This window comes from Cyprinodon tularosa, unplaced genomic scaffold, assembly GCF_016077235.1.
Source record: "Cyprinodon tularosa strain WSP-4 unplaced genomic scaffold, ASM1607723v1 ctg2, whole genome shotgun sequence".
Taxonomy (NCBI): Eukaryota; Metazoa; Chordata; class Actinopteri; order Cyprinodontiformes; family Cyprinodontidae; genus Cyprinodon; species Cyprinodon tularosa.
In genome coordinates, this window is record NW_024038733.1 from 83,096 (window position 1) to 225,931 (window position 142,836).

Below are 142,836 nucleotides of genomic sequence, written 5' to 3' on the forward strand. Positions count from 1 at the left end.
AACATAAATCCAGAAATAACAGACTGGAAACTCAGAAACCAAAAACTAAAGACGCTCGGGAGAAACATACAAGAAGAAGAGGATCAGCAATGAGGAACTGCACAGGAGTTGTATGTATGGGGGACAGAACAAAGAATTGGCTAATCAGCTGATAGGGAGCAGTTGTGGGTAGAAGTAACTAGAAGGGAGCTAGAGGAAAGGAGACTGGCATAAGGGGGCAACAGAGAGTAACTCAAAAAATATAACACCGATTAAATATAACACAAAATGGAAAAGAAACCAATGACTTACAAAACAGAATCACATAAATAACTGAAACCACTGAAACTACTGCAGATGATATGATGAACTGACCTGTGTATTTAAGTTGTATATTTTTACTCTTTTTCATGTTCCTATTATTTGCTAATGTGCAACTTGTGCAAATTTTTTTTTTTTTTTTAATGGTTTGTTAATATTGTAATGTAATTTCTTTAATGTGATGACCCCAGGAAGATTAGTGGCCATTTATTTGGCAGCTAATGGGGATCCTAATAAAACTAAAATAAACTAAACTAAACCTCAACGGCTGTTTTTTAAATATGTGTACATGTGCGTTCTCATGTGCTTGTTAAATATCATCAACCTCAGCCCTAGTACTGTTCCAATTCACAAGAAAACAAACCGAGAACGGACTAAGTCCCGAATGATGTTCTCGCCTCCTTCTTTACCAAGTATGCATCAGAGCAGACTTGTCCGTTGTTGAGATTGACAGCTGTCCCAGCATGAACTGTGGCAGCAGCAGCTTCAAGGTTAGCACTCAGAGTATTAAGTTAAAAGTTCTCTTTTCTGTCGCTGTTGTTCTAAAAAAGTATATTTTAAGACGATTTGAGGTGAGACCATTAGAGCTTTAAGCTTCACTATATTTACTGATTTAGTGAGTAATAAAATAAAAAAGTTCAGATGCTGATTCTAACCACAGCCAGGGCAAGCTTTGGCCCATCTGCAGTGGCCCTCTATTGGGATAGCCAAGTGTGAAGGACCGCTGGCTCTGATGGCGATTTTTTTTGTTTTATTTGGCATTTTGTTAATATGACTTGTGCATATCTGACTGTGTTAATTATTATTCCCCCACTAAATGAAAAAAGTAAGTTTATTATTATCTAGAGACTATTAATAACAGGAGTCGAAATGCATCTCAAGACAAGCCGGGCATGTGGTGACGTCACAAGTACACTTCTATTCCAATTGATCCATATTTATACTGCATACTGCCATTCTCCCCAAGTCCATACTTTCCAGTTCTTCTCAAGGACTTGCTTGGCGAGGACACGAGTCCTTGTTTGCGTTTTTGTGAATTGAGAAACGGCCAAAAAGAAACTTAAACAAAAGTCCACAAAGAGCAGAATCATGACAGTAGGGGTATAATCAATATTCAACCATAAACAAACTTTATAAAAGTTTTTCATGGGGGGAATATTCCACCCAAAATGGTAAGTCTGTCATGCAACCAGAAGGTTTACCTCTGTTGTAACTACTGTCATTGCACAACACTCCTCCATGTATTGACAGTCAGCGTGCCTTAGCACAGGATTTCTTAACCCTGGTCCACAAGGCCCATTGTCCAACATGTTTTAGGTGTTTCCCTGCCTCAACACACCTGGCCTAAATGAAAAGGTGATCAACAGTCTTTTGCAGCATCTTATAGATACAGAGAAGGTAATGCAGTCATTTGAATCACATGTGCTTGAGTAGCACATCTAAAACATGGAGCACATGTGATTTTTCAAATGTTGACAGTGGGAAACGCTTTAAGACTTAAGACTTGCTATTTGGCATAAACAAGCACTGCTCTAAACAATATAGTAATGACCAGATATACAGTCCTGGCACTTATTTACAATTATTTTTATATTTTGTTATGGTTGTAGGAACCATAAGCTGTATATACAGTGAACCCTCGTCTTCCACGGGGTTACGTTCCAAAAAAAACCACGGTACTTAACGGATTTCCCATAACCCATGTTCCCATAACCCATGTTATGGGATACATATATATATATATATAAGTGTATATATACACGCACACACATTTTTGGGAGAGACAGTTCCAAACATGTTTGGAATGTCCTGAAGTACCCAAACGTTTACAAAGGTCAGCAGTTAAAGAGAAAAAAAAAGAATAGAAACTGAAAAAAGAAGATTTTCTGAAGAAGTCATAAAGATTTTTTTTTTTTTTTGCAAGAAACTTAAAATGGGAAAAAAAACAAAAACTGCAGTACATCCAAAACCACAAGTTTCCATCTAAAATGGTGAAAAGAAGCTACTATGAATCATACTATGACCTAGTGAAGGCACCCACACTAAATCTCTTCACACAATTACATAAAAATGAAACCTAAATTTTCAGATTTCAGTTGGCAGTGACACAAAAACAGCATTTCACTTTTTGGCTTTTTTAGTATCTTAAGCTCACACCTTTTCTGCCCCCTCAGTTGGCCCGGTTGGCCCTCTTAGACATGCACTCAAGTTAAATCTGTTTTTATAAGGTAGAAATAATGCCCTGATTTATACATTGAGAAATATATCGTACAGTAAAATGATTATCCAGCATATTTCAGAGCTCAGTAATCCCCTTATTGTGTTAAAAAAAATGTTCATCTGCTGATTAAATAACTTCTTTGTCAGATGTGTCTTTGTTGAACTTTTTGATAATAGTTTTAAAATTCATTTACAGATTTCAAAACAGATATAAAACCTCTTGAAACAAATTTTTTGCAAAGCAGTTAATGCTTGCCTAAATGTGGCAACACTGTTGAAAATAACATATATGGCATTTTACCAGCTCACATTGTATTCAAGTATGAAAAAACATTTTTAGTTTCCCAAAACATCAAACCTTTTGCATGTGAGCTGGAAATACTGAAGGAGGTAACGTTAATATTTTGACGCTTAGTACCAATATAATGTGTCTGTTAGTAAATTTATCAGGGGATTTTATTAAAGGGAAAACACCGGAGCCTAGAAGGGCAGCACAGAAGAGGAAGAAACTGTTGCGTTATTGTAAATGGGATTTCCAAGTCAAGAAGTGCAGGCTCTTTAGGGTCACATATAGTTGCTTTCTGTGTTTATTGTTCAGAGTAAAATACTTTTAGAACAAGAAAATGAAGAAAATAAGAGGTGTCTAATATTTTCTAATGCAAAATATGCAGAGGTTAAACTGTCTTAAGCCAGAGGGCTTATTTCAGTCATTTTCTTGCATGTAAAAAGAAAAAATGAAACAGAATCAAGTGAAACTTAAAAGGTTTTGTGTGTGCATCCCATTTTGAGCCTGCCTTGGTTTTTGGTTCCTTATTAACTAAATGCTGTTATAAGCAAACAGGAATCTGTTAATGCCATCTTTGTTGTTTTGTCTTGTGACCTACCAGTATCTGGAGAGAACAGTTTGGTAAGTTATAATTCATAGGCAATAAATCGCTCACATCGAATATTTGAAATTCTACAGCAAATATAATACATATTGATATATTCCTAAAAAAAAAAAAAAAAACATTAAATGTTGATGGTTGCATATTGATTGCTGATGTTCAATAATGAGAGGTTAACAGCTTATTTTAAAGGGGCTGTTTTTCCTGATTTTTGTGTTTAGGCTTAAAGGTTGCAGCTCGTGATAGTTATATTTAATTCCATGTCTTAAAGTGTAAAAAAAAAAAAAAAAGAAAATAGATTGTAAGAGACAGCCAATAATGTTTGGTCTGTAAAGTTTTTAAAAATCAGGTAAAGTAGGCAACATAGTATTTAAGGTAAAGGAAAATGAGGATTGGTGAATGAAAGTTTTATAATAAAAAAAAAAATATATATATATATATATATATATAAAAACATACTTGTCTTAAAACCTACTTTAGACTAGATTTCAATTTAATATAAGTTAAAGTAAGACTAAACTGGTTTTTACTGTAATTTCTTTTTAGACCTTAACTGTAGTTTTTTAAATGTATCTCATTTTGAAGTCTAATAAATTGATGTCTTAATTAAATTCTGGACTATATTTAAGTTTCAATGAGTATTTCAATTAAATCTAGCCACAGGCAGGTTTACTTTAAGTTGCGAGTCTATTTGGCCCCTGCTGTGTAGAGAAATGGATTATCTTGACCATATTGATGACCCTGAAATCTCAATACTACAAAGGTCAGATAAATGACTGTTAAAGAACAGGACTACGTAAACTTTTGAGAAAATTTGAATTTGATAAAATTTCAATTTTATCTCACTGAGTGAATTCAACACAAGTACTTCTTTCTTTCTGCAAGTATCACCTTAGAATTTTGGGAATTACAATTTTTCATCTTCCAACAGATACTTGAATTGAAAGTAGATTAATTGTGTGTAAAAGAAATTTCATATTGCTTTGCAAAGTCTACAATGCAATGCAAAAACAAGATTAAATCAGGTTTTCCAACACCACACATAAACCCCAACGAAACACAAATAATATGTAAAAAGTATATGTATTGTAAGTAGAGCCAAATAAATCACTTAAAGCTACAGTGTGTAATAATTACAGGGATATACAGTCATCATCTACGAGCTCAGCCTCTTAACCTTAATATTTGCGTTGCCTTAGAATTCGTTATTTATAATTACATAGGAGCGGGTCTCGCAGCCATGGAGGCAGACATCTTTGCGCTACGGCAGCGCAGAGCCAACAAACTAGCGATTGCGAGATCGCCCATTACGCTCGAAAGTAACTACGGCAAGTTGAGAGAGATGAACTGAGACGGTACTGAACAATAGATGGCAGTATTAAAATTATCTATATAAACAAACCTCATCACTTGAGAAGGTAGGTGATGCGGACGTCGTGGAAGACATTTTGTCCCGTAACGCTCGCCGTACTGGGAGGAAAAGCGGTGGGGGGGAGATGTTCATGTTGCTGCGGTCTGCAGTCTGGACGTTAGATGTCGCTGAAAATTACACACTGTAGCTTTAAAATATAGCACTCTATTTTGAGGTCAGTCTGACTCTACTAACTCCAGAGATTAATGATTATTTATGGCAACAACTATCATGTTTTAGCAGAAAAATGGGAATTTGTCATCTGAATGACTGTTGTAGGGGAATTAAACATATGAGTTCCTGTAAAGCAGAATCTCACTTAAAAGCTTAAAACAGAAGCCAAAGACTTTCCCTCTTCCTTACAGGTGGGAATAATGGGAGCTGCTGTGACGCCTACAGATGAATGGTGGGAGGAGCTTACATATGAACTCTTCTTGAATGACACCTTTTCCGATTATCCCGATTATGAGGATGTATTTGACCTGAGTTGGGGTGTGAATTTTAAACCTGTGTTCATTGCAGTTATGTTGTCAGTGGTGTTTGTTGTGGGAATCCTGGCAAATGCATTACTGCTGAAAGTACTGCTGAAGAGCAGAAAAACCTGGAGGGTAACAGACACCTTCATCCTTCAACTAGCTGTGGCAAACGTCATGCTATTGGCAACCCTGCCTCTCTGGGCTGCACAGTATGCCAGTGTTGGTGGATGGGTATTTGGGACACTCATGTGCAAGACCACTGTAGGTGTTTTCATGGTAAGAAATGTACAATAGGGAAATGTGCTAAAAAAACAAAACAAAAAAACAACACAAAGTATTTTTCATGGCTGACTTTTATTTGTTTTCAGATAAATTTCTATTGTGGGATTTTTCTCATGCTCTGCATCAGTGTGGTCTACTGCCTCTCCATCGTCCGTTCTGCAGAGAGGTTCATGCAGAGAAATCCTTGGGTGGTTCATGCCAGCTGTGTTGTGGTTTGGATCTTCTCACTGCTCCTCTCCATCCCTGACTGGATCTCTCTAGAAGTTGCAATAGATGACAGGAAAAACAGAAGGGAGTGCCTTCGACAGTTTTCCAAATTTGGAAATGGCACTGAAGAAATGATGATCTTGCTAAAATGGCTGCACCCTACTGTAGGCTTTCTGCTTCCTTCAGTTGTCCTCATCTTGTGCTTTTCCTGCATCCTGTTGCAGCTGTGGTGCAGTTCCCCAAGCCCCCAAAAGCAGCAAGCTTTCAAAACCATAACAGCTCTTTCGCTCCTTTTCTTTCTCTGTCAGGCGCCATTTTATATTACACTCATGTGGGAGAAATGTAATCAGAACACCATGGTTGAAAAAACTAGTGAATGTATAAATTTTCTGGACAAGGCTCTGACCATAACCTCTACTTTGGGTTACTTCCACTGGGTCCTGAACCCCATTCTGTTTGTTCTTGTTGATGTTAAGCTTTGGCTTCAGTTGAGGGACATGTGGGGAAAGACATCCAACCGTGCAGTTTTCCAACCATCAGTGTACAGCAGCTAAACAGGAATACAATACTGTCTTAATAACATTTATTTCTGTCTGACTCTCATTGCAACATATTTTAACATTTCTAACTATCAGGCAAGACAGTGATATGAAGAATTAAGCATGATTATGTAATATTTATTTACTGTTCTTAAAAAACATAAGCATAGCCTCAGGAAAATCGAAAAGCATTGAAAAAAATTTAATCTAGTTTATTTTCTCCTTTGTATCTGTCATGATCCTAGCACTGATGACTGGCTTAATTACTCATTATATTCAGTTGTCTAACTGTGCCCAGTTTCTCATCATTGCTCATCTGATCCCGCTGTGCCTGCCTCCATTTAAGGTGCTTGCATCCAGTCATCAGTGCCTGATCATTTCTTTCAAGCCAGTGGGGAGAGTGTGTCCAGAATGACCTTAGTGTTTCTGTTTTATTGGTCCATCTTTCAACCACTGAGCTTGCCTGCTCCTGTTCTGATCTGTTTGCCTAACCTGGGCTCGGACTCCTAGACCCCTGAGCTTGCCTGTTGCTGTTGTGATCTGTTGCCTGGACTCCTGCTTGTACTCTGGGCTGCAGCATCTGGGACTCTCTCGGCAGTGCCTGCCGCATCTTGTTGGAAGCCCACTGCCTGGATCTTACCTTGTTCTCTGGGTACAGACAGAACTGTTAAAACCAGAGTTTCCTATGATAGACGCCCTAGCCAATTTTACTCTGATCCACTGGTTAAAAAAAAAAAAAAACACCCATTATATAATTCCACTGTCTGTCTTGCCTTGAATGCTGGGTCCTTGTGTTCAGAATCATGACATTATCAGTCTTTGAGTTGATTTATTGCTAGCTATGGTGGCCCATGAGCCCAGCAGAAATACTAGTAATGTTACAGTTTCTCCTTACTAACCTTGGTGGTATCTATAGTCATGGGTGATATTACACACTCAATGTGTCAGTGTTTGTTGGTATTTCAAAAACACTTTGTCAATTTAAAAAAATGCATGTGTTTTATTGAAGAAAAACAGGAATGTCACAAAGCAATATAATATATGTTGTATCATGCCATTGTTAATTCTAATTGGTGGTTATCTTAGTTTTTCAGCTTTAGAACTGGTCTGAACTAAGTCTTTTCTTCCTTAATTATAAAGAATAGTTAAGTAAGCTGTGGGCTGCCACTGTATTTGATACTAATCTGTTTAAAGTTAATGACATCAGGATTTTTTTTAATGGTACAATGAGTTCCTCATACAACCCCTAAGCTATAAGATAAGTAATACAAAGCAATCAGTTTTTTTTATTTTATTTTTTTTCAGGAAAAATTTTCTAATTTCATTCCTGACTTATACAAAACTGTGGCCATAGTCCTTTTGGAGTAAAAAAAAAAAAGAAATCTAATTTAACAAAGAAATACTATGTTTTGTTTTTGTTTCTTTTTCCTCAATAATATTCAGGCATTTTTTGAACTCATTTATTATTAAGTTAAATCACTAATTGAAGTCAACTCCTTTCACCACACAAATTTACTCCAAAGATACAAGTTACACATAATAAACATTTATCAAAATAAAAATATGAACACCTGGATCAGTTCAATAATTTTAACAAACATACATTTGATCTGCTTGTAAGTAAAAAACAAAAAAAATCTGCAGAGCAACAGCTGAATGTTTCAGTGTTTAAAATTTTAACAAAAAAAAAATCTTTTCACTTAAATAGCTTGGTGTTGTATGTATGATGTATAAATGTATGTATTATGTATGTATGTATTACTATTAGTTAGCTTTGATCAAATAATGATTAAACAAAAAATTCTACTGTATAAATGAGGCTCATCTTGCTTTGTTGATCATTCTGTCTGCCCGAGGCCTGCTTGTTTCCTGGTACATGACTGGGTCTCTAGTTTATTCCCAAAGCTCAAAAGGAATACTTTTAATTGCATTAGTAGTTAAGATAAATAATATTGTGATTGGGAACTCTTTGACCTAATAAAGAACTAAAGTCTGTCTTACTCTTTTGCTCCTTGGGTTGCTAGGCTTTTTTGTAGTTTAACTATAAGACATTTGAACAATAAAATCCAGTGTGTTTTGTTCCTTAACAGTTAGCCTCTACCTTTTCTTCTGTAAAAAAAAAAAGTATGAGCTTGATATAGCAATGACATTGTTTTAATCAACATTTAGTCATTTTCATACTTTGTGCAAACGTTCAAATTTCATGTCCACATCTGTTCCCAACTTTCTTACACGGAGCATATTTAATAACTATTTTCCAAGAGTGGAGTGAAAGGAAAAGAATTTTTAGAGAAAAGAAAATTACCAGGCAACCAGCAATAAAACCTCAACACGGGGCAGCTTTAAATAAGGAGGAAGACTAAGCTAAAGAAAACAGGAAAGACATCTACTAAGGAAATAAAATGGACTGAGATTTACCAGCAAAACAAACACCATGGAAACACAGGAATCAGCAAAACTGTAACCAAACAGATCATCACATAAAGACAATAGACAGTGCCACCATGTGGAAAATACAGAATGAAACAGCCTTAATGAATTTAAAGCACTAACATTTTATATGGACGACCTGAAAAAGCATACATATGTTTGGGTGGTAGTCATTATTTATTGTGGGAATCCTGGAAAAAGACTGTTGCTTACTGTATAGTTCTTTGAAGTAAGGGTATTACTAAAGTGGGGGAAAAACCCCTGCATATTGGATCTACATGTTGACATTTGTGTATTCAGTAGATTTAGCTGTGACCTTAAAGGGCTTTTTGTCTGAAAGGTAATTTATACATCACACACTTCTTTAACACTGATCCTGCAGAAAATAATAGGGATAGTCAGAACAGGGAAAAACATGTTTAAAACCTCAGTCTCTTTGAATATTAACTATCATTAAAACAAACAAAGAAACAAGAAAAAAAATCATGACATGTCTTAACTTGTAGAAAACACTCATGCTGTTATCTGAACTGTAAGATCGTATGTGATAAAACCCACATTGTAAACAGAAGCCAGGTGCTCTGGGCCACAGATTTGTATTTGTTTAGGATCCAAAGGCTTTGTACCTTTGTACATATTGACAAAGTTTGCTATATTCACTGTAGTTTCTCCAATTAAAATATATTTTTTTCCACCTAATATTTAATAAATACCTGAGTCTCGAGAGGAAGTTCTCTTCACCACTATCAGATAAAACAAGGTGTTGCGACACGGAAGCATTTTAAAATCTGTGGTGATGGAAATAAGACTCCTTTGAGGAGCACTGGGAAGAATAGAAATAGCTGCTTTTACCCATAACAGAATACCTGCCTTAAATGAAACTGTGTGGTTTTTTAAAACAATCCTTGTGGTATTTTTAAGGTTTCTTTACTCTCATTCTTCAGATAAAACTCACTTCTTGCTAAAAAAAAGTGAATTCTGCTGCGTTATTTGTGAACTACAATTACTGATAACTACATTTTGATAAGTAAATATTACGCGAAATATTAGGTTGCTGTAAAACTGCCTCTAATAGGAGGCTCTTAGACTGTTATTTGTCCTTATCTGTCTATTAGCTCAATTATTTATGTCTAGACACATGCTTTCACTGTCAGTCCCCTTTACCCTCAGTTTCTTTAGCTAAGCAGTGGCTGTCTTGCTGTGCTTCTTTGGCTGGTTATGTTGAAATACTCCCCTGCAACCCAGTTTCCAGATGGAGGGGATCATGTTCTGCTTCAGTATGTCACAGCACATGCAGGCGTTTATGGTTCGCTCAAGGAGCTGTAGCTGCCAACAGCCTGCAGGACTCATGCACTCCCACTAACTCAACCATGATCTCCTCAGACCAGGATCATGGTAACAATAATCCATATTCTCGGTCTGCTTGTCCTTGTGTGTTTATTCTTGCCAGCTAAATTTTAGCCCAACATTTTCTTCCAAAGGGGGTAAAAGTCTAAATCCTTGTAATGTAGGCACAAGTTTCAAATGTACTAAAACTATTTCCATATGCCCAAACCAAACAACAGGTTATAGCAAAATGTAAAGGCAATACAGATCTCTATCTACATGCAATCGGATGCTTGTGAAAACAGGAGCCTGATTTAATAATGCAGTCAAAGGCCTGGTCATCAGAGGGCACAATCACATTCTGCAGTGTTCTACAAATGGTACAAATATTTGACCTATTTGTGTTTCAGTTCATTGTACATCTATTCACCCTTTTAGCTTGGGGATGCTTATGAGATCTAGATTTAAACTCATCTTTATTTATCCCTTGGAATTACTCCTTTAGGGAAATTCTGATTCCAGTAGCTTATATGGAACACAAAGGGCAGAGTTAAAGCAAGATGCCATTAAATATAAAAATATAACAGACAATATAAAAGAGTGTATATAGTACAAATTGGCATTTTGTTATTTTGTATATTGTCTATAATCCAGGTACAATAATTCATTTCTATTTACTTTATAAATGAGATATTTCTAACATTTCTACTGAGCACCACAAGAGGTAGCTGAAGTTCTTCATCTGGGATTGATGCCACAGACTGAAATGATGGGATAAACAGAAGCAGAAAGAGAACAGCAAATGGCAGCATTCATAGAAATAAATGCCAAATAGGAAACCATGAGACTGCCATGAAAAACATGGCTTTAAAGCTGGATGTACCTCTGGATAGGGTTTTTCTATTTAGAATATTTTAGTAGTGGTTTGTTTTTAATGGAAATATCGAAAAGAACAAAATGTGCTGAGGCTTTTAATTCAATTCAATTCAGTTTATTTATTTAGCGCCAAATTCACAACACATGTCATCTCAAGGCACTTTACAGTTCAACCAGATCATCCAGTCAAATTGATACAAAGTTTTTTATCTAAGGAAAACCAGTTGATTGCATTGACTCATTGACTCAAATACAATCCGTCACACTAAGCATGCTTGTAGCGACAGTGGAGAGGAAAAACTCCCTTTTAACAGGAAGAAACCTCCAGCAGAACCAGGCTCAGTGTGAGTGGCCATCTGCCGAGGCCGACTGGGGTTCAAGGAGACAGAAGCAGAGACACAAAAAGCAGCTGTAAAAGGCGGCCCCGTCCAGGAAACACACAGCCAGGCAGACGAGCACCGAGCCAACTCCCATGCCAGAGGACGAAGAGAGCACATCCACCCAGTCACGGTCAGAGAAACAGGACCACACTGGAAAACAGGCCGATCTCCAACATCTATAAACAAGGGTGTTGATGGAAGCTGCACAGCTGATGTTTCTTTCCAGGATGACGTCACAGCCAAACAAAAGCAGAGAGAGCAGAACGTTAGAGTGAGTTCTGGAACTTTCTATTCCAGAACTCACTTCTGGCCACAAGTCAGCACATATTCATGCTGCTTATGTCAAGTGTTGTGTAAGGTGTAATTATGCATTAAGAAAAGAAACAATCAAACTTATTTCTCGATATTTTTTTGAAACCGGTTTTTGTTGTGGTATTTTTTGTTCTCTTTTTGTTTGTTTTTTTCTCACTTAAGGTTTAGTGGGAGGCTTGGTTTTACTGTGGTGCATGTGATTGCACTTTAATCCATGATAATCTTTAATATTTAGAGTTTTAGTGGCTTCTGTTGCACTTTAACTCTGCTGTTCTAATTGTTCTAGCTTTTCTAGGTTATTTTATTGTCATTACACTGTCGAAAGTACAAAGCAATGAAATAAACTCTCTGCATTTACCTCATCCCCCTTGAGGAGCAGTGGGCTGCCATTGTGCTGTACCTCGGGAGCAGTGTGGGGTTAAGAGTCTTTTGCTCAGAGACCGAGAGTGGCAGTTTGTGCGAGTGGCGCTCAAACTGAGAAACTCAGGTTTACAAGCTCTATGCCCTAACCACTAGGCCACCACTCCCCGTTAAATCTAAAACGTAGTCTTGCCATCAGGTTTTATGTTTTATCATTTGCTCTTTTAGATTAAAACATGTTTTCTTAAGTAACTGTTTTGATCTGCCGAATAACCAACTGAATTTAGTCATATCAGTTTTCCATCCTCCTGAACCTATATGTTTATTTGGATAACTATCGCTTGCTGTCTCTTGATTTGACTGCATTTTAAACATATCAAAGCCATCTTCAGTTTTATCTACCTGCTTCTGACTTCCAAGTTTTACATTTGGCTCCTTCTCTTGTCAGTGTTAGCTGTGACATTTTGCAGAGCAACAGCTGAAGTGATAACAGTTGAACCTGTAATGGCTGCAAATAGAATATCCTGTGCTATATGAAGGACTGCAAATGACTGACACAAAAGTACATATTTTAAAGAACCACTTTACATATCTGATGTTTAATTGAGAAGCTTCCAGATATACATCCACTCATGCAGTTACTTAGAAATAATTTACATTATTCAAACAGGAAGGCTGATAGGTGAGAAAACAGACTGATGTACTAAACCACATGGTTACACCATGAACAAGCTGCTGTGCAGTAGATGAAAGATTGGCAGAGAAGCCTCTTACATCATGTGATACGTTTATTTTAATCTAACAAATGCAGAAATATAAACCCCATCAGGACTTAGTTGTAAACTGCACCCTATTAACTTAAATGGAACACAATTTCAATTCAAGGCACCCTAAAAAGACAATATAATCAATTCATTCACACATAGATTATAAGTGTGATATCTAAGAAAACCAAGCTGATTGCATTGAGACATTAACTTTGCAGGATCCACTATTCCTGGATGAGCATGTGGTGACAGTAGACATCTGCTTTTTGTTGACTCTGCAGCAATCCTCTGACTCCAAGCACGCACACAGAAATAATGGAGAAGAAAACTCACTTTTAACAGGAAGAGACTCTCTGCAGACCAAGACTCAGTGTGAGCGGTCTTGTCTATAGGCTGACTAGAGGTATAAGAAGTCAGAAGCAGACGTACAAAAGAAACACAGAAGCACTAATTTATCTTTGTTACAAAAGGTAAAAGTAAACCAGCTCCATGTGTGAGTCTTTCTAGGAAAGAAACAGTTAACAAGATTATCTCTATAGCAGTTTTCATGTCAAAGGGGATGAAAGAGGATATAATAAAGTTAATCAGAGTAAAAACTGAGTCCATAGCTAAGTTTAGGAGAGAGACAGGAAGAAGCACTGAAAACAGCCTCAAACCTATGTCTAATTGAAGTTCTTCATGGCAACAGCTGAGCTGAAAGTTTCTTTCAGATTGAGTTCACAGCTAAAATTAGCATTAGGCCAGATGAAGCTAAAATGACTAGAAAAAGCACAGGGGAGAGCACATAAACTTAGGGATTGAACTAACAGACAATGTAGAGATGTAAAATATATGAAGAATGATGAAAAATGTTCCCTATGTCCTCCAGTAGCCTAAGCCTATAGCAGCATAACAACATACAGTAAATAGCTCAGAACCTAAGACAATATAGCTAGTGCATAACCATAAGCTGAATTAAAAAGAAACATTTTAAACCTCATCTTAAAACTAGACAAGGTGTTTTCCAGCAAGCTGGTGAGACATTGTAGCTGCTCACAGCAATTTTTTTCTGCTTCTGAAAGAGCCAAGAGCAGAACAATGTAACCGCTTCCTCCCTGGAGACGCCAGCAATCTGTTAAGCAGGTTATGCAATGCAAAGGAAAGCAACCTTATTTCCCTTATCTACAAAGGGATTGTTCAAGCCGATCATCTGACCTTTTTTAGAAGGGCAAATGTCAATTTGGAACAGAAAGCAAAACTTATGTCTGTGGTACAGCAAAGCGTTAAGTTAAAAAAATAATTTTATGTAAAAGACTATTTTCAGCACTAGGAGACATTGCAGAAACAAAAGATAAAGCATGTGCACACACCACAATGCAGTTAAAAATACCTGAGGTTATAAAGGGTTTATCATCAGCAATCACCTCCTTAAAACACGTATACAGTCACACATTTCACTTCTGGGTATGACTTATTTAAATCACATGACTGTCAACTAAAATAATTTCAGTCCTTATTTTGATCTCATCGTCATGCTTCATGTTTCCTCTTTAGCATTTCTAAAGCAGGTTTCACTGTATCATTAGTGCTGTGTCACTCTCTAACATACAAATGCACTAAAATAACTGGGGCAATCTTACAAAACAAAGATTGTTTTCTTTTTAAATAAAAATTTGAAATATGTGGCATGCCATTTTTTAAGCCCTGTTTACTGTTTTAGCCCAGACCAGTTTTCTGTAGAGCTCATCTAACTACTACAGCTCCCTTGTATATGATAAATCCAGGTGTTCTTTGAAGAGATCAAACATTTATTAGGACAGATTTGACCGTACAGCATTATAAGGACAAAGTCATACGCCTAAGGTGTCAGGGTTAAAGTAAAGATTAAGTTTAATGTGGGAGGGGCAACAGAGGAGCCCCTCTACATTAAACCCTCTCCTTTTAACTGAAGTCAGCAGTTTGAACCTTTGTCTCATTAGGCAAGACACTTCACCTGCATTGCCTACTGATGGTGCACAGAGGGCCCAGTGGCACATGAGCATGGCAGCATCCCTTCTCCCTTCTATCACAGATGAAGCATGTCACCATTAGTGTGTAAATGTGTGAGCAGATCAGAGATCTGTACTCAAGTAGATTTTTCTGATATTTTTACTTTACTTTACTACTTATTTTTATGGCGACTTTTTACTTCTACTCCTTACATTTTTACACAAATATCTGTACTTTCTACTCCTTACATTTTAAAAAATTGGCTCGTTACTTTAGTTTTGAATCACTTCAATGGAGTTACCGTTATTATTTTTCACGTCATCAATACCAAATTCAATCTAATTGGATGGGAATCTACGTTGCATTTGACGCACCACTACAAGATGAATCGACAGATTCGGCGGTATTCATTCGCGGCAAATCATTGCAGCTTGGTGGCGGTGGCGTTAGCATAGTAGTATGGACGACGAGATGATTGAAAATGAACACAACGAAGATCTAGTCCTATTGACACACGTCCATTTAAAATGTAGGCAACGGCATAAAAAAGTGGTTTCTACTTTTACTTTTATACTTTAAGTAAATTTACAAGCCTGTACTTTGTTACTTTTACTTGAGTAAAGAAGTTTAATCAGTACTTCCACTTTTACCAGAGTATTTTTTAACACAAGTATCTGTACTTTTACTCAAGTACGGAAAGTGAGTACTTTTGCCATCTCTGGAGCAGATGAATGACTAAATGTAGTGTAAGGGCTGTGTAAGTCCCCTGATTTTAAAAGCTTACCATATAAGTACAGACCATTTACTGTTGACCATGTAATATAGGGCTAGGTCATCAAAACAAGTTCCTAAGCTTTACAAATCATACTGAGCGGCATTCATTTTATTAAACTGCATATTTCACAAACCTAATTACACAGCTGGGAACTGAAGAAGAGTAATTAAAGAAGCAGCCAGGAGGTCCAAAGTAGAATATGTCAACCTTTGGTCATTCTCTCCTTAAGTAATTGAGGTAACAGAAACAGAGAGGAAGCCCTGGTTAAAAGAAACGCTCACATTTCATTTTATCCAAAGCTAGGCCTTGTCTATATTAAGTGTGGTTTAGTTATATATGGAAAGCTACTTTTTGGATAGGGTGTTCTATCCAGACAAAACAGCTACAGATGTGACGAGATCTGAAACCTGTTCCCAGAATGGATAAGCTTGAATTCACAGTGCCATTACACCACTATCCACATAACTGACTACAAACTTTGCAAGTGGACATAGTAAACATGTAGAAGGAGGAGATCACAGGAAACCAAAATAAAACTATTTGAACCACCAGCATGAATACCTATGAATGTAAGGCTTTAAAAAAAAATTTTCTTTGTAAAAACTATTGAAAATATTCATCAAGCTCATCATAATGATGTGCATGTTGATCTAAACCTTGAATCCAAGATATGATATATTAGGAATTTGCATCAGACATTAATGTGATAAAGGTTTAAGGTTGATAAATAATTACATACTGCAGTCTGTTTAACATTCCTACTAATGAGGATAATTACTAGATTTAGTAAGTTATCCAGTGTTCAGAGAGCATGATCCATACAATGTGCTTAAAGGAAAAGTCCGCTCATATTCAGAATTCAAACTTCTGAATGTACTTTGAATATAAATTATTAGAAGTTGTTCAATAAATGATTAGTGTTTTTAATTAAGAGCAATTTCTATTTGATTGTGCTTTACTGGAGGCATTCATGTGTGTCAAAGAACACTACACAACACCTTTGTTTGTGATGTCACGGTGCGATATCGGCTGTTGAGCAAGTCCCAATGTTCTATCTGGTGTCTGTCACAACACGTCTTTTAAATGTTTGCTACATATTACGTGTTTTTCTCTGACCAGAAGTTTGATGGCAAATCCTCCCTCTTCAAGTTGTCAATCCAACGACGAACCCATCCATGGAGGATCATGAATTGGAAAGGTGAAATAACTACTTTTTTTCACTTTTACCTGATGTATTGAAATATCCAGCTGCCATGCGTGAGGCCGTTGTTACTTTAACAATAGCTCTTGTGAATTTCAATGGTGAAGTCCTCTAGAAATCTAAAATAATTGTTGTTGATTGCAGGTGTGTAAAGTAGTTCCCATTGATTTTGCTTGTAAAGTGGGGAGAATGACGCTGGGCTTACCGCACTGTAACTGGCCGCCCCCAGACTCGGTGATCCTGATAAAAATGATTTTATTTTTTTACTAATAACGTAAATGTATTAGTATTAGGTATATATAATGATCCAGTTATATTCCTTGCTGACTGGACTTTTCCTCTAAATTCATATTCCTAAAGCTTTTATGTGAGGAATCTAAATTGTTTTTTTGGTGTGCAAGCCAGATCCTTCACAAAAGAACCTGGGACTCACCACAAAAATACATGATAACCGGAAACATCTTGTCAGTATGCAGCTGGGTTATTTTCCACATGAAAAGTTTTTTTTCTAAATATATTGTGATCTTTATGTAGAAGTGGGCGGTTTCTCTTGTCATTTCCTGCCCCTTATATGTATCATATGTACAGTAGGTCCTTTACAGCCTCAGTAATGGCAGGAAACAGATCCTCAGTCTGATGTGTTAAAGACTAACAAGAAAGGTCGTTCAGTTAGAATGTGTGTTTTTAAAGTCAAAAAGCATTTTTCACAATGACATAAAATCACAGCCCCTGCATATAAAGAAACTAAAATTGCAGCCAAAAACAGGAAGAAGAACAAGCATCCATTTGTGTTCCCCTGCCTGTTTGTGAAGTGATTGATCGGCACATTTCCAGAAGTGAATAACATCCATTCCAGTTTATATTTAGAGTCAATGTGAAGTGGATTTGCAGGCCCTGACTCGCAAACCAGTAAAAGAATTTATAAAGCTTTTTTTTTTTTTTTTTAGGATATTTCCTTTGTTCCCTTCAGATGGGCTTTTTCTCCCCCAGAAGACTCTGTGTTCCACCCACCTACGAAGTCAAGGCTTCAAACACAAAGCAAACCACTGTCCTCTCCACTGTGAACAAAGCTCCTCTTCAATGAAGGTGCAGCACCAACACACAGCTCAGAACCCCTGGCCTCTCGGCTGTGGTTTCTATCACCTGACAAATGACATCAGTGTAATCGTTTCTCAGAATCCAAAAAGGAGAAAAAAAAATGCTTAGAGCCAATAAAAATTTCCCATGTACCGCTCTGTGCTAATTAACAGGAAGGATTGCACAATCCTGGAAAGCATGTGCTGCTGTTCAAGATAAGAAAAGAGAAAGCAGCACACACATTGAAAGAAAAGTGAAACGGTTTATTGGGAGGGACCATTTGGCAACTTCAATAACAAAATAGTTGAAGCTTTTCAGTTTTACAGTGAACAAAGCCAGACAAGATGGAAAAATAACACTGACAACAAATACAGCTTATAGATTCTGGTGCTAGTTTTTACATACTGTTACAATCAGAAATATTCAAACTCCAGACAGACTTAAAGGCTTATCCAAACAAAGTTTTCTGTGAAAAAAAAGGCTTTTAAATGACTTTTGAATGTGATGAGTGAATGATAAAAATCATCAACAAAAAGGCATGATTGATTACTGTTGTCTTACATAGGAAAGCAATGCCAGTTTTTAGCTCTGACTAGCTGATTTACAACCTATTCCTAAAGAAAATCCCTTTTCTTACTTCCACAGCTACAATGAAAAGTCAAGGTAACTGGGATAATCACAGAAAAAAAAAAGCATAAAAAAGAAAAATAATCTTCCATCACAGCCAAGGAATTTAGTTAAATAAGCTCCAAAGACTAACATCCCAAAATACCTATGGAAAATCTGCGGACATATCTAGCGATAGAACACAGGCCAAATTTGCATTACTATAGGACAGTATGTCTCTTCCCACTTGCAGGAAGCTGCAGTTTCCTCAGTGAAAGAATGGTTTATCCTAATAATAAATAATTTTTTACAGCAAAGCTGTTTTTGCATATTGCATTTTGGTTTTTAATGCATTAATACATGCAAACTTCTGTGCAGTTATTTTGAAATCATCCATCTCAGCTACACATTTATTTAGTTTTAATGAACTACGCTTTACAATTCTCTTAAATTTGCTTCATCTGTACAGTCTCTCTTACCCATTTTTTTATTTTTAATATTTTCTAACTTTGCATGCATCCACATGCCATCATTTGCCTTTCATTCTACTGTAAATACACCTCCCCACTGTTAGACAATAAAGTAGATTTCTGCTCCCTTCTCTTCTATCGATGTGGCTCACAATGTATGGGTTCATTCTGTAACAGTTGAGTTAGTGGTTTGAGTCCCAGCTCTGCCTATCTGTGTTCTTTTTGTCCTTGGGCAAAACACTTCACCCACCTTGCTGTTGGTGTTCACACTCCCTATTGTGATTTTGTGGAAGCCACACTTCTGTCAGCTGCTAAAGAACAGCTGTGGTCACAATGCAGCTTACCACAATTGAAGTGTGGAGAACAGATGCCATTGCACAATACCAAGACTAAAACTACAAGCAAAGTCAAAATAATAGAACTTGCAATGAGGAGAGTTCAATCAACTAATGACACCCTGAGACTAAAAAGACTATATGTATGCTCAGGTAAATGATCAAGCATGGAGGTGGGTGACTGATGATGGGGGGCTCTTTTTCAGCAACAGGAATTACATTCTTTATCATGTGCTAAGCATCATGAAGTTTTTTTACACACCTTGCCTTTGTAACAAGGTTCTTTACAAGGAAATTCATCATGGTCATTGGACTTTCCAGCAAGACATTGACCAGAAGCCCATTTACAGTATAAGTCAACCAAAACATGATCCAGAAAAATCCTGATGAGTAGTTAAGTAATTTACAGTCACAAGATGTACATCTGACTGATGATGTAAGGGTAATTAAAAACAAATAAGGCAAATTCCCTAATATAGAGACTTTCATTAATGAAGAACTGGTAAAGGTCAGAGATAAGAGGTGTAAGAAACTTGTTAGACTGTAGCCAAAATGTTTGCTGGAAGTTAGAAAGGCTAAAAGATCAATGGGAAGATATACAGCTAAAAAAACAAAAAGCATGTGTTAATAGTTACATTTTTTCTTTTGAACATTACAGTTAGGTTGAATATTTCTTATTGAAACTTTAGTTACTTTTATTTTAAGATTGTAAAATGACACTTCTGCATATTTGGTATATATTAAATAAAATATATTCCACTAATTTGAAATACAACGACAAAAAATATCATATAAAAAAGTAAATATGTTTGCATTCATAATAGAAAGCTTAAATTGTGAAACAAACATTTATGTAACAATGACCAGGCTCGGATTCTTGACTGTTACCCAATCTGGGTCTTTTCCCTTCTTGAAAGTTAACACGTGGACTAACAATCCCAAATAACTTCTTTTGCTTTGAAAAGTCCCTTTCCTTTGAAGAGCGTCTGTCAGGTGATGTCTGAGTCATACTGATGTATTCATGTCCATCTTACTTAAACAGGCTCTACTTGTTTTTCTGTGCTTGCCATCTGTTTCATCTCGTCCTCTGATTGACACAGGTCATGTGGTGCGCTCCCATCCATGCCAAGCTCCCACATTGAGCCCCTAAAATCCTTCCTATTGCATTTAAGAAGGCTGAATATTCCTGTACGGAAGTTTCTGCAAAGGAGAAAATACAAAAAGGGCCTGAGGCAAGCACTGACACAACCTACAGCTGATGTGACTTTCACAGCTGTTGTCAAAGAACTGAGGGGAAAACTGCGTAAATGGTTTTTTGACATGTAGTAGATGGCATCAATGAAGAGAGTGATGTTATATGGAATCCAACAGACTAGGAAAACTGTCACCAGAGACAGGAGGAGGACGACAGGTTGTTTCTTCTGCCGGTTGTTAGCTCTGCATCGTATCATGATGTTGGAGGAGCACACGACCAGGACGAGTGCGGGGAGCAAAACGCCAACTCCGAGGTGGAGAACGCGTGAAATCAGCTGCAGGTCCATTCCAGAGTCAGGTGGAGAGAGAGCGGAGAGGGCTTTCCCTGGCAGTGAAGCGATGACAGGCTTGAGGTAAAGACTGTCCAGGACGGTCAGGACAATAGAGACCAGCCACGCCGCCAGCCAGCCAAAAAATGCAAAGCTGGCTCTGTGGCAGGAAGCCCTGTCAGCATATATGGAGTATAGATAGAGATCCAGACAGGCGCAAACCAGCAGAAAGATCCCAACATATAAATTGATCTAGAAAAAGAAAAATATATTTAGGAAGAAATCTCTTAATAAATGATTCAAGTTTAGCAACAACATAGATGATATTATCTAAGCTGAGATAATGAATAGGTGGTTATAATATTTCTACATTTGAAAATTATTTCTGCAAGAGGCTGAAGGAAAACCATCAGAATGATTCAGATAATTTTGTCTGACAGATTTCAGTTTGTTCATGTGAAGGGAGGAGATATAAACATCTTGTTGACATAACCTTTAAGCCCATATTAAAATGATTTAGTACATCCTTCCTGCGCTTCCACAACATTGCCTTAATTAGAAATGTTCTGCCCCAATGTTCTGATGCACAAAATTTGTCTCTTTATTTGTTGTCTAGATTTTACTATTGTAATATTATTAGAAAACTAAAAAATAAAGAAACAAAAAAAAAGCTTAATTCTCCAACTTTAGCTTCTCTTTGTTGATTATCTAATAAATCCAAAATATAATCTGGGATTCCTCATCTTACAAATAAAGGTCAAGTGTAATTCCCACTGTAAAGGATATCTGACTGTTCCACGTGTTTCCAATATAAACAAAGCTTTGCTTTGAGACTGCAGGTTCACTGACTGTTTCAAAAGCTTCTTTAAAAAGGAGGCAGAAGTTTTAGTAAAACTTTACTTTTTAATAAAGCTAAAGGTTGGAGTGGCTGAGATTATACTGAGCTAACCTTGTAAATATGCTTTAATTTTTATGTAGCATATTAATACTCTACAAAATACATTTTTTTTATTCTAAATCCTAATAATACCTACCTTTATAGATTCATTCTTATGTTACAGTTCTATGTTTTGAAAGACAGAGCTGTTACCAAAGTTTACCAGGTTAGAGAAGAGCACGGATCTGAAGAAGAATCCATTTCTAACACTACAGGCTAAAATTCTGGATCTGGATCTAAGACACTAATCCCCAGATTGCTTTTAGGCTGCCGATTACTCTCTAATGGGGAGTTTGAATGCAGAAGACAAATTTCTTTGTACGGTACATTTGCAAAGTTGATTATTTGTATCCTTCTTCTTTCAAATACATATTTTTATTGGATATAATTTGGACCAGTTTGTCTTAAAAAGACAACATAACAGTGCCTGATCTATCAACTGTGTGAATAAAAATAATTTCCTTCACTTGCATCTCCCTCACCGGAAACCTAGGTACTATATTAAGGGCAGTTTGTGTTGCAAAAGCAAAGTCAAAATATAAAAAGCCGCTGCAGCCAAATTGTTCTTAATAAACAGACTTATCTTACATTAGCCTCATTTCAACAAAAAACATACCTTAAAAACAGCTACGCAGATCTTGAAGAAAGTCGGTGTGCACCATTCACAGCCCTTACTGGCATGTGCAGCGTAGAAGGGCAGGGTCACCAACAGCAGGATGTCCACCACACCTAGCTGGAGAATAAAGCTGTCCGATACCGTCCAGGATCGGCTCTTCTGACCCAGGACTGCCAGGAGAAGTCCATTCCCCAGCAGGCCAACAATCACAAAGACGGAGTACAGGAGTGGGATCCACACCGTATCATCTCCCTTTAATTCCTCCTCCCCTGGATAATCATAGTCCTCATAGTCATAGGTTTCATTCTTGTTAAAAAGCCCATCAAGAGTTAGGTTCATCGTAAGCTTCAGTGGAGACAGAAACAAGAAGGAAATCAGAAGTGATATGGCTTTTATACTCTCTGCATCAGTAGCTGCCTACAAGAGTAGAGCAATTTTAAAAATATACCTCTGGAAAACCCAGCTGACATTTTATTATCATGCTTAGACACAGAGCACGAGGTGCAATGTCACGATGATGCAAGCGTGAAGTTAGCAAAGTGGAAAAAACGCAAAACTAAAAAAACTTTCCCTCAGTTACAGTATACTTCCAATGAAGTATTTAAAGCCTATCAGCATTTGGTTTAGATTTAGTTTACCATTTCTATAGCAACAAGTCAGAGCTTGGTTTTCCCATTTGTTTTGGAGTTTAAAAAAACACTATTAAATGTCATTAATACATCCTCTCAAAACCAAGATCCTTTAAACACCTGCCTCCAATGACACCACAGAAAGTAATGATATATGTTTCTCCCAGTTTATTCTCATGTTTTTCAATATAAATCACCCCTTCAAAGGTGTTTACTGGTCATTTGTATTATTGTAAACACAGTGAAGGTGCAGGCAGCAACTTAAACACATGAGGTTTTCAGATTTGTTTTTCTTTACATTAATTTGTGGAGAAAGGCTGAATCCGAATTTAAATGCTTCGGAATCTCTGCAAAAATCTAGCAAAGTGCTGCTGGCAGCTGATCCACCTGATTCTAAATGACTCTGTGATATGAGGCTTTTTTTCTTTTTTCTTCTCTTTGTTTTTCAAAGTTTTTTAATCAGATCATGCAGTGGGGATCTATCCTCCATAACCCAGCTGTTAATGCGTAATAATATACAATTGTTCATGGGGGAAACAAAAAGTACTATTTTCTTTAAAAAGTCAATTTCCATCAGTAGGTTTCCAGTAGCCTTTATGACGATTTGCATAGAAAACATAAAGAAAAACACAATCGAAACCAAAGTTAAGCCTTTTATAAATAGCACAGATGTTTGAAAGTATAAATGCGATCACTTACCGACTTCTTCTGAATTTTCTGGCAGCAGTCTGCTGAGACTTCTCAGCGTTTTGAAACAAAAAACTCGGTGTCAATTCTCCAAAGAGCGTCAGACAGACTGTAAAAAAAACAAACGCGGTTCCTGCCTTACATCAGCTGTCAGACGCCTGTCAAACCCAGCTACTGAAATAAACAAACCTTCTCGTTTCCTCGGTTGAACCGGGTTGATCATTTGTATTTATTTAGAAACGAAACCATCTTTTAAGCGGGTTTTGGGGGGTTGGACCTGCAGAAACAAAGCAAAAATACAGCCCTAGCGAGATAGTAACATAAGAAAACGCGCACCTGCTGGAAGTTATGCGCATCTGAAGCGGATCATCCTCTAAAGTAAAATCACTGATAATGTTAAAATCAAACTTCAACTATTTTTTGCAACTTTATCACTTAGGATTATCGATCTCTTCAGAAACTAATAGCCTTTTTTTGTCCCCTGATGTAACAATTGCACGAGCTCAAAGCATTTTAATTATGTTGCTTTTCAAAATAAATTCTGCAATGACGTATAATCATCGAAACGCAACTATAAAACTAAGAAAATATACAAAAAGAACAAAAACGTATTTTTGTTTTATATAGAATCACTTTTTTTGTTTAAATGACACAGATAACATGAGATAGAATAAAACTTTTAAAGAATGATTGCATTATTCTGGAAATCAGCATCGTGCACTTCCGCATCGACGTGACATCATTCCCTCTGACTAACAGAGTGATACTGCAATAATTGCTATTTTCCACTAGGGGGAGCAATCGTCTTGGAAGAGACCCATAGACCTGTCAATATCAGGAAAATTTAGTGAGGCATAATCTATTAGGGCTTTACATAGAGAAGGACTAACTCTACTTTTTTTATTTTTGTGTTTTTTTTTTCTCTCTGATTGTCAGCTGCTTTTTTTCTAGGTACAAATGTGCTATTTTTTTGTCTAGACATGAATTAAAATGTAAAAAATATGACAAACTGTGTTTATCTTGTTTGTTTTAGTTCCCATGTTGGAACATGGTAGCTATGTGATAATAGCTGATACTATCTGTATGCTTTTTATGCTTTGCATACCAAATTCCCATACAGCCCTGCATTGGAATTCCTCTAGAACAGTGGTGTCAAAAGTACACACATTTGTTACTTAAGTAGAAGTATAGATACTGCAGTTTAAAAACACTCTGGTACAAGTTCAATTCAATTCAGTTTATTTATATAGCGCCAAATTCACAACACATGTCATCTCAAGGCACTTTACAGTTCAACCAGATCAAATTGATACAAAGTTTTCTATCTAAGGAAAACCAGTTGATTGCATTGACTCATTGACTCAAATACAATCCCCCAAACTAAGCATGCTTGTAGCGACAGTGGAGAGGAAAAACTCCCTTTTAACAGGAAGAAACCTCCAGCAGAACCAGGCTCAGTGTGAGCGGCCATCTGCCGAGGCCGACTGGGGTTCAAGGAGACAGAAGCAGAGATACAAAAAGCAGCTGTAAAAGGCGGCCCCGTCCAGGAAACACACAGCCAGGCAGACGAGCTCCGAGGCAGCTCCCATGCCAGAGGACGAAGAGAGCACATCCACTCAGTCACGGTCAGAGAAACAGGACCACACTGGAAAACAGGCCGATCTCCAACATCTATTAACAAGGGTGTTGATAGAAGCAGCACAGCTGATATTTTTTTCCAGGATGACGTCACAGCCAAACAGGAACAGACGAGGCAAAGCTACTCTGAGGAAAAGCAGAGAGAGCAGAAGGTTAGAGATTGAACTAACAGATTCTGCAGAATAGGAGAACAGAGAGAGAATGAAGCAGAATGATGAAATGGGGGTCCCTATGTCCTCCAAAAGTCTAAGCCTATAGCAGCATAACTATAGAGATAGCTCAGGATAACCTGAGCCACCCTAACTATAAGCTTTATCAAAAATGAAAGTTTTAAGCCTAGACTTAAAAGTAGACAGGGTGTCTGCCTCACGGACTAAAACTGGTAGTTGGTTCCACAGGAGAGGAGCCTGATAACTAAAAGATCTGCCTCCCATTCTACTTTTAGAAATTCTAGGAACCACTAGTAAACCTGCAGATTGAGAGCGAAGTGCTCTGTTAGGAACATAAGGAACAATCAGATCTCTGATATAAGATGGAGCTTGGCCATTTAAGGCTTTATATGTGAGAAGGAGGATTTTAAATTCTATTCTTGATTTAACAGGAAGCCAATGAAGAGAAGCCAGGATAGGCGAGATATGATCTCTCTTTTTAATTTTCATTAGAACTCTGGCTGCAGCATTTTGGATCAGCTGAAGGCTTTTAACTACAGTTTGTGGACTTCCTGATAGTAAAGAATTACAATAGTCCAGCCTTGAAGTAACAAATGCATGGACTAGTTTCTCAGCATCACCCCTGGACAGGATATTTCTAATTTTTGCAATGTTCCTCAGATGAAAGAAGGAAATTCTAGAAACCTCTTTGATGTGGGATTTAAATGACAGGTCCTGATCAAAAACAACACCAAGATTTTTTACTTTATTATCTGAAATCAGTTTAATCCCATCCAAATGAAGTGACTGGCTAATCAGTTTCTTTTTCAGAGACTCTGGTCCAAAGACTATAACTTCAGTTTTGTCTGCATTCAGAAGCAGAAAGTTAAGAGTCATCCAGGTTTTTATGTCTTCAAGACATGCCTGTAATCTATGTAATGGGTTAGCTTCATCTGGATTTATAGACAGATATAGCTGGGTATCATCAGCATAACAGTGGAAATTAATCCCATGCTGTCTAATAATTCTACCAATTGGGAGCATGTATAAAGTAAAGAGAATTGGTCCTAGCACTGATCCCTGTGGTACTCCACAGGTAACCTTTGAGCGTGTTGAAGATCTATCATTAACATGAACAAACTGAATTCGATCAGATAGATAAGATTTAAACCAGTCTAGTGCTGTTCCTTTAATTCCAACAAAATATTCAAGTCTTTCTAAAAGAATATTATGGTCAACTGTATCAAATGCAGCACTAAGATCCAACAGGACGAGCACAGATACAAGTCCATTATCTGAGGCCATGAGAATATCATTAGTGACTTTCACCAGAGCTGTTTCAGTGCTATGATGAGCTCTAAAGCCAGACTGAAACTCTTCAAAAAGTTCATTATGGTGGAAGTGATCGCAAACTTGTTTGGCAACTACTTTCTCAAGAATTTTGGATAAGAAAGGAAGATTGGATATAGGTCTATAATTGACCAAGTCATCTGGGTCAAGAGACGGTTTCTTAAGCAGAGGTTTAATTACAGCAACCTTAAAAGCTTTAGGTACATATCCCTGTAACAGAGATAGATTAATCACATCTAAAATGGAGGAGGAGATCAAAGGGAATACCTCCTTAAATAACCTGGTTGGAACTGGATCTAACATACAAGTTGAAGGCTTAGATGAAGACAATAATTTTGCTAATTCAGAGAGTTCAACTGGAACTCTCAAGTTGAAGTATCTCTTTACTCAAGTAAAAGTGAAAAAGTATGTGCTCCAAAAACTCTTGTCTTGTTGGTCTCCGTCTCAATCTCCCGATACGTTCTCGCCTGTGCCCGACCTTTCAGACATTTTAACATCTTTTTCTGCATCCAACATTGTAGCATGGCAGCATGCAGTTTGAAGAACACCTGCTTGTTTCTTACCATTTCCTTCAGCTAACCAATAAGTGTTTGCATTATATGACTCATCCAATTGCACTAGTTTTCTCTAGATGTGGATGGCGCCAGTGATATGCATTGGATGGCGCACATGACAGGAAATAAATATTTATAAACATAAAACCGAAGCCAAGAGGGACCAATAATGTTTGTTTTAAAAATGAAAGGAATAGAAAGTACAGATACTTTAGTGAAAATGTAATGAGTAGAAGTTAGAAGTAGGAAGAAAAATAAGTAATGGAGTAAAGCATAGATACCTAAAAAGTAAGTACAGTGTTTGCACTTTGTTACTTCACACCTCTGCTCTAGAAGAATTGCTCTCAGCCATTTTATAACCAGTAGCACCTTAGGAACTATTAAGCTCTATTTTATGCCCACATCCCCCGTGTTATAACTGCCTAGTTTCCACAGTGTTACTTCTTCAAGAGTTTCCAATTTCTGGTCAAGACCATAAAGTGCTTGAGCACACTATGCCACATATGTGTAACAAGTAATGGAAAAATTAAAAACCATAGATGTAAAAAAAAAAATATTTCTATGGAGCAGAAGCTTACTGGGCTGTAGTCATGGAATTAGTTTTGAAGAACTTCATAGAAATTTAACCTTACTTTACTATTAGATGTTTTATTTATCATATTATCATATCAATAAGCAGTGGATTACCTAATCACACCTCTAAACTAACTATTGATGTAAATAAGTGAGGTGAAAATACAGCACGCTTTGTCTTCTATTGAATTTTGGTGACGTGTCATTGCCCCATACTGGCCTGACATAGTTATTGTAGTTCTTTTTTATTATATCTTCTATTTTGTAAAGATGACCACTGTGGGGAAAATGTTTATAATGTCCTAAAAAAAAGATATAGAATGAATATGATCTAATGTATAGTGTATTAAAGATTTGTTTTTAAAAAATAGTTTTCACAAATTGCCTCTGGAACGTTTTGCTGACAGTGTATTTGTACAATGTAGTACAAATATTGTATGAACAACACTTTTTTTATTTGCTGACATATCAATGTTTTTAGACTAAAGTGCTGACAATCTACAGTATTTTGATGGTTGGTTTGGGGATGTTTTTTTTTTTTTTTAACCTTTATTTTACCAGGAAGTCCCTTGAGATAAAATCTCTTTTTCGAGGGAGACCTGGCCAAGGGGCAGCAGTACAATAAGACATATAAAAACACATAAAAACAACATACCGTAATAAAATCAATCATAAACTAGGAAGGGGAATTATTAGGGTTAACCTGTAACATAGTAAATCGTGTATGAGCTGACTAACTCATTTGTAAATGTCAACTTTCATCTTCTTTTCTGCACTCTGCTTTGTCATAATATCCCTTGTATTAACACTGAGGAGTGTCTCTGCAGTTTACCTGGTGGCCAGTCTACACAGAGAGAAAAACACTTTCTTTTCATTCAAAAACATTTATTTGGAAAAAAATGTTCATAAAAACATTGATTTTTTTTAATGTACATAATTCAGGTTTATTTGCTCCTTTAAATGCAAGATTCATGTTCAGCACAATATAAAAGATAAAAACAACAACAAAAGCATCTAATGAAAAGTAGTTTGATCAAAGTTTAACACATTGATTTGACTGAACATTCAGAGTACTGAGGCTGCGGTCTCCCTCTAAACTGCTGAACCAGCGTTTTTTAAGGAGTATGAAGAAATACCCATATTTCCCAAGATGAAAAAAAAAATTTACCCCTCGACACAAAAATGGATACATTCTCATGAATTCCCTATTAAAACAGCATCAACCTGTGGGATTATGGCATTATGTACAATTTATGCTGCTCTCAGGAATTTACAGCTAAATATAACAAGGCAAGGCAAATTTATTTGTATAGCACAATTCAGTACAAAGACAATGCAAAGTGTTTTACATGATAAAATATAGGAAAATAAAACAGAATCAAAACACATAGGATAAAACAAAATGCAGAAACAAAGAAGAACATTAAAAACAGTTGGACTAAAGAAAATAAAAAAAAAATTGAACCAATGATGTTTCAGTTGAACTGTTTAACTAGAACAGTCGAAGGCAATCCTGAACAAATGTGTTTTTACTCTTGATTTAAAGGAACTCAAGCTTTCTGCACTTTTACAGTTTTCTGGAAGTTTGTTCCAGATAAGTGGAGCATATGAACTAAATGCTGCTTCTCCATGTTTAGTTCTGGTTCTAGGTATGCAGAGCAGGCTGGAGCCAGAAGACCTGAGTGGTCTGGAGGGTTGATACACTGATAGCAAGTCTTTCATTTATTTGGGTGCTAAGCCGTTCAGGGATTTATAGACTAACAGAAGTATGTTAAAGTCTATTCTCTGAGATACAGGGAGCCAGTGTAAGAACTTTAGAACTGGGGTGATGTGCTCTACTTTCTTAGTCTCAGTGAGGAAACGGGCAGAGCAAATACAAAGCAAGATGAAGTGAAATACAATTACATTTAAGCACCTCTGTGAAACATAAAGATATAAATGATATTACTTTGAGAACCTTTTTGGAATTTTTTTTTTTTTTTTTTTTCCAGGTTTTCATATTGAAAAAAACTCTTTCACCCAAACATCCAATCACACCTTTCTTTTAATTTCTGAATAATCTCACACCATGACAGAGTAGGAGGTATTTTCACTTTCTGCAGAAGTTATAGATCCTGTGCTTTTTCTAGATCTTCTCTCCTTTAACCTTTCAATTCCAACCCAGCCTCTCTGTCCAAGTATCTCGTTAAACATTTTCACCAGCTCCCTCCTGAACTTCACACCAACAAAGCCATACAGCAGAGGGTTGAGGGCACAGTGTGAAAGCCCCACACTTTCAGTAATCAGAATTCCAATGTCCAGCACCTGGTTAAAATGACAGCTTGGACTCACCACACCGAGCTTCTGCAGGCTGTCTGCCAGCTGGAAACAGTTGTATGGAGCCCAGCAGATGACAAACACAGATACTAAGGATATGATGAGACGGAGAGACTTGCGTTTTTGACGACGAGAGGCATTGCACAGAGATCTGAAGATCTGGATGTAGCAATAGAGCATGATAAGCAGTGGAAGACCAAAACCCAGGCTGACGCTGACAGACAGCAAGCTAATCTGCCACTGGTTGGCATTCTGAGAGAACCACACCATGCATACATTTTTCCCATCATACGGGTTCTCCACTACCACTCCAAATGCAATGTCAACTCCGCTCAAACCTAGGCACACTATCCAGATGGCTGCACATGCAAACTGAGCATGACAGGTATTACGTTTCCAACCTGACCTCACAGCGTGAACAATGGCCAGGTATCGGTCGAAGCTGATGCACGCCAGGAAGAGAATGCCGCTGTAACGATTCAAGGAGAAAAGAGCCCCTGAGATCTTGCAACCAGCTGTGCCGAACACCCACTGGTAGGCACCCTGCACTGCAAACAGGGGCAGGGTGAAGGCCAGCAGGAGGTCAGAAATGGCCAGGTGAAGGAGGAAGGTGTCCGTTAGAGTGAAGGCACAGGCTCCGCCATTCTGAGAGTTTCTGTAGCGTCTGATCACACACAGCACCATGACATTTCCAATGACAGCAAGGGCAAACACTATGCTGTACACAACGGGGGAGTATTTCTGAGCAAAACCGTAGATATTCTCTACATGGCAGGGGCCAACAATCTCCTCAAGCCCCACCTCGTCGTATCCATACATTTCCTAAAAAGAGAGAACAAGATGCAGGACTATGTAACAAACATCTTGTCAAGGAATATTTTCTATTAAAATAACATGATTTAGCTAAAAAACAAACTAAAACTAGACTGATTGCATAAGGATTGTTGCAGAGTATACTTACAGAATATGCATAGTCAGTTGACGCTGTTGGATCCATGGTTGCAGAAAACAAGGAGACTGCAGAACAACTAAAATCATCCAAGAACACATTCAGCTCACAAAAACATCAGTCAAACCTTTGTGTTCACACTTATCCAAACACCAGTGGATCAGAAAGAAGAAGTGAGAAATTCAGGAACTGAATCTTTGTACACTTGGCCAGATGTGCATGAAGCTATAGTGGGAATAGATGACTGTGCGAAGGAAATTGTGACATATTTTTTAAGATGTCTGCAGAAGGCTACAAAAAACTTCTGCTTAACAACTTTTATGGAAGATGCCCAAAATGCATGAAGGTTTTCTAATAATTTTTCAAGATTTACACATTTTCATTTTACAATAGCAAAAGTGAGAATTTGGAAATGATGAAAAAGCAGAAATAGTTTTAACGAAATAAGAAAAAAAATGATCCCCCTGCAGAAATGAAAGCGCTAGATGGACAGAAACATCAGTCTCACCCCTGCTTGTTTTTAACACTCAGTTGTGATTTTAAATAATAATTCCCACACTATCTGCAGTAATGCTCACATCCATATCTGCATAACATTTCATTTTCAATCTTTGGCAGTTATACTAAATATTAACATTTCAAAAGTATAACATACGAATAAAGAGTTTATAAAAAACTTGCCTACCTTTTGGGATTTTGTAAAGATAAGCGGATGTGACCAGGTGAGATGCAGATGAAGGACAAACTACACTTATTATATTACAGTAATAGCTAAAGAAAAATTGAACAGGATATGAAGTCATTTGCTCTTTAGATAGGTGAGATAAACCAGACCACACAGGGGCACATTAAGATATCACTCTTTTTCAACATATAAGATGACAGTTATGTGGTATAATTCAGCAGAAAAGAAAACAACTATTGAGGAGCATTTTGCAAATTATAAATAAGCACTGCAATAACACGGTTGCATAAGAGTGCACATCCTGTAAGCTACATTTTTCTACACCTCAGTTTCATCATATAGTTCTTCTAGGTCCTTATCTGCCAGAATTATCTTACCAGCAATTTTAATAATCTAGATTTAATTAAATGAGTGCTCAGATCACATGGAGCGATTTTGCATGATTATAAACACATAGCCACATTACAGAGAGTCTAAAGTTTGTAATACTTATTTGTAACTGGACATTTAACACACAGCACAATGCAATATATCCTATAATATAATGACTGTCACTTAAAAAAATAAACATATAGCTTAAATAGGGAAACATCTCTCTTTAACCCATGTTCTTATATCCGTGGATCAATAAAATACAGACTTGAGAGACGATACCTGCTTTTACTAAGAACTAGTAATCACAACATTTCAATGGTAAATGGCTGGTCCTTATATAGTACCTAATAAAGCCCAAGGACTCTACATCACATTCAGTAATTCATCAAGTCATATTCATATTTCTAACCATAGGGACCATGAGGCACACTGGTATAAACAGGCCTTCTGACTACAATCTCTAGGCAGTGTGGGGAACCTGTCTTGCCCAAGGACACCCACTAAGATGGACAAAGTTGGGGTTCAAACCTGCAACACTCTGGTTATGAGACAAATGTCTGCTTCCTGTATCGCTTTAATACCTGAGATTAGGGGAATGATAGTGGGTTCTCTATGAATTTGCAGACATTAACATTTTTTGCCAGTGAAAGGGGAAAAAATGTTGTGAACCTATTGTGTGATAAAAAATTTAAACTAATCAGTCATTAATGACATTCATTACCTTATCTTAAATGTTTTTAACTTTTCTAATTCGCAATGGAAAGTATATTTTGCCCCTATAAAAGAAAAAAGACCTTATAAACATATCCATTTTAATATTGACATCTTGAGAAAGCAAAACTTCCTTGATGTTGCACAACCTACTCTTTACCAGAAGACCCTGGGATAAGATGCAGCGCTTGAAACAGGCATAACCACAAGAGTTATCAGTTCCTCCGAAAGTCAGTGCATATCTTGATTTAAAATAATAATAATTAAAAAAAACTCACTTCCAACTAAACTGTCTTTATCGTAGATTTAACTCTCCTCTTTGCAACATGGTTTCACCAACAGTTAAGTGAGATTTATATTTCAAAATTAAGCATTTATTATACTCCAGAAAGTATATTTAGAGTTGCTGAGTTTAGACAGACGTGCAGACTATGGAGCAGAGATGAGTCACAGTGAACTAGACTCCAGACTTAAGGGTAAAAAAGTATACTTTTCTTTTTTTAATATGCTGGAGTGTGATCTTTTTTTTTCTTTTGTTAACAAGTTCACCGGCTTTCTGAGAAACGGAAGTATCTTGTGGCTTTGCCTGTTCCAAGTAAATTTTGCTTTCTTTAAGGGTGGTCTAGTAAAGCATGTTACAAAAGTTTACATAAAAAGTTTTCAAACTTGGAAAATGTGTTTTAACATGCTGTTCTGTGTTTTATTTTGGACACTAGCGCTTGCAATCTTTTTTTAGTACATTGTTACTAAGCCTTGGTTTAAAGTATTTTTGTCAACAAAAAGGGGGTGTTTAGATTATAAGCAATATTTTCAAAAGGAGAGCATTGTGGCTCTTGTAGGGGGCATTTACTAGAAATTGGCATTGTAAAGTGTAGAGTGAGGAAAATAAGTATTTGAAAACTGCTATTTTGCAAGTTATCCACCTTAGAAATAATGGAGGGGTCTGATATTGTCATAGTAGGTGCATGTCCACTGTGAGAGACATGATCTAAAAAGAAAAAAAAGAAAAAATCACAATGTATGATTTTTTTCACTACATATTTTTATGATCCAGCTGCAAAATAAATATTTGAACACCTGTCTATCAAAGACCTGTTAGTGTGCCTTCAAAATATCCACCTCCACTCCTTTCATTATCCTAAATTAGATGCACCTTTTTGAGGTCGTTAGCTACATTAAGACACCAGTTCAACCTATACAATCTTTTACAATACAATTTCATCATCGCTGGTGATTTTTAACCAGGCTAACTTGAAGACTGTTCTCCCTACAAACATGTGGACTTGCAACTCAGAGTGAAAACATTTTAGACCTGGTTTATTCGAACATCAAAAATGCATTCAGAGCAGCCCCTCACCCCCACCTCGGGTCATCAGATCACCATCTGTCATGCTAATTCCTGCACATACGCCCCAGCTGATCAGGGGTAAACCAACAGTTAAAGAGGTCCGTGTGTGGTCTGAGGGCGCCATGGAGACACTCCAAGACTGTTTTGAATGCTTTGACTGGAACATCTTCAAGGCTGCAGCAACATATGATAACTTGTTAAATATTGATGAGTATGCCTTGACTGTGTCAGCCTACATTTACAAATGCATTGAGGACGTCAGCATCAAAAACAAACATCACCACCCGGGCCAACCAACCACCCTGGATAAATGGAGAGGTTCAGAAATCGCTAAAAGCATGGAATTCAGCTTTCAAGTCTGGTGATAAAGAGGTACTAAGTACAGCGCGTGCCAATTTAAACCGTGCAATCAGATCAGCGAAGCAGAACCACAACCACAACCAGAAGATCCAGGATCTTTTCCACGATAAAAGCAACACCAGGAGGATGTGGAAAGACTACAACCCCCCCCCCCCCCACCTGTAGATAGATCAAAAACTGACTTCCTAAATGAACTGAACACAGGTTTGAGGCACTAAACAACACTCCAGCAGTGAAAGCCGTTCCACACCAGGGGGAGCAGACACTAAAGCTGGACGAAGCTGAAGTGAGGAAAACTCTGAGGAGAGTTAACCAAAGGAAGGCCCCAGGGCCTGATAACATACCTTGGTGGATGAATAAGGAGTGTGCAGATTAGCTGGCTGGTGTCCTCACAGACATTTTTAACACCTCGCTGGACTGATCCGTAGTGCCAGCATGTTTCAAGTCTACCACCATTATTGCCATTGATTTTCTCAGGTGTTCAAATACTTAATAGCAGCTTAATAATACAAATAAATTGTTAAAAAAAATTATACATTGTGATTTCTGGATATTTATTTTTTTTAGATTATGTTTTTCACGGTGGACATGCACCTACAATGACATTTTCAGACTTCTCCATGATTACAAAGTTTGAGAACTTGCAAAATAGCAGGGTGTTCAAATACTTATTTTCCTCACTGTATAATGAATATGCAAAACAATACCAGTCTAAACTTTGAATTGCAAACAAAAAAACAGTGTTCTGCAACATTAAAACACACACTGCAATTGGCTTTTCTCAATGTTACTGTCAGCTTTTTGAGGCCCATTCGCCTGCCTTCATGTAAACACAAGTCACATGTCAGAGAATAATCTTGTGTCCATTGCTTTTACCCTTTCACCTTTCATGGGATTAACAGTAAGAACTCTATCCACATATTTTTTCTTCATCTTGTGCATCTCTACTCTATTCTTGCTTGAAAAACTTTTCTACACTATTAGCAGAATCTTTCTCATGTAAAGTCTTTTGAACCATCTTGCCACTGAAATGTGCTCCCAGAATTTACACAGTGGAAAAAAACAAAAACAAATGAAAATAAAAGAGATGATCAGTCATTTTGATTTCAGTTTCACAAAACACACAATTATGACCAATACCAAATTATAGTCTTACACAACTTGTTGGGTGATTTATACTGTATATTACACCTTTGAAATTGATTTATCTTGTAAAAGGGAAGAATTATAGTATTAGTTCTTAAAGTAAAGTGCTTAATGGAGATTCTGCTTGACTGTGTTGGAAAGAAACGATTTTACTAATAACTTTGTTTAAACAAATCTTATCTAGAAAATGAACCTCACAAATGTGCAGAAGATATATTTAGACCAAAAGTCATGGTAAAAAAACAGTCTGTGGTAATTTAACAGGTGGGTTACTGACCAGATATTTCTATCCATCTAATGTTGTAAAATAAGACACTTTCTATTTAAAGTGACATATTCGTTATTTATCTTTTTTTCAAAATGAAGCTGAAGTTCAATTAATTAAGATATTTAGTATATCTAATATATATAGAGTTATATTATCGAAATAATACATTTGGCCAATTATTTCCTTTTACTTAAGTATGATATTTTAAATATTGTCAGGTCTCTTTGTAGCCACATATTAAGCTTAGATTAAGCAATATAGTTTTGGAGTTTAAATATTGGTTAACTTGGTAATATTAGAGTTGGTTGAAATGGTTCACTTATTCTTGGTATATAGATCCCTAGTTATTTCATAAACTGTTTAATGGAAATATTATAGACATTAACATTTTAGAATGTTATAAACATTAACAATTTACATGATATACATAGGTCATGTATGGTCTTTTCACATGTATTACTATTACGAGTTTATCCTAATGCTTTGGTAAATTGAATCGTCAAGATTAAATATTTTGGGAAGTTTTTTTTTTTTTTTTTAGGAACAAAGTCTGTCATCTGCTAGCTGATTCATAACAATCTTTTTATGATTGGGAATATTCAAGTATTTTTAAAGGGATTGCTGGCATGTGTGACAGTAGTGTCAAGCCAGTGTAATAGTAAATAAAAAAGGGGAGATCTTACTGCCTTGTTTACTCAAAATGTTCCATTCATGGATGCGATTTAGCTAGTTTTGTCTCTAGCAGTCTCCAGCAGTTTTGTCTCTAGCAGTACCATGTGGAAAAATGTATTTTCCTTGAATGGACCATTCATCTGAATCCTGAGAGAAAAAAGGTTGTTCAGATATTAATTTGACACTGCTCTCTGGTGGTCAGAATCTGTTATTGTGAATTCTTGAAACAAAAAGCAAGACATAAGTATTTCACTAAAGATCAATTATATTTTATTTATATATTGTCATTGTACACACATGTAATCCCAAAGCACTTCACAGGGTAAGTTCAATCAAATCATATAGACAGATTCGTTAAAAGTGTTCTATATAAGGAAACCCAGCAGATTGCATTGAGACATAGACTTTGCAGAACTCTTGAATGAGAGAGACATTTGCATTGTTTTGGTAACTTTGCAGCAATCCCTCATACTGAGTATGCATGTAGCAACAGTGGAGAGGAAAAGAAACTCCCTTTAACAGGACGAAAACCTCCAGCAGAACCAGACTCAGCATGAATGTACCAATTTACCATCTTCAGGGGGTTTAAGAAGACAGCAGACACACAAAAGTAACACAGAGGCACTGATCCATACATTGTAGCAGGGTTGTCAAAACTATTTATACAAGAAAAGCATAGATCTTTAAACGCTGTATCTGGATACAATACAAATTCAGCATGGTATTGATAATGCATATATTTCTTCTAATTTTAGATATCTGGATTATTTGCACCTTAAAATAATAATCCATCCATCCATTTTCTAATGCTTAGTCCTCGTCAGGGCTGTGGTGGGGCTGGTGCCAGTCTACAGGTTAGAGGGGAGGTAAATCTGGACAGGTTGCTAGTCTGTCACAGGGCAACACAGAGACCCGCAAAGACACACAACCATGTACACACACACTCCCACCAAGGACAAATTAGAGAAGCCAGCTACCCTAACAGTCATGCTTTTAGACTCGGACGAAGCCTGAGTACTCCTGTTGCTCCTAAAAAATAATAGCTCAGACAAATTTAAAAGATTGTTAGTTTATTTATTTATAGTTAGATTTGCTTTTTTTTTAGTCTTTTTTTGTTTTTTGTATTTATTTGCACACTAATTTAGCTATCATGTATGACTGTGGAACAGCATATTCCATGATGAGATTGAAAGAAGTAAGTTTTTCATGCTATATTTAGATATTTTATCCCCACGGTATCGAAAGTGGTATTAGTATTGACATTTCTTGGGTGTTTATATCCATTTAGAAATTTTATTATCACGACAACCCTACTTTATACAGTATATTAGAAAATGTGATAATAGACAAGCTTCATGGGTGTTTTTGTCATGTGAAATAAACATAATAAAGCAGATGGGCCTGAATCAGATGTTAAGATAACAGAATGAAAGAGACCACATACAGATAGTTACAGCAAAAGCTCAAGTAACACTTCTATGAACAAATCAGGTAGAAATACTGAAAAAACAGGGACAACTGTATCGTCCATAAAAATGAAGTTATTGACAGCAACAGCCAAGCTGATGCATCGCTCTTAAGACAGTGTCATAGCTAAACAAAGCACCAGACCAGATGTGGCTACTATGCATTGAGAAGTTAGTAGTTGAACTAATAAATATTGCAAAATGGGAGAATAGAGTTTCAGTGAAGCAAGGTGATGAAAAGTGGTCCCTATGTCCTCCAGCAGCCTAAGTCTATGGCAGTGAAACTATGGAGAGATAGAGCTCTCTTCAACTTCAACTTCAAGAGCTATTAAGCAGATTTTATTTTATGCCTATTTTAAAACTTAGACAGGTTGTCTGGCTCATGGTTTAAAAGCGGAATTTGGTGCCACAGGAGAGGAATGTAATAACTTGAATATCTACCTCCAATTTCTAGGAACCACTACTAAACCTGCAGATTGTGAGAGAAGTGCTCAGTTAGGAACATAAGGAACATGTCAAAACTTTGAGGTATTTGTTTTTGGTTTTATGGATTCTTGATTGCTCTAATCATGTTGGGTTGTTCTTGTGTCAATATTTAACTTTTGTTGTTCAGTTTTAGTTATGCCTCAGTTACCTAATTAATATTATCGTTTCCACCCTCTTCACACAATTAGTTCTTTGTTTTCTTCTGTTGCTGTAAATGTTCTTTAATATAGGTGGCTGTTTTAATATTAGTCATTATTTGATTTATTTTCAGAGGTCACATCAATTAAAAAACTTGCTAAATAACAACATTCTAATTAAACTGGACCAACTTGGATCAACTGAAGGCTGCATTTTGTGTTCTTCATTATAGTGCAGCCCTGAGGTATTTTCCTTTGTTTTAATGCAAAACTACACAGATTTACGGACAAAAATTAGCATCTTAATCTTAAAGTGTACAGCCTCATGGTTCTGTCACAGCTTGACGATTTAGCCAGCGTATGCCGACATACGAAGAAATTGGCAAAACACCAGAGTAAGTTGGATAAGTTATGGGCAAGTGTTGTATAAGTCAGGAGCAGTGTTGTATTTGACAGCAATCTTAAATTTGGTCTTAGTCTTCAGCACGAAAACTATTCTAAGTCTTAGCCGCGTTTCAGTCATTACGAAATGTGATACTTTTAGTGGGTTTTATTTGACTAAAACTTTAAAACGTTTTAGTCTAGTTTTAGTCAGTTTTATGTTTCAAAAATAAGTTCACCTTTACAATTTCAATTAAAAACCTTTTTTTTTTTTTTTTACCAGACTGACAGCTCTATCCTAGATACTACAATTGCTAGGTTTAGAATGCTGTCATGTAGTTCATCATTGCTGTTTGGCAGACAACTTTGATTATATAGAATTAAATTAAACTTTTTTTTATAAATTACTTTATACAAAAGTATCTCCCAAAAGCTGTGAAAATAGCAGATCTAGTTTTTCCAAAAATGTTGGATTTTTGAAGACGTTTTGTTTCCCATTTGAAAAGAAAAGAAAAAAGTCTCAGTCACGCCTTCCCACCCTCATGCCCCCCACACACCACACAGTCTCTCTGAAGATGAGGAAAAAAAAAAAAAAAACGCAGACACACATTCACACATAGCACTTACATCCAATAATCCCAGGACCAAGGACCTGGCGGCACCGGTGATCGGATGACCCAATAAGTGAACCTAAAATCCGGATGGAAGGGGAGGAACTGTGACACCAGCACACTAACCCATCTCGTTCCTACTCGTGCCTGGCCGCCCCGCACCCAGACAACCGCCAGCAAAAGCATGTTGGGCAGCACACGCCCCGCACAGGCCACCTAACCAGAGACCCCCACCCCCCCTAAATAATTCACCCAGTCATTTCCTCCCTTCAATTTGCTTTTCGTACACAAAAGCACAAACTTATTTCTTTGTGTTCAGTGCCTCCACTTTGACCCTCAGTACACACAAACCACACCTCACCAAGTTGCTGAAAGTCAAAGAACAAAATCAAAAGTCAAACCTCCTTTGTTCCGTAGTTCTTTCCCATTGATAAAGCCACTTCATTTAAGGAGGATCCCTTCAAAAGCCAAAATAAAAGCCTCAGTTCTGAATAGTTTTTTTCTTTGCCCAAGGTTTGCGCTTGTTATCCTATGGTTCGCTTGTTTGCTGTGTGACATAAGTACAGAAACAGTTATTTGAGTTAAGAGCAGAATATAAGAGCAGTTCCCATGCTTTGTCTCTCCAGCAGTGACCATCTTCTGCATCTGTGCATTCTTCAAGGACACAAGCTCTAACCTTAGAAGGTAATGTCTCATCTATTTTTTAAATATTTCATTTGCTGCGATGGATGTTATCTTCTCAGTAGGATGAACAATAAAAAGAAAGTTTCAAACTGTTTCCCAACTAATCTTTTCCTTTGCTTTTAGCCATGGCTTTCCAGTCTAATGTTATCAACACACAACCTACCAATGCCAGACAATATGCAGTAACTACTGCACGTTCTTCAGAGTGGAGTACAAGTGTGTTCGACTGCTGTGATGACTGTGTCATCTGTAAGAGTTTTCATTGGATTTTAAAAATAAGCTGGTCACACTTCTCCATAGTTTAGTTTAAAATTCTTTAACCTGCTTTTCACCTACAGGTCTATGTGGAGCATTCATCCCATGCATCCTTGGTTGTAATGTGGCCCGGGACAACGGAGAGAGCTGCTGTCTACCTTTTCTCCCAGGAGCATTGATTGCTTTAAGAACAAGCATCCGCCACAAGAACAACATTGAAGTGAGTTTGGAAAAGCTGTTAGAAAAAGAAAAAAACAAAAAACAAATATTAATTTCAAAATGGTATACATTCTTTACACTTTTATATCTATAGTTTTTGTATGTTAAGAAAAGTATTTGTGTGTAACATTTAAATGAATATTTTTGTAATTGTAATGATCTCTTTGAATTTTAGGGCTCGGTGTGTAATGATTGGTTGGTCATGGCCTGCTTGCCTTTATGTGGACTATGCCAGATGGCACGAGAGCAGAAGATAAGGGGATAAACTGATCACTGACTAATTATTTAGAATAATAAGTTAGAATTTGTATATTTGTCTGATCTGAAACTTGTTTTTGAACATTTCTTAACTATAACTATACCTATTTTGTATCATTAACATTTCTTACTATTGTGTAACATTCTATATATGTTCTGAAATAACAATGTTAATAATGTGAGGTGGAGGCAGAACAAAAAATAAACCAATTATGAACAATGAAGGATATGGACATTTAAAGCAGTATTGACCTTTTCTTTTGCCCTGATAGTTTTGGACATTTAAGACTCGTATTTATTTAGGTATGCAAACAAAAAAAGAACAAACAAACAAAAAAACAACATAGAATACTATTTAATTTTCAATTAATCATGTTTCAATAACACATAAAATTGTCTTTATAGGAATAATTCTCTGTAATTGTACTTACACAATCACCAGTATTTCAATAAAACAAGAAATAAATTGTGTTTTGTGGGTTCAATTACTTTTACATCAGGAACTGGGCTGCAACCCTCTTCTTCTTTCTGATTAAGTACGTGTTAATAAATCACATGTTAGCAGAGCTCTCTGCAGGGTCAAGGTGAGAGGAACTGGTTACATACAAGGTAAGGAAGCGTATTAACAAGCTTGAAATATGAAAATTGTCAGTCTCAAACCCTAAATGAATTCATTTGTGAAGTACTATACAGTAAATATGAATCTATTGTTTTTATCATCACCTACTGAGAGTAGGTATATATATATATATATATATATATATATATATATATATATATATATATATATATATATATATATAAAACTGTAACTGGAGAGTGTAACAAAAGTAATTTTGCTCTGGGATTATTAAAGTATTTCTGATTCTGATTAAATGTAGTTTGAAGCCAGCAATTAGACCAATAGGGATTTCTCTTTTAGATTCCATATGATGACTGATCATGTTTTATGTATGTCATTTTCATATTGCAAGTGCTTCTTCCCAGTTTAAGCAGGAGAAATTAAATACTACAAGAGTGTAGCAAAGAATATGAAAGGGCAATAATGTGTTACTCCATGCTCCAACCAATCAAGGAAAATGTCTCTTCAGCAATTTCTCTGTCAGTTAATATGACTATAACACATGAGATGTAAAACAAGTGCTATCAATGAAAACACCGTATGTAGCTAGATATCAGTAATTAAAAAAGATTAGCATGAGCAGCAAACCCTTGGTTAATTTCTATAGGGAGAGAAATTACACACCATTCAGGGAGGTGAGCACTAAAAAGTTAACACTAAGGCAGCTGTTTTTTATTTTATTTATTTTTTAGATAAAAACGTCTTGTCCATAATTTGTTGAGCTTTCTCAGCCGCTGTTGACCTGGCTTAGGAGAGATGTTCATTCTCATGCAAGAACTTGTAAACTGCTTTGGAAATGACTGGATATTGGGCAAATTGGTGTTCTGTTTTTTTTTTGTTTTTTTTCTACTGAAATTTGAGGAATCCTCCTGTTTACTGTTGCTTTTATTTTAAATTACATTCTTCACTCCTACCTCAAACCAGCTATTTTTCTGTCTATGAACATTTCATTTATCAGAAAAGTATCCCTTATCCTTGAGGTGAAGGTGAACAGCTGAGTATTCTATAGACACAAAACATCTCAGTTCTGTTTCAGCAGTGGCTCAGTGCTTTAACCTTATTAAAGTTACCATGTCCTGGATGACTGAGAAGCTTCACCAGCAGGGGGGTGTTGAAGAAGTGCTGTGTAGACTGCAGATGTACAGTGGACAGGAAGTAAAAGACAAGAGGCGGTGTTGGGTTATGAAAGTCATAAAAAAAAAAAAAGAGGAAACTATACATTATTTTTAATCAACAGCGTGCAAGTTTCCAGAGAACTAAACGCTTATCTTGATCGTGGGACTCTACCGGAAACTACGAGGAAAAAGGTAAAACTGATTTTTTTTCTTTGAACTGACATATTGCTCCTGCAATTGTATTTATTAGAGTCTGATTTGGAAATGCTGTTTGTTCACAGAGTTCTGCTTCTTCAGACCCAATAAGGCAACCATAAGATTCGATCCGTCATTACATCATAACTAACCACGAAGCAGTTAGAGATCTTTAAAATCTTCATTTGTGGTTATTAACTATAAAAAAATGGCCACTCTGTTTTATCAAGTAACACTGTTTGGATTCATCCTTTGTGCTATTCAGCAAATCTGCAGCTACAGCTTTAATAGCTGCATTGGAGATCCATATTCAAACATGACAAGTTTCCACTGCTACCGTCAAAAACAAAAGAACATGTCCGGCATAGTAGACGACCTCCCTGGATCTGCTGTCAACCTTACAGCGTCTTTCAACGTTATTGAGACCATTCTCAACAACAGCTTTGCTCATTTACCAAACTTAGAGTTCCTCAGTTTAGCTCAGAACAATCTGACATTGATTGATCCTTTGGCCTTTCAGAAGCTATATCACCTTAAGTATCTAAATATGTCCTTTAACAATTTATCAGAGCTCAGCTCTTTATTGTTTGAGGACCTGCATAACCTCACCTCCCTCTCCCTGGCAAACAACAATTTAACAATGTTGCCTGGAGAGATTTTCTCCAACGTTGCTAATCTAGAAATATTAAATATGAGGAACAACCATCTCACAAATTTTTCCATGGTAATAAAGTCTGTAGCAGCTCTTACAAATTTAAAGTTCTTAGACCTTTGCTTAAACAAACTGACTTCACTCAGAGATTTAAATACATCACTACCACAGTCGTTAAAGGTGTTACACCTATGCAAAAACAATCTGCACACTTTGGGATGTAGGCCATCACTATTCAGGTTCATCAATCTTCTTGACTTCTCATTCAATTCTAAACTACCTTCCATAGCTTTACAAGGAGTGGATCTAAGCAATGTTAAGAGGCTGCTATTGCAGTCAACAAGTGTCAAGGCAGTGGAGTTTTTAAACATCAGCAACATCAATGCAGGTCATGTTGCATTCTCAGGGATGGGTCTTAAGAATAACACCCTTCTTATGGATTTATGCATTTTTCTAAGAAGAAAGCTAAAATGGATAAAAAATTTAGATTTACGACATAATTACATCAAGAATATAAATAATCATACCTTATCAATATGCCCTAAAATCATTGGAACCTTAGATTTATCCAATAATGAGCTTAAAAAAGTAAACTGCCTGGAGTTTTTAAACAATCAAACCAATATTAGTAAGTTTAATGCAGAGCATAACCATCTTACTTTACTACCAAGTTGCATAAGGAAAAATGGGACTTATTTTAATAGTTTAAAAGAACTGAGCTACCGTTACAATCGAATCCTTTCAGTCAATAGATACGCTTTCAGTCACATGCCAAATATTGAGACGTTGAAGCTCAACATAAATAATTTAGCTTTTCTCGATCGCAAAGCCCTAAAAGGTCTAAAAAGACTTAAGACCCTGCGGCTAGACAATAATCTCCTCACTGATTTGTTTAAAGAAACATTTAGCGATAATTACAACCTGCAAATCCTCAATCTACGCAACAATCGCATTTCTGTCATATTTAATGGAACCTTTATGAACCTAGGAAAATTAATAACTTTGGACTTAGGAGGTAATAAGATCGCCCATTTTCAGCAATCAGGCCTTGAGGGGTTAAAAAGTCTCTCAAAATTCTACCTAGATGGAAACTACCTCAAACAGATTGACTCGTCATACTACAGAGCTTTCCAAGACACTCTTACAGTGCTGGATTTACAAAAAAATCTGATTAATTACCACTCAGAGGTTACAATTTCACCATTTGAAAAACTCAGAAAACTCAGGAATCTGAAACTTGACAACCAGAGAAATCATGGCTTAGTACTTTTACCCAAAAGCTTTTTCAAAGGACTCCACTCGCTAAAATCGCTGTACCTTACCAACAACCACATATCTAATCTTAAGCCTGAAGTTTTTGATGATCTGAAAAGTTTAGAGTTCCTCACGCTAGATAACTGCTGCGTCGGAGTGGCCAAGTTACGACCAGGCGTCTTCAAGAATCTTAGAAATTTGACCAGGTTGGTTGTAGAAAATATGGGAATTCAGAACTTCTCCAAAGAGGTTTTTGGGAATCTTACACACTTACGCATTCTTCAGCTAAATCGAAATGTGATGCAGAGCATTTCTGTAGATGCTCTTGAGAGCTTGCCTAAACTCCAGTACCTTGACATACGTGATGTCCCCCTTAGCTGTGCCTGCAAAAACAGTCTTCTGCAAAGTTATACAGTGAAAAACCCTAATGTTCAGGTCATCTCTCTGTACGCAATGCCCTGCCAAGAGAATAAAAAAATAAAATTTCATAATTTTGACACCAGAGTTTGCTACATAGATCTAGGAAAGTATATGTTTTTCAGTACTGCAGCTGTGCTATTTGTGTTTGCAGTCTCTCCTTTACTTTATGTCAAATTATACTGGAAAATGAAGTACAGCTATTATGTGTTCCGTTCCTGGTTTGGTGATCAATGGAATAGACTCAGAGAGAAGGAGGAAAAATGCAAATATGATGCTTTTATTTCCTATAATTTCTCTGATGAAGAGTGGGTCATGAACCAGTTGCTGCCCAACTTGGAGGGAAATGGATCGTCTTTTAAGCTCTGCCTGCATCACAGGGACTTTGAGTTGGGTCGTAACATTGTGGACAACATCGTCACTGCAGTGTACAGCAGCAGGAAAACTATCTGTGTGGTAAGCAATAACTTTCTACGGAGTGAATGGTGCTCATTGGAAATCCAGCTGGCAAGTTACAGGCTGTTTGATGAGCACAGGGACGTTCTACTGCTCGTGTTTCTGGAGCCGATCTCTGACAGACAGATGTCATCCTATCACCGCATGAGAAAAGTTATGTTAAAAAAGACCTATCTTCAATGGCCTGGCTCTGACTGCACAAATCCTTCACAGGCCCAAGAGCTGTTCTGGAATCAGCTTCGCAGGGCAATCAGAACAGGCAGTGCACTGGAAACAGAACACAATGAGACAGACGAAGACTTTCCTCCCACCAACAACAAAAAAGAAAAACTCCTGTCAGATGAAAACAATCTTTGTTTACCTTAAAATGATTTCCTGTGTTGACTGAAAGAAAAACTACATTTTGATATCAGCTCTAATATGTTGTTTTTTTCCAGAAAAAACACCACTAGCATTTAATGTTGGATGATCAATTTATATCTGTCTTTCAAAGTTAATTTTTACTTTGTACACTTTCAATAAATGCTGCCCTCTGTACATAAAAATAAATAAATGTAAAGAAACTTTCAAAACAGCATTTTTTTTTTTTTTATAAAGAAAACCCCCACTCTACAGAGAACTGTATTTTTTTTGCTGTTTTATATGTTATGCAGTGTTTGGCATAATAAAACATGCTTTAAAGATGCAAACCTTGCATAATTTGTTGTTGCCTTTTATGAAAATGAAAGAAACTGTTTATGATGACATATATATCTATATCTATATAAACTTTCCATTTAATATGATTCAAATAAGCAAACAGGCACACTTTATCTTGATGGTATTAAATCTTAAGAGAAATTTTTGCAGGCAGTCATCTATCTAGACATCAACAGCATCTTAGTACAGTCTCATAGGAGGAAAAGACCAGTGCTCAGGGCTGTGTAAGGATGAAGAACGAGGAGCCAGACTTTTTTCAAGCATGTGGGATGGGGGATAGTCCATCATGTCCGCAGGATTGGACCTGAAGTTTGGGTGAAAAGGCGAAAGCTGACCAAAAGTCTGCAAGAGATTGTTCTGTGGGCGACTGTGACTTTTGGATTGGTAGACAGGCGCAGAATAAAATCTGTCAGTTTCAGATTCGTTCTGTTCCTGGGGAAAAAGTTGCGTATCTGCTAAATGTCCATCTTGTTGCATAGCTGCTAAATGTCTATCTTGGTATGGAAAGAAATGCTGGACTTTGCTATGATGTGGCTGCTGCTCACTAATCCACTGTCTTGACTTCCAAGACTGGTTCAAAAATTGGCTTTGAAATGAATTGTGCATAGCTGACTCTTGAGTCTTAGATTTGGTTTCTTCCCAACACTCTGGCCTTGAGACATTTTCTCCTTTGGGTAATATTTGATAGTGAGTAAACAAGTCATTTACTGAGGTCCCAGAAGGCTCAAAGTCCATGAAGACTCGAGGAGAGTAATCAGGTCTAAAGGTTTCATCCAGAATGTTGACAAAGGAATCAGCTGGGTTTGCCACCTCCTCAGCAACCTGCATACAGAAAAACAGAAAACACCAATGTAATACAAGAGGGCTTTTAAACATAAAAGCATAATAATAAAAGACTATCCTATTCTAACCTTAAACTTTGTGCTTCTGCCATTTCACCTTTGAATCTGTTTTGATTCAAAGGTAAAGGAATTCTTTAAATTTAAGCAATGAAGATCAAATATGTGATAGTCCAGAAAGCACCTCATAGTGTTAGAAATTGGATGTGGTTACTCAACCTTTTAGGGCTGTTAAAGTAATAATTTAACTAAACATATTTTCTTGGTTTGGCTACAAAGAAATTTTTTTTTACAAGAGATATCAATGTGTGCTTTGGGTAAAATTACCCCTTCTTTGCATATCTACCTTTTTTTTGATTATTTATTTTTTTTACATTATATACTTAAAGAAATCTGGAAAATAAATAAATAAATAAAAATATTGAAAAAAATCCTTTTTGTTTTTATTGAAGCAGCAATTGAAAATACGTCAAAATTGGAATCTGAATATAAATTCTCACATTATATGATAGAATTTTAGTTTAGCTTTTACAGTACTCAATGACAAAATAAACTCAGGCGTTTTTAGGTATTTTACACACAGCTCACTTAAAATAATATTGTTTTTTTGTATGTAATGGACACATATAAAGTGTTTTCAACATAAGCTTTTGCCAACTGTCAAAAGACCACACCAGTATAGAAAGCCTAGCAGTTTTTGATTATACTGTAGTTGAAATAAAAAACAACTTTCAAAACAGAGTTAACCTTTAGTGAAGCAGAAATGGAAAAAAAAGACTATATATAACAGAACTCCAACAAGTAAATGTTAAATATTAGAAATATATTTACACAAGTTGGGCTATTAACAGAGTCTTGAATCACCACTGAATACCTCAGAACTTGAAAAACAAAACAGAAAACACTCAAAAGATTGCAGAAACAGCTACTGTGCAGTCACTCTTATACTCTGCTGCTGATGTGTGTTACACAGCTTTTGTCAGATTGTATTCTTGCTCCTACAATATTTGCTTTTAAAGCAATTATGACTTAGCTAATGGTACGTACTGAGCTCCATCCCTGTGTTTTCAATGTTAAGTAAGTAGATCTTACCAGCTGTAGACTGTGACGTGACTGTGAACTGGATTTCCTGCAAAAATTTTCACTTCCTGTGGTTTTCAAAGATGTATCTGAAAGAGGGAAACAAAACTGGAATTCCATCAGTGCTCACTACTGTTTTCTCTTTAAATATATGCTGACCACATGCATTCATGTTACCGGTAATCCATGTTGCTAAGATACGATTCATGACAAAGACAAAATATTAGCAGTTTGAAGTATAAGTGAACAAGAAGAGAAATTTTAAACTGATGTGATTTCCTCTGAAGCTTTAATAAATGAAAACCAAAAACGGATTAGTACTTTCTTTAAAGATATCTTCTAAAACGTAAATCACTTTAAGAAATTGTGAACCATGTTATTTCTAAAACATTTAACTATACAAATGTTGTGGAAAAATATTTTGCACGTGATTGAACCTTTGCTGTTGTAACTACAGGCCAATTAGTTAAACAGATAGGACTGGGCGATAAACCAGATCTTTACCGTTACAGTCACTTACTACGATAACCGAGGGTTTGCATTCCCCTTTAAGACACGGCAGCGTGTGTGTAATCATGGGACTTCACCAATCCGGTCAGAAGCGTAAACAAAGAGAATGTCGGATGAGCCCAGTGAAGAAGCAGAGATGAAGCTAAGCATGCGGCAGTCAAGTTTTGAATGAGGGTGTATGGCTTTAAATTATTCACATCATTCTCACTTTGCGCTTTGTTCGATGGTTTGAAAATTATGCCATAGACGTTGAGCAAATGAACACAAAATGCAAAGTTTGTGAAAAATGTCGGGACTACCCAAAGTAACACATCCAACATCCACCGCCTACAGCACAATTCTCGCTGTTGAGTTCAAAGATGTGCAAAAGGCTCCATTACATTTTGTGCAAAAATGTTTGCGAAAGGTAAAATGTTTCTCCTGTTTAATGATGCATTGGTAATTGTTTAAACCTGAAAAGTTACAAGACTTTCATATTTTATTGAAAGTGATACCTAATGTGATTTATTCAATAAATACATGAAAAATAGGTCTGTTCTGTTGAATTTCCTACACATGCCATTGATTTGAGAGAGAGGAGCCGGGGCATTTATCTTGCATTTATCATTATTGAGGTAAAACTGTCCAATTTATCAAGATATTAATTTGAGGCGCAGCCCTATAAACAGATATCACATAATCAATGATTGATTGAATGATTGATGTGTTCCCACAAAGATCCATAGTTGTAATAGTATTAAGATTTACATACGAGCATGTTAGTCTGAAAAAAAGCCATCTGAACTAATCCCATTACCAAAATTAAGGGTCAAATCTTTAACTGCAACGTTTCTTACAATGTTGAATAAATAAAAAAAACATTAAGCAATTTTCCTTATGTCCTATCTTTTACCTGTAGAGAAAAGGTAATCTTCTCCCATCACGTCTTTTTCTTTCTCCAGTGTTGCCTTTGAAGGCTCTATAAGAAATCCCAGAGATCTCTGTAGCTCCTTTAGGTTTTCTTGTAGGCACGGTCCATGTCTCTCCTGCAGGGATTTTAGCAAAACCTCTTTGCTTTCTGACAACGGGTTTCTCCTGATTGAAACTGGAAGATGTAGGGACTCTGACAAACGTGCAGCCAATACATGTGTGGTCTTTAAAATAAGGTCAGGATCTTTGTCAGAGAGGGAGGGAACCTGTCCAAATGGACTTAATATTAGATCATTCTCTCTAGTCTGAGTGTCCTGGTTCTTATAAAGCTGCTTTTGATCACAAATCATCTCATTTGCTGTCCTGTTTAAAGTATTGATTTTATCTCGATTGTCAAAAGGTTTCCTATAGAAGGCTTCGTTCATTCCAGACAAACACTTATCTGTACTTTTAGTCTTGGTTGTTTGGATGCTGTCTTTAGATTGGTTAAGGCTTTTACGACTTTCACTAGAGGAGTGAAGTTGTAGGACTCCTGGTGTTACAACTGTCTCTTTATTGCTGGACTGAAGGTTTATCGTTTCTATATCTTGGGAGTCATCGTGAGTTTTTGTAGTAGCATTCACTTTCTTTTTACTTGCCATACATCCTTCAACATTAGCACCCAGCAAACCATCACTGGACAGCAGAACAGGACTGCAAGTTGTTGGAGATAAATTTGAGGAGTAATCCTTTACCTCCTCTGTATTCTGTTCTCTTTGAAGTAAACAGTTCTTTCTTAGCAGGCGTTCAATGTCAATGGACTTTACCTCATGATTAAAGAGACCATGGTGTCCTGTAAGACGGCTATCCGTGATAATACTTGGCTCCTGTGTAACGAGAGGAGCACTTGAAATTGGTGTTTTTTTCCTTGTTGGCAAATGACGACATTGACAACAGTTTGGGAAAAAGGTCAAGTCTTTCCTGCTCTGGCAAAAACAGTCGCGGAGGTGTGCCTTGTTTTTTGAGGTGCCTTTTCCAGCCTTCTGATATCTTTCCTTTCTGGTCTTCAGACGTCTTATTTTGTGCTGCTTGTCTTTGTGTTGATTAAAATATTTCGAGTTCCCACTCTGTGCGTTGAAACAGAAACACTTGCCATCTGCTGCTTTTGACTGCTCTTTATATAAATCACTTCTCTCTGGTGAGGACCTGCCACATCTCTGGCTCATGGTGCAGGGTGTTCTGTGGAGAGAATAAAGATAAAATAAACTGATGAAATGAAATTATTAGGTGGATATAGACCCTGAAAAGGAAGCACTCCCTTTAGTAGATCAAATAACTTACAAGAAAAACATTTAGAAAATCTAATGATCACCATAAAACAAGTTATGTTTCCTGGGACTTTCCTGTATTTTGTCATACTGCAATAGCAAAACAATATACTTTTGATATTTTATGTCATAAAGCAACTGTTAGGTTTATTCTTTATACCTCATGTGCATTGTTACTCTGTTAGCCAGATTAGATGGGGTTGAAGGCCTTCCTTCAGATGGTGGATCACACTGTGTGTACGGAGGTCATCTAAATAGGACAGCCTTCTTGTCTTTTAAAGATACACAGGACAAGGACACATCTTGGAGCCGGACTGATAGAGGAGAGCTACCTGTGTACTTTTACAGGTGTGAAAGCACAAGGTGCTCAAAGGACTTCTTAACCACAGAGGTCAGGAAAATTCATCTAAAGTCATTAAGTCCTGTGGACCTTGGCATCTTGGGAACAGGGATAATGGAAGATTTGAGGCAGGTTGGCAAATGTCTTAATACGGTTACTTCTCTCACTCTATGTCTCTCTTTTCTGCTCCTCTTGCTGCTTGGCCCAAACAGGAGGTGGTTTTACAAAGCCTCTTTCTCTCTATCCCGTTTTCCTTTTAATGAGAAAATCAACACACACAAATACAAAAATTATAGAAATGAAAACAATATGCCAATCCCCATCATATTTTAAGGAGTTTTATTTGTCAATTTAACACATTTTGACATAAAATGAAAATAGTTTTGTGGGTTCCAGAGCAGCCCAATGTCAAAGAATGAAATTGTAAAAATAGCCATTAAAGGATCTTTTATTTCCGGGTGGATCCTCTAAATAAGTGGTCCTCTTAATTGTCAATCATTCTGGTTATATGTTTACGTAAGGCCGTCCTGTTAGCTATATTTTTCTGCACATGCGCACTTTCAGGCGTATATCTGTCGTGAGCTATGGTTTCACAGTCACTGATGCTCACCTTTCTCACAACAGTTCTTTGAAAATGGCAGAGGGTCTTAAGAGAAAAAGTGTTTATGAAGTGAATGAGAAGAAAAGAAAGGCTGCAGAAGAGGCAGATATATCCCACAATGTTTTGTGTGGAAAGCTCTCCTCGCAAATCATTATGGGATTTACTGTAACAGCGTCCTGCTGTCGCCATAGGCTGTTGCTTCGGCTGCAACTGATAAAAAGATGGTGCAGGCACCGCGCAGTGAAGGAGGAGTTATTAACGGAGCAAAAAGCAGTGAATATCTGTCTAAACGTTTGCTATAAAGTCCACTATGTAGTCCATTTCTCTATACAGTGATTGAAGGATTTAGGGGTTAGAGCTTACATTCGGGAAGCATTAGCTTGTATGAGCTATGAGAACAGCAACTTTTAAATAGTGTGCATGATGACAGATGGGCTTGTGCATGCTCTCGCATACGCTTTTTTTTTTAAATGGAGAGGGCAGGCCTTTTAAAAATATATGCAAAAATCCTCCACAATACCTTTAATAAGTTAATGCATATATATTTTCGAATAGCAAGATAAAATATGCACATTATAACAATCATATAAAATAAATAAATATAGGAGTCTACAACATTATGGCCATTGTAGGTAAAAATACAGCCTTTTTAGGCTTTTTGATGGACCATTATGGTGACTCTTGAAGTAAGGGCAAGTCACCACAGAAAATTATTTAGACTTTTCTTTTGAAAATTAACCCAATGTTTTATTTTGTTTCTGCACATGACTTCCCGTCCCGCACGATCTGCTCTGTGCCAATGTGTTGAGCTTTAGCATCCAACAGAAATATGAAACAGTTCAGAATCCAACACTCAGGGATCAACGCTGAATGAGTATTATAGTGTATTAGTATTAGTATTATATGCGCGTGACGTTCAAATGAGCAGGAAAGATGCACTCAAGATTACTTCAAACCAGACAGCTGCACATCTAGCCAATAGGTTGACTGAAGACATGGGGGCTGACCAGCAAACACCCGGTGGCTGTTACAGACAACGCTCCAAATATGAAGTGTCACATCCGCTTGCTCAAGTGAGGCTTCACTTTTTCACTTTTCACAAACAAGTTTGCACTTATGAGACTTATGAGAGTTTTGTTCACATCTCAAGTTTAAACTGTCTGATTTACAAGTTTGCACTTTGTGTTTAATGTGACAGGAAAAATTAAAATACATGAGTATTTCGAAACACAGTTGAACCACTTTCATTATTGTAAAAAGAGATCGAATCGAAATTAATCAATTTACAACTGCATTAATCAAAATTGAATCGATTCAGGACTTTGGCGAAAATACCCGGCCCTAGTAATATATATCATAATTTAGACAAAATAGATGTTTAAATAAAAACATTGTATTTAGAAAAAAAATCTGCATGATGTTGTTGAACTGCTTCTATCTTCTTAACATCCACTGGGTCGCCAGTTCTCTGTTTTGTGCATTTACATTAAACACAGCATTACACCTGAAAATAACCCTGGTTAAACTCTTACCAATATAGACATGTTATATATCCTTAGTAAGCTTAAATTTTCCACAATTCAACCGCCAATTTTATTTTATGGACACCATGAGCACCAAAGCACAATTAATAAAGATGTGCAGCATGTTAAATCCGAATTTTTTAAATAAAATTTCGATTTCCTATCTTTAAAGCGTACCTGAGGCTGCATTATAAATCCAATCTTAAATTGTTTATATTCCATTATATTTGTCCGTAAGGGTCTAAGGATAAAAAGTAATCCATCATATTCGTAATAAAAATATTCCATGATTACAAAAAAAAAAACAGCGTATGAGTTACGCTTGGAGCCTACGTAAATAAAGTCATTTAGCCTATACACTTTAGACAGTATATTTAGTGGATTGGCTAATGTTTTGTAGGTACCACCACAGCCAGAGTTTATGGATTTTAATTGTTTTTTGGGGGAACCATAAGTGCAAGAATGCCACACATCAATTAAGTCATTTAAGATAAACCTGGAGACTTAATTTCGGAGAATAATCCTCTTTAATACCTTTAAGTGTGAAAATTAGCTTTCCGGTTTAGACTAATTGAATATGAAAATATTTTAGCCCTGCCACAAAATTACATGAAACAAGCAATCCCAATAATCTTATGGTCAGCTTAGTCAAATAGTGTTAATAAGGATATGACTGCTGATTATATGCTATTTATAACAGTGGCTTTAAATTAAACCTTTTCTGCCAACTACGGTTTCTTCAAAGGAAAAAAAAAAAAAAAAAAAAAAATCACTTCCATCACTGCTTTGCATCAAAAGGAGCTTAACAGAAAAATGTATTGCTGCTAGCTAGTTAGATCTCAAATAACACATTTTCCTAAATTGTCAAGATCTTTGAGATGAGGGGTATATTTACCGAGGTTAAAGTTTCACAGTGCTCAAAAATGTCCCATACTATTATCTACAAATGAAGATTCAACAAAGAGATCAAGTTATCAACAGAGCAGGACTTGTTCCAGAATAGCAGCCGAAAGGTGTGTTTCCTTATGCACTTTAAAGTATTTTTTTTTTAAATAATGGAAGAACAGCAAAACAGCCTTTCTTCTCAAGAAAAACATTGATAAATTATTAAATCTCTGTAATACATCATAATACCGGGCTGCAGATGAGGAGCTCAAAATCTGTTTCATGTAAAATGCCATGTCAGTTTTAGAGTCTGGAAAAAGACTATTCTCTAAGAAAGGATCAATTCTACCTGGAGTCTTGTGATGTGCTGACAGAGAAGAATCCAGTAAGCATTTATGAATTGCCTGGAGAAAAAAAAGAAAAAAGACAGAAATTGGTATTAAACCATGTTCCAGATGAACATGGTTTATTAAATCAATGTTCAGATCCTGATACTTTTCAGAAATAGTTGACACTTTGTTAACATAATGTACCTCCCAAGAAATGTATTTAACATCTAATTCTTCAGTATACCATTATAATAGCTAACACATTTCACAGAACAGATCTATTAAACGAAACAGAAAAATCAGTAAGAAAATAAATGTTTTCACATTTTTAAAACGTTTTGTAATGAGAGTCCCTTAAATACTCTTGAAAGACTGTTATGGTAGTTTAAAGCACACAGAAGCACATTTAGGGAAAGAGAAGTAAGCAAACCTGTCCAAGTGCGAATACAAAGACTGTAGCGACAGTGATAGGAACCACAGCAAGACAATAAGCCTGGATTTATCTTTCCTGTTCAAAGAAAAGACTGTTACCTGAGTCCTACTTCCACAGGTTTCTCTGGAAAAGGTCCATAACTGTGAAGTCTATACCTGCCAGAAAAAGAAGAAAATATATATTATTTCGCCATTCAAGTCACAGGAAACATAACATGTTTTATGGTGAAAATAACTAATGTCTTCAAGCTTTTTTTCAAATCTGTGTTAGATTATTATCATTTTTTTTACATTTAATTTTGTTATAAAATCCTAAATTGTTCTTATACAACCAAAATCCAACATCCTGTAAAAGTTTGCATCAAACAGGATCTTAGTAAGAAATATGGTCCACCTAAAATGCGGGTTCATTCAATGAATACTAATAAATTTACCACAATAAAAAATGCACAAGCTTCTGCAAGCATGTTTTAAAAGCTGACATGAGGCTCCGCGCTAATTACAGCATGTCTCACAGCATCCATGCGCCTTTTATATATATATATATATATATATATATATATATATATATATATATATATATATATATATATATATATATATGTGACAAAAAACTCCTCCTCGTTTGGAAAACAGCGGTTAGCCAACGGATAACGTCCAACAGGTGTAAGCTAGCCTAAATCACACCTGCATGAAATAGCTACTGTAGATTAAAAAAATAATAATAATCAAATCAGTCCAAATGTGTTTTAACGAACTAAAATAGACTATTAGTGGTAAGATATTAATGTATTGAAACTCCGTTTTTAACAAAACTTTAACTTTACCATAACGGCCCGGTTATTTTTTTTTCCTCACCCTTGAATCTACCGTTGCTCGGCAACACATCGAATCTGCGTTTCTTTGTGCAAAAGTAGAGCGCAGGACTGACGCTAGCGAAGAGCTCCTGGGAGGGCGAAACCATTTCATACAAACAATGGGGGTAAACTCTCCTGTTGATAATGATATTCTCTTTTTAATCGGATGTTATTTGTAAAATTATCTATACATGTTCAGTATATTTTTAAATGAAAAAATATTAATGTCTTAATTTTCTCAAAAAATTTAATTACTCGATAAATCAAGATTTGGTCCCTGTTTGGTGACAGTGGTAAAGCCACACACTCACTAAAAAAAAGCACTTCCTGTAAAGGAATAGGAAGATATCGATATTTTGGATTTAATGATAGCCTTTTTTACATGAATATTTCCGACTGTAACTCTCATTTGAAGCTCTTACGTTTTCCACTCTTCACACAACAGTTTTTGCATAATTCAGCACCTGGTCTTTTCAGTTTTAAGCTGCATCATTTGGTCTCCACCTAAAAAGCTAGCTATTGTGGCTAACTCTGTCAGCCCCAACCCTGATTTATTTATCAAACTGAGCGACAGGCTGTTAGCTGATTGGTTTGCGTTCTGTTGACACAACATCAACAAAAGGCTACGTGACCTCGTTCCAAGTCAGGTAAAGCCAAAAATATGAGCGCAGAAGCCTCAAACCCAGCCGCCACACCCACTCCCTGTGAAGATACTCAGGGAGATGGACGGTGGATGTCCCAGGTATGTGACACAACGTGACCATCGTGTGGATTGGTTAAATTATGCAACCCGACTGTATGCACATGGGTCAATTTTAATGAAAAGAAATGCTAGAACTTTAATTATTATGTATCTTAGCCATGTTTATTAGTTTTTTGACTTATTTTTTTCATCTATCATACTCCTATTCCAATCATTTACCATTCCGACTCCTGATGGTAGCCGTTTTTTAAGTTTTAACATCTTTTTCTCTTTTAGCATGTCCGATTTGTTTCTGAGACCAAAGACAGAGAACCTGATGTTATCTTTGTGGGAGATTCTCTTGTTCAGCTTATGCATCAGTTTGGGGTAAGATGCACATTCTTGCATAGCTTGGTCTTAAATTGAAAGAAAACAAAAAGGAAATCAAGAAATGTGTAACACTCTTTTCTCCTTTTTTTGTAATTTAATTGAATACTTCACTAACAGGCTGCTGTCTTACAATATGGGGTCAAAGAGGCAAAAGGAAATAAACAATGGAGATGCTAATGAACACGTTTAACAGTACAGTTTAAATAGTACAATAATGAAGTGCAATGATTGCAAGATCCCTGCCTAAAGCCAGGAATGTTATAGCTAATTGTGGTGCTTAATGAGTTATTTGACAAGAAGACAAAGACGACTGTCGTGCCAAATTAAGACAAATGCAGTTTATTTGTGCAAAAATTGAAGTATAGCTGGACTGTGATACAAAATCGAGCAGAAAAGCAAATGGTACAAGTCTGCAGGCTTTTAACTAGTCACCTGATTTCCCCAAACAACGCAATGCTTATTCTACAAAAGTCAAGCCAAAGGAAGAAAAAACAAAACGATAATAAACAACTGAGAACCGTTGCAGTAGAAACCCTTGAAAGGATTTTGTAGTTATATTTTTTTTCTTTTTAAATGGCATATGACGGTATAACAAAATAAATGCATGTCTCACATTGCTGGAACTTATAAACAATCCCTCTCCAGTTTGGTTTAAGTACCATAAACTAAATGGCGCATAGATAAAAGAACATACAGGTAGTTAAATGTATCTATTGATAAATATCCTTTTCCATAATCACATCCTGTCTACCGGATTAGGTCAGTGTTAGCTTCATATTGGAACATTTATGTTTCGTTTTTGCAGATATGGCGACAGTTGTTCTCTCCTCTCCATTGCCTTAACTTCGGAATTGGAGGAGATGCAACACAACATGTGCTGTGGAGGATGAGCAACGGAGAACTGGATAACATCAGCCCAAAGGTTTAAAATGCTGCCAGTAGAGAAAAACATGAGCTTGCTTTTTTTTTTTTTTGCACACAAGAGACTGATTGTATTCAGCTCGGTCGGTGCTAATTTTCAAGCTCCAGGTATAATGACACCATGTTCTATGTGACAAGCTGTCAGACTTTTGTTTCCTGTCTCTTATTTTTGTTGCTGCAGGTTGTAGTGCTTTGGGTTGGCACGAACAATCACGGTCACACAGCTGCACAGATTGCTGGTGGTATCATGGCAATTGTCCAAGTTATTCACAACAAGCTGCCCCATGCCCACACGCTTGTGCTTGTAAGTTCGTCTGGATAAATGCATTTAATGGAGCGCTAAGCAAGTTACCTGCATGTCACTGGAAAAGAAAAAAATGAAGTTCACAGAACCATCAAACTATGCATATTTTCTCACCCTTTTAGTGACATCTCAGCTTTCTCATTACTAAAGACATCAGTGTCAGAAAGATAACATTGTTCTTTAGTGCTGGACATGTTTTGCAGAGAGGAGCTTAGTATGTTACCGTAATGCATCACTGATAAGCTTTCAGACCTCATAAGTTTTTTTTTTTTTTTCATATAATTTGGTCAAGGACGTTGCTTTTCAAATAGTATTAATTTCCTGTGAACTATTTCACTCTTCACCACACTGAAACTGCAGAACATATTGAAAGACAGTGTGTTTTCTTGGAAGACCACCAGGAGTAAATGGAGATGAGGTTTTAAAGTCCTTTTAAAAACAATCTGAAAAGGTTGGAAAGCATTTGTCAAACCCCATCAGTCAATACTTTGTGGAATCTGCTTTAACTATCATTTCCCTGGCTGTTGTTCACAATATATTTCTCACTGCACAGCATAGACAGCTGTTTCTTTTCCCATATTTTCTTTGTTGAATAAATGAGTCACTGTCAGGTAAAATAGATGGTTTATATATGATTTTGAATTTGTCTTTTTAGTTTAAGATTACCATTTGCTTAGGGGTCTGGAAATTGACTGGTACCTTTAGGACATAGAAAGATTCTTTGGCCTTTAGCAGGATGACCATCTTGAATTTTTTATGAAATGAGCTGCTTCAGTGCTAATGTCTACTCTACAGGGTTAAGTTGAAAGCTTTCGTTTAATGACTGTGGGACAATTTCAGAGGTCTTGTGAAAAAATATGAATGTAATCAACTTTCCATATGATTCCTTCACATTTCATAATACTAGAAATAAATATACCTTTTGATCTGATAAGCAACGTTTATCTGAGATTTCAAATTAATTACTTTGAACTCTTTCACACCATTTTTGATGCTAATAATAGAGAAATGGTAGAATAAAATTAATCTGACATTACACATCTCTCTTGCAGGGTTTACTGCCCAGAGGTAGGATGCCAAATCCTCTACGAGAGCGAAACGCCGAAGTGAACAAGCTAGTCCAGGATGCCTTGTCGTCTCTCTCCCATGCCTCCTTCTTTAACGTGGATCCAGGTTTTGTCCTCTCGGATGGTAGCATCTCCCATCAGGAGATGTACGACTACCTTCACCTGACCGCTCACGGATATCAGGCTGTGTGTGAACCCCTGCATGCTCAGATTAAGTCCCTGTTAGAAAAACCAGCAGAGAACTGAGCATGGAGTTTAGAAACATACACTACCACAGTGGTCTTCGTCCCTGTTTGCAGAGACTGTTGCCCGGACCTTTATAAAGCTTTGGACGTTGAATAGTATCAGCTTATTAAAGGGCTTCATTTAATCTGTATAAGCCTTCTCTATAATCAGGGTTGGTGACCACTGTTATTGATAAATGGACCATGAGGTTTTTTTTGTGTTTATGATAAAAAGATGAGATGTGTTGTGCTTTAGAGAGAATGTCCGTTTTGAACCCCTTTAGCTTTGTATCTGACCCCTTTAAGGTTTTTGGCATGAAATCGATAAGTTCCACTGTTACAAAGTGACCAGACAAACATGATGGCATCTCTAGGGTTCATGTGACACCAAAGGTAAATGACATTAGATCAGCTCACACATTTAGTTACTCTGAAAATAAAGCTTAGAAGTATGATTAAATTGTCCAGTTTAATGAAATCACTCTCCAGGTCAAACCATCAGTCTGCAATGTATTAAATACAAAAAATACACTTCGTCTTCATGAAGTGTTGCATATCTCATCCCTTTTGTTTTATGAGCCCTCTCATAAACCTTTGGAGAATAATGTAATTTTCTGATGAACTTATGAAGTATTTCACTACTACACTGCCTTCCTGACAGAACTGGAGCATTATCCAGTTGCAAAATGATCAAAAAATCTTGGGATTTGTGCCAGAATATGCATGCACACTAGAAACAACTACCCCTCTTGTTTGACTTTTCTTTTTATTTCCCTTTTCTTTGGGTTCTTCTTTTTCTATGGATTTATTTTGGATCTTAGTAGTATGAAAAGCTGAGGTGGTGCAAGAAATATAAGATATGGCTTTTCCTATAGTTAACTGGGAATCTTTTAATGAAGTCTTCACAGAAACAAACTGGAAACCGATCATAATGCTAATTCAGGACTATTATTTTCCTTACAAAACTGTGTCTTTATTGTAATTTTAATTTTCTTTTGTATACATTAAGTCCAATGAACAAAAAGCTGTCTTTGTCTATGTGGAAAATAGCTTACCGGTTCATTTTACATTATGTCATCTTACCTCTTTGCCTTTATATCTTTATATCATTTTCTCCCCACCTATTGTAGCGGCAGTAGACTACCATGTTAGTGACTGTGTATTTGTTGTGATCATCAATGTATTAGATTTATCCAGTTGCTTGTGCTTCAAATGTGAACTTTTCTGCAACATAAAGGCTCACTCGCCCATGAAAATACGCTTTTACACTATGATGCTTGGGAGCTGTTTGGAAAGGGAAAGTACCACGGAAACTTGAAATGGTCCAGGATGAGTAATTGTGCAAGGGATGAAAAAAATGCATTAAATTTCTAAACAAGACTTTTTTGGTGTCACCCAACTGATTTTTATCTGATCTTTTTGTTTTTTCAACATAATGACTGCCACTGAAGCAAAGCTGCACTGTGTTTCGATGGCTAAGATTTATTACTAGCCGGTGGGTTCAGCAAGAGTACACACCCGCACACCTTAACTCCACCATAGAGCACACACACCTTAACTCCACAATAGAACACACAGGTTTTTTTTTTCTTCTTCCCGGAACGCAATGAAGAGGCATTGCAACTTCTGAAACCTAAGGAGGGAGAACAAGTCCTTTGGGCTCACATCTAACAAAACTTCACGATAAACTTGATATGAGCAAATCATCTCTATAGCAGTGCTGGTAAAATATTAAAGCCTGTAATGTTGAGCTCGTATCTAAAATTCTGTTTAACCAAACATAGAAATGACAAACAGCTGAGGATAATTTTATTCAATTATAAATCCAGCTGAATGCGTCTCAGGTTCGTCAGAGGATGTTTGTGAACCATAACCAACTGTCCAGGAAAAAAACAACACAATTGTGTGGTTTACATAAAGCATCTTGTCTGATATTTAACACTCTGTGCTTTCAAATGCTATTAATTCAATCTGAAAGAATTTTTAAATAAGGTTGAGCAAAATGTTCAGCATATGAACAAAGCCAGAAGAGGTGTACACTAAAATAGTTCCAGCTGAGATTTTCAGTGACTTGGTTATACAAAATGTTTACACCTGGGACTGATTACAGGTTCAATATACATTAGTAAGATATTAATACCCAAAAGATTTTGAAATATAGAAGGATTTTAGTCACCTCTTTCTCAAGAATACTTAAATATTATAATGTATGCCAGCTATTCATCTTTCAAAGAAGGCTTTGAACTGCTTCTTAAAACTGAAAAGATGGTAGAAAAACATACAGAAATGGATTTGAAATTGGAGATTTTAATATAAAAAATAGAAGCAATATGATAAAAGGTTCATTATTCTGTTAAAAGGTCCAGAGGGCTGTTTCAGATCAGTTTTCTATTTTTTTCTGACTACAAGCTGTTACTCAAACCGAGATAAGATTTCTTGGCAAGTGTTCATGTCCATTCTCAAGAGTGAAGGGTGGGTACATGTTTCATCCTGCTGGTAAGGCATGAATGTGCTACGGATGTGATATAAGGACAAACTGCCAACCTTTATAAGGAGCCAGGGGGGGACAGACAGCTTACATTTCACAATAGTTGGTGCACGAACTGGATTTCTTTATTGAACAACCTGACAATCGGACTTCACTCCAACATGGGGCCAAAGCTGATTTTGCTGCTTGGACTCGCACTGCTCCTTCTCATTGACTGTGGCAAAGGTAGCAATAAATAATATAAAATACTTGTAAAATTAACAATTTTTGTGACTTATAATAGTGAGATGTTATGAGGCTTTATTTCTGTTATTATCTTGATAGGTGCACCTGAGAATAGTGATCAGTCTCTGATTGCAAGGGCAAAAACTGATGGTATGGTGGCTTGATTTTATTTAATGCAAAACTTAAATGTCAATTTCTTTTTAGTTTATATTTTCTTTTTATTATCTTTCTAAAAGTTGTATCTGTGCTGTAGCTTCTCCTCAGGGACGCCGAATAATAACACTGAATAGAAACCGAAGACACAACAAAAGACACTGCAGCTGCAAAGGTGAAAGAAATCTCATGGAAGACTGAGACCGCATATAACAATGTACATTATTCGACCCCATTTTCTTTTTGTTATTCCACAACAGGAAAGGACTCGGAGAATGCAGTTTGCCCATGCAACACGGAGAAACGTGAGTTTACCAATGTGTAGACGCGCAAAAATAATCCAGTTCAAACTTATAGATTTTATAGGAATCTAAAATCTATTTTCTTTGACTTTTTTTTTTTTTTTTTTATCTCCAAGGTAAATCGAAAAACAAGCAAAGAAAAAGGAACCATCCAAAGCAGAAAGAGTACGTTTGGTCTCAACCTATTTGAGCAACAGTCCTTCCTACTATGCCAGCATATATTGAAGCAATAGACTTGTAATGATCATATCATGTCTTTATTTGTAATTTTTTTTATACAGGTTTTACATTTTAATCAAAGTGCTCATAAAAGTTTACACACAAATAAATGTTACCACAAAATATATGTATTCCTCAATAAAGTCCATGTAATCAATAATTCAGCTTTCTTTCTTGATTAGCAAGTAAAAACAATTAAATATATGTTTCTGGATTTAAATACAGTTTAAATAACATGTTGTTTAACTAAGAAAAGTTTGAAAATATAATTTCTATAGAGGGATTTGCAGGTTATTTAAAAAATTGCACTCTGGACTATTGTAAAATGGCCTTATAATATAGCTAACATACTTTAACTAAGGATAGAAGGGAGAACAGTGATATCACAAGAGAAACTGACATGTTTTGTAAATGATTATATACTTTAGCTGAAAAACTATAGAGTATAGTGTATTATTGTGGTAGTTATGATGAGATTTTTGTTGAAGACTGCATGGGGACGGGCAAGTGAACTGCAGGAAGGCAGGACTCAGAGAAACAGAAAGTGGGCAAGGAAGGGATACAGGCCCAGTAGCAGCAGAGCTCCTTTGCCTTGGATGCAGATTGCAGAAGCATGATCTGATCAACACAAAATCAGCAAAAAATTAATTATATTGTCGAACTCTCACATTTTTTTGGCATTTATTTTAACAATTGTCTAAAGTGTAATTAAAATGAACTCATAATAGATTGACTCACCTGCGATAGCAAAATCTTTGCTTTGCATCATTGTGATGTTTGTCACTGGGTTTGTTGCAATGCATATGTATTTCCCTGTATGCCCTCTAGTTGCAGTGAAATTGATTACAGATCCATTCATATAGGGTGTGGTTTGATTATCTAAGAACCAGTGGAAGTCACACTCAGGCTGTGAATCAGCAGAGCATATCAGAGACACAGATGCGCCATCTTTTGCTGTGTCTGGACCAGAGATTGTCACATTCAAAGGACCATCTGCAAACAACAAGAAGAAGTCCGTCAGAGTTATGTACTGTTGATTGATATTGTGATTTAGTTTTTTACATGAAAATTCCCAAATAATCCAGAATGTGCACTTTTTGAAAACTAAAATAAACACTTTAAAAAAACATAGGTATGCTGTATATATTTTATGAAGGTAAAACAGATAGCACTTAAAGCAGATTGGCTGCAGATATAAGGGTCAGAATTTAATGTAAATTACATTAATCCATCCTCCTTTGTACTAATGATTTAGGATGTCACTTGGCAAAATTTGCTCAGTAGTATTGGAATGTAATTTAAATCTGCCAGCTTTCTTACATATTATTGCTGACTATTTCCATCCATTTATGAGAGAAGTTTACCAATCCGCTGTGGCTGCTTTCAACAAAGTGATCCACAATGAAAAAACAAAAAAACAAAACAGCTGGTGCTGAACCTGACACAAGGTTTAATGTAGCCTACTCCCATAGGCTCCACAATCACATTTTTCTGAATCTACTAAAGCTTCTTTAGGGTTTTGTAGAACATTAGATTTGGATCATAAACATGCATCCCACTATTTGAGAGTAACTGAATAATACTAGGGTTTCTAGCACCTTTTTAACATAATTCAATCAGTTCTAAAGCTAAAAAGGGTGCACATTTTGTAAAGTAAAGAAATACCTAAAATGGACTTTTAAATGTAGTAGTAAATGGTAACCTTTGCCAAGTTAAATTTACTTAAGTTTATTTTTGAAAGGCAAAATGCATTTCTACAAGTATTTGTTAACTGCATCATACTTTTATCTTAACTTCTTTTTTTATAGTGTATTTTGTAAGAAATTAACCCTACTGTTAGTTGACAAGCATTGCTCTCTACTCTACCCCCCTTCAGTTAATTAAAAATTAAGAATGTTTTAACTAAAGATGCAGAGGACACATACGAATCTGAGGAAACTTTCTACTTTAGAATCAAGCCTTCCTATTATTTTTGCTATTTTCTTTTTACTGAACATTTCTTTGCCATTTAGTGGTTGAGTGATCCTACTGTTGTAGCATGTTGTGTAAGTGTTCATTATAAAAGTTTTATGCAGTGGAAAATTGATATTTAGACATGTGCGTTTCTTCTCCCCAAATTTATTTTTTAATGTTGTGATTTATTTAATTATCTGTACATTATGTGTAGTTGGTATTAATATAAGTACTAGATCCTACATATCAGAAGGATTGCCCAATAAAAAAGTAATAATCTGATTGAACACTCCTAGTCAAGTTCACAGATTCTTAATATGTTCTCTACTTTTAATTGAGTAATGTTTAACCCTTACATGAATAAAATATATTGAAGGCAGTCTTCTCAATTCCCACCCCTGTAAAAGACCCTCTTATTTCTACATTTTTGTAAAATCACTCTTCTTCTGGTACCTACAGTTTACAAGAAGCGTATATGGAGGACTCTTATGATGAGCAGCCCGATTGGTAGCAACACACTGATAGGTCCCATTATTGTCTATTGCCAATGGGGTGAAATGCAGCATGTTGTCAACTGTGTACATGGATGAGTCTGTGTCAGAGACATTCATGTCGAGTTTCATATCATCTTTCATCCAGTAGATGGTGTCATAGGGCCCAACAATGTGACACGTGAGGGTAAAGTTTTCATTGTTTATAGGAGTTGTGTTGCTTTGGATCATCACTGACTCTATTGCCTCTATAAACAAAAGACAAGGTTAAAAGGTAGGATTGATATGTGGCACAAACAAGGATATTTTGTCAAATAAAACTAATGATTTTTAAAATGTCTATTTCTAATTTTTAAAACTTCAATGCAAGATTTATTACCTATGACTGTGAGCATGATAGAGTTGGTGCTGTTCTTTCCTGTCGCTTGATTGTGGGCCATACACGTGTATTTGCCACTCATGTTATAAAACAGAGGCCCAGCTGTGAACTCTGAAGTATTGGCAGCAAATGAACCATTGAACCACCATGTATATGTACTAGGAGGCATCGATGTGGCAGAGCAGTTAAAGACAACATCACGTCCTTTTTCTCCAAATTCTGACCCATAAATAACAGGTCTATCTGGTCCAACTGCAAAACATCAGCAAGTTCAGTTGTACTTTTTTTCCCCCTCCCAGCATGTCAAAATAGCAAAGATTTAATTCTAGAATTTGATATTTACATACACTGTAAAAAAAACTCCAACCTTTTTATAACTGACAATAAAGCAATACTATATTTTTGTAATCTAAAAGTAAAAACCATTCCCTCTCATTATTCTGACATTTAGAAAATACATTTATTTATAATAATAATTTTTTTTATTCCTTATTGACCTGAAAAGAAATAAGGTTTATACACTGCCACATAGTAAGGAAGAAGCATTATATGTTTTTTTAAACAGTGTATGTAAACATCTGGTTTCAACTGTCTTTTAATTTCAATTATGTAGAACAGAAAAAAAAACAAACATTTTAAACTCTTTATCTTGTGAATTATAAAATGTTTACACTTACAATTGACAGAAAGCATGTAAGCTGTGCTGGTCATGTTTCCAAAACTATTGATGGCCATACATTGGTAGTGTCCGGCATCATGACGATCCAATGGCTTGAACATGATTGTCTTGTTGTCCATAGAGAAAACAATGCTGTTGTCTGGATGAAGCTTTTCACCGTTTTTCATCCAGTAAATATGACCAACAGTTCCAGTTACATCACATATCATTTCATATGAATAACCTTCCAAAGCCCAGGAATTTGATGTGTCTATTGTAACATTTTCAATTGGATCTGAAAAGGAAGCAGGACACACAATAGTTAAAGACTTTTCTTCCCATTTGGTTAATGATGCCAGTCAAGCATATTTTACATCAACATAAAAACCACCATCAGAGCTGTCTCACCAATAACAGTAAGCATTGTGCTGGCAGTGCTGTTTTTGCCAGTGATGCTGTTGAAGGCCATACAGATGTACTCCCCGCTCATCTCTACTGTGAGAGCAGGTGTCATATACTCAGACATGTTGGAAACTAGAGAATCATTAAAGAACCACTTGAAGGAACTTGGTGGAACAGATTTTGCCCAGCATGTGAGGGTAACACTGTCTTCTGCCTGTGCCTCTCTTGGTCCCATGATGGTTGGCATCTCTGGTCCATCTGAAAACATTGCAACAAAATTAAGCAAAAATGCTTTGACAACTTAAAAATAACTCAGTTCATAGCACAAAAAAACACAAAAATATATATATATATATACTTACAGTTGACAATGAGCATCATAGGACTGCTGGTCATATTCCCTAGTGCATTAATAGCCATACACTGGTAGTGCCCAGTATCATTTCGTTGGATGTTCATGAACCTTACAGTCATGTTGTCCATTAGAAACAGGGTTCTATTGTCTGGATACATTTTTTCTTTATTTTTCATCCAGTAGATATTGTCAACAGTTCCATTTACACTGCAGGTTAAATCATGTGGATGACCTTCAACTGGATGATTCATATGATCTTCTACTTGAACATTTGTTATTGGATCTAAAAAGAAACATGGAAAACATATAAAGTTAGAAAAGTTCTTATGGGTTTGTGAGAGAAAAAAGAAGTCCAAACAATACGAGTCTCACCAATAACAGTAAGCATTGTGCTAGCAGTACTGTTTTTGCCAGTGATGCTGTTGAAGGCCATACAGATGTACTCCCCGCTCATCTCTGCTGTGAGAGCAGGTGTCATGTACTCAGACATGTTGGAAACCAGAGAATCATTAAAGAACCACTTGAAGGAACTTGGTGGGACAGATTTTGCCCAGCATGTGAGGGTAACACTGTCTTCTGTCGGTGCCACTCTTGGCGCCATGATGGTTGGCATCTCTGGTCCATCTGAAAACATTGCAAAAAAATGTAACAAACATGGTTTAAAAAATTTAAATGATTCATAGTTCATAGCATTAAAAAAAAGAATATACTTACAGTTGACAATGAGCATCATAGGACTGCTGGTCATGTTCCCTAGTGCATTAATAGCCATACACTGGTAGTGCCCAGTATCATTTCGTTGGATGTTCATGAACCTTACAGTCATGTTATCCATTAGAAACAGGGTTCTATTGTCTGGATACATTTTTTCGTTATTTTTCATCCAGTAGATATGGTCAACAGTTCCATTTACACTGCAGGTTAAATCATATGGATGACCTTCAACTGGATGATTCATACGATCTTCTACTTGAACATTTGTTATTGGATCTAAAAAGAAACATGGAAAACATCTAAAGTTAGAAAAGTTCTTATGGGTTTGTGAGAGAAAAAAGAAGTCCAAACAATACGAGTCTCACCAATAACAGTAAGCATTGTGCTAGCAGTACTGTTTTTGCCAGTGATGCTGTTGAAGGCCATACAGATGTACTCCCCGCTCATCTCTGCTGTGAGAGCAGGTGTCATGTACTCAGACATGTTGGAAACCAGAGAATCATTAAAGAACCACTTGAAGGAACTTGGTGGGACAGATTCTGCCCAGCATGTGAGGGTAACACTGTCTTCTGTCGGTGCCACTCTTGGCGCCATGATGGTTGGCATCTCTGGTCCATCTAAAAAACATTGATTAAATACAAAATATGAATTCCCTTCAATAACTGTTTTTTTTTATGCTTTATAATATGAGATGTTGAAGCTTAAAATGGAAAACACATCCTTTTAACATTATAAAAAATTATTTATCTAAATCTTCTAATCTGTATTTACTCATAATAAGACCATAGTTACTCTTTTCTTATACCGGTAATCTAAACTGCTTTCTATACATATTTTCAGTACAAAGTTTGGCTGTTTTTGCTTTTTAATTACACAGAAAACCTTTCAGTTCATCAAACTAATTTCAATTTCTGATAAAGACCTGAATAATGTAAAAGATTTCAAATGTTTTTCTTCAAAGGGGGAAAAAAACTAAATCAGCCTGGTCTGATATGAAATAGTAATTGATCCCTAATAAACCTAATAAACCTAATAAAACCTAATAACAGGTTATGCCAGCAGTACAGTTGAAAAACAGTTATCATTGCAGAGGTGTTTAATTGAGTCCAGCGGCTGTTTTTTAATGGTGAAGCTCATGGTAAAGTATCCCAACAATAATTAACCCCTGACTTTGACTAGACAACTTCAAAACTTTGTTTTTGAGACACTTTTATGGAAACTTTTTGTCCTCAGCTATTGTACCCTGCATAAACTGATTGGGTTTGATATTAAGGTCACAAACATTTCTTCCATTTTCTAAAGAGGAAATGTTCTCTCACTACCAAGTTTTTATACTTTTTCTGTAATCTTCTGTAATTTTTTTACTATGTCAACCCACACAGTATTTTGTAAAAAGTCCAAAGGGTCATACAGATACAATTTTTGGCAAATATTAATTAACCGATAAATTAATTCATTAATATATACTACCCTATGTGCCATTTTTTGACCAGTTGTCATGATCTTGGCACTGATGACTGGCTTAATTCCTTCCATTCACCTGGCTAACTCTGCCCGGTTGCCCATAACCTCTCATCTGATCCACCTGCTCCTGCCTCTATTTAAGCTGCTTGCATCCAGTCATCAGTGCCAGATTATTCTTGTTCTCTCTAGCGAATCGTGAGAGTGTTTTTAGTGAGTACCTTAGTGTTTCTGATTTCCTGATCCTGACCTGCTCTGCCTCTCAACCACCGAGCCTACCTGTGCCCATCTGATCTCATTGGTGAGAGTGTTTGTTGCTTACCTGAGTGTTTCTGATTACCTTATCCTGACCTGTTCTGCCTCTCAACCACTGAGCCTGCCTGTTCCCGTCTGAACGGTTTGCCTAAAATATCTTTGGACTCCTGGACCTCTGAGCCTGTCTGTTCCTGTTCTAATCTCTTGCCTGACCTGACTTCGGACCCTTGCATGTTATTCTCATCTGGGACATTCTGAGCGGTGCCAGCTGTATCTTGTTGGCAGCCCACCGGCTGGATCCTATCTTGTTTTCTGGGCAAGAACTAAACGGTTAAACCAGGTTAGTGACTCACATGGATAATCATCCTCCGTCAGATTATCATGGTCACTGAACTGTTTTTCTCTCCTGCAGAGTTTCCTGTGATAGATGCCCTAGCCGCTGTTACTCTGATCCACTGGTTTCAAATAATGCTTTTTGAATAATCCCACTGTCTCTCACCTTGAATACTGGGCCCTGTGTTCTGAATCGTTACACCAGTCTCTTTGTTATTGTTACATCATGGATTGTAACCTAAACTGTGGCACAAAGTTCTTTAGATTATGTTCTGAGTTTGTTTATAAACTCCTAGATGTCTATGTGCTCCACTGCCAAAAGAAGAGGTTCCCTAGGATCCCAAACATCTGCAAATTTGTTTGGTTAAATTTCCACACTGAGGGAGGTCAGGTCAGAGGTCTTTAGAGCAGGATGAAATCTGCTGCCTTTTGAGATCTTTATAGATACATAATATTGACAGCTTGATTTGAAAAGCTATTGAAAACGTAACTTTTTTTTACCTTCGTCTGTTATATATATTTTTTTGATTATCTGAATAATTTCAGATTGACAAAAAGCAAAGAACAGAACACTAGTTGGAAAAGGCACCTTTACATACAACTGTATATTTTCCTTCTAAGCAATAAGGACTAAACATGTGGTTCTTACAGTTGACTTTAACTTCAAAGGGGCTGCTTGTCATATTGCTCACGTCGTTAAAAACATGACAATCATAAACTCCACCATCCGAATGTTGAACTGGATTGAGAATCAGAGTGCTGTTGTCCATTTCAAAGACAGTTCTATTGTCAGGAACAAGTGGACGTCCATCTTTCCACCACTGAATGCTACCAATAGGTCCTGTGACTTCGCACTGCAGAGAATACATCATGTCCAGTATGGCAGGGCCTCTGCTGTGATTCAAGGTAACCCCTGTCAAAGGATCTGTAAGAGAGGATATAAAGAGATGTCTTTAATAAAGACGTGTAAATCAAGAGACAGAGTGCCGCACCTTCCTAGAGACTCTTGTCTTTGTTTTCCTCACAAAATTTAAAACAGCAGAAACACTAAGTTTAAGTTTTATCCCTTTTTTCACTTTAAAGCATAACACAAGAATCCAAAGAATATAATTTTCTGTAAGTCCTGACCACATATGGTCGACTGAAAGTGCGCAGGTGTAATGTTACAATTTACAATCAAGCAAGTCAAATGAAATCACTGAGTAAATATGATAATGTTATTAAAAACTGTAGCAGCAGGTGCTTGTTAGAAAAGGTTTTTGGAAATAGTTTTTTTTAGCCAATGATAGCAGCTTTCACACTGTAGTTAATCTGCATTAAAACTGCAAGTTGAAGCTACCCCGCACATTAACATTTGGGATAAAAGATCTTTGCATTTTAACAGAAGTACAATACAACGTTAAAGAGCATTAAATTAATGAAATGCAGAGTATGTTTCACTGGATAAATATAATATTGATTTCAGGAAAGTGTTAAACAAATATTTAATGACAATGTCCGATTTAATTAGGTCATTATCAGGTAAATAAATATATTGTTGGGCCATCCAATATGTAAAAAATAAAACAAAATTATATCATGTCACAAATGCTGTAACATGTAACATTTGATGCCCTTACATTATTTGCCCACTCAGTTTACAAGACAGGGCTTCCCCCTTCATAGAGACAGGCTGATAACTAGCAGCTGACCAAGTTTAGTAAGTGTCACAAGGTTGAGAGCATGCTGAATAAGGTACATTTTAGCAACAAGCCATTAAAAAACAGTGAAAATGTAAATTTTTTGAAAATTTTAAGAGTTAAAAAAACAAACAAATTTGTAAATGTGGGGACAGCTAAAGCTCCCACATGTCCAGGTCTTAGTGTGCATAGCCGAACAGACTATGAATGCATTGTCTGCAGAGGTTTTTGCTTAGTTGAGCTTACCAGTTCCCTAAAGTCCTTTCACAAATTCCTATATTTCACCCACTTTCTGTCAGTGGGATTAAGAATGGAAAGGAATTATAGCAAGTATGATGAGGTAGTTGAGTCTCTTTTCATAAATGTATACCAGACACCTTCTGTACAACAATGCAGTAGAGAGTGGCTATGCAGCTGCACCCCGCCTGACTGGCGTCTCAATGTATCAGCTCTATTCTATTAAATTGATTTTTATCCTTGAATGCAAATTGTGTACATATAACACAACATGCGTGTGGAAAAAAGGAAAGGCTGGGAACATTTTCTGGATGCACTCCAAGAATTCATTCATATATCGCTAAAGATATCAACATTGCAACATTAATCAATATTATCACACATCTCACGTTTTCCTGATATCATACAGGTCTATTCTAGAAACATCCTTTGTAAAATGCATTATAACCAAACAGCGTTATGACAAGGTGTCAGCAAACACTGGTTTAGTTTTAAGTGCACCTGGAGAAAGTATACTGCAACACTTTGCACGACAGACAGAAACAGGTTAACCTAAAGCATCAAAAATGTAAACAAACAACTGCTGACTAAACGTGTGGTAAATCCAGTACAATGCAGGCCAGAGAGTTCGGACGAATGTACAGAATAAACAAAACTGATGTCCCATCACACAATAGCAAGCTCTGCGGGTCATGAATCAGCTCTTCACCTTCCATTCCATATTTAACAACTGAGAATAAGTGAAATGGCTCAAAGAATCTAAAAGTAATTTGTTTGAGTAATTTTTTCCACTATGTCTCATCAGCCTGAAATTCTCAAGTAATTTTTTGCTTCTAAAATACCTACTTGCACGACCAAAGATAATAAGCATCAAGTTCATATTTCATAGCACAAGTTTGTATGAATAAAAGGAGGAACTCTTTTATAGTTAGTTTCAGTTTCCAAAAAGATGACACAACCTGCTTCTAGATCTCAGCATGTGTTGCTGATATGAGCCAAATAAGAAAAGAGAGAAAACCTACCCATCACTTGGATCTTTGAGCTATTGCTGCTGAACCTCATTGTGACTGGGTTGTGAAAGACGCATTTGTAAGTTCCTGAGTGGCTTTCTTGAACATTCTGTAGGTCCAGCTGTGATCCAGACTGATTAAGGTGCATTTCATTAAACATCCACTGGATCTTTGCTGTAGGTTTTGAATCAGTTGAGCAGGACAGTGTGATGTTAGATCCAGATCTATAGACGTTTTTCATTGGTGTCACTGTCATGGTTGTATTACTTGGACCATCTGAAAGGTAAGACAAAAAAAAAAGTTAATGTCAGTGTTGCACTTGTTGAAACAAGATCGCCTATATATTATTATTTTTTCCAAAACTTACAGCTGATGTTTAGATTCAAAGGGGGGCTGAGTTCATACCCCAGTCCGTTTGACACATTGCACCTGTAGGGACCCTGATCAAAGCGGGTCAGGCCAGCTATGCTAATGGTTGCATTTCCATCGCTAAGCTGCACATCTGCCCCATTTGATATCGTAGAGTTTCCAACCAACCATTCATAGGACAAAGATGTGCCATTGGATACTGAACACATGAGGACTGCTGTGCTATTGAACTCCACCAGATCTGTTGCTTTTGCTGATAAACCCAAACCTGAAATTGGCACTGTAAAGAAAGACAAAAGGTTTTTCACAATTGAATTAACATTTTTGCTTCACTCTCTGAGCTAAGGCTCATATCTTATGACATTATTGGAAATCAAACACATTTAGTTCTGATATCAGCCTAAATATATTAACTAGTCCTCATCTGTGATATACAGTATGTTTAAAACATATGCAATTATTGTGCAGTTCTTGGAGATGGTCAGCCAGCTATTAATTTATTGGATAATTCCCCCCAAAAAACAAAAAACAATCAACGGGACTTTGATTTCAAGTTTAAAGATGTTTCACTTCCAACCTAGGAAGCTTTTTTCACTTCCAAATGTCAGAAATAGCACTCTATAAAGCCTCGGACTGAACACTAATTCTGACATTTTAAATCTAAACAGCTTCCTGGATGGGAAGTGAAATGTCTTCAAACTTGAAAATAAAGTCTAGTGGTTGGTTTTTTAAAAACTTTTTTGGAATGAGTTTAGCTAATTTTGGTGCGTAGTTATTTTTGTTTTTGTTTATGCTCTAAAAATGTAAAAAGAAAAATGAGGAAGATGACAAGCATCTCTTTGAAAGAAATCATAATTTGTTTCTTAGGTTAAACAAATTCTTTGTGTGCCATTCTGGTGTTTATAATATTTTAATCATGACTGCATCTCAATGTACCCAAGGTATAGTCCTTTTAAGGATTTCATGAAAAGATATAAAAAAAAAATAGATAAACTTTCCTGATAATACTTGTTATCATAGGTTAATTTATTTATTTTAGAAAAGAACTGTATTTTTTCAAAAATTTCATTTGAGATCTTTTAAAAAGGTCCCAATACCTGTCAGTCATTGTGTTTGGTGGTAAATTAAAGCTAATCTATTATCTAATTTTGAATCATACCTCGCAATCAACTGGTTTTACTTAGATAGAAAACTTTGAACCAATTTGACTGTATGATCTGGTTGAATTGTCTCTATAAAGTGTCTTGAGATGACATATGTTGTGAATTGGCGCTATATAAATAAACTGAATTTAATTGAAGTAATATCACATCATGTTCTCTAATGAGAAAAAAACCCAGTCTTTTCATATGCTAACTACACACAGTAAATAAAATAACTGGAAAAGCACATCTGAACAACTATGTTTTCCTTTTAACCATCTATACTTTAAAAAGATAAAGGTTGATAATTTCACCTTAAAAAAATAACCTCAACATCCTCCGTTTTTAAATCATTCATTATAAATCTTCAACTCTTTAACTTATTTTTTGCCGTTGAAGGGGTTAAAACAACCAATCTGGAGTTTGAGTAGTAAAAAATACAGTTTTGATCATTTACATTTAGAAAATCATTTGTTTTAATGCTTTGGATTTGTCATTCACTGTTCTCAGATATTAAAAGTAAGATTGATATACAAACCCAGGAAATGTATTTGGTTTTTTCGTTATTAGTTTGCCTTGCAAATCACTTCTGTGCAAATCACTAAAATTAGAAAGCTATCCATTTAATGTTTTAGCATCAATGACATAACATTGTGAAGTGCAAAGAAAGACTTTATTATGCCCAGTGTTACATATTACTGAGTAAATATGAATCGTGAGTGTTCTTACCTTGGACTGACAGCTCTATCTGAAAAGAAAACCCATTTATTTGTTCTATTGTATATAATCCGGAGTCCTCTTGTCTCACTGATTGTAAAGTCAGCGACGACGTGTTGGAAATAAATATAATTCTGTCACTCTTCTCCTTGTTTATCATATAACCTCCAGGGTAAATTAACACCAGTAGGGTTCCATGGAACATCCAGGCCCCCAAGGTAACTTCAGCATCACTGCTGATTGTCACATTTGCGCCCACTGGTACAGGATTCATAGAGACATGTATGCTTTGGCTTTGCACAAGATCTAGAAACAGACAACAAAAAACTTATACACATATCCAAAGAGAAAAGAATAAGAAAAACTTAAATGTAGTCAAGATCGCTAAAATTGTCCATACTTTTAGATTTAGTCTTTTTGTATAGATTTATGACATAAAGATACTTAAACAGATATTTATTTCTACAGAATATCGACACAAATATAAAGTTATATAGAGCTGAGTGGAATACTTGCATATGAAGTCAAGTTAAAACATATTTCAAATTTACCTGTCAAAGTTAGTGTGGTCAGGATTAGGAAGAACCCCCATTGGGATCCCATGCTGCTTTTTAAGATCGCCTTTGCCAAAGAGAACAGACTGCACTTTTGATTTAATAAATTCAAACCTAGCAATACTAATTTTTTCCAGCACGTTGACAAGCAAATACTTGCTGTGTGCTCTCTTGATGCTTTCCTGGTCTTCTAATGCTGTGCCACATCACAGCTGCTGCCACACCTTGTTTTGCCCTGATGCGGTTTTTATAGACGTGTCCATTTACTGTAAACTCTTGTTCGTCATTTTTCAACTTTCAATCAACCAAAGCCTCACATGGAATTATTTTGTGGGATCACGTTGAGCCATTCACTTAAAAAAATGGGAAGTGGTGCCCCTAAAACTTATCCAAGTACCCCCGCTGAATACTTCTAAACCTTTGTGATGAATGCAGAGGGCTAAAACTGGAAACATAAACTTGATTTGGATTGCATTTAATAAAGTTTAAAGTAAATATTGTTTTATATTAAGCTATGACTTATAGAAAGCATTTCAGATATTCAGGTAAAAAATTAAGTTAAGGTAGTATTCCAAATGTGAGGAGGATTGGTTAGAGGTCACCAGACGGTTGTTATGCCTCAATGGACACGTTCTTCCTCCTGTTCTGTTTACTATAAGCACAAACCCACACTGTGATATAATATTTATACTTCTACTCCTCCTTCAATTAAACATTTCCCAAGAACAATGAAGGGGAATATATTATTTTCCCTTCGGAAAGGCAACGCCAATTTTATTCATACAGCACATTTCCCTATCAAAACTACTCAAAGTCCTGTACATGAAGGAAAACATAACAGAGAAACCTATATTGCACTAGCAAAGAAAAAATATGATTATACTGTATGGAATGATTTAATGAAAACAAATAATAAAATGTGCAAGGTAAGGCTAGTTTACTTATTAATGTAAACTAACAAAGACACCGATAGCGTGTCATCTGCCTTCAAATATTGTTTAAAGGTTATAAGTTTAAAAATAAGGCGTATTTCATGTTTCTGTTTGTGGGTCCATTTTACCAGATGGTGCCATTAATGACAAATATATATTAACATGTATATGTTTTAAAAAAGCTCTTAAGGAACCTTTTAAACAACGTGAATTCCACTTACAAGAAAAAAAAAAAAAAAGGAAATAATCAGAAGGAGATATCTTATTAAATGTTTTAACATATTTTTTGTGAACCCAACGTTTGTGAAAGATAACAAAAAAAATTTAAATGAGTTATACAAATGATCTGTTTATTTAGTAAAAAGATGAACATAAAAGGGTGGACCTTGAGCATGACTGGATGTACTCACGATATATTAATCTTTGGCCTCATGAGCACAATTAATCTAAATTTCATTATGTTAATACAAAATGGGTTCCTTTTTCTGAATAGGGGAATATTAGCAGTTGAAAAGAATGATTTTCATCCATTTGACCTGAATATAAATCACTAGGCAAAGCAATTAACTGCAGAACAAGAAAATAAAATTAGTAATTGTCATGATCGGTTCTCTAATGGAGACCCAAAGATGCAGAACACCACTGACGGACACAGGATGAAAGGTTTAACAAGTTTATTTGCACAATCACACTGAATATGCTGAAGACTGGTTCGGGCCTGGATTCTGGTTTCACCGGAGTCTGCGTGAGGGACAGCTCAGTTAAGGACTGTTGATGGGGTTAGTTTTCCAATGGTGCACAGATAGTACCTTGAGGGTTCTTGAGGTTCTCTTTGGGAGAGTCACTGTTGGTCCTGGAGAAGGATTTAGTAGCAGAGTCCGTTAGCTGCTTCAGCGTCTCACGTCTAGCTTGAGCAGACCTTGGCCTTGGTTTCCCAGCTCTAGCCCGGAGCTGCTTGGAGGTTGACTGAGAATCCTCAGGGTTTGGCTCTGAGGGTCGGCTCGGCAGGTTAGCTCTTCCAGAGCTTACACGGAGGAAGCACGAGTTTCCTAGAGGCACAGAAACAGAGGTTAGAATCCAACTAGGAATTAGCGTCAAGGAAAATCACTGAGATCAAGGCTTCAGCGCTGACCAACTGGAACAACACTGCGGCGTTGAGGCAAGATCTGAAGACAGCTTATGTAGTGGATCCTCTGATGATCTTGATGAGCTGCACCTGTGCAGGAGGCTCCCTCAGAGGATCCACGGCGGACTCTGCTGGAGAAAGATGGGATTTTCTCCAGCTCCCAACAGTAATTTGTTAAAAATATTTTTGGAATAGTTACTGTATTTTCACCCTTGTGCTAATGAAGCATTTACTTTTGCCAAACTACCTGTTTTTTATCTGTCTGATTGTTCTGGCTAATAACTGAATTTAGATGCCAAAATTAACTTACTCTGTGGCGTAGTAAGTAAGGTTTTCTTTTCTAAAATCCTTCAGCATCTTTTGAAATATAAAGACAAATGTAGAGATAATAGATATGTAAGTTACAGTTACATTTTTAAGTATGAATCTACCAGCTTTGTTTGAACTAACAATGAGTTTCTGACTTCACCCAAAGCCATGGTACTCTTCACAAGCAAAGAGGAGAAAGCCTGATAATTTTGTCAGTTAATAGCATTGAGTGATTGATTGTGTTTATTGATCTCACAGAGGAGAAATCACAGGTTAAATAGTCAAAGAGAAAGAAGGTGCCAAAGGAAGAAAAGGGTGCATGGTATATATAGTGTTTCCACATATGAGAGCATTTGACATATGGGGCATTAATATGTTGTATGTAAAGGAAAAGTTGTGAATAACTGAAGTAGAATGAAGACACATTTTTTTTATGTTTTTTTATTAGATATTGTTTACCTTAGCCCACAGTAGAAATGCTTACGGTAACTGCCCTTCCTTTGTCTTCCTGATTCCCTTTCTTGCCTGATTTTATCTAACAAATATCGAATACAGTGTCTTTAACTTATTGTAACAATAACTGCACATAATTCAGATTGCTATTTGCTGAAAAGAAAACATATATGTAGCTATTTCCATCCCCCAGACATCATGGTCTTTGTGCAGGTCTTTCAAATTAAACCTTTAAAAATACATTATACAGGCACTAGGTAGGGGCACGTGGGTAGGGAGTGTGACCCATGTACGCCCTGCACCACACTGCAGATGCACGGTTCCTCAACGTAGCCGTCCATGCTGTGAATCTAAACATGCAGATCTTTGCTGTGTGTCTGCCACTTTTTCCACCTCACTTCCTTTCAGAGGACTTTTAGAAAATAAAGGCCATGGGAGTTAAAAAATAAAATAAGTGAAACAAACAAAAATACAAAAGGTAAAACTTTATTAAATTAGCCAAGCACTGGTAATGGGAAGCTGCTGTGTGCAAACATGCTGCTGCTTTCTATTAAGATGGAGAAAGAGGAGAATTATATTTAATTCTGTCTTTAAACTGAGATCAGGGTTACAGCACTTTTAATGTCTTAGTTTTTCTTTCTCAGATGTCTTACTGTTGTTGAAAACAATCATATTTTCTTTGAGGCAGAAAAACAGAACATGACACAAACTGTCTGAATTAAAAATGCTTTATTTATATTAGCCAAAGAGAGAGACAGAAAATAAACTGCCAAGCCATAACCCTTACTTTAGCTGATTGGAGCTGATTGTACATACTCCACTTTAACATACATTATTCCTAAATGTTGAATTTAACCAGAAGAAAGCTTCTTTAGTCACATCTAAATGAAATATAAGGCAATTAGTGAGTAACTTAAAAGGAATATATGATTTTAATCTTTGATTGTATAACCTAGAAAACTAAAAAAATCCCGAAATTATCAGAATTTGCAACAATTTCTTGCATAATGCAGAATAAATGTATTAATAATCTGAGATATAAATTCCCTTTAGTAATATTTTTTAAAACATTTTTAACATATGTTCCTTTGGAAAATGTACCAAAACAAAAATTATTGTTGCCTTTTTATTCTGATTAATGCTAAATTCATTACATCACCGCAAAGTTTAGTACTGGTTCAGATAATGATCCATTGATTATTCCTTGCTGATTGGACTTTTCTTTTAAAATACGTATTTACAAATCCTCCATCTCCTGACAGTGGTTCATGTTATTTGATAGCATTGAATTCATCCTGGGACTGAAACATCCTCATTGATCTGTAAAAAAAAGAAAAAAAGAAAGGGAAGTTCAATGACTTATTATATTAGTAATAACACATTAATAGAATTTGTTTCTATTTTAATTACATAAGTAACTTGAATTTGGGTAAAAATTCAAGCCCACACAAAGAAAAAAGGTTATTCATTTAACTGGACTGTACAGTATTTAGTAACTGCATAACCTGATTAAAATGGCACATCTCAGTGTATGTATAAGGTTTTAGATGAAAGCATTCCTTTTAAGTATGCAGATGTGGGGGTAAAAAGACAACATATGAAAACGGCAAAGGAAAAACATGTTGGGGTGAATATCAATTCATCTATTATTACGTTTTCAAAAGGTTTTGAATAAAAAAAAATTGGTAACTTGCCTGCAAGTGATAAAGAGAATCCAGTCAAGATCAGCAAAGAAAAAATAAATATATTCACTTCCAGCTGTTCAGACTCTGTGCAGAAAAAAAAAATTCATCAGATAAAATAAGTGACATGACACTGATATAGTTTTATGGTTTATACCAAAACAAATAAACAAAGTAAGTATGAGTCTCAATCATGTAGGCACATCTTAGCTCAGTGCTAGTTTATGATATAAAGTAAAGCCCTGATTCCAATAACTCCATTAACCCACATGCTTTGTGCTGAACATTGCCAAATCAGAATAGTGTATGGAAAACAGTCTTGGAAGTGCTGTTGCCTTTAAATGCAGCAGTGTGAAAATGGCTGCTGGCCTTAAAGCATCAGTTGCAATTTAGATACTGCTTGAAAATTTGAAAGTAAAAATAGAAAAACAATACAATAATTTGTTTAAGTTAACCATCCTCTCTTTTGGATAAGCAAGCTGTGAAAAAGTGATTTTGTCTCTATGAAGAGGCTTACTTGATATTGTAATGTAGGTTGTTACATTGCTGCGCAGGTTGGTGCGGTTGTTGAAGGCCAGGCAGGAATATGGACCGCTCTGGTCCTCTCTGACATGAGAAAGCCTCAACATTGTTCCTGTTACATTCACAATGTTCCCCTTGAAGGCCCACTGAAGATAAGCTGGAGGACTGGACTCTGTTAAACAGAGTAGGCTCAGATTTGACCCAACTGAGAAGGAAGTGTTGTTCAGTCCATTCACAATGACACGCATGTTATCTGGGCCATCTGAGGAAGTGATAAAGAAAAGAGAGGAATAAATCAAAACCTTTGGGTGGAAGGTGATTGTCTCACCGAGAATGACGTCAATGAAGATAAGGTAACTTACAGCTTACTGTGAAGTTTACTGAATCACTGCTCCCATTACTGATAGGATTAGATACATCACATCGAAATGGTCCTGAATCATAGCGGCTCACGCTGACAATGTTGAGAGTGGAGTTTCCATCGCTGAGCTGAACTCTGTCAGAGGCTGTAATTTCAGAGCTGCCATTCATCCAAAGGAATGACAGAGAAGATCCAGTCGAGACGGAGCAGTTAATCAGCCCTGAGGTTTGGCGCTCTATCAGATCACTTCCATTTATGTTGAGGGTCACATTTGATATGGGCTCTATGGATATGACAGGGAGGAAATGTCCAAAAATGTTCTAAATTAGATTCTTAATCACTGTTGATGTAGCAGCGTATTAAGGCTTTCTTGACAATTACTTTCTCTCACTGTTAGAAAAAGAAAAAGTAAAAGAAGCTGAATCATCCTAAAGGTCAGTTGTCAGTCTAACTAATGTGATAGTCAGAGTATTTTTTTAATAATTTCTTTTATTATTATTTTTATTTATTTATTTTACAGTTGGAGTATTTTATTTAATACAACTCTGTATAAATGCTGATTGTCTTGTTAATTTCGATAAAGATTCAGTCTATGACTCATTTTTGTTCTGAAATGACTCAGACTGGTATCTGGGATGAACAATGTTGGCCAAGATATTCCACTTGTTTTTTTTTTTTTGTTTTTTTTTTTTTACAGTATTTAAAAATTTTATAAGTTAAGCTAGTCAGTAACATTTTCATCAATTCCCAACAGAAGACCTAAAATATCAATTAACTATTTGAAAAAAATGTCTATTTATATTTTTGTTTAGGAACCTTTTTATCTACCTGCCTGCCTGACCATAGGAGATTATGGACATGAAGCTATTTTTAACTGTCTAAAAATATATGTAGACTGTACTTTGAATAAAAATATGTGTTCCATACAAGCACAGATTGTCTTTTGCATGCTTAAAAATTAAGTCTTTAAAAATGATTATTTTTAGCACTTCCTTACCGGTTTCTAGGAAACTAAATGTTCAAATACTGTAAGCTGCTTATATCAAAGGAAAAAGGTGAATGTTGACACAGAAACCAACCAGAGGACAAAGTCTCATCATCATGAAACCTGAGCACAAGCTGGTCTATAACAATAGGTAAATATCACGAGGAAGCACTTTGATTTCCTGTAACCCCCTCCCTGTCTGAAACTTTTTGTTGGAAAGATTTTTCATAACAACAGAAACCAGTTCCAATGAAGTATGAAGTGTAAACAGATCATCAGCCCTTTTTTTCCCTTGCCCTTCCTCATAAAGTGGCCCAGTACAAAGTTATGAAAGACTTTTCACTCTTATGTCATTCAAATATAAACATTTAACACTTACTAGTTTTATTGAAAGTATTTAAAAAAAAGGATCAGTGTGTTAAGTTATTCCTGTATATACATACCTACAACAGTGAGAGAAACACTGGCCTTTAGTAGGGGGTCGCCGCTCTGCACTGTGTAGACGCCTGTGTCGCTCACAGTGAGGGAGCTCAGGGTGAGATCTCCACTCGTCACGTTAACCGAAGCCCTGCTGCTGTAACCAGGAAAAACCGCCTGCTGCTGCCCAAGCCAGGTAAGGATGAATTTCTCTCCCACCGCCCAGTTGCCGCTTGTCAAAGTCACAGAGGGAGACAGCGACAGCGTCACTGTGCTTCCAACTACTGCTGGGTTCATAGAAGCTAGAACCTCTGCAGCATCACAGGAAAGAAAACCTACTAAAAAGGAAAATTGATTAATATGCTAAAGAAAAATCTCCCACATTTCTAGATATCACATATCCTTGTTAAATTGGTACCTTGTAAAGATGACAGAAATATAAGTGTCAAGGTGCTGCAGGTCTTCCTCTCCATGTTTTTTCAGTTGTCTGACAAACTGCTTCTAATTTCAGCTTATTTCATCCCTGTCCACTGCCTGTCCAGCCCCCAACCCATAAACCTGCCACCTCAGGTCTTATCTGCAGGTGGCTCTGGGACATTTTCTGTTAATTCTTGACAAATTTACCAAAGGTGGAAGTATTTTTGTTTGCCATTATGGGTGAAGTTCTGTTAAATGACAAATGATGACAGAAGGCATGTTGGTGATAAAGGCCTGTAGGGATGAGGAATACTGTTCACTCAATAGTTGGCCTTGTTCACTTGAAAAATAAAGAAGATGAAGTCACTACTGTTTTCTTGTGTTATGTTTATCTGCATGTCTTTTACATCTTTTACTGCTTGCCTTATTTTCTTTAGGATTTTATTTGAATGACCATATAGTGGGACTGGAAAATTAGCAGCATTCCTTCAACATGATTCTAATGTTTCTGTCATGATCTGCCCTGATAGCGGACCTTAATTGTTCACCTCATTCACCTGCGTAACTCTGCCCGGTTCCTAATAACTCCTTATCCTATCCACCTGTATCAGCTGCTCCATATAAGGCTCAGCCCAGCTATTGGGGCCAGATCATTGTTTGATGTCTGTTGTATTTTTGTTCGGTTAGGTTGAGTTATTTCCAAGGTTCGTGTCCTCGTTCCCGGAGGCCACAGGGATTTTTGTTTTGTTTTGTTTTTCAGCTCAAGCCTGGCATGCAGGAGAATTCTCGCTTTTCTGTTTTAGTCTGCTTTCGGGTCTGTGTCTCCCGCTGTCAGTATCCGTGTTTGTTTTTCGCCTGAGTTGTATGGGAGCCAATGATCTGTGTCTGGTTTTGACCAGCCCTCCCCACCCAGTTTGGTTTATTTAGTTTTTTTCCAAGGTGTTTTAGTCCGGTAGGGCATTGGAAATCCACCCTTGGGGTGGATGAATCACTGGATTCCAGGGGGGGGCAGATCATTGTTTGATGTTTTATATTTGTTTTGTCAGATTTAGTTAGTCCAAAGTTCATGTCCCCATCCCCAGAGGCTAGTGAGTTGAGAGGGTATTTTGTGTTTGTCTTGTCTCCTGATTGTGTCTTGGCTCTTGGAGGAGTCCAGTTTGAAGTCCCATCGTACTCGCTCTTCGGTGGAGACCAGTTTAAAGTTTTGCAGTTATCCTGGTACCTTGTCTTGTGTTTCTCCATCGAACTGAGCCTGCCTGTCTGCATCTGTGTGTGTCTGTATGAGCTCGCTGCACTACTCTTGGAACTCTGAACCCGCCTTCAGGCTCTGTGGATTCCTGAAACCCTGAATATGTCTGTTCTTGTGCGGATCAGAATCCCTGATTGGGCTGCGGACTCCTGGATTCAAGAACTGTTCCTGTCTGATCTGTTTCCCTGACCTGCTCATTGGGGTCCCTGCATCGGAGACACTCTCTGGGAGGCTCTGCACCGCTGCTCGTTTGGCAGTCCATCGGTCAGATCCTGCTTTCATGGACTGAACTATTCAACCAGGTAACCCCCAGATTCCACATACTCCATCAGTGCTCCGCTCTGCCCCGCTGACGTAAGTTGTGCGGAGCGCTTGTCTTTCATGTAAATCGATGTGAGCTGTTCCACATCCACCGCTACTCCTCCGCACGTCTCCGTCCATGTACGTCTTCTCCGTCCTTCACTGACAAAATACGGAGCCGAGCAACTTTTTGCTCCGCTCCGGTCCGGCCAGGTCAAGATCCGCAATTGCAATCGCACCAAACAGGAAAAAGAACATCGAGAAATTCCGGTTCGTCAAATTAAAATATAGTAACAACAGATCGGTGACTAGAAATTATAGCATAATTCTGATTGGATGCAAACTATTGGTTATTCACCAACCAGGAAGCAGATTTCTCATCTCCATCAAAATATTTATTTTATACCGAGGGACTTAAAGTTTAATAAAATCCATTCAAAAGAAACTTCTTATTACAGGAAGGGATGAAGGGATGCTGAGTTTGGGAGTAGAGAACAAACAAAGTTCATTCAAAAAAAGCAGTTTTGAACGCAACACACGCGAATCGAACCAAGACAGTCGAACCGAATGGTTTGGACGGTTTTCATTAACCGTTCCATCCGTGATGTAAACACACACACACACACATATATATATATATATATATATATATATATATATATATATATATATATATATATATATATATATATATATATATATGTAGCAATTAATTTGCGTTGAACTGATCATAAAGTCGTATGTTCGGCTTTATGATATGAATATATATATTCTCTAGCTTTTTATATTCTCTAGCTTTTTCTCCACCTAGAGCTTCCTTTCTGAACATACAGCTTTATGATCAGTTCCACGCAAATTAATCGCGAAATAATATATCTGACGAAATTGTTTTTATTAAAATTTTTACTAAAGAATTATAAATGCCACGATAAACATATTTAATAAATCTTAGTGGCAATTAAGGCCTTAATTAAAAAAAAATTAATGAATTGTAATTATTTTTGTTGATCCGCGGAAACCCTGGTTCATTTCCGCATGTTTTGCTGCTTTGAATTATTTAATCATCTCGTGCATGCCCTCTACGATCTCCAAGGAACTCAGAGCGGAGCGGACGGGAGCCACAGCGGAGGCTGTATGCTTTGCTTTGCGCAGGCGGTCTGGATTGCAGTGGAGCCCTGACGGAGTATTTGGGATTTTGGGGTAAGTGACTCACACAGATAATCGGGGTGGTACCCCGCCTCCTCCCTGCAGCCGCTGCGGTCTGCAGATCGACAACAGCCGCTTGTGTTCCATTGTGTGTTTTGGGCTAATAATCTTTTTGAACTTTCTTACTGACTTTCTCAACTTGAATACTGGGTCCATTTGTCCTGTTTCATGTTAGGAATGTAAGGATTATGCACAGTAACAGTTTTCTTTACACCTAGGTTTTGGCATAGAGGCCAAGATGGATCTAAACCTTCTAACACATTTTCTGTGACCCCTAAATGGCTTCAGTCATTTTTCACAATGGCTTCATATTCATCAATAAACCCATTTTTTTTTAAGTAATTGCTTCATAAGTTTGAAAGTCTTTCACTTCAAATCAGATCCAGCGTGGTTTTGGTATAGTTGACCTATTGGCAGATTCTCTCCCCTGTGCCGTTATTCTATGGGGCTCTGCCAGAGATATCTAGGTTCTTTGAAGTGCTAACTTGATAATTGCCCTCAGTTTTGCCACCTATAACTATAGATAGATGGGCATGCTTTAGATTTTAGTTAATTAATTAAACAGCATGAAATTAGATATTTAAAGCATCTCATATCTTCGCATGCTTTAAAACTTCTACACTTTCTTTCATTTAATTTTCTTTACTAAGGCTGTTTAATTAACCTCTTAGGCTTTCTCTGGAATAATTTTGCTTGATTTGAGATTAAATTACATGGAGTTCATTGCCATTTAGTTAATGAAAGAAATAAAAAATTAAATACCAGGTAATGTTTCTGTCCTGTCCAAAGTGTAACCGACCTGTAAACCACAGAGCACTGGATAACGGTGACGATTCAAGAATTGCTGGATGGACGGATGGATGGATGGATGTTTGTTTTCTTCTATTTAATTGTGCACAATTTATGTTAGATTATTGCATATAATATAAATAAAATAAATATAATGTTGCTGCTGTAAAACAAGTTTAAAATAGAGGTTAAACATACTTAAGTGGGACTTTAGAGTAATAATCTTAAAAGGTCACTAATCTTACATAGGACACTTATATAGCTCTGCAGGTTTGTATGTCAGACTAAAAGCTATTGCTAGTTCATGTTTCATAAGCAAGTTTCATACAGGATAAATGAAACACCCACGTCATCTTGCATTATGATATTTTTTTCTTATTTAGTCTGAATATTTAAATAATAGTATGCCTCATTTTCTAATCTAAGTGAAAAAGAAAAAATGTATTGTCCAGCAATTGGGAAATCTTGGTGCAACTCCAGCAAAGTGACCAGCATTTCAAATAAGGAGATTCACACAGAAGTATAATTTGAAAGTATATGAAAAAGAATAAAAAAATAAAGTACTGCACAGTAAGGGCATGTAATTGTTACTATAAATACTTGTAGTTATTTAAAAAACAACCAAATGTACAACTGGTGGGGGTAATTCAAAAATATCTACCGTAAGTTTATTTGGCAGGGACAGACACACATCGACATAGACTATCTGAACAAAACAGCAGTCCCTTCTTCCCTGAATTAAAATGACAATTTTACAATAAGTGATAGTTAAAGCAGCAACAGCAGAGGTGTTATAGTTACATGTGCTTAAACACTTTTTTAAGCTTGTTGGGAGCAGTGGTGGAAAGTCTTACAGCTGTTGGTTGGAAGGAAGTGATAATGCTCTTTTGTGCATCTAGGATGACGCAGTTTGCCACTGAATGAGCTCTGCAGTAGTTCAGCAACAGCTTCATGAGGTGGGACATTGTTGCATAGGGATGCTAATTTTAGCTGAAGTCCTGCTGTCTCCCACTACCTGCATCATACTGAGAGGGCATCCAAGCAAAGAGAAAATTATAAAATTGAAAAATATGTAAAGTATCAACAATAAAATATCCTATTTATTTTTTTTACAAGGCTATTGTCAGGTTCTGACATCTACCTATGTTTTTTTTTTCCCAGCATCAGGTCTTAAATAGATTATTAAATAGCCTACAATAGCCCTCAGTAAGCAGCTGGGGCTCTATTGTTACTGTGGTGGACCAAAGTTCAGTATCTGATTGAGGTAATGGACATGACCCATGGAAAGACTGATTGATGTCTTAACAATTGGTATAGCATAAAGGTTAGTGTGTTTGCATTATAAAAATGCACAAACTGTTCTTTTAAGTCTTCAAATTCCATTCATCTATTCATTCATTATTTCACGACAATTTGAAGTCTATTTAACCTGATTTTGGATCAGAGGACAGATCTGCCCTGGATAGATAACCACCATGTCCTAAGACACTGAAACAAAATTAGCTCCTCTCACTGTTATGGTTGACTAAAATTTATGTGTGAGGGATTTTAGCTCATTTCTTTGGAAAGAAAACTGAACACCTGCAGAAAACCCATTACACTGGGAGCATATGCAAATTCAGCAAATGCACTCCTGTGCGGTGATGTAAACCACAGTAACACCAGGGCACTCCTTTTTATGTTCAGTCTTTGATTGTCTAAGAGTATAAACACATTCACATGCAATGGTCATCCTTCTTTTGTCATTGCCTTGACCTCTATTTATTTGGTGCAGCCAATCTCTCACAATAACAGAACCCGAGGCTGTTACTGGGACCAGGTTCTAAAAAGTTACAGCTAAAATCCTTTTATACAACATTATCTTGGTTTATAGTTGTGAGGGATTTGCACAAAACCAGCCAGAAAACTGCTTAAATTTTTCAACAAATGATAAGCTGGGCCCAAAAACAGAGGTCAACAAAACAGAATTCAATTCAGGCTTTAACATAAAGAACTCAAGCACAAACTGACATGAGGGAAACTGAAATAGTGGTTGATCAGACCATTGATGACACACAAGGGGGATAAGTGACTAACAAACTAACAAACTTAATTAAACAGATAAATACTGTATGTGCCAGACACTACATACTTTTTAAATCTAACTAATTAACAAAATTACCCAAACTTATAATATTTAAACAAATGATAAACAAATTTCCCTTCCCATTACAAATGGTTTGACCCGCTGATTAGCCTGCAACAACCAACTGAGAAAAGCTGGAGCTCATTGAGGCCTTCCACCAGCAGATCCCACGAAACTGGCAACTCAAAGAAAAAGGAAATTAACCAATTGCATCTTGACAAAAAAAAACAACCTGACAAATAAAGTTAACTAAATGTGTGCACTGCAAAGTCAGTCTAATGAAAATATATTAAATGTGCAACTCATTTTGAAAATTAAAAATGTAAAAGTTACCACTCAGCTTCAGAGTGTGACAGCAGGCTGTCACAATAGTCAAAAGAACAGTTTTTGATTTATTAAAATGAAAATGTTACTTGGCTTTCCTCCTGTGAACATATCAATTCAGCCCATGCTCACCCCCATAATTAATAGTCATTAACAGACGACACCCAAACCAACCACAGCTCTTGGCTCTAAATCTAACATCCTCTCAGAAATGATGAATGTTTTTCTTGTGTTAAAGCAAAAAATGTTATACAGATAAAAAAAAATTATTATAAAACTTCTTCTTATTAAAGCAGAACCTTTAATAATAATATGAGGAATGAATAAACAAATGTTTACTTAATATGTCTTTAAAGCATTTTAGTGGACTTGTGCTTATTATATGATCTCTACTAATAATAATGAAGCTTAATATATTGTGTTCAATTCAATAAGAGGATAATGCAAATTTATAAAAACCATAAAATAATAAATAGCATAACTAATAGTTTAATACTGCACACTCATTCGAATAACTTACCCACTTTACGTAAAACAAATACCCTATATAGTCTACGTCTCACAGCCTTATAACTGCTGTCTGAAAACTTTCAGCCAAACTCTTGATATTTTCATAGTTTAACTACAAAAAAATCATTAATACTGAGCAAAATATTCATAAACTGCAACTAAACACTAATAATAGATACACTTTATGTTTTAGGCACAATATATCCATTACATGTGAGCAGAGCGCCTCCTAATGCCAGCAAAAAGTATAACATCAACATAAAGTCATAAGAAAAAATAATGATCATATTTTTTTTTGTTTGTTTATCAAATATAGGAATGTAAAACTGCATTATTCACTGTTTTTTAGCTTTTATCTACTGCATGGTATTGATAATCATCACTGTACCCTTAGAGAATATTTAATCCAACATATTTCATCATAACAGCAGGTGATGAAACAATACATTTATCTGGAAGTTTTATACCTCAGTCTGAGGGCACACTGACCATTTTAACAGAAATTATTCCCATAATGATAAAAACAATATTTTTTTCCTGTCCCCTTTTCATTCAATATTTTACATGTTCACCAAGTGATGCCTGTACATGGTATTGTAACATGAGGGCAATCATAAACAGATTACATTAGAAATGGTAAAATATATACAGCTCTGTCCTGTAAATAGAGGGTAGTATTTTTGCGCATGTTTGTGTTGTAATAAAACTCTTGAGCTTTACCTTTAATCTAAACAACATCTTGTAGCAGTTTTAAAATACTTTAGTCCATATCACAGAGGGTCAGATGTACAAGTATACAAATTTACAAAAACCTTCTCTTGTTTTGATAACCTGTAACTTCTGAAGATCAGAAACTAAAGGCTGTGATAAGATTCTCAGATTTGTATTATTAGTGACTACAGATAAAAAGCAAAACAAAAGCCTCCTTTTTCCTGAGATTGCTCAGTGATATACTTACTCTGGTATATTTGTTCAGTTTCAGACAGACACAATAAGAGTGGTGATTCAATGGCAAACAATTTAACAACTTAACGCTTTCAGTAACATTCTGAGTGAAGAATGTAAAGTCAAACAAAGACTAATAAACAGACTGTTGGTGCTTAAGCTTGAATGTAAACATAGATAAAGCAGTTAATGCTACAAAAGCAAGTCTGACCTAACATTTAACTGCTGTTTGAATTTCTCTAGCCTAAAATACATCAAGTTAAAGGTTCAATCATTAAACTTTTAAAATGTCAGTTAAATCTTGGGGACAGAAACTTGATTTCCCAATTTGTTTCACAAAACCAAACATTCCTGAAGATTTATGGGAGGACAGGAAACAACAAAACATATTTTTTTCAGTTGAACAAAACACCAAATGTATTTGTCTGCTGAGGAGGCTCTCAATGATGTCAATACTCTGAATGAAGAGGTAACATTCTTTTTAAATTTTTTCAAAAGTAGATGGAGCAGGGATTTGAATCAACAGCCCTCTGGTTGGAGAACAACCATCTGCAGGTAAGTAATAAAATAACCACAGTGCTTCTATAATTTTATGTTCAAGAATTTTGGTTGTTTGGGTTTTTATTTTATGGCTATATAAACAAGTAGATGAATTCATGAAAAGAGGGTTTTGTGAAATAACAACAGCTCAGGCCTTCATGATAAACAATTTATTTATGATCAATCAAGTTTTAATTTCACCCCTAAAACAACAAAAAAATAACACTTAAGTTGAGGTATTTAATGTTTGATCTGCTTAGGTCTCTTGTTCATCAGAGTGATCAAGTGTAATAACAATAAAGCAGATAAACCAAGACTATAAAAAATTGATAAATAGTACAAGTACAGTATAATAGTACAATAGTACAGAATAAAAAAAAACAGTACACCAGTTATTTTAAAATCAGATAACAGTTGTGTGAATTAAAAAGAAAAAGAACAAAAACACTGAAAGTCCATTAAGATGCATTGCCTCTGACCCAGACACTGGAATTCCTGTTAAGAGATAAAAACCAAAAATAATACAAATTAATTTAACTTGTCATTATTTATTATCAGGTGGAATACTACAAACTGCAGAATATTTGTTTGTACCTTTAACTTCTACTCTCTTTGTGTCCTCAGCGGAGCGTCCTGCAGCTTTGTTCTCTGCAATACAAGTGAAGTTCTGAAAAGTCCCTGGATAAGAGGGAATCCACTTAAGGTGATTTGCATTAACTGAAAGGAAGGACCCAATGGGAAAACCTCCCCTGAAGTCCCACCTGACAGTACATTCAATATTTAGGGTGCAGCTGGTCAAACAGGAGAAATGACTCAACCTGCCAGGAAACACCACATCAGGTCCGCTGATGGTGACGTTCCATGGATCATCTGCAAAACAGTCATTAAATGAGAACATGTCACAACAACAAAAACTTGGAGGTTACTTAATCTACTCCTCCAGCTGCATACTTACAGCTTAGCAGAAATCCCAAGCTGTAAACTCTCGTCTCTGATGTTGGCAGATAAATTTCACATTGATAGAAGCCAGCATCAGAGGACAGCAGAGAGTCAAAGTGAAGAGTGAGATTGTCCTGAAGGAACTGCATGTTTTCACGGAGAGTCAATCTTTGTCCATCTTTATACCAGACAATATCTGAGAGATTCTGATGGTGTCTAGATTCAGAATCATGGCAATCTAAGCTGAGAGGCTGGTTGAGCACTGGGACAGCGTTTGGAGGACTGGTTCGCACAGAGATGGGATCTGTAGCACAAGATGCAAAGAAAAGAAGGGAAGAAATTTTTGAATTAATTTACCCCTTGGTTATGTTGAGATGAAAGCTATTTTACACCATCCAAATAAAGTGTATACTCAGGAACCCATTAACTCAAAATAGACATTTCTCTCCAAACATGTAGAATTTTCCAATAGTTTCCTAGCTATCAATGTTAATGAAAGACTTTCATCTCCTTTCTTGACTGTGACATCATTGTTTTCTTTACATACATAAACATACATAGCATACCCTTTACATTAACCTGCTATTAAAAATACATCTATATTTTAGGATAACATCTGTACTCATATCTAATGTGTCACTGAATCTCCAACAGGACACATAATGCAGCTAATGGCATTCTGTGTCTCCATCATAGCAAAAAGATGGCCGAACAATGCATGGGACTTGAATTACACAGCTGAAGATGTTATATGAATGTTTAAATGTTAGATTAAACGTGTGTAGTCACTATCTGACTCTATACTTACTCCAAATCTCTACTATGGTGGTTGTACTGCTGTATATTCCTGTTTTTGGATTTAGCACGATGCACTGCAGTTCCACTGAAACATCCTGCCCATCTGGTGTCCAGGTTAATGAGCTCCCATTGACGGGTCTGCCGTTAAGGTTCCAGCTGTAGACACAGTTTGGGAAACAAGAAGAAGAACAAGTGAAGGTAGTGCGGGAACCAGCGGTCACTCTGCCAGTCCAGGAGATCTGCACAGATGCACCCAATCCTGATTCTCCTGTAGAAAACGAAGAAATTTTTTTTTTATTAATTTAGGTATAAAGTCAATATTTGGTGATTTTACAACATTTAATACAAATATTAAGTGTATCTATTATTTAATCACAAATAAAATACATATTTATATTAAAAATCGTTGCAGAGATAGTTTTGATTCCTATCAACCTTTTAAAAGTCAATCTGAGGCATCTGACTGTTATTATATGGGTATTTAAGAAAATTATTATGTTTAGAAGCTATTATGATGCAGTTTTCTTACCCATAAGTCCCAGCAGCAAAGCACAGTAGAGAGTTTTCATGGTGATGGTCATAGTAAAGCTCTTCATCTTGTTCTGAACCTAATAACTGGCCTCTAAAACCTTTTTCTTCATATATCAGTTTACATATTTCACAACTAAGGAAAATTCTTAGTGATGAAATGACCACAATCCACAGAGTGGAAGTTTCCTAAGCATGCCTGCAACCTGAATTCTCGCGGTATTTGTGAGTAAAACTGAAAAAGATAATCATTAATAGAACTGTGTTAACCATTATCAGTCTGGCTTAACAGGATAGAAGTTTCAACAACAAAGGATGATAATGTGTGAGCTGGTTGTGTCAAAATTGCGCAACTGTGTTGATTTTTTCAGGCTAATAACTTCTTACGCCACTAGATGGTAATATAAGACATGAAATACTGCATAACTTCTCCCTTAGTCCTAATAAAGTATCAGGCAAATTTTATTTTGTTTTAAAGGAAATATAGAATAAACACATTGTGTTCAAATTGTGAGATCCGGCTGAATGCCATTATAAGCAATATTTGCATATATATATGTTCATAAAATACAAAATAAAAACTACATTTTACTGTGTACATAGACTACGTCAAAGGAAGAACAATGTGGCTGTTGTTAGGCTCAGTTTTGTTCCTTAAAATAAAACATAGTTTGATCAAACTTCCAGAAAACCTTAACACCTTAAATGTTTGTGTGATTTGTGAAAGTTAGAGCTTTTACAAACATCTGAACTTTGCTATTATTGAGAACTTACAACAGTGTGGCTTCATTAATATGAGTATTTATGGGTGTGTGTGTCTTTTCTGCACTTGCCTGTACAGTCTTGCCAAATAGATGAAAACTGCTATTTGTATTGATAAATCAACTTCATTAACAAACATACCTCTTCGAAAGTCCTGTCATCTTTAACTACCATGGATAATTCATTAACAATGGACTTATAAACAAATTCTATCCTTTGAGGAACGAAACCCCAGACAGAGTAAAAGTAAACAGCTGACATAAACAGAAAAGAATTCAGGGCAGGAAATAAAAAAAAAACAAAAAACTGACTCAATCAAAAGGATCTTCACTAATGGTTATTTTTTATAGTGAAAGAAAAGTATTCAAACAACATATAAAGACTTTAAATGAGCATGCTTATCTGTTGTTGCAAAGCATTTACAAAACTTAACATCCGCCTAAAATTAGGTTTGGTAATTAAGGGTGAAGTTCAAATAAGGAACAGCTGATGCTTTAAACCATTGACGCTACATGAACTTCCTTATTTGTAGGTGAAGTTCAAAGGTTGCTCGTCCTGCTTTACGGGAAATCTAGAGGCGTTTTACAATCTTTATCTTGTTCTCTTTATTGCATCCCTCTCTGAGTTTGATGTTTCTTAACTGACATGCTCAGGAAGAAAAGAAAGTTTTAAGGTGTCATGGTGACTCAAACGGAATTTCCTGTAACGTACTTCATCCTTATTACCAAATAATCTGATTATAAACGCCTAAGTGATGATTAAAGACCAATCTCTTTTACAACAAATTCTCTTCCAGTTGCACTTTGAAAATTTTTTGACGCATGGATGTTTTTATACTTTGTTAGAATAACATTATACCTTCATCATAATCACCTTCTGCGGGTTTGACGTATTTACAGTGCTTTGTGCGTAGCAGATGGCCATAAAATCAAAATTACATTTCTTCTAGCATTAAATTTCCATTTATTCTGATATTTAAGGAAAGCTGTTTTTATATTGATATGATTCCCATTGCTAACATTTCTAATATTAATATGATTTGTTTAAATACTTTAAAAAATATTAATCTAAATGTGTGCGTAAATGCAAGACTATCATGATTTTCATACTGCAGTGCACTGATGGTGCAGATATGTCGCATTGCACTCAGGAGCTTTCATGATTCAAATATATTGGTTTGTTGATAACCTAAAAGCTGAATGATGAAGAGAACATTACAGCTCAATTTACATTTACTGCGATTACAGGAAAACCTGGTTAAATATTAAATACCCAAGAGATTGTCGGCCAAAGTTCAAATGAGTTAATAATAGACGGTTCTGGGATGTTAAAGCCTGTGTCAGGTCCATCAGATACATTTGGTGTTTGCTCGTTCCTGTTTAGGAACCATTGACTGTTTCCATCAGTGGCCTTGTTCCTTTTTGTTCTCATAAGCATATGAACAAAGACTAAAGATAAACAAGTGTTTTGTTAAAAAAAAACGCATTCGAACCTCACAACCTCCCACTTCACTCTAAATGGGATTTTCCTGGTTCAAAGTCTGATGTTTGGAGCCATCAGAAAATCCTGTGAAACTGATAGAGGAGAGACACACATAATCATCTCCCGAAAAAGTAATAAGGAAAGATTTTCTAAATCAGCCAGTTTCTCAGTTAGTGTTACTGTCAATACGATCATTTCAGATAAGCTGTATTTTATAATTACGTTTAATAGCTTTACTGTAATTTCATCCGGACCGAAGTTCACTTTGCGATGGTATTGTGTGACGGTTCAACAGTATTCGGCCTTATTGTCCCATAATTAAATAAAATTATATGTCTCGCTAACGTGAAAGGTCTAAGGCAGGAAATAGCAATACCAAAAACGACTCTGGACATTCTGTCAGATTCAGCATGACTTGAAAAACCTAAATACAAAAAGCAAGCCATCATCAGATTTGTACACTGTACAGGGTATTACAAAATAAAATACCGGTACGTGACATCCTCTCAGTACAGTAGTTCCCAACCCTGCTCCTCAGCAAACACTGTCCTGCATGTTTTAGATATATTTCTGCTCTGCCACACCTGCATCAAATGATTGCCACCTCAGCAGCCATCAAGGACTGAGGAAGCCTGTTAATCACCCAGTTTTTTAAGTCAGGTAAGTGGAAGCAGGGGAACAGCTATGCAGGGCAGGGGGCTCTGAGGAGCAGGGTTGGGAACCACTGCTCTAACAACTTGAATATAATCACACGTTTCCAGTTCTTAGCATATTTCTGTTTCTAGAATCTAAGTGTTTCCATGTCAATTACACATTTCAATGAAAAACAGAGTTCAGTTAACAGGAAATTATTTATTTTATTAAGATCTGAACATTTTAGGTTTCGTCTGTAAATCATATAAGCATTTTAATTAACTTTTTATTTACAATATACAATATCAAAATCAAAACCAAAAAAAGATGCACATTGCAAAACTATCTTGAAACAAAACTTCCAAATATATTTCAACTTTATTTCAACATAAATCATGCATGTATCAAAACACAGAAAATGTTGGATTTTTAAACAAATAAATGAAATAACATCTGTTAAATTACTTATTTTTTGTACATGTACTTTTAACATTTGTGGCAAGAACAGAGGAAGAAACTTTAAAATCTTATCAGAGTAACAATAGTTAAACCAATTAGTGCACAGCTTCTTCATTTCTGTTAAACATTAGATATTTGTTGGTTAGACACACAAAATATAACCAGAACATCTAGGAAAAATAATTTTAAACCTTAAATTAATAAAACCTTAAAAGTTTTCCTTAAATAGAAAACTTTGAATCAGTTTGACTGTATGATCTGGTGAACAGTAAAGTGCCTTTAGATGATATGTGTTGTGAATTTGCACTATATAAATAAACTGAATTGAGTTGAATTGAATTAAATCCCTAATATTTTTTTCTCTTAAGGCCCCTTGGTCACAAAAACACAGCGAAATTAATAAAACATTAGTTTGACATATTAACATTGATTAGAAACTTCATAGAATCTACCAGACTTACTATGATCTGTAAACTTGAATTTCAACTTGAAAATCCTAACCGAGTTAAATATTGCACAGAACAATCAAAAGCATTATGGTCAATAAAATAAATAAAGAAGTTAAAAGCTCTCTCTGCATTACTGTGCCAGACTTCTGTTGGTTTTTACCCTGATCCAAGCACATTCTGCTGAGTAAAGTTCAACCTCCATCCTTCTTCATTTGTCTGTGGGAATCTTGCTCTTTAGCTTCTCCACTGCTAAAAAAAAAACAAGAAAAAGGAAAATTTTTAGAAGTCACAGGATTTCTATAAAAAAAAAAAAAAAAAAATCATTATTAGAGATGATTTGTTTATTGACATTAACATCAGTATTGACTGATTTTGGTCATTTTTAACAACTGAATATCGTTATTTTAACCAATTTTTACTAAAGCAATTTCTTTCTTTTTCTTTTTTTAACTAAGGCAGTTTCAATGGCATATTAATACTGATATCAAATTAAATTTGTGTTGTTAAGAAAATATTAATTGATTGACCATCAGACAAAAGTAGACAAACAGTATTGCAACATGCAACCATTAAATACTCTATCAGTTTGCACTGCTGAAGCAGTTGTCAATTATCATTGGTTTCCCACCTTTGACTAGGAAGATTTTGAGGAATACGACTTCATTTACTTTCATAGTAGGTCACAGGGAGAATTAGCTCTTCCACATATGAAAGTGTGAATGATTTAGATGTTAATAATTTGTCTGAGTGATGTAATATGAATTGCTTATGGAATCAATCAGATTTACAACACTTGCTAATCCTTTACCTAGACATGAGAAGGCGCTCCTCCAGCTGTGTTGTTGTGGTTCACCCTGACTTGAGCGTAGTCAGATGCAATATTATCCAAACCCACTGGGGTTGGGTTTGCTTCTTTCTTCTTTGCAAACTTGATTCTTGCATAGTTCAGCTGCAGTAAAGAAAAAATAGATTTTTATTCAAATAAACTCTATAATACAAACTGTAAATGATGATGCACAGATTTTAAATGGTAGTAGATATGTATTAGAAAAATGATGTTTTTCATACAACCTTTTTTATTTCGTTTCAAGTGTGAGGTGAAATAATTATTACATCATCTATAATTTATCTTTAAACATTTGAACCAGAATTTACAAGACGCAATAAATCTAGCATGACTGACTGGAAGTTAAACCTTAGTACAAAGATGATGCAAAAGATTTAGAGAAAGTTTAACTTTTTTTATTACAAGTCTGAACTGCAAAAAATACATTTTCAGGCTGTAGTAAGGCAGAATAAAATGCATTAAGGCCCATTAATGTCAAAGTGTTACTATCTGGAATAAAATATTATAAACTAAGTGCTTAAATGTTCTTACCTCACTTGAATCATCAGTTGTTTTGCTCCTTTTTCTGTTTGGAGAAATGAATATCATTACATACTGAACAAGCTTTGTCTGACTTGTTGCCAGAGGGGTGCAAAAATAAAGATGTATTTACTCAGCACAGTCTAGTTAATATTTTATCTGTTCTGCATGAGCACGTTCATACCTCAAATGTTTGTTTTATTTAACACATGATCACCATATATTAATTTAAAGCTGTTAAAATGTTATACCACCAGCAGGAAAACAGTTTAAAATAAAGCTTTACACACAAGAATATATATATTTTTCTGTATTTCTTTACTGTCTTAAGTCCTATTAGTTAGTTGCATTTGGTCAATAATAATTACCAAGAGACATAATATTGAAAAGACCTTGAAATTTATCTTTTTTTTATTATCTTTTTTATCATTCGGACGTTATATTTATGTCCTTGACCTTTGGTTCCTTTGCTTTATAAACTGGACACTTAATGTCAAACGTTTTTGGCATATCCCTCCACATGTTATATAGTCATTCTTTTCCTGTCCACATTCAGTGATGCTACATCTAAATATTCATGGCACATGTTTAAATAAGAAAAAGTAGTGCTTTTATATGATTCTTAATATATATATTTTTTTCAGTTCTGGTGGTCTAAGAGAGGAGAAAGTGGATTGGTTGTAATGTTCTTGCATTTTATTGAGTAGTCAGACACTCATGGATTATGCATATTTAAAACCTTCCATTCTGAGGCAGTAAATCTGACTCCTGTGTGATATTATGATGGTTGGATACATTTATGCTGTTTTCACCTTGATAAAGTTGTTTAAACAGATCATCTTGACACCTTGTGGTATCTGGAAATTATAACCATGAATTAGCTTTGCCTGTGGAAGTCAATGTTCCTTTTAATTATTTTCCTACGGTGTTAAAAAAGGAAGATATGTGACTGAGTCGAGTGTCTCTAACTTAAATGAACTAAGCCAATGATGTATCTTGGCTTTCCCAAATTGTTTAAAAGTAATGCAATCTTGGTGGTAAAAATACATTCCTCATTATTAAAACAAAACAAAGAAAAAATACAGTTACTCAATTTCCTTCCCTGCTTATGTAAGCATCTGGCTTCTAATATGTAAACGTGTAAACCCAGTTAATTAGACAAAGCAAAGTCATGGAGTTACCTAAAAAGACAAGACCACATTCACCCCTCAAGATTAGAAATCCAAAGATATGTCAACCCTTGCGATTTTTTGCGGAGAGCAGCCCTCATGGAGCATGGATACAGGCCAAAGGTTTAATCATTTAGTAATAATAATAAGATGATTTTGCAAAGCTTTTTTTTCCACTTACTTTGAAACCATGAAATAGTATCCAACGCCAACAAAAACTGCGACAACGACTAGGCACGCAATAACTATTCCAGCAATTGCTCCTGCAGGTAATCCTGGTTTCTTTTCTGAAAAAAGAACAAACAACATATTTTGCTTCTTTAACTTCTGATGGAATCACTGCTTGAAAAATTGTGACAAATGTTTATGAGGAGATGCAGTGGATGCAGTCAAATAAATGCCTGAAATGTTTTTTCTCTGTTTAAAGGTAATAAATTTCAGTGCACAAAAATAACAGTCTGACATAGTATAAACAATTACAAATATAACACAATGTGTATTTAACTTTGCAATGATAAAAGAAATAGTTCAGAAGTAGTTTCTCTTTCATGGTTATTGTTGTCACCATCTTCCTAACAGTAAACATTGGTAATAATGACTTTGCTTTGTAAAATTAGAAAGAAAATTTCATAGATAATCCTGAATTCTAGCGAATTGCTAGATGCAAGAAATCCATTTGGAAAAGACGTTGACCTCAAAAACCCCTTAGTTATACTTGCAAACACTATTAACTTGTGATTGAATTTTGCATCAGATAGTTTCTCTAATTGTCCATACTAACAAGCACCAGCTAAAATACGAATGTTTCCAGGAATCATTCAAAGCACACCAAAGCAACACTTGTTCAAACATGCTTATAATTAATAGTAAAGAGCAAGACAGCTATGCAAAAAAATGTACCAATAGATATGGATAGAGTTTAAGTCTGTGATGCATTTATTCAGAGGTGGTCTTGTTTTACCTGCAATGTGGGGGATGTACTTTGTAAAATATCCTACATACAGGGACTTACAGGTCCCCATATGGTAAAGTTAGGTTCTTAAAGTTGGGGTTAGGTTTAGGACTAAGGTGGGAATTCAGTTTAGGTTAGGGTTGGTATATGTTGGTAATAGTTAGGATTAGTGTAAGGGTCTGGGTTAGGCCATAGAAAATGAATGCAAGTCAATGACATGGTCCCACATGTACTGAAACAAAGCTGGGTGGTTGTGTGCTGCCATAAAAAAAAATGTTTACCATAACGAGATATTTAGTACAAATAGCCATAGATTTCTCTGTATAAAAACATCTGATCAAAAAATTAATTTGCTTTTTTATGTTTAAGTTGTATAGTTTAGCAGAAATAGAATAACAGTTAGAACGAGCTTCCGTATAAACATTTAGCTTATATTTTTGATTAGAAATGATTACCTTACAATGCTAAGAAACACATTTAGGCCAAACTACTTTAAAAAAAGACATTTTTTTGGAAAAGTGTAAAATAAGTAATGCTATCAAATCTTAAATAGTCAACATTTTTAAACTTACCAGATATAAGAACAGTTACTGGTCGAGATGATAAGTATCTCAAAGTTTTGTTATTAAAAGCCTGACAGCTGTAGCTTCCATTTTGATTCAAGGTAACATCAACAAGCTTCATTTCTGATTCAGAATCAGAAAGTTGTTCTCCATTTAGAAACCATGAAAATAAAGGAGCAGGGTTGGACTCTGCTGAGCAGGACAAGGTGATGTCTGAGCCTTCAGCATAACTTTCTTTTGGTGGTGATTTTGTTAAGTTGATATTTTCGGGGCCATCTGTAAGGTGTTGTATATGTGGAGAGAATTCACTGTTAAGTAGCTAACAACACATTCAGCTTTTTATGCCTGATTAGAGCATCAGCATTATTATAAAAGACAAATGTTTGGAAAATGCTTGAATTTTGTGGAAAAGTAATATTACTGTGATGAAAGATAGAGACTCACAGATTATGGTGAGGTATAGTGGATCACTGCTGTCATTACTGAAATCATTACTGGCTAAACAGGTATAAAATCCCTGATCATGTCTGGTCACATTGACTACAGTCAGATTGGATCCTCCTTCAGTGATCTGAATTCTGTCACTTGCTGAAACCTCAATGCCATCTTTCTTCCAGGTGAAACGGGGGGAGAATCCAGATGCAGAACAAGACAGTCTGACAGAACTGTTGAACTCTACCAAATCAGTGGGGGGTGATGCGACGAAAACGTTAGAAATACGTTCTGTAGGGCAACAACAGAAATGTGTTAACATATTGTAGCTAAAAAATGGAACCTTGTTCATTAATAAAAAACTAAAGAACATTGGGAGTATTTTTTTTTTTTCTAATTAAATATTTTTTTAATATTGGCTTGTGGATGGATGTCATTCAAGTGACAAATTAAACTGGAAAAGCATTGAGGTGTAAAAGCCTTCATAGAAGTATACTTCTATGATGATTAGTTTCAATTCCAGTGAAAATTCCCTGTCATCCAGGTCATAGTCATTCCAAAAAAGTTAAAAAACAATCCACTGGACTTTGTTTCCAAGTTTGAAGATGTTTTGTTTCCAATCTAGGAAACTTTTACAATTCAGTTTTTCAATGGCTAATTAAACCTAAGGTTTAAATTTACCTGAAGACTAACCAAAAATATATATATTTTTAATTTGAATTAAATATTTATATGTATTGTCGTAAGCCTAAATATATATATAGAATGACAGTCTAATTAAATTAAAATGATAATCTAAATTTAAAGAATGAACTTTAAGTATAAAGAACGAAAGAAGTAATGTATAGAATTACATTAAAATATACATTAAATTTATCTTTAATGTATGAATGAATTAAACTAAATTAAATATATTTATGTATTCAGCGCCAATTTAAAGCATATATAATCTCAAGCCACTAAATAGTGATAATTCTGTCTGGTCATCCAGTCAGATTGGTTGAAAGTTTTATATCTTATAGCTGAAAAAGCTGGACCTTATTATTATTACAAAAACTAAAGGTAGTATTTTTTTTCTTGGTTGATTCAGCTGATTGCATCGAGTCATTGTCTTTACTGGATTCATTCCTCCTGGATGAACATGTGGCAACAGTAGATATTCACTTATAATATGCGATTGACGCTATGGCAATCCCTGACACAGAGCATGCATGCTCATTACCAATTGTGTTGGGCAGAAACAGATTGTTGAAAGGTGCCATATATTCAATGGTCATTACATATATTCAGATTTCCGTTTATCAGGACTTTTCATTAAGTATTTTTAGATCATGTATTCAAAGATATGAAAAAAAGAAATGCATAATGATTTCTCTAATGGCATGCTATAATAAACAAAACAAAAGCACAAGTTCTTTGGTAATCCCTCAAAACCCCTTTATGACCACCCTGCCTCTGTCTTCAAAGGCTGCGCTCTGTCTACTGTTTGGAGCGTATGTGTCCACCTGCCTGCCAGTTCATGTGACTCCAAGTTAGTCTGAGTTGATGAAAGACTATGAAGGGTGCAGGGCAGTCCATTGGTCTTGCTGGCGGGGCGAGCACCATGGTAACTGTCAAACTAAAACTTTAAATAGCGCTGACTCAGGGGCAGAGTTAGCCATTTTTGGACCCAGGTGATCTTTTGTTAGGGGGTCCTCTTCAAAGTCTGACTTAATGTCCCAGTAGGCCCTGAGAGTGTTTTAAGATTCTGTGGGGTGCCACAATCTCCATACCACAATACTTTAAACCAGATAGCAGCATAACATTCTATTATGCTTCCTCCTCTGGCTTCCACAGCTAAGGCATGAGTGGGTACCGAAACCCGGCATCAAAACATCCCAGTAGCCATGCGAATGGTCCTCCAAGACCATTAAGCTATAGCTTAACCGGGCCTCTTGACTATAAGAAGCACACATGCTGAGGGGACTGATTGGAGGGGAGAACGTTCTGCTCTCACTGTTGCTTTGTTTACGCTCTTCCCACATTGTTGCCATCTATTCAGTAACTTTTCAGACCTTCCTAGCAACTTTTTCTGTTTTCAAGAATAGTGTCAAATGCAATAAGTTTTTTCTATGATGTTTGAGACTTTGATGCAAGTGAAAGCATCCGAGCCTCTCCAAGTTTGAAAGCACTGACAGTTTAAGCATTAGACGAGCGTGATTCCAGTCTGTTCCCTAGTGAAAGGTTTAAATATTGAGATTTGTTGGAGAATCTATACCTACTGCATAGTAAAATTGTAAGTGATTGGACAAAAACTTCCCTAAGCAGTTGGTTTGTAAAATCTCACATAAAAGAAGTGGAAAATCTGATCAAAATATTGCAAAGAGTTTAAGGCGATACCGATTTTAAAGTGACAAGGTCTGGGATTGTTTGAAACAGTGGCTGTTAAAAGGCATCACAACGTACTGTCTTATATCTGATCAAGGGACACTAAACTGTTTTCGAAAACTCAAAGACACCAATGACAGAAAATCAGGACTTTTCCTATGCGTCGAACTTAAACCTTATTTTAACAGTGATATAAGGATAATGGAAAGTAGTCTTGAATTAGATAACACTGTGATTGATGCATAAAAGTCTAAACTAAACCAGAAATGTATTACATGAATCTGCTCCCCCTTACAATCTTTCATTGGTTTTTCAAATCTTTATGTTAAATATGGATGAGAAAAATATCATTTTAGAAGATGACAGGCTAAATATTTGCAAAACTTATATTAGCATTTCCAGTTCTGGTTATGGGGAGAATTTTCTTGGAAGAAGATCATTACTTTTTTTTTATCCTCACCAAATTCAACAACATCAGAAATGTCACTCAAGTTAGGGAAGGTGCTGGAGAGAGTGTGAAAAATACTTAGGAAGTTTTAGTAGGTTTTAAGATTAAATATATTGTCTATACAATTTTGGTAATTCTACAGCACAAAGAACTTAAGCTTTAAAATGCCGCCAAAAAAATAAAGAATAAAAAAATAAGGACAGCTGTTGTGATTATTATTTCCTCTTAAAACAAACAAAAGAGAAGACAGGAGAGTCTTGATTCTACTCACACTGTGACTATGGAATAGAGGCTGAAGGTTGAATCTATTACCACAACTACTACTACTAAAGAAACTACAAAGAAACTGCTTCGAGAACTCATCCTACTGAACAACTCTGCCACGTGGCAATATCTCACATTTTAGTATGATTTATAAACAACAAATAATATCTGCCCTGACCTTCTCACATTTGTAGAATGTCATGCTAATGTCTAAAACAGTGGTGTCCAAATTCAGTCCTAAGAGCTGCAATCTGCCATTTTGAAATTGCATTTTAAGAAAGAAAAACAGCAACAGCCGATTGCAAAGCTGAGCCAAAAAGAGCACGTAACTGGCAACTTCCTTAAAATGCAATAGTGTAGAAAGTCACACAGTAGTATGCCCCCCCCCCAAAAAAAACAGTCGTCAAGTTAATGTACTTTGTTACGTTCGACCACTGACTGCGGTATTATTATAATAAATTTGGACTTCATAATGTATTTACATATGACTAAAACCTCCTGTTGTAATAATTGCCTCAAACTCTCATAATTATGAGATACAGATTTTTTTTCCCTTTGGTGAATGCAATACGGTTCCGTACTTTTGCGTTTCTTAGTCTACATTTCAATATTTCAAATTCTGTTTAACAACAACAAAACTTTACTGAATAAACTGCTTATTCAGCATCATGATGTAAACATCAAGTTACTGAAGAAGATGATCTAACATTTTAGGTTCAAGTAAAAAAAAAAAAACTTCCCTATATTTACAGTAAATATCCACCTGTGCAAAGTGTATTGTTAAAAGTCCCCCTCAGTTTATGATTTGTTCCCTTGCAGCAAAAACAAAAGATTTTTTTTTTTTTTGCTTGAGTTCTTTTCTACAAATTTCTCTACTGATGAGAGTGAAACCTTTATGTCACCGGAGACAGAAATAAAGTACATTCTGAGCTACATATAGTGAAATGCATACTCCTAAGCAATATCTATAGAAAAAATGCACTTGAACTTTTTGGGTTTTAATTACAATATAGTGCCTCATCATGCACCTTTCTTTAATCTTTTTTCTAATATAAGAATAAGTATTAATTTTTAGTAATGAAGAACTATATCAAAATATATTTGAGTATATTGCAGTCCTGTTTAAAGCACTTTGTGTGATGCCCAAGAAACAAGCAGCTGCTCTGGCCATTAAAGGACAAAAAAAACGATCAGTTCATCCCATCGTGCACATGAAGTTTAGCAGTCCTAGTGCTACATGTGAGCAACTAACTATTATTTCTGCATTCTTTTTTTTCTCACCAGGTCATAGTAGAATGGGCAATAATTACTTACAATATAATTAAAACTAACCTGATTGATTTTCAATTTGAATTATCAAATCATTTTCAAATCAGTAATTTTGGGGCTTAATGCATATTTTTAACAGACAAAGACATTCAGAGCTAAAAGAAAACATCTGGGCCTTAAAGAAGTCATTAACTGGTAATTGCTTGGTCTCAATACAAAATAGTTAAAACGTAACACAAGCAGCAACACGTACTGACTGCCTACTGGTGAATCCCTGATTGATGGAATCGACCCTCCAGGTGAAACAGAGACAGGACACTAATGTTACCAAACTTCCAGGATTGAAATCAATAGAGGAGGAAGATCAAAACACTTTTTGGAGGCATGCTCTTGTAGCGCTTCAGTTTTAAAAACCAAGCTACTTTCACACTCTGAATTTTCAGGACAGGTTTTAATTAAAGCCAAAAACCAAAACAAACATTTTAACACGAAAACGTCAGATTTCGAGGTAATGATTACTTTTTTGTATCAAACGTACATAGATAAATAAATCCATCCCAGTTAAAAGAGATTCTAAAAGTATTCCTTTCTCTGTCTCCAAATTGTCCATATTTATGGACAGCAATGCTTCCCCCTCCAGAGGCGCAGGACAAATTGACAGAATCATTTTTAGGCAGACCGACAGTCTTTCTCCATGGTCTTTGAAAAATCCTACAAGGCTACAGCCCAGAAAGTATCATGCTTGTCTTCATATATAAGACATATATAATGCTGCCCCAGGAGTCCCACAAGCCTAAGAGTCTTGACATGACCTCTTCTTCAAATTGAAAGCATCCCTTACTGCCAGTGTCCACTACCAGGTTCATGAGCTGCTACCATTACAGGCTAACAGGCTGCCTGTATTGTCTCCAGTGCATCATGTGTACACTGCACAAAAGACAAAAGACATCCCCAATACAAGTGGCTGAAATGAGCTTTCCCTGCAGGGTTGCTAGGCGCTCCTCATAGGGTGAGGAGACCCACTTCTCCACATAGAGTGGAGTCAGCTGTGGTCGCTCAGACATCTTTTTCAGATGCCCTCTGTATGCCTCCCTCGGGAGGTGTTCAAGGCATGCCCTCCAGGAAGAGGCTCAGGGTACAACCCAGGACACGCTAGATAGAGAGACTATCCCTCTCAGCTGGCCTGGAAGTGCCTTTGACTTCCCCCAGCAGAGCTGGAGGAGGGGCCTCGGAAGAGGGAAGTCTGGGAGCCTCTACTGAGACTGCTGCCCCTGCAACCCTGTCCCGGATAAAGCAAAAAACAAATACATATAGAGTCTCTTCATTCGTGTGGAACAGGGAAGAAGTCCATAAAGTATTGTGTCACATTCATTTTTTCATTTTGTTCAAATTAAATCATAATATTAGATTTTAAATATACACAAATATTCCAGAGACACTATAAGAGGGGTGGTCAACTAGTGGGAAAGGTGTACAATTCTGAGCTAAAAATAGAAGCACAATTATAGGAGAGGAAGTAAAGTAAGAGAGAAATCACTCCATAGATAGACTTCCACAGATGCACGATATCAAAGGTAATGGAGTTTAAAACAATTTGTCTAAAACAATGGGCAATAATCAACAAATATATAAAACTTTTCTTTATATAAATTTCTCCATTGTAGTGGTTATGGCAATGAGCATGAAGTCTTACAAGGTGTCGGGGTGCTGAATACAAATGCTCTTTTGAATTTGTTATATATAAAACAATCTCTGTATTGATTTCTCCTTCTGTGACTTAAAATCCCAGTAAAACTTGGTACTGTTTGTGACTGTGCTGTGACTTACCCACTATAGAGATAGATGCAAGTTCAGATGTCTGCTTTTTTGTGGTTTTACTGTTAAAGGCCTGACAGCTGTAGTTTCCACTCTGATTCCTCTGAACACTGATTAGCCTGAGCTCATGTTCAGAATTAGGCAGAAGTTTTGCATTTAGGAACCAACTAAACACGGCAGCAGGTCTGGAGTCAGCTGAACAGGACAAGGTGATGTCTGAACCTTCCACATATGGATTATGAGATTCAGGGTTAACCTTTAATTTGACTTTTTCTGGGCCATCTGAAATTGTAGAAAATACTTATTTAATAGTTAATGATGATTAACTAAATATAAATACTAACATCATGATCATTATTGTTAGTTAAAGCTTATTTTAACAACCTTCGTTTTAGGACTAATAGCTAAAAAAGTTTTTAAGCTTTGCTTAAGTTGCATTTTCTTTCTTTTAAAAAGAGATTATCATATGTGAACAACTTACAGCTGACAGAGAACTTTACTGGATCACTGTTGGCATTGCTGACAGGATTGGACACTTCACAGCTGTATGATCCCTCGTCATTTCTGGTCACATTGACGATAGTGAGATTGGATCCTCCATCAGTAATCTGAACTCTGTCACTGGCTGTAATCTCAGAGGAGTCTTTCATCAAACGGAAGGAGAGAGATGATCCAGACGAGGAGCAGAAGAAGCTGGCAGATTTGCTAAACTCAATCAAGTCTGAGGATTCTGGAATGAGCTTTACCTTAGAGACAGGATCTGCAAGTTGAACAAATAATAAAATCAATCAATAAAACAAAAAAACAAAAATCAACATTTTATTTGACAATTTATGTTTACCCCTAATGATTTGTATAAAGTGCTAAATCATTTATAGACAGTTACCAGGAAAAATTTGCAGGTTTATCAAAGGGAAAACACAAACTTCCCAGATAAAAAAATTACAAAACCTTAAAGATGAGAAGTTGTGCTGGATCCCATGTTAATAAATTTTTTTTTAGCATTATGTTCTAATACTTACCTTGTTCAAATTATATACTGTCAGTGTAAAATCAATCCGGTTTCAAAGTACCCGTTTCATTATTTTCTTTACTAATTCACAGTATTGAGCAATAGTTAAGCCCAAAATAATTAATCATCTGGTATATTCAGCATTATTAATGTGTGTAATTAACTATTATTAATGTCTTTGATGGACCTAGCCAGACTTCTGAGTACAGGCCTTTCAGACCTCAAAGTCCCAGAGTACATTACCAAAGATAAATTGTCAGTATCATGTAAAAACAAGCAAAAAGTTAATCGATAATCAAAAGCACAGGAGGACTGATGGTACACATAATACCGCATTCAGACTAAATGTGTTTTGAGCGTCAGGGGCCGAAACTTCTAAGGTGGAACCACATCAAGGGGCGAAGAGAGGTCCTGTGATCCATTCCAACCATCCTTTAACTTAGATTTATGTTAAGTAGGTTGTTATATATTAGTGATGACCAAAGCAGTGAGTTGCCTTGCTGGGGCCTTGCAGCAGACGGCCTGTTCTCTCAGTGCATTTATGGATCATAGCTCTTAGTTTACTTGGTATCTACATTTTTTGGTCAGGATGATTACAATGGTTGGTAATGACCTTTCAGTACTCGTGTCTGAAAAGTTAATATATATGCATTCTTTACTTGGCAGATAGCCGCTCACACCGAGCCTGGTTCGGCTGGGGGTTTCTTCCTGTTAAAAGGGAGTTTCCTCTCCACTGTCGCTACAAGCATGCTTAGTGTGAGGGATTGCCTTCAAGTCAATGAGTCGATGCAATCAAATGGTTTTCCTTTAGATAGAATATTTTGAATCAATTTGACTGTATGATCTGGTGAACTGTAAAGTGCCTTGAGATGACGTGCTGTGAATGGTGCTATATAAATAGACTTAATTGAATTTGATTATTCCTCACATTATGTTTAAGAGGAATTCAAGTTAGCAGATGTAGATGACAAAGATCATCTCTCATAAAGTGTATTTAAAGGTTTAAGTTTCATGAATATATATATATTAAAGACGCTGATAAATCTTAATACATAAATGTTATCTAATTATTACTTTACTGCTGCCCAGTGGTGATAAACAGCAATGAATTATCCAAAATATTTTCATCTGAATGATAGATGGTCTTTGCCAACTAATATTCTATTTGACAAAAATATTTCATGCCTACCATGTACATAGACAGCTAAAGGCTGAGATTTTTGGTATCTCAGGGTTTTGCTGTTAAAGGCCTGACAGCTGTAGTTTCCACTTTGACTCATCTGAATGTTCATCAGTCTGAGTTCTGGTCCAGTTGTAGTCAGAGCTCCTTCATTCAGAAACCACTGATATTCAGCAGAAGGTCTTGAATCCACACAGCAGGTCAGAATGATGTCTGACCCAGTCTTATAATGTTCTCCTGGTGGATTCACCTCTAACCTTACATTGTCTGGACCATCTGATTGTAGAAAAGAAAAACAGAAATTGTAAAGAAAATGTCATCCACTGGAAAAGTAATGATAAGTCATTATACAGATACTATTTGCCAATATCAATTCAAGACATATAGAAAGTTGGTCAACTATCAAAAGCAGTGTAGGATGATGTGTGTTGTTGATTTAGCTGTTAATGAAAATCTTGAAAATCCTTTTAACAAGGTGTGATCTTGATTTCATTTTTTATGGTTGCAAGAAAATCTAAGCAGATAGTGAACATGTAGATTAACAACTTACAGCTGACACTGATTTCTATTGGATCACTGCCGATAGAAGAGACAGGATTAGACACATTACAGCTGTATGATCCCTGGTCATAGCGGGTCACATTAACTATAGTCAGAGTTGATCCTCCATCAGTGATCTGAACCCTGTCACTGGGAGTAACCTCAGAGCTGCTGTTCAACCAGCGGAAGGAGAGAGAAGATCCAGAGGAGGAGGAGCAGGATAGATGGACTGAGCTGTTGAATTCAACCAAGTCTGCACTTGGTGGGGAGACGGTTACATCAGTGACTGGTTCTGTTGGTAGAAAACAAAAATCTGTCAGCATCAAACAGAATGGACTTCAAGGTTTACAAAAATCACATGCTAATTCAGTACACATACTGTAGTACCTAATCAAACTTCATGATTTTCAGTTGAAATCAAAAATAGTATATACCACTTCTGGGAAACCTAGCAAATTAAAATTATATTTGAAATCACATTGACTTTGTATAAATCTGACTTAAATGTGTAGCTGCTACAGTTGTGTGATTTTTAAAACCAATTTAAAACAGATTAATATTCAGATCCGTCGTTTCTATTTTATAGCCCCAACTATTTGAATATAGGAATAAAAGTAGCAAGATGATTTTTTTGGAAAGATTTGAAACATAGGACTGGAATTTGAATCCCAGTTGAGCCAGGAAGGGAAAAAAAATGGGAACAGCTGAAATAGCTTACAAACATACCTCTGGTTTTAATGCAATCAGCAAACAGAAAGCTAGAGCCGTTTCTTAAGTTGCATATCTGAATTCAAGAGATGTGCTCCTGCTTTGCCCAATTTATTGAGGAGGCATCAGTGCATCCTTCTTAAGCCTTGGGCTAGCAAGGTGTCACATATTTTGTCAGAAAAAAAAAAAAGGGATTTTAAACAGTTTTAAAGGCAATAAAGTGTCTCCAGTTTTTGCAATATCTCTGCTGACAGGCCACTCTGGCAACGAGCTTTGCAGTCAGGTGGAGTGTTTTCTCCACTAATCACGGCCTAAACTTCATCTGTCATTTTATCTTTTTTTGTTGTTGTTGTCATGATGGGTTCACAAGAGAGACCCAAGTATGCAGAACCCACGAAACGGAAACTGAATTGAAAGGTTTAACAAGTTTATTGTTTCACAAGCACAGAGTAATCACAGGTTCTGGTTCAGGCCTGGGGGGCAGGTTCACTGGAGTCTGCGTGGGAGACAGTTCAGTTAGCGTTGCGCATAGGAGTTTGATTCTGAGAGTTTCAGGTTTGTACCTTGAGGGTTCTTGGTTAAGCTTTGGGAGAGAAACTGTTGGATCTGGAGAGGATTTGATCGGCAGAGTCCGTAAGCTGCTTCAGCGTCTTACTTCTTAAGAATGAGTAGACCTTGGCTTTGAGTTTTCAGCTCTTGGTCCAGAACTGCATGGAAGTTCAGAGAGAGGCTTCAGGTTTGGCTCAGAGGGCAGACTCGGCAGGTTAAGCTCTTCCAGAGCTTCACAAGAGAAAAACAGGTTTCCAACTGAATTCAACACTGCGACATTGAGGCAAGGTCTGAAGACAGCTTATATAGTGTGGATCCTCTGATGAAGGAATGAGCCTCAGCTGTGCAGGAGGCTAGGCTCAGGAGGATCCACAGCGGACTGTGCTGGAGGAAGGTGGTACTACTCCAGCTCCCAACATTTGTAACCTGTAAACTATTTGTTTATGAATGAGAATGAAGGTGTTTTAGTAGATGTGGTGGATGATTAACAGAATATAGAATAGAAATAATTTTTCTATGTTAATCTATTAACATTTATTTATTCTATAGTTAAGTTATTCTACAAACTTTGTCACAACAGTTTGTTTCTTTGTATTCTTTGCAGTACTTACAGTAATAGTCTTGTCTTAATTTGGCATCCAAATAAAAGAAAAAAACAACAACAATAGACTACCTCTTGATGATCAATCAAAGCACAATCACTTCTCCTGATACATAGAATAAAAACATTTCCCTTTTCATGTAAACCTAATTCAGTAGCAACAGGTTGCAGTTTGGATGCAGTTCCCCCTAAGCTCTCAGTGTTCCCATTCACCCTCCACAATGTGCTATACAGTTGTATACTTCACTATCTCTTCACCTTCTTTCATATTTATACAACATAATAAATATGTTTATGAAAACCCAGTCAAGGTCTCAGTAACCTGTACTTGAAGCAGTTCATCTGTATATTTCTGTTATTTTAGTAAGAATATTTTTAAGTAAAACATTTTTGTTTAAGATATCTGGTATAAGCTTATCTTATAATTACAAAAGCTCAGTTTGCTTAGTAGTTACTGCAAAAAAATTAACAACTTTGGCCAGATGCAGATTAGTAAAAGTTATCAGGTAAAGTGAATTTTTTGTATTTTTTTCTGCATATGGAGTGCAAACCTTAGAAATAATCAAAAGTGCTAACTTAATCAACCTATCTTATTGGTCAGGTAAGGAAAAAACTGTTTAGAAACAAATAGTATTTTAAAAGGAGCAAAGGGTTACATTCATTGTGGTCAATCATTCTTCTCTCACAGAAGTTTCAAAATAATAAACAATAAAACACCATTATTTTATGTGTAAAATATGATATGATAAAAATGAAAAATGTAGCTCATTATAAATGTAATAATTATCAGCCTTCTTACTGACACTGACACTAAAGATTATTTTATAAAAATTTCATTCATTTAAATGTGTAAATAATCAAATCTCTGAAAGGGTGATACAGTGAAAGTTTGGTAAAGATCTCCAGAGGAATTTAACATATTAGTAGTTTCTTCATATATAAACTAATCCACCCAGCATAACACAAATTTCATTTGTGTTTAAATGGGTTTACAAAATGGATAGATAACAGATAAGACTAAAACCTTTTTTAAGTGCAGCGAAACATTAAAAACTTAATTTAATTTTTGCTTTCATTTTCTATTTACTCACCATATATACCCAGAGTGGTCTCTCCTTCCTTTGATAGCTCTCCAGCAGGTTGAATGTTGACTCTGTATAGTCCACTGTCACTGAGTTTCAGATCCCTGAGCTCCAGAGATCCAGTAGATCTGAAGAGGGTGATCCTACCTTCATATTCTGGTACAGTTATGTTTGACTCAGACTGTGAGGATATTATGGACTTCCCACCAAAATACCAGTTAACCAAATAAAAAGGTGTTTCAGTTGGATTCAAGTTTGTTTTTATCAATACTTTCCCTCCAACAGTAGCATTGAATGGACCATCTGGTAAAACACCACTTCCTGTAGATAAACCTGGAGGAACCAAAAAGAATAATAAAATTATTTAAAAATTTTGAAAATAAAACCTGATACAACAATAAATAACTAGAGCTTGATAATGAGTAACTAAAGTTAAAAATATCAAACTACATTATCAAATTGAGCCTTGTTATTTTTTTTTTTAGATTATTCAGTCTAACTTGGCAGCTCTTTGAAGAACAAAACCCTGATTGAGGTTAAATTCCTTCCAAACATTTGACATTTTTCATTAAAGGAGAATCCTACCTGTAAAAGCCACAGCCACGATAAAAAGTAGTCGTAACATGGCACTGAATAAAATATTGAGGTCTAACTACAGGACAGCTGAGCTCTCAAACAGAGACTAAAAGAAGCTCTGCTTTGTATCTGGGTAAACTAGAAATGCTGTAAATGATCTCAGTAGAGAGAGCTGCCCTGAAAAGTTACAGCAGGTCTGAGTGTTTGAGTTAAATAGATGTCAGAGAGCGCCCTCCTCTGGTAAATATAATCTGTGCTTTAAACAGAGAAGTTTCATCTGTAAATCTGTTCACACAACAGAGGAGAAGAAGAAGATGCAATAGTAAAAACATACAACGATGGATGGATGAATACAACATAATTACTACATAGCTCTATCCCTGTAGAAGTAAATGTACCATGGAAATATATACAACTTAAAACAAGACATTGTCCCCAACATTCTTCCATAAGTTCATGGTATCTACTGTAGTTAGTTTATCTTAAAATAAGTTTTGCATTGTATAAAAGAATCACATGTTTTTAAGGTAAAGTAACTATATTGTCAAAATTATTTGTAAGCTTTTATATGAAGAGGAACTTTAATGACATCTCATTCCTAATCCAGTTTGATGATTGATACACTATATTGCCAAAAGTATTTGCTCACCCATCCAAATTATTGGAATCAGGTGTTCCAATCACTTCCATGGCCACAGGTGTATAAATTCAAGCACCTAGGCATGCAGACTGTTTTTACAAACATTTGTGAAAGAATGGGTCGCTCTCAGGAGCTCAGTGAATTCCAGCGTGGAACTGTGATAGGATGCCACCTGTGCAACAAATCCAGTCGTGAAATTTCCTCGCTCCTAAATATTCCACAGTCAACTGTCAGCTGTATTATAAGAAAATGGAAGTGTTTGGGAACGACAGCAACTCAGCCACGAAGTGGTAGGCCACGTAAACTGACGGAGCGGGGTCAGCGGATGCTGACGCGCATAGTGCGAAGAGGTCGCCAACTTTCTGCAGAGTCAATCACTACAGACCTCCAAACTTCATGTGGCCTTCAGATTAGCTCAAGAACAGTGCGCAGAGAGCTTCATGGAATGGGTTTCCATGGTCGAGCAGCTGCATCCAAGCCATACATCACCAAGTGCAATGCAAAGCGTCGGATGCGGTGGTGTAAAGCACGCCGCCACTGGACTCTAGAGCAGTGGAGACGCGTTCTCTGGAGTGACGAATCGCGCTTCTCCATCTGGCAATCTGATGGACGGGTCTGGGTTTGGCGGTTGCCAGGAGAACGGTACTTGTCTGACTGCATTGTGCCAAGTGTAAAGTTTGGTGGAGGGGGGATTATGGTGTGGGGTTGTTTTTCAGGAGCTGGGCTTGGCCCCTTAGTTCCAGTGAAAGGAACTCTGAATGCTTCAGCATACCAAGACATTTTGGACAATTCCATGCTCCCAACTTTGTGGGAACAGTTTGGAGCTGGCCCCTTCCTCTTCCAACATGACTGTGCACCAGTGCACAAAGCAAGGTCCATAAAGACATGGATGACAGAGTCTGGTGTGGATGAACTTGACTGGCCTGCACAGAGTCCTGACCTCAACCCGATAGAACACCTTTGGGATGAATTAGAGCGGAGACTGAGAGCCAGGCCTTCTCGTCCAACATCAGTGTGCGACCTCACAAATGCGCTTCTGGAAGAATGGTCAAAAATTCCCATAAACACACTCCTAAACCTTGTGGACAGCCTTCCCAGAAGAGTTGAAGCTGTTCTAGCTGCAAAGGGTGGACCGACGTCATATTGAACCCTATGGATTAGGAACGGGATGTCACTTAAGCTCATATGTGAGTCAAGGCAGGTGAGCAAATACTTTTGGCAATATAGTGTACATCGTGTTGGGAGCTGGAGAAAATCCCATCTTTCTCCAGCAGAGTCCGCCGTGGATCCTCTGAGGGAGCCTCCTGCACAGGTGCAGCTCATCAAGACCATCAGAGGATCCACTACATAAGCTGTCTTCAGACCTTACCTCAAGGCCGCAGTGTTGTTCCAGTTGGTCAGCGCTAAAGCCTTGCTCCTTGTGAATCTCCATGACCTTGAATCCAGATAGGATTCTAACTTCTCTCTCTGTGTTCCCAGGAAACCCGAGTCTCTTCTGTGAAAGCTCTTGGAGAGCTAACCTGCCGAGCCGACCCTCTGAGCCAAACCCTGAAGACTTTCTGAGAAATCCCAAGCAGCTCAGGACTAGAGCTGGAAGAACCAAACTAAGGTCTGTCCAAGCTAGACGTGAGACGCTGAAGCAGCTACGAACTCTGCTGATAAACTCTTCTCCAGAACCAACAGAAACTCCCTCAAGGAGAATTACTCAAGAACCCTCAAGGTACTATCTGAGCTCACTTGTAAACCAAACCCTGCCAGCAGTTCATAACAGCTCTGTCTCTCACGCAGACTCCAGTGAAACCAGGACCCAGGCCCGAACCAGATCCCAGTTCATATTGTGTTGTGCTTAATAAACTGTTGAACTTTTATCCTCGTGTCCGCCTTGTGGTGTTCTGCATAACTGGGTCTCCATTTGAGAACCCATCATGACACATCGCCAGCAACAGGAAATTTAACTATTCTTTAAATATTTTTACAAGTTTTAGGGTTATGTTCATAGTTAGATGAGAAACCTTAATTGCAGCATCTGCTCTAACTTGTCCAAGTGGTTGATATACAGGGTTGAGAGTGAGGACAATGAAGCTAAGTAGATTATCCACACGCTAAAATTTTTACACATGCAGCCATAGAAGGTATTAGAGCCTCCTGATTCCTTTATTGGGTGGTTTGATCCTAGATTGATAATGTGTACCCCTCTCAGATGTGTTTGTGAATAGATAGATACAATAAGAATTCAGCTTGCAGGCAAAGTTAGTGTGACTAAATACTTTTTAGTCACACTAAAGTCCAAACCAATTTAATTTGCTTAGCACTATTTAAAACAATCCCAGCTGATCTGAGTGCTGCAGACTACAGAAGAATAAATACATATATATAGAAGGTCGGCTGATGAGAAGTTATCAAAAAGTTATAGTCTACTGTAAACAGGAAATGCTTATTAATGTTCCACAAAGGTTAGAAATGTAATTATTGAGTCCTTTCAAGGAGGAAAGGACATTTATTTTCTGCCTTCCCTAATAGAATCTGGAGGCATTATAAAACACAAATTAAATAAAATAATGGTGTGCTATCTATACATAATGCAAAAGTAGCCTATTGTAAGTGTAACTAAAGTAGAGAGCTCATGTATTTTATTTTGTATTTTTAATATCATACCCTTTTCTAATAGTATGCTCCACCTAATGTATTGTGGTGGTGTAAAAGATACTGCTGTAACATTTCCAGATCATTTGGTTGGAATGGATTTATCTGCTGCTTTCCAGTAGCCTACATATAAAAATCCTATTTTGTAACTATATTATAATTTATGTTTTCCTTATGTTTATGACAAAAATACCAGTTTTTTAAATAATTATGAATACATATTCATTTTAAAACACTGTGTTGATATACTCTATTAAATATGGATTATTAGGTTAGGTTTAAAGTGCAACATGCTGAGAGAAGGGGAAAAAAGCAGAACAGGAACCTGTAAATGATTCATAAGTGTTGGTAAAGGTGCTGCTCAGACATTAAGCATTTTAACTTCCTTGTACATCTGTTATCAGATAGCTTCAGCAACAGAGAATCAGGACAGTTGAAGTAAGAAGCATTTTTGTAAAACTTGGAATAAGATGGAAATTTCTATAAGGTATTTAATCAACCTTGGAGTTATTGCAGGTGAGTGTTAATGTTTGATAAATCCAATAAATAATTTTATTATTCAAGGCTACTGGAAAGCAGCAGATAAATCCATTCCAACCAAATGATCTGGAAATGTTACAGCAGTATCTTTTACACCACCACAATACATTAGGTGGAGCATACTATTAGAAAAGGGTATGATATTAAAAATACCAAATAAAATACATGAGCTCTCTACTTTAGTTACACTTACAATAGGCTACTTTTGCATTATGTATAGATAGCACACCATTATTCTATTTAACTTGTTTTTTATAATGCCTCCAGATTCTATTAGGGAAGGCAGAAAATAAATGTCCTTTCCTCCTTGAAAGGACTCAATAATTACATTTCTAACCTTTGTGGAACATTAATGAACATTTCCTGTTTACAGTAGACTATAACTTTTTGATAACTTCTCATCAGCCGACCTTCTATATATATGTATTTATTCTTCTGTAGTCTGCAGCACTCAGGTCAGCTGGGATTGTTTTAAATAGTGCTAAGCAAATAAAATTGGTTTGGACTTTAGTGTGACTAAAAAGTATTTAGTCACACTAACTTTGCCTGCAAGCTGAATTTTTATGGTATCTATCTATTCACAAACACATCTGAGAGGGGTACACATTATCAATCTAGGATCAAACCACCCAATAAAGGAATCAGGAGGCTCTAATACCTTCTATGGCTGCATGTGTAAAAATTTTAGCGTGTGGATAATCTACTTAGCTTCATTGTCCTCACTCTCAACCCTGTATATCAACCACTTGGACAAGTTAGAGCAGATGCTGCAATTAAGGTTTCTCATCTAACTATGAACATAACCCTAAAACTTGTAAAAATATTTACAGAATAGTTAAATTTCCTGTTGCTGGCGATGTATCAATCATCAAACTGGATTAGGAATGAGATGTCATTAAAGTTCCTCTTCATATAAAAGCTTACAAATAATTTTGGCAATATAGTTACTTTACCTTAAAAACATGTGATTCTTTTATACAATGCAAAACTTATTTTAAGATAAACTAACTACAGTAGATACCATGAACTTATGGAAGAATGTTGGGGACAATGTCTTGTTTTAAGTTGTATATATTTCCATGGTACATTTACTTCTACAGGGATAGAGCTATGTAGTAATTATGTTGTATTCATCCATCCATCGTTGTATGTTTTTACTATTGCATCTTCTTCTTCTCCTCTGTTGTGTGAACAGATTTACAGATGAAACTTCTCTGTTTAAAGCACAGATTATATTTACCAGAGGAGGGCGCTCTCTGACATCTATTTAACTCAAACACTCAGACCTGCTGTAACTGTTCAGGGCAGCTCTCTCTACTGAGATCATTTACAGCATTTCTAGTTCACCCAGATACAGAGCAGAGCTTCTTTTAGTCTCTGTTTGAGAGCTCAGCTGTCCTGTAGTTAGACCTCAATATTTTATTCAGTGCCATGTTACGACTACTTTTTATCGTGGCTGTGGCTTTTACAGGTAGGATTCTCCTTTAATGAAAAATGTCAAATGTTTGGAAGGAATTTAACCTCAATCAGGGTTTTGTTCTTCAAAGAGCTGCCAAGTTAGACTGAATAATCTAAAAAAAAAAAATAACAAGGCTCAATTTGATAATGTAGTTTGACATTTTTAACTTTAGTTACTCATTATCAAGCTCTAGTTATTTATTGTTGTATCAGGTTTTATTTTCAAAATTTTTTAATTATTTTCTTATTATTCTTTTTGTTTCCTCCAGGTTTATGTACAGGAAGTGGTGTTTTACAAGATGGTCCATTCAATGCTACTGTTGGAGGGAAAGTATTGATAAAAACAAACTTGAATCCAACTGAAACATCTTTTACAATGGTTAACTGGCATTTTGGTGTGAAGTCCATAATATCCTCACAGTCTGAGTCAAACATAACTGTACCAGAATATGAAGGTAGGATCACCCTCTTCAGATCTACTGGATCTCTGGAGCTCAGGGATCTGAAACTCAGTGACAGTGGAGAATACAGAGTCAACATTTTTCCTGCTGGAGAGCTACCAAAGGAAGGAGAGACCACTCTCGGTATATATGGTGAGTTAATGGTAAACCAAATGAATACAATTTCATTTAAAAATTTCAAACTGACTTCTGGTTGTATCCTTATCTTAGACTTTCGCTTTCATCCATCCAATGCATTCATCACTGTAAGGGCTCTAATGCCCCCCAATTATAATTTCACATAAGTATGTATGGTGAATAATCAAAAATAGTATGTAAATAACAAACCCTTTGTTCCAACCTAGGTATACCTGTCAGACAATCTGTTAGATTTGATTTATTTCAATAAAAAACCAATACAAAACTTCAAATAATACATTTTGTTAAATAAATATAAATTATCTTCTCTATTTAAGCCATTTATGGGATCAGGCTATTTTAAATGTATGTAAAGTTAAATATGAACAAACACAGAATTTAAAATAATGAATAGGCTTGAATAAAGAAGAAATATTAACTAAATTTGATTTTGCTGATTATTTTTCCTTGTTTTAGAACATCACTTTATTTTGAGAGTTTATTTTTTCTGCCAACAGAACCAGTCTCTGATGTAACCGTCTTCCCACCAAGTGCAGACTTGGTTGAATTCAACAGCTCAGTCCATCTATCCTGCTCCTCCTCCTCTGGATCTTCTCTCTCCTTCCGCTGGTTGAACAGCAGCTCTGAGGTTACTCCCAGTGACAGGGTTCAGATCACTGATGGAGGAGCAACTCTGACTATAGTTAATGTGACCCGCTATGACCAGGGATCATACAGCTGTAATGTGTCTAATCCTGTCTCCTCTATCAGCAGTGATCCAGTAAAAATCAGTATCAGCTGTAAGTTGATAATCTGCATGCTCACTATCTGCTTAGATATTCTTCCAACCATCAGAAATCCATTCAAGATCACACCTTGTTAAAAGGATTTTCAAGATTTTCATTAACAGCTAAATCAACAATACACATCATCCTACTCTGCTTTTGATTGTTGACCAACTTTCTATATGTCTTTAATTGATATCGGCAAATAGTATCTGTATAATGATTTATCATTACTTTTTCAGTGGATGACATTTTCTTACAATTTCTGTTTTTCTTTTCTACAATCAGATGGTCCAGACAATGTAAGGTTAGAGGTGAATCCACCAGGAGAACATCATAAGACTGGCTCAGACATCATTCTGACCTGCTCTGTGGATTCGACACCTTCTGCTGAATATCAATGGTTTCTGAATGGAGGCGCTCTGACTACAACTGGACCAGAACTCAGTCTGATGAAAATTCAGATGAGTCAAAGTGGAAACTACAGCTGTCAGGCCTTTAACAGCAAAACCCAGAGATATCAAAGATCTCTGCCTTCAGCTGTTTATGTTCATGGTAGGCATGAAATATTTTTGTAAAATAAAATATCAATTAACATAGACCATCTATCATTCAGATAGAAATATTGAGGATTCCTGTGTCCTTGCTGTTTCTCACAGCTGGGCAGCAGTAAAGTAATCATTAGATCATATTTATGTATTAAGATATATCAGTCACATTGATTCACAGTTATGATCATTAAACTAAAACCTTTAAAATCCATCTGTCTAAATTCCCAACCTCTTGAACATAATGTGAGGAATGAGTAAAGCATATATATATTTACTCAGTCACAAGTATTCACGTTTCATGACAAATCACTGCAATCTTTCTGACTGCTTGTCCATTAGGCATATATGGGAGGTTACTGAGATCCAGCAGTTTTGGGACAAACAGCAGAGTACATCTATACTGTCCTTAGAGTGTCTGACTACACGCACACACAATATCACATTTCTCTGTGCTTGTGGGCACTTTCCATTGACTTTTATTTATTTCTAAGCCATTTCTACACCCTGAATCTGACCTTAACCTAAACATAACTATTATGGATTCATACCTGAATTCATAATTAATGTAAGGAGTCTTTCTAGCTTTCCAGATTTTTCCCTAAACTCATTTCATACCTCAGTCCTACACCTAACTGTTAGCAAATAGCTCTTGAAAACCAGGAAAATGTGTGTTAGGTTCAAAAATGTAGGTTCGTAAAAGAGAAACTGAGTCCACACAGGAAAGAGATTCAAACAACTCCTGCAGGAGTGGAAAAAGCCCAACCCAACTTTCAGCTCTTTCAACGACCCCCCTCCTGCATTCGTCTTTTATTAACAGAACATAACACATGGTTACAAAAGGAGTATTGTTCTGAAAGGACAATTGATCAGGTCATAAGACAGGATGCTCTACTGACTGAATCACAAGATAGAGTGGTCTCTTGACTGAATCATAAGACAGAGTGAAGCATCTCCTTGCTTCAATGTTTATAAGCACACACATTAATTTTATAATCATCAATGAATAAACATAACAATGTGCTCACTTTGCAACAACTGGTCCTCAATTTTACAGTGAAATCTAAAAGAATTTTCTCACTCTGATTCCATGAAAGGAGCAAATGAATATAGAACAATTGAATATTTTTTTTATTTATTTACCAGGAGAACACATGCATGGAGGAAATGTTTGTCCTTTTGTGTTTGTGTTTACCGAGAAAATAATTATTTTTTTTTGTTTGCGTTAATTACTTACTTGCATCTGTGGCCCTTGTGGATTTTCTTGTGTTGTCCAAAGATAGGCCGCAACAACAAGGATTATTTGTTAAAAAAAAGTTTTTACTTGTATATTAAAAAAAAGACTGGTAGAAAATTATCCATACCTTTCTTATTAATTAATGCAAAATGCCTTAATTCACACCAAGTAAATTTTGAGCATCAAAATGCATCCAACACATCATGCTTGGGCACATTGAAGTCAGATGCACATCAAGAGTTTTTGTGATGCTCTTGACATGGGTTGAGCAAATTGTTAGCAGACACATCTGAAGCAAGTTGCTGGTCTCCTGTGTAGAAAGGTGACAATGTTACTTACAACAAGTAACTAGTTTGTTACTAGTTACTTCTCCAAAATGTAACTGAGTCAGTTACTTCTGAGTGAAAGCAACTCGTTAATAGCCAAGGTAAATATTCAGTAACTTTTTATTCTTTACAATGTGAAATAATTTTTTGAAAACTTTCTTATTAATGTAATTTCAAATTCAGCAATGGAATATAATGCGTTTGATCTAAAATAATTATTTTTTAAGGTATATATATCTAAAACTAATCTGCACTATTTTGGTGTGTGTGTTTTGACAAGGGAGTTTCAATAAAACTATGTACAGGTAATGATGGTTCTTTCTTATGATAATATGAAAATTGCATTTAAAAAAAATTAAATATAAATTTATATAAAAATATATATATAAAAACATTTCAATTACATTAAACATGAGTACTTCATACGATTCCTCTCAAATTAACTGTGGAAACATGTTTATACCTTAACAATGTGGCGACATTTTAAGAGATTAGATTTGGCCATGTAATTTGCTCAAAAAGGGAATTTGCTGAATATCAGGCGACCTATTTGTAGAAAGAGGTAATGCATGCTCCATGATATACTCAACCATCAGCCCTCTCACTTGTCCTGGGTCAAGAAAAAAAAATCATCTTCACCTCTGCTCTGGAGAAATTCAACTTTTGTTGTTTAGATTTACTCACACCATCATCTTGCAACTTATTGTTAGTAAAATGTCATTTAGCCTCTAGCTTAAGGTTGCTGTGCTCTCTCTCCAGGTTTTTCTTGAGGTTACTTGTGCTATTTTTAGCCATAGACAGTTCCCTCATCCACCTTCCTCTATTGTTTTTAATGGCATCTTCTTCTTCTTCTGTTGTTCCAAAACCGTCTTCTTTTGATATAAAATAACAACAATAACTAAAAATAGTCTTCTTTTCCTCTTTAGTTAGGGTGTTGGATGTGACTTGTTCCGCTTAGATTTTTCCCACCTTAGTAACTAATAATATTACCAACATGTAGTTTCTAATGTGTGATTTGACTCCATTACTGCTGAACGTAATATATTACAATAAGGGGTTATAAAACTAACAAAATGTAACACATTTTTATTACACATGCTTGTGTATAATGGCTGCTGGAATGGAGAGAGGCTTTGCTTTATTTGCTGTGATAAGTGGGTAAACAGTAGTTTTGTAAACTAAGTAACCTAGAAAGTACTGTACACTATAAAATATTCTCTGTGCCATCAGGTCATTAAAATTATGATCAAACCTTTAAATATGCCACAACAGTTATGAGTTACTGTAAATGTCCAGAATTGGCTCCCTCAAGTCAGCCTGATTCTTTAAAATGTTCACTGATGTTTGTAAGAGCTGTTGGTCAATGCAGGCATTTTGTTAGGTATATGATAAAAACTGTATATACCTGAATACAAAATCAAACATCTTATGCAAGCAAGTTTTGACTTTATAAGTTAATCTACTGTAATTATTAATTATTAGCTGTTCTTATATTCTGTGCTATTTTCTTTTAGATGAAATTGTACATTAGTCAGGGTTCTGCCCTCTGATTAAGTTTATTTGAAGTTGTTTTCTGTCACTGTTTAGTTCTTTAGTTACTCTCTGTCGCCCCCTTGTGCTTTTTTCCTTTGGCTTCCTTCTGTGTAGTTCCATTCACACTTGCTCCATAATTATCTCATTAGCCCATCCTTTGTTCTGTTCCCCTTATATACACCACTGCAGTCACGGTTTGTTGTTTGGTTGCTTTCTCATCTCTGGCTCCTCACATTAGTTTTCTCTGATGATTTCTGGTCTTTTGGTTATTTGTGTTTATTAATTTTACCTCAATTGACTTATTAATTCTACAAGATTCACCTCTGCCTCCTGAACATTTGGGTCCTCGAAAACCTCTACTCAACCATGACAATATTCATCTGTTTTTTTGTTTTGTTTTGTTTTTTTAAGTAAACCTGTGTACTCATTCTATATACTGTAAATCCTCTAATATTAGCTTGTATTCCATTAGCAGCCGGGTCTCTAATAACGGCCTGTCTGGCTGTCGGTGGAGGTAAATAGTGGCCGTAATTTTATACAGGCCGGGGCTATAATTAGAACCAAAAGTGTTTCTGGGCAGTCCTCAACAACTTGTGATAGTAACATAGAGGTACCACTGGGGGGCAATGTTTGCTAACGAATCCAAGCCATTAGCATGGGAAGTTCAATCCTTAGCGCAGACAGTACCGCAGAGAGGAGGCCGGCTTGCTTTGTTTTTATGACCGAAATTGCGGAAAACAACTCATGAAGTTTGACCAGCTCGAAGAGTGAGATGCGTGAGAACGCTGGGGCTGTTTTTCCACCTGGATCTCCGCTCTTTTTCGCCGTCATGTCCCTCTGTTGTCAGACTACTCGCCCCCATTTCCTCTTCGCCTCGGTCGTAATGTAATGTTCTGTATACCGTTATGGTAACTGCACTTTTTCAATAAATTAACCTGGTATTTTTTTAGGTTCAAAGAGACACAAAATCTCGTTTTTATTCATTCCACTGGTAGTCTGTTTTGATCAAATAGAAATAATGGCTTGTCTCTAATTCTGGTCTCCTTCCAATAATGGCCTGGACCAAGATGTACCTGAGTGAAATAAAGGTCCCATCCTATATTAGAGGACTTACGGTATATCAATTCTTGTTCATTTTTGATGATTTTATGCTGACAGAAGTGCAGGAGCAGAGATTATGGCTTGATTGCAGTAAATTTGTCTCCCTGTCAGCTCCCAGATTAGCTTCTCTCATTGGATGATGCAGCTAATGAAACTGCAAAGGTTTATGCATCTGACATCTGCTTGTTATGCTGGTCAGCATATGAAAGCTTATAATGCCCATGATGTTCAAAAAACTTTGAGACACATCGCACAACAAGGTCAGCACGCCTTGATGCACATCCACTTTAGAATTTGCATGTAAACTGGTCTTGCATGTAAACTCAAGACATTTTTTAAAATCTGAACGCAGTATTATATGTGTCACACCAATCCTACTGTGCCTTGATTATTGTTTTGTATGTTTTTACTTGATTTTGACAATTTGTCTTTGGTAATGTAGTAGTCAGAAATCTGGCTACGCCACTGAAAGACATTAATAATAGTTTCTGTAAGACAGAAAATGCAGATATACCAGGATTATAATTTATATTAGGTTTTAATTTTTGATCTATACTGTAAATTAGTTAAGAAGATAATGAAACGGGTACTTTCAAATCCGATTCTTTTTACCCTTACAGTATATTATTTAAAAAAGATAAGTGTTAGAACATAATGGTTAAATATTTTTTCATAACATGGGATCCAGTACAACTTCTAAACTTTGAAAATTGTCAATAGTAGAGTGTTAGCCTAGCTTGGGGAGTGTTGGTCAGGTGTTTAGAGCAGTGCACTTGTTCTCTGAGAAGGTTGCAAGTACCCTCTTCAATCCCCACATCCTGCACTCTAGGTTCCTGAGCAAAAATCCTTAACCCCATTGCTCCTCGGGTGCCACACAACGGCAGCTCACTGCTCCCCAAGGATATGGGTCAAAATGCAGAGAGTTAATTTACACATTTAGAAAGTTTGTGTTATTATCAATTTCATTTCTTTTAATTTTTACTACTAACTTTTTTTGCATTATTTAACAGTTTATACCATGTATGAAAGCATTTCTTTACACCATTAAGTGTGAACAGAATTCCCTAAATAAAAGCTAGATTTCTTTGTTTTTTCTGATGAATTTTATTTTTCTTTCCACCTGAAGATCCCGTCTTTAACGTAAAAGTTACTCAGGAATCCTCCCACCTGATTGAGTTTAGCAAATCTGCCAGCTTCTTCTGCTCCTCCTCTGGCTCATCTCTCTCCTTCCGATGGATGAAAGACTCCTCTGAGATTACAGCCAGTGACAGAGTTCAGATTACGGATGGAGGATGCAATCTGACTATTGTCAATGTGACCAGAAATGACGAGGGATCATACGGCTGTGAAGTGTCCAATCCTGCGAGCAATGCTAACAGTGATCCAGTATTCTTCTCTGTCAGCTGTAAGTTATTCACATATGATAATCTCTTATTTTTAAGAAAGAAAATGCAACTTAAGCAAAGCTATCAGGGCTTTAATGACTCTAATGCTGTTTCTGCATACTTTTGGAAAATATCAGCAAATAAATTTTCTGTTAGGGAGATTCTGACAACATTAGATTTATAAAATGTATCAGTTGAATATAGATTGGTTATGTCCATATTTAACATAAGAGATCATATAGGCTTCAAATTCAGTTTCATATTTTGTCAACCTTCACTTTTTAGCATTCAAGGATAAAGGTGATGTTAAGCTAGCACTACATTAGTAATGTGTTTGAGATGTTAGAGTATAAATTTAGTTAATTGTCATTAAATATTAAATACTTATTTTCTTCAATTACAGATGGCCCAGAAAAAATCACATTAAAGGTTAATCCTGAATCTCAAAAACCATATGTGGAAGGTTCAGACATCACCTTGTCTTGTTCAGCTGACTCCAGACCTCCTGCAACGTTTTATTGGCTCCTGAATGAAAAACTTCTGCCTGATTCTGAACATGAGCTCAAGCTAATCAGTGTCCAGAGGAATCAAAGTGGAAACTACAGCTGTTGGGCCTTTAACAATAAAACCTCAGTGTATCAAACATCTCAACTTACATCTATCTCTATAGTGGGTAAGTCACAGTACAGTCACAAACTACTATGTTTGTATTTAATGGGACATACCTGCATAAATAAGTCATCCGGGTCCTGCCAACCACAGAACAGGCTATCCTGGATCTTTTGTCACTCCAGAGCAATCTGTAGTTGGATTGCTGATGATTTATGCAGCATGGTCCATCCTCTTAAGCACATTCCAAGATACAAATCAATGAGTAGTTGGGTTTTGTTGTGTATGGGCTATGCATAACAAAATTCGAAACATGAGAGTGTTCATGTTATTTCTTAGGAATGAGTTCAATGACCTAATTATAGGTGATTGGAACCCTTAATCACAATCCCTCCACCCCCCCGCTCTCTTCAGTGATGGATTTTTCCCTTTTAACAAAGATGGCTTCCTTCACCCCTCTTTCAAACCACCTATCCTTTCTGTCTAAAATCTTAGCGTTTTGGTCTTCAAAGGTTTTCTTTGGTCTTGATGTGTGGGTGTTCAGCTGAATCTTGCACAGAGTTACTGGATCTTCTGTGCTGTGCCATGTATTTGTGTAGCTGTTGTTTGGTTTCTCCAAAATAGGAGTCCAAACACACCTTATTGCACTGGACCACATAATCAATGTTTCAGCTCTGATTTTGGTGTGCTAGGGTCCGTTTCACAAAAAAGGTTTAACAAACTCAGATTCAAATCCGCATCTCTAAATCTCTGATCTAGCCTAAATTAGGGAGCTCTGAGTTTTCGGTTTCACAACGGCTTTTATGAACTGCTTTAATAAACTGTAAGTAGGTCCACTCAGAGTTAAGCACGTGCGTAACAAGTATGAAAAGCATTTATCAGTGGAGCCCCAATTCGACGAGTCACCATGACAACAGGAAATATAGACATGTTAGATATCGGTGGAAAGCTTAAAGGCACACTATGCAACATTTTTCAGTTAATTAATGTGTTCCATAACGTTATGGATGATTAAATGAGTCATTTCAGGTTGAACAAAGGTATTCTCGGCCGCCCTGGTGGTCTGTGGGGGAAATACTGCACTTGCAATTGCAGGAGCACCGACCAGCCCCACAGGCTCAGAAGTCTCGTGAGAGTCAGTCTTGCTTTACGGCGAGAACTGCTACACCCCCCTAGTTAAAAGCATTCTGTGCAGTTATGCTACGTTCACATCGGACGCAGCAAAATCGCGTCTGCTGCTTCATTTTTGCTGCTTGTACCAGTTAGTTCTGACGTGCGGCTGAAGCAGCTTTGCTGCTCTGGCTGCGCGGTGCAAAAGTGTGTCTGACGCGCTTTGGGCGGAGCTTCACTATCCTTTCTCTGCCTTGCAGCTATATTTGCTGTGATCAGTGGGAATAAAGTAGTTTTAATATGTGTTTAAGTGAGAAAATACACCTGAAAACGTAATCAGTGCCGTCAGTTCATTCAGATTATTATCCTGCCTTCAATATTTTTTCTGTCGGAGCCGCTCAGACCCCCACATACCAGCGGTGCGCCGACAGTAGGGATCCCTTCATCAGCAGCCTCTGGCCTGGTCGCCTCCTCGCGGTTCACCACGGCAGCTGGTAGGTGTTTTTCATCTAAATAATCCAAACTGCATATTCTGCCGGCAGATTTCTGCATTTTAAGTTAATTTAGGCGTCAATAAACTGTTAAAGAGGAGTGATCATCAGCGCTGTGTCTCTCTCCCTGCGTCAGATGCTTAAACGCGCCCGATGCGCTGCTTCAGCTGCTCAGACGTGCTGCGCCTGCTGCTCAAAACGCGCCGCGGGACCTTTTGCTGCGCCTTGACGTTACGTTGCATGTAAACTCGCTGCTTCTGTCGCTCCAGCTGCGGTGTGAACGAAGCATTAGTCATTCGTTGCGTTCGCCTGTCTGCTAAGCTCAAAACAACCGCGCCTGGCTTGACGGAGAAACCAGGAGAACAGCTGTGCATATTTACGACAGTGCACTTTTACTTTCGCCCTCTGGGGGGAGCCTCGCTGGAAAATCAACACCGGTTGCATAGTGTACCTTTAAATCCTCCACAATTCAACCACCAAGTTCATTTTATCGACACAGCGCACATCAAAGCACAATTAACACAGATATAGCAGCATGCCAAAATGTAAACATGACAAAGCAGCCACAACAACATACTTTTGAAAGCATCCAGAAGCAGTTCTTTAAATCCATTCTTCAATTGTTTACACTCCATTCGTCCACAAGGCTCCAGAGGTTACAACACAGAGTGACGGTGCTACAGCTGCAAAGAAGAGGAAGATGGCAAATGAGAAAATTGTTGCTTGAGTTAATGCAATATTTTATATAATGGTCTATGGCAGGGTATTTTTACATTTATTAGAAGCACTCTCCCCTCCGTTGTTCCATTTGTAGATCACTAAAATAAGAGTCTTTCTGATTAAAATCACACCCCTAGACAGAACTGTAATAATGTATTTTCTAAATTAAATTTTTGAAGCAGAAACTTAAGTGACAAATGCTGACATTTAGAATGTTTATTCTAGATGTGAAGACAATTTTTTTTTCTCTGATATCAGAAATACACTCAGTAAAGATCCACAAATCATGACAGAATATTTTAGTCCAAAGATTGATGTTTAAAAAACGAATCTTAGGGGACCAAACCAAGGGCCCACCAAGGAAAGTGGGGAAATTTTGTTGTGAGAACGATAACATTACAGGTTTATTTCTTGAATGTTGTGGATCAACAGTTTTGCCAGATTGGGTGGTTTACTGGTTTTCATTTTGATTTTGCGAGTAAGAATTGCTTTGGGCGGATGGGGATAAGTTGGGCTGGTTCAGAGTCAGATCAGCGGTTTTTGAGTTAACCTTTTAAGACACATGTCCACCAATCATTCATTATTACTGGTTCATAGCAAAGCCTCCATGACCTTTCCCCATCACTGATTGGCTAATGTCATCTGCCAGGGTATTAACAACAGAGAACTAGTGTGGTAGGGTTGTTAAAAAAATAAGAATTCTTTAAAAACCTCGCAAATTGAAGTTTTTCCCATTATTTAGTTTATAATAAGCCCCCCCAAAAAAAGTTTAAGATTTTTACCATGGCCCTAGAGGGTCGCTCATTGGTCCTCAACATAGGTCCCATTCACAGCTTTTTGCTTGCTTTAGCGATGTTTTACAACCTGAGCTATGTCCATCTAAAGTTAAATTCAATGAAGGAATTTTCATCTGTGAATTTTTTTTTCACATCATTCTCTCAATTCCTTATCTAAAATTGATCTTTACAGATTGATAGCAAGTTATTCTGACATCCACCAGGCCTCTGAATATATGTACCATTTTCAGATTTTTTGCTTGTTTAAATACATTTAGAAAATTTTTTGTAACCAGTCAAATGATGTCCAAACAGCATCTTTTTCCCAGGAATAGCTTATTGTGAACCTTTTCCACATCTAAATGTTCATACTGTGCCTGAAAAAAATATTTTTTCAGACACAGTATATACACAGTTTTATATATCTGCAGCAATGGAACTGGCCTTCACTGAGCAATGGAGCCAGCAATGAAGGCGCTCCACTGAATGATCTTGAACTGATCCACAACATGATGGATATTCGCCAAGTTGACAAGGGAGTTGCAGACTCTGTACTTGAGAAGCTTCACAACCACGGGTGGTACCTTTTATAGGAAGTTGTTCCATTTGCCATGTTCAGCAAGAGTCCAAAAATGACCAACAACTTGGAGCAAGAAATGGCTACTCAGCTATTGGCGACACCAGTACCAGAGAACATCCGTCTTAGAAAGCCAATCTTCCAAAAGGTTACCCGTGACTTTGAAAGATTTGATTGGACTCGAATCTCATGCAATGTTCCGCATTCTGGACCTCAGTACTGACTGGCTTGCCAAACCAGTCACATAGTGGTCAACCGATCCAGCATTTCTTGTTGCTGAACAAGTTGTTCAAAGTTTTTAATGACACAGCTGAGCGAGGGGTCAACCCAGTCTCATGGGAAAATGTACCCCCACTACGTTGGTCCACACTGCAAAACGTACTATAGTGGAGGTACATTAATGGCCATTTTTTGTGGTACTGTTACATTTCTTCTGCCTATACGCTTTCTATTGTCACTTTTCTATAAGTCACGTGACTTTCAAGATTCCAGCTGGGAGAAGAAAAAAAATACATATATGGCCGACATTCGCTCATTTTTTTGTGGAAAGATTAATGACTTGAGTTTGTTTTTGCATTAAAATGAGTTTTGATTACATTTCTAGTGAGAAATGTATAGTTTGTTGCCAGAATATTTACTCAGGGAATGTACATATTCACTTGCTTGTTCGTTTCTTGCAAAGATTTTTCAAGATAATGTGAAACTGTAACATTTTGGTATAAACATGGCTGAGATTTCTCTAACTTTTAGTGGGAAGATCAATAATTTCAATCAGTTTCTGCATTTAAATGGGTTTTGATTACATTTATAGCGAGAAGTGTAGGGTTTATGTACATAATATTTTATTAGTGAACATACATAATCACCCGCTTGCTAGTTTTTGCTACGGTTTTTCGGATCTCGTCAGGATTATGTGAAATTGCAACGTTTTTCTGCTACCCATCGCCTAGCATTTAGCTGCCGCCCCGATTCAACATTGAATTCTTTGTGATTTAACTCCATCTGACGGATCAAACCGGGAGAAACTAATTAAACTAGTTAAAAAAAGGATCATGGGTTAAGATCGGATGTGTTTTATTTGGAAATCTACCGGATCCTTTGTGCATTTAACTTCCTGTTTGGTGCAATCTCATTGATGGGTTTTGACCAGATTTTGACCAAAGAGGAACTAAAAAAAAAAAAAAACAATTTAAATACACAACCAGCATATCTGGAATCAATTACAGAGAGCGACTGGGACCAAAAGTTTATTAATTTCTCCCCACTGATTTCCATTCAAAATGTTTTCGATCCCACCGGGCTCTAGGGAAGGGGCGGGCATACCGCCACCTACTGTTCATGAGTGTGTTGCAACATTGTTTTACATCTATTAAATTTTATTTTTTTAATTTTGTATTCTGAAGATAAATAAATAATGCTTTCCTTAATCTATAAATATCTTTGATATTTCCTTTATTTCCCAATAATCCTTTAAGACTCCATTCTTGGCCTGTCCTTTCAACTCTTTCTCATCAATAGGTGTTCTACATTTTCTATCTCTCCACATCCTTCACATTTATCATTATTTTTCCTCCCTATTAAGCATAAATTGTCATTTAAATAAGTATGACCTACTCTTAATCTGATCATTATTATTTCTTCCCTTCGGTTTCTCTCATTAATATTTCTATTTAATACTGACTTTTGTACTTTATATAACCTTCTTCCTTTTTTATCTTCATTCCACCTTTTTTGTCATTTTTCAATTTCTTTCCTCTTAATAAATGATTTTCCTTCCCCTTTCCCTAAAGGAATTGTAATTGTTATTGCCTCCTCTAAAGCCCTTTTTGCTAATTTGTCTGCCTATTCATTTCCTTTTACCCCTTCATGTGCTGGAACCCAACAAAACCAAATATCAATGCCACTCCTGTATAATCTAAATAAACTGTGCTAAATTTCTAATACTAAATATTTCCTATCATTTCGTTCTCCCTGAATACTTTCTAAAACTGCGTTGGAATCGGTGCATACCACCAACCTGTCTGGTCTGACCTCCTTTTCTTTCCACAAATCCGTAGAAAAGGGCATGGCTACTACAGGGTGTTGAGCAGCGTAGGAAGCAGTTCCTCACTTTCTACAAAAAAACACTTGACAAGTCAGTGTAAAGCACCCATGTACCAATGTACGTGAATCCTTGGACGTTTGCCTAGATGACAGGTCTAGGTCTCCTGCTTCATTATAGATCGGGTCATGGGGGTAGAAGTCTCAGCTGAGACCCTTATACTTCCCTCTGCAGACACCTCTTTCCAACTTTGCTTGGGGATGCAGAAGGTGCCCCCAGGCCAGGAGAGAGAAGTAGTCTTTCCAGCGTGTCCTTGGTTGGCCCCTGGACCTCCTCCTGGTAAGATGCGCCTGGAACACCTCAGTGGGCATCCAAAAAAGATGTCTGAGCCACTTAAGCTAACTCTTTTTGATGGGGAGGAGAAGCAGCTCTACTCCAAAGTCCTCCCCCTCTAATGATCTCAGAATGTTGGACCCAAAATTCAAGGCGAGACAGGCAGTGGGACAGTTCAAAACATTTATTTATAACAAACAGGAAAGCGGGGCTGCTCGTCAGCTGTAGGATGAATGTCTGATTAAAAGTTCAGTCCTTTCCCGGTGAATCCAGAAGGGAGGTGAGACCACAACTTGTGGCGGGCGCTGCCCCCAGAGTTCCTGGAAAGCGAGCGGAGCAGGCACCAGCCGATGCCGAACAGCAACAGAGTCCAAAGGGGAAATCCAAAGCCGGAGACAGAAGATGGGTCCAGTTTCAGAAGCTGGTAGAATCCAGGAATAAATCCCAAAACAGATCAGACAAACAGAGCAGACAGGGGCTAGGCAAAACTCTGGATCCACAGGGCAGAAACAGGTCTCAATCAGGAAAACAGAAGAGACTTCAGAAAGCTCCAGTTAGTCTCACCAAAACGCCCGAATAATCTTGTGCTGATGGAAGGCAAGCAAACAATATAAAAAGCAGAGGAACCAGGTGGAAATGATCTGCGTTAATCAGCCGCAAAACCAATTAGACAGGGGAGCAAGGAGCAAAGGTAAAAAACGAACCATCAGCACCAAGATCATGACACACCCTATCCCTAAGGGAGAGCCCTGCCATCCTGGGGAGAAAGCTAATTTCAGCGGGTTGTATCTGGCACCTCTTTATTTTGGTCATGATTTTGGTCATGATGAATCTCATCCTGGCCGCTTCACTTTTGGCTGCAAACCGCCCCAGTGCAAAACTGTCAATGCCAGCTTTGTTTATATACCGGTAGCACATTTTGTACAGATACATTACCTCTGTCCAAGTCCTGTACATGACAAGCAAAATAAAGAATACACTACAAACAATAATTAAAATAAAAAATACTATATTAAAAAATACCATAAGCCAGTGCAAACTTGCAAAAATGCCCTGATACTTCATTGTGCTAGCCAAGAAGGACCACAGTAAATGTCAACCTTTCCAACATGATGGCTCTACATACAGTAGGGTTGCCAACAGTCCCTAAAAAAGGAAATGTCATATTTTAAGCAAGACGATTTGCAGTATATTTTAATTCAGGTTTGACTTAAATGTTTCCAAAATCAGTTCAAACAAACAAACAAACAATAAAAGGTAAAAAAAATAAATGTATAATGATAATAGAATGGAATAAAATGCCTGGTCAAGAAGATATTCAGATTAAAATAAGAAAACCTAAAAATAAAGATGTGTGATACTGAAGGCAGCTGCAAAAATAACACACTTAGCACCAAACAAGTACAGTGTACATGTGTTGTACTTTCTAACTAACTACTATATCCATATATTAGTTTTAAATATTAAGTTTTGTTAAGCTACTTTCTTGTATCTTTTGTTTTATTTTAGAAAAACAACCAAGTCTCTCTGGAGGTGCCATTGCTGGAATAGTAATAGCATGTTTGGTAGTTGCTGTTGCAGGAGCTACTGGAGGCTTCTTTATCTATAAAGAAATGTAAGTTTTTACATGTTGCAAACAACACAATAGCATACAAAATTTTGTTGAACTGTGACGAGTTATTGCAAATTTATTTTCTTGATTGTTTATATATACATTTAAAGTTAAAAAGAGTTATATTTTTTCAAACAAGTGATGATGGTAGTTGAAGTCATAATTTGTATTTAAATGTATATATTTATATTTATGTGTATTATGTTTATGTATATTAACCTCCAAAAGGAGGCTTGATCACAATGAAATGGATGACGATGCATTTGTTATTTAAAAACAGTGTTGTTTTCCTCCAATCTTTAGGGAAAAAGCTAGTCCACCATCAGCCACAAAAGGTTTGTATGAGTAACTCTCCTTGTCCTTATTAGTTTATTTTCCAAGTAACTAGTTCTCATGTAAATGTAATTTATTTTAGCTCTGTCTCCCTAGCAGGTATTTCTCAGCCCTAAAAAAGCATGGCTATGGGGTGTATTTAAATGGGCTTTAATGTATCATTTACAACAGAGCTTAAAAGAAATAACTTAATTTGTAAAGTGTTATATGCTCTTGGACCTATCATTGTCATTTGTAAAAAAAAACAATCATCTACAATATTTTTCTTTTTAGAACCAGAACATGGGTATGTTAATATGCCAGGAATAAAGGGTAATAAGAAAGAAAACGACGTCTATGAGAATGTTGCCGGGATTAAGATCAGTAAAGAAGAAGAACATGTGTATGAGGAGATGTCACACAATAAAAGGAAACAAAACAAATTAAATGTTTTCTGTTAAAAGGTAAGTTATGGTCTTGTTAGAATCTTGATAAAAAAGAAAAAATATGAAGCACTTGAATATATTTTTCTGTATTTTGTAAAAAGAAACATTGAAGCAGCGTCTTTTTTAAATTATGGTAAGTACTTGAGCATTGAGCTAATGTTTTTTTTTTTCTTATTATGCAGGTGATCAGATGAGAAACTAACAAGAGGAAGACATTTTCAGCATGGTTTTGCTGTTGTGCTTCTGGTTTTGGAGTTTAATGGATTCTTTAATTTGTTAATCATGTACCCTAATGTGATATTGTTCTAAAAGAAGTGTAACTATAATTCTCACTATAATGTGTACCTCATAAATATTCCATTTTGCTGAAAAGAAGAAGTTGTAAAAAAAAAAAGTAACAAGAACATACACTTGTCCTTTGTTGAAAAGGGGAACTGAATGCCCGATGAACATATACTGAATTAATATCAAAAAGGAAAATTGAAGCCCACCCTTTAAAGTATCATGATCACATTCTGGAAAAAGAAATATACATTCTCTGCCTCACACAGACATGGCAATAGCCGGATGTCTACAGCTCCCTCAATGAGGCCTGCCCACAAGGGTACTCATACCTAGACAAAGCCCGAACAACTGGGCGGGGTGGGGGCCTGTTTTATATCGCAGCTACTTTGCAGTGTCCCTCCTGCCTGTACCTGGTGCTTCCTCCTTCGAAAGCTTTGTTTTTAAATGCAATAATCCTTTCTCTGCCACAGTAGCTGTCATATATCGCCCCCCTAAACCACAACCAACTTTCATTGCTTTCATTTCACTGCACACTCAAATATTCTTGTTATTGGCGATCTCAATATACACATGGACTCACACACCTCCCGACTGCCGAATTCAAACAGGTTTTGGACTGTCTAAATCTCCAACAGCTCACAGATGGCCCCACCCACAGCAGAAGGCGTACTCTGGACCTTGTCATGACTGATTCCCTTCCACTCACCAGCCTCAACATATATGATGTTGGTGTCTCAGATCACCTGGCAGTTACATTTAGACTCCCCATAACCTTTCTCACCAAACCAAAACGCAATATCACTTTCAGAAACATCAAAAACATTGAATCCCTCATCCTTCAGCTCACATCTTCAGCATCTTTCCCCCTCTCCACTCTCATCAGCCGGTGACTTAACAACACAAGCCTCAACTCCATCCTGGATACTCATGCTCCTGTAATAACCCGGACTGTCACATTCACACATTCCGCTCCTTGGTTTACCAAAGACCTAAGGCAAATGAAGAGGTCTAGCCGTGTCCTGGACCGGGCATATAAAACATCTGGCCTGACGGTGCATAAATTGGCCTACCGGGAACATCGCAGAAATTATGCAACAGCCCTCTCCAAGGCCAGGTCCATTCACTACTCTTCGCTCATCAACAATAACCCAGGTAATTCCAGAAAACTCTTTTCCACAATCAGCCATATTCTCAAACCACAGGTCTCCTCCTTCTACAACCACACAGATATAAACTGCAACCGGTTTCTGGATTTCTTCATATCAAAAATAGACAGCATCCGCTTTTCACTTTCACCTTCAAACAGCACCACTATTGATACCCCTCAGACATCTCCCACACAACTCCTATCACACTTCTTTCTGCCAACACAGCAGGAGGTCAAGAACATCATCCGCAAATCTAAACCATCCACCTGCTCTTTAGATCCCCTCCCATCCCCTCTGCTCAAATCTCACCATTAATCCATTAGTCATCTCATAATCAAAATAGTAGCCAGTTTCCTGGAAAAAGGTACCGTCCCATCTACCCTTAAAACTGCCCTCATTAAACCCATCCTAAAAAAAAACACCTTGGACCCTGAACCTCTGTCAAACTACAGACCCATTTCAAACCTCCCATTCATCTCCAAACTTCTAGAAAAAGTTGTTTCCACCCAACTCCACAACCACGTTAAATGGAATAATCTGTATGAAAAATTTTAATCTGGTTTACGTCCCTCCCACAGCACAGAAACAGCTCTCATCAGAGTCACCAGCAATCTGCTGATGGCCTCTGATTCCGGTTTCACGTCCCTCCTCATTCTTCTCGACCTCTCTGCTGCGTTTGACACAGTAGATCACCACATCCTCCTTCACTGCCTCCAGCATTTCATTGGTCTTTCTGGCACTGCCCTCCACTGGTTTCACTTCTACCTCACTGACAGGACCGAGTACGTGGCCCTGGGGGAGGCAAAATCCAGACCTCACATTGCCACCTGTGGGGTCCCCCAGGGCTCCGTGCTCGGCACCACCCTATTCACCATCTACATGCTCCCCCTTAGTTGTGTCGTCGGCAGGCATGGCATCAACCTCCATTGCTATGCTGACGACACACAACTTTACATTAAAATGACTCCCCCCAGCTCCCCCGATACCTTTGTCACCGGCCTCAGCTCCGGCCTGCAAGATATAAAGGCATGCATGAGTCAAAACTTCCTGCCGTTTAATGCCTCAAAAACAGAGGCCATCCAAACTGGTACTCCTCATCAACTTCGTTCCTTTCCTCTCACCTCTGTTTCATTCTGTGGTTATACCATTCCCCTTTCTCCCTCTGTTACAAGCCTTGGGGTCAAGCTTGACCCCCACCTCTCCTTTGACAATGATGTCACCTCTATCTGCAAAACTTCCTTCTTTCACCTCCGTAATATTACCTAACTCTGCCCCTCCCTATCCCTCCCTGTTGCAGATAAGCTTGTCCATGCCTTCGTCTCCTCCAGGCTGGATTACTGCAACGCTCTCCTCATCGGGATCTCTGGCAGGAGCCTTCAGAAGCTCCAGTACCTACAGAACAGCACAGCCAGGGTCCTATGAGGGTGAGGAAACACAAGCACATCACTCCCATCCTTCACACTTTACACTGGCTCCCTATTCACGCCCGTATAGAGTACAAGATTCTTCTGCACACCCATCACTGTGTGCATGGTGCGGCCCCCACCTATCTCACTGAACTGCTCACACCACACACCTCTTCCCGGACCCGGTCAGGCCAACAGCACCGTCTGAGCCCACCAAGGACACGGCTAAAAACAATGGGCGACAGGGCCTTTGAAGCCGCAGCTCCCCGCCTGTGGAATGCCCTCCCAGACCACCTTAGGGCCCCACAGACGGTGGACTGTTTTAAGAAAGGATTGAAAACTTTCCTTTTTAGAATTGCTTTCAGAAATGCTTTTCAATTGCTGATTTTTAGATTTTTTTAATAGGCTACGTATGCCTTCATATTTATTGATTTTAATGGTTGTCTTTTACTCCCATGGTTTTTAATGTTATGGTCTTTTAACCTTTGTTTTAATTTTCCCTTTTTGAACTGTAGCATTTTGAGATTAGAATTCAAATGTAAAGTGCGTTACAAATAAAATTCATTATTATTATTATTAAAGTAGACAGGGTGTCTGCCTCATGGACTAAAACTGGTAGTTGGTTCCATGGGAGAGGAGCCTGATAACTAAAAGATCTGACTCCTATTCTAATTTTGGAAATTCTAGGAACCACTAGCAAACCTGCAAACTGAGAGTGAAGTGCTCTCTCAGATACAACCAGATCTCTGATATAAGATGGAGCTTGGCCAGTCAAAGCTCTATATGTGAGGAGGATTTTAAATTATATCTGCTTTTAACAGGAAGCCAATGAAAAGAAGCCAGGATAGGAGAGATATTATCTCTCTTTTTAATTTTCATCAGAACTCTGGCTGCAGGATTTTGGATCAGCTAAAGTATTTTAACTAAGGTTTGTGAACTTCCTGATAGTAAAGAATTACAATAGTCTAGCCTTGAAGTAACAAATGCATGGACTAGTTTCTCAGCATCACAGCTGGACAGGATATTTTTAATTACCGGTATTACAATATTCCACAGATGAAAAAAGGAAATAAAAAAAAAACTTTTTTGGTATAGGATTTAAATGACAAGTCCAAAAATAACACCTAGATTGTTCCCCCCTTCTTACTGAGATCAATTTAATCCCATCCAAATGAAGTGATTGACTAAATAGCTTCTTTTTCAAACATTCCGGTCTGAGTTTTCTTTGTATTCAGAAGCAGAAATTTTACAGTCATCCAGGTTTTATGTCTTCAAGGCATTCCCATGGTTTATGTATAGGTTACATGACCACGTCTAATCATAAATTTCAATAAAAAACCTTGGTTATTTTGGATGTAACCGTGTATAATAAAGACATATCTTTATTAATGGTTTCATTTTTGTCTTTCAGAAACTTTAAAAAGTGTATCATGTTATAACAGAAATGAAAACACCATGTGCATATCATACTTTCTGATATTGTTTCTAAAGACTTAAATCACAAAATAAACTTAACCAAAGATCTTAATTTTCTTGTGTACCTTTATGAAACTGACCTAAGCAAGAGGGTCCAGTAACAGAGTAGATCTGGATTAAAGAAGAACTAACCTACATATTTCCTTTGACATTTATTTTTTCCTTCTTTGTGGTAAACATAATTAACTTAAATCTGTTATCAAATTGAGATTGTGAAATTTGACTCATAAACTGCAACAAATAAGAAAGCAATTAACCGTTATTGCCTGATCCACTTTTGTTTGAGGAAGGGGTTAAAAATTGCTTTAGAAATATACTTGAATCCATTTACAAATATTTTTGTAGCGTGACCGTAAACCACAGACAGCTTATTTATATTTAATATAAAGCATTGGTCAAAAAAAAAATAAATAAATAAATAAATATTTAAAACATTTTGCCTAAATCAATGGTAGGTAAATCATTTCTCCATTGTAGTATTAATGGCAATGAGGTTGGGGTTTTACAGGGTCTTGTGGTGCTGAATACAAATACAGTTTTGAGATTTGTATTTGTAAATATTTTTAAAAACTCTGTATTGTTTTCTTCTTCACAGTTATGTTCTGCTTTTTGTTGATTTGTGACATAACATACAAAAACAGCTGTAGTTTCCACTCTGATTCTTATTAACACTGATTAGCTTGAGCTCATGTTCAGAATCAGATAGAAGTTTTTCATTCAGGAGCCAATAAAACGTTGCAGGAGGTCTGGAGTCAGACAAGCAAGACAAGGTGATGTCTGAACCTTCCACGTATGGTTTATGAGGTTCAGGGTCAACCTTTAATGTGACTTTTTCTGGGCCATCTGAAATAGTAGAAAATAATTAGTTAATAGTTATTGATAACTAATTATTAAATGAAATAATTCTAAACACTAACATCATGATCAGCATTCTTAGTGCAGTATTATTTTAACAACAGTTGTTTTAGCCCTGATAGATTTGCTTAATGTCATGATTGGCTTAAGAGACTCAACCCACATGCAGAACACCACTGAAAGCATGGTAAAAGTTTAACAGAGTTTATTGAAAGGTTTTCACACAATAAACATGAACTGGCTCTGGCACTGGTCCGGGGCTGGATTCACTGATGTCTGCAGAGACGGATAGTTTGATTAGCCAGGCAGTCAGATGGTTTGTTGAATTTAGATTATTCAGAATATACCTTGAAGAGGTCCAGACAGATCTTTGTGAGAGAGGGAACCGGTTGGGTCCAGAGACTGTTGGTTCAGCAGAGTGCTCCGCAGCAGCAGCGTCTAGCTTCTGACTTGTGAGTGGCAGACCTTGGTTTGAGATTCCAGCTCTTCCTTGAGAGCAGCAGGAGGAGTCCAGATTGAGATCTTCAGGTTTGGCTCCCTTAGGCAGGCAGGCAGGTTTACAGGCAAAGCTCAGCTTTAGGCTTAGACTGGTTTCCTGTGAGCAAGAAGACAAAGGCAGATTAAAATCAGGTTTCTCTCTAGAGACAACTAAGATTCAATCAGGATAACAGAGGCTCAGGTTCGCTAACCAAACTTGGTCAACACTGCGGCGTTGAAGGAAGGTCTGGCTGCTGCTTATGAAGGAGGTCTCCTGATGGGCTGATGAGCGTCAGGTGTGCTGGAGGGCTCCAGCCCAGGAGACCCACAGCGCACTCTGCTGGAGAAAGGTGGTGAATCTCCAGATCCCAACACTTAAGTTGGTTTTTCTTTTTTAAAAGAGATCATATGTTAACCATTTATAGGGCAAGTTACCATTTTTGATCACTTGTATACCCCTTACAAAGGTCTTGTCCTGGATACCAATAACTAACTAACTATTGGCTTGAAATTTTGATTTTCAAAGTATTTCACTGAATTCCCTAGTAAGGGTTAATAACTTACAGCTGACAGAGAGGAATACTGGGTCACTGTTGGCATTGCTGACAGGATTGAACACTTCACAGCTGTATGATCCCTCGTCATTTCTGGTCACATTGACAATAGTCAGAGTGGATCCTCCATCAGTAATCTGAACTCTGTCACTGGCCGTAATCTCTGAGGAGTCTTTCATCCAACGGAAGGAGAGAGATGATCCAGACAAGGAGCAGAAGAAGCTGGCAGATTTGTTAAACTCAATCAAGTTGGAGGAGTCTTGTTTAACTTTTACATTAGAGACAGGCTCTGCAAGTGGAAAAAATAATAACATAAATCAGAAACAAACTAATATAGGTTTTATATGGGGACTCATGTTCATGACAGACAGATACAGTACCAGGAAAAAGAACAGGTTTCTAAAATAGAAAACACAAACTTTCCAAAATTAACAAAATCTTGAAAAAGAGAAGTTGTTCTGGATCCCATGTTGTGACAAAATTTGTGACCATTCCATTCTAAAACTTATCTTGTTTAAATAGTATACTCTGGGTAAATTGTATCTGAATTCAAAGTTCACTTTTGATTATTTTTCTTAACTAAGTCACAGTACTGAGTAATAGGCCTAGTTAAGCTCCAAATAAGTGTTAACCATGGTATATTAACATGAACTGGCCAGAACACGGGTAAAGTCACAAAGAGTATAAATGCTGCAGACGCTGTGACAGACAGCTGACATGGAATCCATGTGTCAAGCATAATGAGCCCTTAAAGGGGTCATAGAATGCAAAACCGAGTTTACATGGTCATAGATGAATAACGATA

General features: G+C 36.6%; 12 protein-coding genes and 2 long non-coding RNA genes across 14 annotated transcripts in view; 7 read left to right on the top strand and 7 right to left on the bottom strand.

The window, feature by feature from the left end:
* The first annotated feature begins 3,396 nt into the window (after window positions 1-3,396).
* On the top strand, window positions 3,397-7,063 carry LOC119783160 (C-X-C chemokine receptor type 3-like). The gene is made up of 3 exons (XM_038284522.1): window positions 3,397-3,427; window positions 5,184-5,570; window positions 5,663-7,063. The coding sequence occupies exons 2-3, from the start codon at window positions 5,193-5,195 to the stop codon at window positions 6,335-6,337; spliced, it is 1,053 nt and encodes a 350-aa protein (XP_038140450.1). The 5' UTR covers window positions 3,397-3,427; window positions 5,184-5,192; the 3' UTR covers window positions 6,338-7,063.
* Window positions 7,064-18,036: 10,973 nt separating this feature from the next.
* Window positions 18,037-24,097, bottom strand: LOC119783112 (C-X-C chemokine receptor type 4-B-like). Its single transcript, XM_038284451.1, has 4 exons — window positions 23,787-24,097; window positions 23,610-23,706; window positions 22,282-22,626; window positions 18,037-20,980 (listed from the first exon to the last, which is right to left on the bottom strand). Exons 3-4 carry the CDS (start codon window positions 22,618-22,620, stop codon window positions 20,240-20,242), a joined length of 1,080 nt encoding a protein of 359 aa, XP_038140379.1. The 5' UTR covers window positions 22,621-22,626; window positions 23,610-23,706; window positions 23,787-24,097; the 3' UTR covers window positions 18,037-20,239.
* Window positions 24,098-29,791: 5,694 nt separating this feature from the next.
* cxcr3.2 (chemokine (C-X-C motif) receptor 3, tandem duplicate 2) lies at window positions 29,792-31,297 on the bottom strand. The gene is made up of 2 exons (XM_038284407.1): window positions 31,139-31,297; window positions 29,792-30,999 (listed from the first exon to the last, which is right to left on the bottom strand). The coding sequence occupies exons 1-2, from the start codon at window positions 31,172-31,174 to the stop codon at window positions 29,923-29,925; spliced, it is 1,113 nt and encodes a 370-aa protein (XP_038140335.1). The 5' UTR covers window positions 31,175-31,297; the 3' UTR covers window positions 29,792-29,922.
* An 8,995-nt stretch (window positions 31,298-40,292) lies between these two features.
* On the top strand, window positions 40,293-41,650 carry cnfn (cornifelin). Its single transcript, XM_038284430.1, has 4 exons — window positions 40,293-40,456; window positions 40,580-40,705; window positions 40,795-40,931; window positions 41,106-41,650. Exons 2-4 carry the CDS (start codon window positions 40,582-40,584, stop codon window positions 41,193-41,195), a joined length of 351 nt encoding a protein of 116 aa, XP_038140358.1. The 5' UTR covers window positions 40,293-40,456; window positions 40,580-40,581; the 3' UTR covers window positions 41,196-41,650.
* A 1,275-nt stretch (window positions 41,651-42,925) lies between these two features.
* tlr21 (toll-like receptor 21) lies at window positions 42,926-46,471 on the top strand. The gene is made up of 2 exons (XM_038284331.1): window positions 42,926-43,117; window positions 43,207-46,471. Exon 2 carries the CDS (start codon window positions 43,329-43,331, stop codon window positions 46,263-46,265), a length of 2,937 nt encoding a protein of 978 aa, XP_038140259.1. The 5' UTR covers window positions 42,926-43,117; window positions 43,207-43,328; the 3' UTR covers window positions 46,266-46,471.
* On the bottom strand, window positions 45,686-56,243 carry si:dkey-250k15.4. Its single transcript, XM_038284332.1, has 7 exons — window positions 56,181-56,243; window positions 55,453-55,509; window positions 54,942-54,996; window positions 51,751-51,836; window positions 49,920-51,154; window positions 48,530-48,606; window positions 45,686-47,420 (listed from the first exon to the last, which is right to left on the bottom strand). The coding sequence occupies exons 5-7, from the start codon at window positions 51,139-51,141 to the stop codon at window positions 46,779-46,781; spliced, it is 1,941 nt and encodes a 646-aa protein (XP_038140260.1). The 5' UTR covers window positions 51,142-51,154; window positions 51,751-51,836; window positions 54,942-54,996; window positions 55,453-55,509; window positions 56,181-56,243; the 3' UTR covers window positions 45,686-46,778.
* Window positions 56,244-56,509: 266 nt separating this feature from the next.
* pafah1b3 lies at window positions 56,510-61,178 on the top strand. Its single transcript, XM_038284333.1, has 5 exons — window positions 56,510-56,952; window positions 57,190-57,279; window positions 58,088-58,204; window positions 58,385-58,507; window positions 59,560-61,178. Exons 1-5 carry the CDS (start codon window positions 56,872-56,874, stop codon window positions 59,818-59,820), a joined length of 672 nt encoding a protein of 223 aa, XP_038140261.1. The 5' UTR covers window positions 56,510-56,871; the 3' UTR covers window positions 59,821-61,178.
* A 2,026-nt stretch (window positions 61,179-63,204) lies between these two features.
* Window positions 63,205-83,241, bottom strand: ceacam1 (CEA cell adhesion molecule 1). The gene is made up of 20 exons (XM_038284506.1): window positions 83,100-83,241; window positions 82,708-83,019; window positions 81,281-81,562; window positions 80,914-81,180; window positions 80,413-80,483; window positions 75,892-76,084; window positions 75,353-75,646; window positions 73,480-73,761; window positions 73,125-73,388; window positions 70,836-71,111; window positions 68,503-68,754; window positions 68,138-68,413; window positions 67,796-68,047; window positions 67,431-67,706; window positions 67,075-67,326; window positions 66,686-66,961; window positions 66,009-66,260; window positions 65,596-65,877; window positions 63,924-64,178; window positions 63,205-63,803 (listed from the first exon to the last, which is right to left on the bottom strand). Exons 1-20 carry the CDS (start codon window positions 83,152-83,154, stop codon window positions 63,715-63,717), a joined length of 4,758 nt encoding a protein of 1,585 aa, XP_038140434.1. The 5' UTR covers window positions 83,155-83,241; the 3' UTR covers window positions 63,205-63,714.
* A 572-nt stretch (window positions 83,242-83,813) lies between these two features.
* LOC119782985 lies at window positions 83,814-87,596 on the top strand. Its single transcript, XR_005280739.1, has 3 exons — window positions 83,814-84,649; window positions 85,741-85,847; window positions 87,542-87,596. It is a non-coding gene; the product is annotated as an uncharacterized LOC119782985 (long non-coding RNA).
* A 3,645-nt stretch (window positions 87,597-91,241) lies between these two features.
* On the bottom strand, window positions 91,242-93,564 carry LOC119782981 (carcinoembryonic antigen-related cell adhesion molecule 20-like). Its single transcript, XM_038284212.1, has 5 exons — window positions 93,353-93,564; window positions 92,834-93,091; window positions 92,042-92,329; window positions 91,681-91,956; window positions 91,242-91,581 (listed from the first exon to the last, which is right to left on the bottom strand). The coding sequence occupies exons 1-5, from the start codon at window positions 93,417-93,419 to the stop codon at window positions 91,490-91,492; spliced, it is 981 nt and encodes a 326-aa protein (XP_038140140.1). The 5' UTR covers window positions 93,420-93,564; the 3' UTR covers window positions 91,242-91,489.
* A 3,407-nt stretch (window positions 93,565-96,971) lies between these two features.
* LOC119783144 (carcinoembryonic antigen-related cell adhesion molecule 5-like) lies at window positions 96,972-112,639 on the bottom strand. The gene is made up of 11 exons (XM_038284507.1): window positions 112,630-112,639; window positions 110,524-110,805; window positions 109,983-110,249; window positions 108,263-108,541; window positions 107,794-108,063; window positions 101,631-101,909; window positions 101,196-101,462; window positions 99,853-99,958; window positions 98,515-98,548; window positions 97,945-98,085; window positions 96,972-97,385 (listed from the first exon to the last, which is right to left on the bottom strand). Exons 1-10 carry the CDS (start codon window positions 112,637-112,639, stop codon window positions 97,945-97,947), a joined length of 1,935 nt encoding a protein of 644 aa, XP_038140435.1. The 3' UTR covers window positions 96,972-97,385.
* Window positions 112,640-119,182: 6,543 nt separating this feature from the next.
* Window positions 119,183-135,079, top strand: LOC119782982 (carcinoembryonic antigen-related cell adhesion molecule 5-like). Its single transcript, XM_038284213.1, has 7 exons — window positions 119,183-119,323; window positions 119,580-119,903; window positions 120,407-120,688; window positions 120,962-121,228; window positions 126,545-126,823; window positions 127,207-127,476; window positions 134,970-135,079. Exons 1-7 carry the CDS (start codon window positions 119,284-119,286, stop codon window positions 135,077-135,079), a joined length of 1,572 nt encoding a protein of 523 aa, XP_038140141.1. The 5' UTR covers window positions 119,183-119,283.
* A 296-nt stretch (window positions 135,080-135,375) lies between these two features.
* On the top strand, window positions 135,376-136,194 carry LOC119782984. Its single transcript, XR_005280738.1, has 3 exons — window positions 135,376-135,407; window positions 135,679-135,848; window positions 136,013-136,194. It is a non-coding gene; the product is annotated as an uncharacterized LOC119782984 (long non-coding RNA).
* A 2,347-nt stretch (window positions 136,195-138,541) lies between these two features.
* Window positions 138,542-142,836, bottom strand: part of LOC119783146 (carcinoembryonic antigen-related cell adhesion molecule 1-like) — an 8,190-nt gene continuing 3,895 nt past the window's right edge. Inside the window, exons 3-6 of the mRNA XM_038284509.1 lie at window positions 142,042-142,320; window positions 140,779-140,988; window positions 138,833-138,963; window positions 138,542-138,655 (exon numbers count right to left, since the gene is read on the bottom strand). Coding sequence (XP_038140437.1) covers window positions 138,542-138,655; window positions 138,833-138,963; window positions 140,779-140,988; window positions 142,042-142,320 — 734 coding nt within the window. The remainder of the gene's footprint in view (window positions 138,656-138,832; window positions 138,964-140,778; window positions 140,989-142,041; window positions 142,321-142,836) is intronic.

Bases quoted from the DNA above. Each gene is read 5' to 3' on its own strand.
- LOC119783160 (XM_038284522.1), top strand. From the start codon at position 5,193: ATGGGAGCTGCTGTGACGCCTACAGATGAATGGTGGGAGGAGCTTACA. The intron at 5,571-5,662 runs GTAAGAAATGTA...ATTTGTTTTCAG, and splicing joins CCACTGTAGGTGTTTTCATG to ATAAATTTCTATTGTGGGAT.
- LOC119783112 (XM_038284451.1), bottom strand. From the start codon at position 22,620: ATGAACCTAACTCTTGATGGGCTTTTTAACAAGAATGAAACCTATGAC. The intron at 20,981-22,281 runs GTATGTTTTTTG...TTCTTTTTCTAG, and splicing joins TCTGCGTAGCTGTTTTTAAG to ATCAATTTATATGTTGGGAT.
- cxcr3.2 (XM_038284407.1), bottom strand. From the start codon at position 31,174: ATGGATCCAACAGCGTCAACTGACTATGCATATTCT. The intron at 31,000-31,138 runs GTAAGTATACTC...CTCTCTTTTTAG, and splicing joins CAACTGACTATGCATATTCT to GAAATGTATGGATACGACGA.
- cnfn (XM_038284430.1), top strand. From the start codon at position 40,582: ATGGCTTTCCAGTCTAATGTTATCAACACACAACCTACCAATGCCAGA. The intron at 40,706-40,794 runs GTAAGAGTTTTC...TTTCACCTACAG, and splicing joins CTGTGATGACTGTGTCATCT to GTCTATGTGGAGCATTCATC. The intron at 40,932-41,105 runs GTGAGTTTGGAA...TTTGAATTTTAG, and splicing joins GCCACAAGAACAACATTGAA to GGCTCGGTGTGTAATGATTG.
- tlr21 (XM_038284331.1), top strand. From the start codon at position 43,329: ATGGCCACTCTGTTTTATCAAGTAACACTGTTTGGATTCATCCTTTGT.
- si:dkey-250k15.4 (XM_038284332.1), bottom strand. From the start codon at position 51,141: ATGAGCCAGAGATGTGGCAGGTCCTCACCAGAGAGAAGTGATTTATAT. The intron at 48,607-49,919 runs GTAAAAGATAGG...TCCCTCTTTCAG, and splicing joins AGATTACCTTTTCTCTACAG to ATACATCTTTGAAAACCACA. The intron at 47,421-48,529 runs GTAAGATCTACT...TTCTGTATGCAG, and splicing joins CACGTCACAGTCTACAGCTG to GTTGCTGAGGAGGTGGCAAA.
- pafah1b3 (XM_038284333.1), top strand. From the start codon at position 56,872: ATGAGCGCAGAAGCCTCAAACCCAGCCGCCACACCCACTCCCTGTGAA. The intron at 56,953-57,189 runs GTATGTGACACA...TTTCTCTTTTAG, and splicing joins ATGGACGGTGGATGTCCCAG to CATGTCCGATTTGTTTCTGA. The intron at 58,205-58,384 runs GTTTAAAATGCT...TTGTTGCTGCAG, and splicing joins TGGATAACATCAGCCCAAAG to GTTGTAGTGCTTTGGGTTGG.
- ceacam1 (XM_038284506.1), bottom strand. From the start codon at position 83,154: ATGGAGAGGAAGACCTGCAGCACCTTGACACTTATATTTCTGTCATCT. The intron at 76,085-80,412 runs GCAGGCAAGTTA...GCACAGCATTAG, and splicing joins CTGGATTCTCTTTATCACTT to AAGACCAGGAAAGCATCAAG. The intron at 65,878-66,008 runs GTAATAAATCTT...TTTTGTTTATAG, and splicing joins TATCATGCTCACAGTCATAG to AGGCAATAGAGTCAGTGATG.
- LOC119782981 (XM_038284212.1), bottom strand. From the start codon at position 93,419: ATGAAGAGCTTTACTATGACCATCACCATGAAAACTCTCTACTGTGCT. The intron at 91,957-92,041 runs GTAAGTATGCAG...ACTGTTTTGCAG, and splicing joins CTTGGGATTTCTGCTAAGCT to ATGATCCATGGAACGTCACC. The intron at 91,582-91,680 runs GTACAAACAAAT...ATCTCTTAACAG, and splicing joins AAAGAGAGTAGAAGTTAAAG to GAATTCCAGTGTCTGGGTCA.
- LOC119783144 (XM_038284507.1), bottom strand. The intron at 101,910-107,793 runs GTAAGTCACAGC...GTTGCCCTACAG, and splicing joins TGCATCTATCTCTATAGTGG to AACGTATTTCTAACGTTTTC. The intron at 98,086-98,514 runs GTAAGAACATTT...TCTTTACTGCAG, and splicing joins CAACTGATGATTCAAGTGAG to CTGAACTATGCAAGAATCAA.
- LOC119782982 (XM_038284213.1), top strand. From the start codon at position 119,284: ATGTTACGACTACTTTTTATCGTGGCTGTGGCTTTTACAG. The intron at 126,824-127,206 runs GTAAGTTATTCA...CTTCAATTACAG, and splicing joins AGTATTCTTCTCTGTCAGCT to ATGGCCCAGAAAAAATCACA. The intron at 127,477-134,969 runs GTAAGTCACAGT...GTTTTATTTTAG, and splicing joins TACATCTATCTCTATAGTGG to AAAAACAACCAAGTCTCTCT.